Raw genomic sequence first — 117,200 nt, 5'->3', positions numbered from 1 at the left:
ATCTCCCACTCCCTTCTGCGTCGCCCTGACTCACTCCCTTTGCTCTCTCCCACCCCCAGCCCCACAGCACTTCGTTCATTCAATCGTACTTACTGAGCACTTACTGTGTGCAGAGCAATGTACTAAGCGCTTGGAATGTACAAACCGGCAACAGAGACAATCCCTGCCCAACAACGGGCTCACGGTCTAAATGTACATATCTCTAATTTTATTTATCTGTACTGATGTCTGACTGCCCCCCTCTAGACTGTGAACTCACTGTGGGCGGAGAATGTCACCGTTTATTGTTGTATTGTACTTTCTCAAGTGCTGAGTACAGTGCTCTGCACACAGTAAGCACTTAATAAAGACTATTGAATGAATGAATGAAGTGTCTGAGAGTGTCGTGGGAGGAACCATTTAGGGTCTGAATCACCTACCACTAGCAGGCTACGGACATTCCACAGCTGTCTGGGGAGGGACCAGTTGGTTTTATACAGAAGTTGAACCTTGCATAATCCAAATTTATACAGTTTACTTAACCCACTCTTCCCTTCTTGAGTAACATGGGAATTCCCTTGCATAACCCTGTATCTATTTCCCCAGAACCTATGAAAGAAAATCAGGTTTTCATATCAAGTAAAATCAAAAAATAAATAAATAAATGGTGGTATTTGTTAAGCACTTACTATGTGCAAAGCACTGTTCTAAGCGCTAGGGGATACAAGGTGATCAGGTTGTCCCACGTGGGACTCACAGTTTTAATCTGAGGCACGGAGAAGTTAAGTGACTTGCTCAAAGTCACACAGCTGGCAAGTGGCGGAGCTGGAATTAGAGCCCACAACCTCTGACTCCCAAGCCCGGGCTCTTTCCATTGAGCCACGCTGCTTCTCAAAGTAGAAAGCATTTGTTCTGCCCTACAGTTAACAAGTGCCGGGAAGCAGCACGACCTAGTGGAAAGAGCACGGGCCTGGGAGTCAGGGGATCCGGGTTCTAATCCCACAGTGCTACTTGTCTGCTGTGTGACCTTGGCCAAGTCACTTAACTGCTCTGTGTCCGTTTCCTCAACTGTAAAATGGGGATTCAATACCTGTTCTCCCTCCTAATTAAATGGCGAGCCCCGTTTGGGACAGGGACTGTGTCCAACCTGACTGATTTGTATCTCTCCCAACACTTAACACATAGTAAGCACTTAACGAGCACTATTTTTTTTAAAAAAAGCTTCAGTTACCTCTATATTTGCAAATTGTTCTTCCAGTGCAGAGTTGGGAACAACTACATAGATGGGGGAGGAGAAGGGAGCATTTCCTCTTTCCCCTAATCAGATTTGAGAGACATAAACTGGGGTGGGGGTGGGGTAAAGCACATTCACATTTATGAGACATTCATTCATTCATTCAATAGTATTTATTGAGCGCTTACTATGTGCAGAGCACTGTACTAAGCGCTTGGAATGTACAAATCGGCAACAGATACAGTCCCTGCCCTTTGACCGGCTTACGGTCTAATCGGGGGGAGACGGGCAGACGAGAACAATGGCAATAAATAGAGTCAAGGGGAAGAACATCTCATAAAACCAATGGCAAATAAATAAAATCAGGGTTAATGTACATCTCATTAAACATAATAGGGTGATGAAGATATATACTGTTGAGCGGACGAGTACAGTGCTGAGGGGGTGGGACGGGAGAGGGGGAGGAGCATAGGGAAAGGGGGGAGAAGAGGGTTTAGCTGCCGAGAGGTGAAGGGGGGGTAGAGGAGCAGAGGGAAAAAAGGGGGGAGCTCAGTCTGGGAAGGCCTCTCGGAGGAGGTGAGCTTTAAGTAGGGATTTGAAGAGGGGAAGAGAATTAGATTGTCTGAGGTGAAGAGGGAGGGCCTTCCGGGACCGCGGGAGGACGTGGCCCAGGGGTCGACGGCGGGATAGGCGAGACGGAGGGACGGTGAGGAGGTGGGCGGCAGAGGAGCGGAGCGTGCGGGGTGGGCGGTAGAAAGAGAGAAGGGAGGAGAGGTAGGAAGGGGCAAGGTGATGGAGAGCCTTGAAGCCTAAAGTGAGGAGTTTTTGTTTGGAGCGGAGGTTGAAAGGCAACCACTGGAGGTTTTTAAAAAGGGGAGTGACATGCCCAGAGCGTCTCTGCAGGAAGATGAGCCAGGCAGCGGAGTGAAGAATAGACTGGAGCGGGGCGAGAGAGGAGGAAGGGAGATCAGAGAGAAGGCTGACAAAGTAGTCTAGCCGGGATATTACGAGAGCCCGTAGCAGTAAGGTAGCCGTTTGGGTGGAGAGGAAAGGGTGGATCTTGGCGATATTATAAAGGTGAGACCGGCAGGTCTTGGTAACGGATCGGATGTGTGGGGTGAACGAGAGAGACGAGTCACAGATGACCCCGAGGTTGCGGGCCTGAGAGACGGGAAGGATGGTCGTACCATCCTTCTATTTATTGCCATTGTTCTTGTCTGCCTGTCTCCCCCGATTAGACTGTAAGCCTGTCAAAGGGCAAGGACTGTATCTGTTGCCGATTTGTACATTCCAAGCGCTTAGTACAGTTCTCTGCACATAGTAAGCGCTCTATAAATACCATTGAATGAATGAATGAATGAATGTCTCATAAATGTGAATGTGCTTTACCCCCCCCACCCCATCCACGGTGATAGGGAAGTCTGGGAGAGGACCGGGCTTGGGAGGGAAGATGAGGACTCACAAGGTATACGGATTTACAAAAAGATGCAGGCATACCTGCAGGGAGATATGCAAACACCACACAATCAATACAAACAACAAACCATCAGATGTATGCGCAAACTCAAACACTTGGAGAAAAGCAGAAAAAAAAAAAGACCCAGAGGCAGACAAACTCATAAACACAAGCACCGAATTGCATATAGATAGGGAGTGGATTTTTCGGGTTAAAAATATCTAACTCAGGAGGTAATTATAGAATGTTTTTATTTGGGTAAAAACTGGGTTTAAAATTTCAATAATTGGGGATTTTAGTTTGGCAATCACCATACAGGGCTATTTGCATGGCAAGCTTCTGACCTCCATCATCTCAGCTACTGGGATCAGACTCCATCAGATCAGAAGCAGTGTGGTTTAGTGGAAAGAGCACAGGCTTGGGAGTCAGAGGTCGTGGGTTCTAATCCCGGCTCTGCCACTTGTCGGCTTTGTGACTTTGGGCAAGTCACTTCACTTCTCTGTGCTTCAGTCACCTTATCTGTAAAATGGGGATTAAGACTGTGAGCCCCACATGGGGCAACCTGATTACCTTGTATCTACTCCAGCGCTTAGAACAGTGGTTGGCACATAGTAAGTGCTTAATAAATACCATCATCATCATCAATCCAAAACTTAAAAATACCCAGATTTTAATTTTGAGGGGAAGGCTCTACACTGGAGTGAAAAGACTGATGACACTCACACAAGAGACTAACAGAAATTTACTGCTGGTGCCAATTACCCAAGAAAACTTCAGAATGTTTACCAAGTGGGGAGAAGGGAAATTCCCTAGAAAAAGCAAAGGAACAAACAAAACAACTACTGTTTACGATGCACTGATGTATTTAAAAATGATTAAACCTCCCAGATTGCTCATTCCAAAGTTCATGTTGAGTCTATTGACATCAATGGAGATACTGATGATTCATCATACACGCATGCTAAATTGATTTAAGACCACTGTGACTGCATGGGGATGGGTTAATACATCGATTTAAGCCCATTTTCACAGTGGAAAATTAGGGTTAGCCCTAATTAAAAAAAAAAGAATCGGGGCTGTGAAATCAGGTTAAATTGGGTAATGTGGCATTGAAGCAGCATGGCACAGTGGATAGAGCATGGGCCTGGGAGTCAGAAGGTCATGAGTTCTAATCTCGGCTCTTCCACTTGTCTGTGTGACCTTAGGCAAGTCACTTCACTTCTCTGAGCCTCAGTGACCTCATCTGTAAAATGGGGATTGAAACCGTGAGCCCCACGTAGGGGTTCCTCAAGGGTCAATTCTTGGCCCTCTTCTGTTCTCCATCTATACTCACTCTCTTGGTGAACTCATTCACTCCCACGGCTTCAACTATCATCTCTACGCTGATGACACCCAAATCTACTTCTCCTCCCCTTTTCTCTCCTCCTCCCTCCAGGCTCGTATCTCCTCCTGCCTCCAGGATGTCTCCACCTGGATGTCTGCCCGCCACCTAAAATTCAACATGTCTAAAACTGAGCTCCTTATCTTCCCTCCCAAACCCTGTCCTCTCCCTGACTTCCCCGTCACTGTGGATGGTACGACCATCCTTCCCATCTCACAGGCCCGCAATCTTGGTGTCATCCTTGACTCAGCTCTCTCATTCACCCCACACATCCAATCCATCACCAACACCTGCCAGTCTCACCTTCAGAATATCGCCAAGATCCGCCCTTTCCTCTACATCCAAACTGCTATCCTGCTGGTACAAGCTCTCATAATATCCCAACTGGATTATTGTGTCAGCCTCCTCTTGGATCTCCCTTCCTCCTGTCTCTCCCCACTCCAGTCTATTCTTCATTCTGCTGCCCGTATCATCTTCCTACAGAAACGCTCTGGGCATGTCACTCCTCTCCTCAAAAACCTCCAGTGGTTGCCTATCAACCTTCCCACAAAACAAAAACTCCTCACTCTTGGCTTCAAAGCTCTCCATCACCTTGCCCTCACCTCACCTCCCTTCTCTCTTTCTACCGCCCACCCCGTACACTCCGCTCCTCTGCCTCTCACCTCCTCACCGACCCCCGTTCATGCCTACCCCGCCATCGACCCCTGGTTCGTGTCCTAACGCTGTCCTGGAATGCCCTCCCTCCTCACCTCCACCAAACTAACTCTCCTCCTCTTCAAAGCCCTACTGAGAGCTCACTTCCTCCAGGAGGCCTTCCCAGACTGAGGCCCCTTTCCCTCTGCTCCCCCTCCTTTCCCCCCCCCACCCTCTGCTCTTCCCCCTTCCCCTCAGCACTGTGCTCATTTGTATATATTATTACCCTATTTATTTTGTTAATGAGGTATATATCTCCTTGATTCTATTTATCTTGATGTTGTCATCTTGTTTTTGTTTTGTTCTGTTTTGCTTTGCCGTCTGTCTCCCCCGTTTAGACTGTGAGCCCTTCACTGGGCAGGGATTGTCTCTTATCTGTTGCCGAATTGTACATTCCAAGCCCTTAGTACAGTGCTCTGCACATCGTAAACGCTCAATACATTCCAAGCCCTTAGTACAGTGCTCTGCATATCGTAAACGCTCAATAAATACTATTGAAGGAATGAATGAATGACAGGGACGGTGTCCAACTCGATTTACTCGCATCCACCCCCATGCTGAGTACAGTGCCTGGCACATAGTAAGCGCTTAACAAATACCATAGTTATCATTATCATTTATTAGTCCCTCTAGACTGTAAGCTCTTTGTGGGCAGGGAATATGTCTATTTTATATTGCACTCTTCCAAGCGTTGAGTCCAGTGTTCTGCACACAGTGAGCACTCAGTAAACACCTCTGATGATATATGAACTTTTAATAATATGCCCCCTGTCACTTAGCCACTTTTTATGAATTATAATTTGTCCATGAATTGTTCTCCACTCCTAGACTCTAACATGTCTGTGGGCAGAGGATCTTGTCTTAACAAATAGCTGTTGATGATGATAAAAGACTTACTTCCTCCAGGTTTCCTTGAAACTAAATAAGCGCACAAAAGAAATCATGTGACAGAGACAGGAGTTGTGCAAGAGGTCTCTGGCCTCCTTTATCAGATTGAATTTCATCCCAGAAAAACCACCCACGGGAAAGCGCTTGCATGAAAGCTTCCAAACCTAAAGATGGGTCACCCTGGCTCCTTTAATTCTCTGGAGAACTCGGAATAAGAGATCCATTCTTGTCTCCACAAAAATCTTTAAAAAGGCAAAAGGAAACTTTCCTCATCCCTGAAGAGTACAGCTGGGATCCATTAAACGCTTCCCAGTTAAAGGATTAGACAACTTTTTATCTGCTCCTGTGGCTTTTAGGCTCTGTATCGTTGTTCTCACTTCCCAGACTCCAGAGCGCCCCTGCCATCCCAAAGGGGAGAAGTTGAACATTTTAGACCAAAGGCAAAAAGCAGTTGCCCCCGAGCCCCGACCCACCCGCTTCCCCTTCGGCCTCTCCCCGGAATTGCCCCAGGCAACAACTAGCAAATTTAGAGGAGCGTGATTTAGTGTTACAGGCCCTCAGTTCTAATCTCGGCTCTGCCACTTGTCTGCTGCGTGACCTTGGGCAAGTCACTTCATGGAATCAGCATGGCGTAATGGATAGAGCACGGGCCTGGGAATCAGAAGGTCATGAGTTCCAATCCCAGCTCCGGCCCATGCCTGCTGTGTGACCGTAGACAAGTCACTTCACTTCTCTGTGCTTCAGCTCCCACATCTGTAAAATGGGGATTGAGACTGGGAGACAGGGACTGTGCCCAACCCGATTTGCTCGCATCTGCCCCAGCATTTAGTACAGTGCCTGGCGCACAGTAAGCACTAAACAAATACCACGTAACTTCTCCGGGCCTCAGTTACCTAATCTGTAAAATGGGGATAAGTGTGAGCACCATGTGGGCCAGGGACCGTGTCCAACCTGATTAACTTGTATCTACCCCAGGCCTTAGAACAGTGCTTGGCACATAGTAAGCGCTTAACAAGTACTAGTATTGGGCTTGTGCTGGGGTAAGTGGCCGGCTGTTCCACTTTCCCCTACCCCGAATGCGTGTGGAGATGGGTTCGAGTTAGATTAGGGCAATCCAAGAGTAGAGTAAATGGTCTCCCCTTTGCTGGGATGCTGCTGTTTTATCTCACCCATGTGGTTGGGCTTCTCCTTAACTTCCCCCCGGGAGACTGAAACTCCTTCAGAGAATGCAGGCTAAGGCCTGGGGGCCAACTGGGAGCAGGGATGCCATGTGTAGGATCTGTACAAGTTTCCCACTTTTTTTTTTTTTAAAGTCAGTTGAAGCTGTGCTTTGTCCCGCAGGGGACATGAAATTGGACAGAGTCCCTTAGTGTGTATGCAACCTTTCCCTCATTTTCGTAATTATTTCATTCTCACAGTGTAAATGGAAGAGAGAGAAATGTAGAATCAGCAAGACAAGGGAAAGATAGGGATTTTGTTTTAAGCATTGGCAACTGTTTGCATCATAACTATGTCGGGAGCATTGGCGAGTTCATATCTCCCAGTGGGCTTGATAAGCAGCACGACCTAGTGGTTGGAGCATGGGATCGGGAGTCAGGTCATGGGTTCTAATCTCCACTCCGCCACTTATCTGCTGTGTGACCTTGGGCAAGTCGCTTCACTTCTCTGGGCCTCAGTTTCCTCATCTGGAAAATGGGGATTGAGACCCTGAGCCCCATGTGGCAGAGGGACTGTGTCCAACCCGATTTGCTTGTATCCCCCCCAGCGCTTAGTACAGTGTCTGGTGCAAAGTAAGCACTTAAATGCGATTCTTCTTATTATTACTGTAACCTGCAAGCACTTGCTAGCCATCCCATCTTCAGCATTTCTGTACGTGTTCTGCCATTTTCCTGATCTGTAACAGAGGCGATTCGCTGCTGCCTAGGTTATCTGAAGGGAACCGGCTGAGTGGGGCGGTGCTGCTGTTCACTCTGCAGAAAGTGGTCAGGCAGATTATGAAGTGTCATCTTCATCATCGATTGCTTCTTCGAGCGGGGGGGGAGGAAACCAGCCACCAGTTAGAAGAATTTGCCTTCCACTGTCAAGTCAGAGAACCAGGATATTTGGGGAAGGCAAAAGGAGGGTAGGAGAAGGTGCGGTTCAAGCAGAACTATGCTAAACAAGTAGCATGGCCTGGTGCAAAGAGCATGACCTAGGGAGTCAGAGAACCCAGCTCTGCCACTTGCCTGCCATGTGACCTCGGGCAGGTCTTTGTGCCATGGGGATTAAAATCCTCCTCCCTCTAACTTGGACTGTGAACTCCATGTGGGCCAGGGGCAGAGTCCAAGATGACTATCTTGTGTCTACCTCATGGCTTAGTATAGTGGTGGTGCTCAACAGCTACCACCAAAAAAAAAAAAGAGAGAGTGGGCGAGGATGGAAAGAGGAAATATTTAACTAGAAGATAAGATGGAAATAAATAATACTTGCTCCTCCCTCAGCTGGCCCAGCAGAGGAAGTAAGAAGCCACAATTAGTTTCAGATGTAAAATAGAGACACACATGCACAAACACACACACATGTACACAGCCATGCTTCACTCTGCAGCTTTATTAAGAGAAAGCCTTTGGTTACAGTGACAGATTGAGGACTGTAGCTGGTCTGGTACGCTGCTACCTAATGCACATGGAGTTTCCTCAGGATCCATCAAGTGCTCTTCCGTAAAGGTTTAGAAGGAGCACCATCATAAATGAGATCTCCCCCATGGGCAAATAGCACCGTACCAGCAGACAGACAGCTCATCTGTCTCCGAGAAAGCAATCAGCTCAAAGGGCTAGCCATCAGAGGCTGTGAAGCCAGGGCTAAGGAATAACTGGAAATGCTCTGAAAGTAGCTTAACCTTCCCTGGACATCTGACCAAGAAGCACCTCTATATCTTCTTTAATATTGATGGTTTCAAAGCGCCTGCTGTACCTCTTCACTGGCACGCCATCGGGACCGACAAGGAACTTCTCAAAATTCCAGGAGATGTCATTCCTGCACACCGGAGACCAGGTGATGAACTTCGGGTCATTCATCAGAGATGTCGGGTCATCACTTGGAGTCGGCAGCGACTCCCTCAGGAAAGCAAAGAGTGGATGTGCTTTCTCCCCATTCACCTCACACTTTTCAAACATCGTGAAGTTAGGCTCAAACCCGTTCCCTGGCCGGACATACTTCAGGGAATTCAGAATCTCTTCGTTCTTGGCATTTTCCTGAAGAAGAACGGAACGGTTTATTACTCACTCCTCACGGCTACTCTATTAATCCCAATGTAGCGCAGGGATGTGGAAAAGGTAAGCGACTCTCTCGGTGACGTGGTGCATCAGCAGAACGCAAAGGACGGAATCCAGGAGTTGGGATGTCTCCAAAATGACCGTGTACCCCACGGCCTAATCTGGCGGCAAACTTTGGCTCCGAGTCAGCCTATCGGTTCTCACTGCCTGTGCTTCTTGCCAACCGTCACCCCCTGCTCCGTTCAGGCAGATGCCCTGCCCGCCCAACCTCTGGTGCAGAGGCGCCCGCCCACTGCCTCTCACGGGCCTTTCCGCCATCTGCTTCCGATGCCCTCCTCCACGCTGTCCCCGACGAAGCTGAGCTCAATTCAGATGCCCCAGGAATTCTTTTACCTCCACTCCTTTTCCCTACCCGTGAGGATGGAGTATGGGTCTGTACCTATCCTTAAACTCCGTTGCTCCCCCCTACCTGGAATTTATTTTAACGTCGGTCTCCTCCGCTAGACTAAGCAAATCGAGGGCAGGAATTCAGTCTACCAACTCGACTGTACTCCCCAAGTGCTCAGAGCAAGGCTCTGCTCGCCGTAAGTGCTCGACAAATATCCTCCATCGACTGCCCTATTGCTTTTATTTTTATTTAGCCCCGTGACTACACACCGGCTAGATAGGTTTATTTTATTAACTTAGTCCTCCAGATTGTAAGCTCGTCGTGGGCAGGGAATGGGTCCTACCGACTGTTCGGTACTCTCCCAAGCGCTCAGTACAGTGTTGGGCACACAGTAGGCGCTCAATAGATACCACTGATGACCCCCTCTCGATTGCAAACCTTTTGAGGGCAGGCATCTTCTTTGCACCCTGCAGCCCCTGATTTTGCAACCGCAGGAGAAGCTCAGAAAGTTTTCTTTCGATCATTTGATAACTCAGATAACTATTCGATAACTACTTTGGGAGAAGTGGAAAACACGGCTCGACTGGGGCAGAAGTATTTCGGAGTCACGTTTCCTCTTGCGACACACCGTATAGGCCAGAGTCCTTGGGATACGATGGCGGCCGCCCTCTGCTCTGGAAAAAGTGCCTAGGTCTGCACATCCTGGGAAGCAGTGGAGCGTAGAGATCGGGGCCTGTGAAGTCCTCAACGAACGGGTGACCGGGGGCACGGGGATGCGCCCCCCAAGAACAGGTCAAGGGTTCTATCCTAAGGAATGAGTCGTGCAGTGCCACTTATGTGGTACAGTCCTCTAGACTGTAAGTTCGTTTGGGGCAGGGAACGTGTCTCTCTACTCTGCTGTACTCTCCCAAGCGCTCGGTACAGTGCTCTACACCCGGTAGGCGTTCAATAAATACCGCCGATGATGAGTTGAAACTGCACTCGGTCCCTAATCGGGTCCATCGGAAGCCCTCCGGAGGGAGGGGAGGCCCAGTTCCTAGATCCCGCTAAAGAATTGAAACGCCACTTCAGGGACCTGGCCAACCTGCGGGGCTCAGTGGCAAGAGCCCGGGCTTGGGAGTCAGAGGTGTTGGGTTCGAATCCCGGCTCCGCCGCTTGTCAGTTGGGTGACCTCACTTCTCTGGGCCTCAGTTCCCTCATCTGGAAAATGGGGATGAACCTTATTACCTTGTCTCTCCCCTAGCGCTTAGAACACAGTAAGCGCTTAACAAATACCAACGTGCCATCCCAACTTCAATAGCCACCCCATACTAGCTGGTGTGATCCTTGGGCGAGCCATCGGGGTGGGGGTGGGGGGCGAGGGCGGGCTCGGCCTGGGGCCGGCGGGCCCCGAAGGGAGGGAGGAAGCGGATCAGCGGCGGCGGCGGCGCCAACACGGGACCTAGAAAGTCTCCGGGGGCAACCTCTCCCTCACCTGATGGCCAAACTGGTTGCAGGGGAAGCCGAGCACGGCGAGTCCGCGGGGCCCGTAGAGGCTCTGCAGCTCGTTCATCTGGGTGTAGTCCCGGACCGTTGTGCCTCAGAGCGACGCCACGTTCTCGATGAGCAGCACTTTACCCCGCAGGGCGGCCAGGCTGAAGGGCTCGCCGCTGCGGAGCAGCCGGCCCGAAAACCCGTACACGGAGTTGGGGGACGCGCACATGGTCTCGGCAAGAGGAGGAAGAGCGGGCCGAACGACGAGGAGCTAGCGGGCGAGCCGCTCGGCCTTTTAAAGGCGGAGCCGGGGGTCACGTGAAACGCCCCCCTCCCCATCCTTCCGCTATTGTCCGGGCAGGGAGGGAGCCGGGCGGGGGGCGGAGGGGGAGGAAGCCGCACCCAACTCCCGCCCTTCCCGGGCGCCCGGTGTGTGTATGTGTGTGTTTGGAGGGGGTGCTGCCACTGGAGGAAGTCATGGGGGCCGGTCAGGGCAGGCCCCTCCGCGCTAAGGCCTGCTTCTCTGGCTCCGGAGCCGGCCGGGAGGGCTGGCGTTCTCTCCCCTCTTCAAACTGGGGGGAGCGACGTGTTCCCAGAACCAGAACCACTCGCTCCTTCTGGAGCCGCCCCCCTCCCACTTTCGTTTCGCCTCAGTGTAACACCGATCCTTCGGAAGGAACCCCCCCTTCCCCCTTCCCCTCCAGCACTGTGCTCATTTGTCTATATTATTTATTACCCTATTTCTTTTGTTAATGAGGTGTACACCCCCTCGATTCTATTTATCGTGATGATGTCTTGTTTTCGTTTCGTTCTGTTTGGCTCTGCCGTCTGTCTCCCCCGATTAGACTGTGAGCCCATCACTGGGCAGGGATGGTCTCTCTCTGTTGCCCAATTGTCCATCCCGAGCGCTTAGTCCAGTGTTCCTCACATAGCGCTCAATAGATACGATCGAATGAATGAATGAATGAATGAATGAATGAATGAATGAACCTAGCGGCGGCCATTTATGGTGCCGGCTGACTCTGCTTCCCCCCCCAACTCCCTCCAGCCCGGCCCGTTCCTAACGAAGCAAAGAAATACCCACGGAAATCCAGCAATCCGTATTTACCGGAGCGCTCACTCTGTGCGGAGCACCGGATGGGGGCCATCTCCGGCGCTTCTTTCCCATCGAATTGGAGAACGCACCTCCGACCGGACTGGGAGCTCGCTGCGGGCAGGGATTGTCTCCGTCTATTGCCGTATTGCACTTTCCCCATGTAAGCGCTCCATAAATACCATAGAATGAACGAACGAACGAACTGGATACGCCATCGGAATATGGCGTTCTGACCCCAGCTCCGCCACTCGCGTGCTGTGTGACTCTGGGTAAGTCACTTCACTTCTCTGGGCCTCATTTACCTCATCTGTAAAATGGGGATTATGACCAAGCACCATATGGGACATGGATCGCGCCCAATTTAACTTGCATCTACCCTGGCACTCAGTACAGTGTCTGGTACATAGGAAGTGCTTAACAAATGTCATTTAAAACAAACAAAAAAAACAGGATACACCCTCAGACTGTCGTTTTGTCTTCTGAGGCAGACTCCTTTTAGGGCTGGACGTGACAGCATTTAGAGAGCAAATGCAATTTCCTTCACTAATGATCTGGTACCTTTTTCTGGTAAACCCCAGAAAATGGGAGAAAATGGGGGTGCAGACACACAGGAGTGCTTCTCCAGGGTTGTAATTCTCTTTCAAAATACTCGTTGGATGCAAAGCAGGATGGGGAAGGGTGATGGATTATTTTCTATCAGCGATTTTGCTTTTTAGTGATTAATAAAAATTCCGGTTTTGACCTAGCTGAGAATTAAGACCAAAAGTGACAGTTCTGCCCTAAGATAGTACTTTACTATCTTTACTTACTTTAAGATCTTTACTATCTCAGTACTTTACTAAGATAGTACAAGGACCCAAAAGGACTTTATGTATTTTTCTCACATTTTCCTATTATCCCTGTGAGATGAGCATATATAGAGAAGCAGTGTGGTCTAATGGCTAGAGCACAGGCCCGGGAATCAGAAGGACCTGGGGCCTAATCCCTGCTCTACCACTTGTCTGCCGTGTTACCTCGGGCAGGTCACTTCACTTCTCTGTGCCTGTTACCCCATCTGTAAAATGGAGATTAAGACTGTGAGCCCCATGTGGGACAGAGCCTATGCTGATTTGCTTGTATCCCCCTCCCCAGTGCTTAGTACAGTGCCTGGCACATAGTAAGCACTTAACAAATACCCAAATTTTTATTGAAGAGGAAGGGTCCACAGCAGGTGTTAGAGTTAAGGCTGGAATCCAGGTCTGCTCCTGCTTACTCTTTCCATGGAAGGGAGCTACGCAAATGTAAAACATAAATTACAGGTTCATGATACTGCAATATAATTTCAGGGCCAAGAATAGGCCTCATACTCAGAATTATATCATAATATCTTTCCAGGAAGTTTTCAATCCTAAAATACAATGCAAATCATGGGAACAATATGAGTGATATTGAAGAAATGGCTGAAAAAGGGTATTCTAATCAGCCTGTCGTCTGTCAGTCATCTTTGGAGTGCCTACACGGGGGGTCAAGGAAATTGCACAACCTCTGTCCAACATCTGGACTGGTTTAATCGAAGATTGACATTTTTAACCCCGGAAGTCTCAAAGGCACGGAACCATTCAAATTCGAAAGAATCCCTTTTTACCTTGAAATAGAGAAACGTGTGGAGTTCTGGAGGGAAGTTTCAGACTGGGGGAGCTCCGTGGTCACCCTAAGCATCATCGCAGATGCATCAGAACTAAAGGGAGCCCTGCTGTTGATGCAGTGGATAGAGCCCGACCCTGGGAATCGGGAGCCTTGGGTACTTATAGCTCCGGCTCTGGAAGTTGAGGAATGCCTGCTGGGGTTTTGCCACCAGTGGTGAAGGTTTCTGATTGAAGAGCCCCCTAGGATGTCCTCCCAGGTGGACAGGACCAGTAGGAATCCAGCAAAATTCGATGGCCTAACGGGGGTGGCAAAGACGCCGGCGGCTATCTTGAAAAGCTTTTACTTCTCATGCTGTATTTTGGAGGTGACAGATCTGAATCCCCAGAGAGGAGACCACATTTGGGAACTAAGGCCATGTCAGCAGTCAAGAGAAGGAAAACAGCTAACTTCTAACCTTAAAGAAAGCTGAGCCCAACATTCTCCACATGAATATCCATCAGTTGTATTCATTGGATATTTATTGTATGCAGACCACTGTACCAAGCACTTGCTTGGGGGAGTACAATATAACATCTAAGCACACTGGCCCTTGGGTGGAGAGGTCTCTTCTACCACCCCGACCAACACCTGAAAATGAAAAAGACAAGGGGGCAGGGAGAGAGGAGGGGGGTTGGTGGTGGGGGGTGGCGAGAGAGAAAGAGAGTGTGTGTGTGTGTCTCTCAGACCATACTATTCCCAACAATGCTCTGGGAGAAGGGGAGAAAAAACTAGGTAGATAACTCCTATAAAGCTATTAACTCTCTCAAGTGGGGAGAGATGGTCAGATGAACCTTTTCAACTTCTTAAGCAATACTGTACTGCTTACAACACCAGGGAGACTGTAAGTAGTTGTCTAATCATGAACGGTTAGTGCTTTCCCCCTTTCAAAGCAGCTAGAGACCCCAGTCAATTCCTCTGGCCAGATAAGTAGCGTGTCTTCAGCGCCTAAAAAACCAATGGCTTGTTTTAAGATATCATTTAGCAATCTGTATTTGACCAGAGGCTACCCTGGGATGCACAGTCCCCAAGAGTAATCAATACAAACACCAGGATCCAGGGAGTTTTAGAAAACTGCCTTTATTCTATTAGTAGTTGGAAAAATTAACTGATACAGAAAAAGAAGAGTTTAGTTAGCTGGAATGAGAAATTTGTTGAGTAAAGATTTTGGCCAACGATGGAGATAACTCATTGCTCAAAGAATTCAGCAATCTGAGTTGGAGGCAACTGAGCAAACTTCTGAAATGGCCAATTACCTAAATGGTGAAACAAAGTTCTCATTCATTTAGCAAAGCTCCAGGGGCAGGCAGGTGCTGCCATATTGGTGCCAGGGGGAGTAAATAGACAAACTGGGATGTCTGAAAAGGACCTGAATGGCCATCTCTCTTTGAAGAAACTGGCAAAAGGGGGTTTCAGATGCTCTTTTCCATTTGACTACTTTCAAATACACGTTCTTCAAAAACAAACCAAAAAAAACAACCACCAAAAAACCAAAACCACTTTCTGCAGAGATTACAAGTGTAAGTATCAAGAAATCCAATTATACCAAAAATACTACATCTAAACTGGGGTAAATATATTTATTTTTTTGGTAGCATACATTAAGTGGCACTAATTACACAGTAACTATAAGATAACTAATATGAAACCACAGAACTGTAACTTTTCCACAGCTGCCTAGGGATCAGTCCTTTCAGGCTGACTACATTTTCACACACTTGAATACCCCAGAGCTACACCAATGAAAAACCGTACAAAAGACACTGTTCTGAAGTACCTCCGGTCCCCAGAGTGCCTTGCAGCTGATGACAATAGGACAGGTTAGTTATAAAATAGTTACAGCCCAATCCACAAGTTACCAGCTTTATTCTCTTCCTAAAAAGCAAGAAATGAAAGAATTTTATTGAATTAGTGCCAGGCGTGTTGGGTGGGAGTACAGAGGGAGTTTATTACAGGACTTTCAAAATGACCCTGGAGTGCACAGATGTATTGGATGCAGACTGCTGTTAACAATCATGATTGGCTTCTAAATACTGGTAGCAAGATGATTTGTAAATCTCAAGTAAATTATAGATAAATGAAAAAGGCCAGTAATCATACACTAAGGTTAATAAACAGCACTTCAAAAGTTAACCGAGCAAAGGCTGTTCTCTGCCACATTTTACAAGACAAGGCACCCGGACTTTTTCTTGCCACGTCTGGCTTGCAAAGCCGCTCTTGTAGCCATTTCAAAAACTTCTCTTACACCATCTTTGGTCTTTGCTGAACACTCCATGTATCCAAACGCGCCAATCCGGTTCGCCATATCTCTGCCCTCTTCGGGTTTCACTGGTTCCTGGTGGGGGGCGGGGAGAGAGAAAGAGGGGAAAAAAAAGGGCGGGAAGTTCAATAATCGATAAGTCTAACAGAATAAGTTACAGCACGCCTCAAAAGCTGCTAACAACTCCCCTAAACTAGCACTTCTCTCCCTGTTCCATGTAGATTAAAACCTGTAGATTAATTAATTATGGTATTTAAGTGCTTACTATGTGACAAGCACTGTTCTAAGCGCCCATTAAAACCAGGATCACTGTCCTCCCTCCATTCTGTGGGAATCAGCAACCTGCATATCTGAAACCAGCCAATGTAAGACTGGAAGGCTGGAACCTAAGGCTGGAATGTAAGACGCATAACTGTGTGAAATATTAAAAATGATGCTGTTCACAAAGTTATTCAGACCATACGACGCAGGTGTAGCTGGAAAAATGGGCCTCTTTCCATCTGAGTCAAGGATGACCTCCGGACTGTAAAGCTCAATGTGGGCAGGGAAGATGTCTGCCCACTCTGTGAATTGTACTCTCCCAAGCGCTTAGTACAGTGCTCTGCACATAGTAAGTGCTCAATAAATACCATTGACCGATCGATCTCATGGTGGCTTGCCTGCCGGGGCAAAAGTAATAGACTTAGTTTCATGAGACATAGAGATATCCAGAAGAGGATCTGAGGAGTTGGGGGAGAATCCAGGGTGAGTCGAACGGGCATTTGAGAAAAATGCTGGGGGCAGGCCAGATTGCCCATCAAATGAAGACACTGACGGTTGGAGATGCCAGCCTACCGAGGAAATTGGTTTATTGGAATATTTAGCGGCTCATGAGGACCTCACTATCATTGGTATGTCAAAGACCTGGAGGAAGGAAGAGAACTTCTGGGATTCAGTGCTGCAAAATTACCACTATAGTAGAAAAGATTAGGCATATTGGTGGAACTATGATATTTTATATGAAGGAGAGCAAACAGATACATAAAAATCTTACCAGATAAGAGAAGCGCTTGAAATCCCTTTGGCTAGACATTCCAAATTTCAAACAAAAGGATCACAGTAAGAGTGTTCGGAGGACTAGCTGACCACATTGATGAATGTGATCACCTAGTCATAATGGGAGCCTTCCATTATGCTCACAAGGCTAATTCATCAAAATAGAATAACTCATCAAGGAAGGAAAATGGAGGCAAGAATTTGAATATGATAAATGACTTTTCTAGAATCCAAGAGGTAAGATAACATACAGGATTTAATTCTGAGTAATGATAGGCACTGATGCAAGATGTATGTGTGTGGCTCAGTGGAAAGAGCACAGGCTTGGGAGTCAGAAGTCATGAGTTCCAATCCCGGCTCTGCCATTTTTCAGCTGTGTGACTTTGAGCAAGTCACTTAACTTCTCTGTGCCTCAGTTACCTCATCTATAAAATGGGGATTAAGACAGTGAGCCCCATGTGGGACAACCGGATTACTTTGTATCCCCCACCCCCCCAGTGCTTAGAACAGTGCTTGGCACATAGTAAGCACTTAACAAATGCCATCATTATTATTATGTGGGAATGTCATTCTGTAACAGTGATCGCACAGGAAGATTTCATCCAAATTCATACATGAAATGACTGGGCCTCAATTTCATCCTTCTAGGAGTTCTCAAAGAACTCAGAGAGGAAGTTCTAGAACTCCTGGAGAATATATGTAAAATCTTGTTGAAACATCACTGTTTCAACGGGCTGACATCATCACTGTAGTTTCCACCTGTAAGAAGAGGTGTGGAAGTGACGCGAGAGGTTCTAGGCTAGTGAGGGTCACTTCCACATCTGGCTGCTTACTTGTTAGGAACTGATAAATTCAGCATAAGTGGTTTCTTGGAAAACACCATTTTCAAGGGGGAAAGACAAAATGGGTTCTTTAAGGGGAAATAGGTCTCACTCATCTATGGGAATTCTTTGAAGGGATCACGCCTGGGAATAAAGGGGAACTAGTAGATATAACAGAAGTAGATCTATGAAAGGTCCTTGACAATGTTCCACAAAGAGTGGGGATACAAGACCTCTTAAGGGCTGAAGTGTAAATAATGGGACTCCCCCTGCCCCCCCAGGGATGAATTTTAGAATTAGTTTTGTTTAGCATCGTCATTAAATGAGCTGGAAGAGAGAGTGGGCTGTGAGCTCTCCATGTAGGAAGAGGACACTAAGCTCCTACTGGTGGCAAAATGCTATTCAGATGCAGATCAACAGCAGGAAGACCTAAAAAAGCTGAAATAGTTGGCTGAAAAAGGGCAGATGAGCTTAAGTGTGGGCAAATGCTAAGTAACATCTAATGCTAAAATAATCAGCACCAACTCCACTGAAGTTGGTAGGGGGATAGAGCAGAGCATGCTCCCTCCACCCCTCAAATCGGCACTCTGGGGGCAAAGCTATTAACTTTTCCCCCCTAGTTTTTTGGACGGGGAGGGTAGCAGTAGCTAGCTCACTCCACCAATTCGAGCCGGCCAGAAGTGGAGCGTTCCTGAAACAGTGGTTCCTCTCATCTCTGGACTGGACTCCCAGCCTTTCTATATCCCTTACTGACTCCAGGGACGACGACAAGAATTTCCACCCCTAGAACCACCAACCTCACAGATTACACACTCCTCAAAATTCCACCCAAAGTTCACCACTATACTCATAAAGAAATGTAGGTACCTATGTTAAAAAAAAAAAATCCAAATTATTTTACAATGCTGTTTTCCAAGCTACCAGGGCTCATTAGACTGTAAGCTCTTTGAAAGCAGACTGTGGTTTTTACTTATATTGTGGGTTCCTAAGCATTTAGTAAAATGCTCTGCACACGGTAATAATAAATACTGATTGAAGAAAAATCTTGGAGTCCATTGTTGGCCGTTCTAACGAATCATTGGTTCGATGTGTGCCGGCAGCCGAAAAGGCCAACCAAGTGCTGGGCATCATTGGGAAGGGGATAGAAGACAAAAGGTAGAGAGTTATACCACTTTACAAAACCATGATGAGGCCCCACCAATTCTGGTCACTGCATCTTAGGAAGGACATGGTGCAGTTGGGGAAGCTAGAGGGCAGCCACAATGATTGAGAGATGGAAAAATCTGCATTTAAGGACAGACCAAAAACATCAGGACTCTTCAGTCTGTAAAGATGAAGGCTGGGGCGGCGGGCGTGGAAGAGAGAGGGGAGAGACACATAATTGATGTTTACAAAATTTGTCAGGACAAATACAAAATTACTCTTTAGTATATCCCGGAAAACTAGGATAAGGGGGCACAAATTGAAGCTTGAACTCGGTATGTTCCAAAAAAAAATTCTTCATTAAGAGAATGGCACACATGGAATACACTGCCATGGGAAGTCATGCAGGATGAAAATAGTGGGTTTTAAAGGGTTCTGGATAAATTTAAGGCCAAGATAGCCATAAAGGGTTCCTAGGAGGAAAAGTTAGGGTTATGGCTCACCCCTAAACCATTAAGATGGATGTCAAGAAAAGCAATCATCATATGGTCCTCCACGTATTCTGATACCAACAATGAAGACCAAAAACTGGCTCAGACCCCTGGACTTTGGTATAGCATTTGGTACGGGTTGAAAAAACAAGCAGGTTTATTCTTCTGTTACCCCCAAGATAAATCTTTATGTATAAATCTAATAGAACAAATCATTAAATTCATGTTTGGCTCAGATGTCACTTAAAAGAGTCTTCTGGACAGTTACCTTTAAGAGAGCTTTATCATGGCTTTAGGGAAAAAAAAAATTGCTCACTAATTTTAAGTAAAAACAGGCTCCTCCGTCTCTAACCCTGTCAGGTGATCACTATTACATTAATTGATAAAAGCAAAAACTACACTTTCAACACAGTGATGGCCCTGCAAACTAAGGCCTGCTAAAATTCCTCTTTGTAACGGTCAGGGAAAGGCTAACCTCTAAGAAGTGTAGAAAAAAAGGAAGGAGTATTTCTTCCTTCATCCACCAAGGAACCAAATAGGAAGGCAAATAAAAGCTAAATAAGAGTTTTATACCGTAGACCTTAACTTTATTTCCTGTGTGTTGAATTTTCTCTTAGCACCCCTGAAAAAGTGACCAAGAGGGCCAGTTGACAGATAATGATTGATTGACATCAATCATAAATAACAGCCAATATAATTCCCAAAGCAACTTGCCTGCTTCATTTTAGCCAGTTCCCGTCTTGTGTGCTCATCATTTCGCAAGTCCTTCTTGTTTCCTACCAGAATGATGGGTACATTCGGGCAGAAATGCTTCACCTCAGGGGTCCATTTTTCCGGGATATTTTCTGGAAGGGGAGGAAAAAAAATTTCATCAAAATTTTTAGATTTAGAAAAACTTGGTCTTAATTACAGCTTCCCACGATGACCTATTTTAAGTGTAAATTTTCTTAATGCTGTTTTGTTTTCCAATAAACTAGCAGGCTCTCACTTCTCCCCACTCCATAAACTACACAAAGGCCCTAAAGTGTCCGAATGAAGGAGCAACCCACACCACCATTTCATACTGATTCAGTGCCGTGATGTGTTCTAGGCCCAGAGTCCTAAATGCTTCACCGGAAAATGGAATACCCATTTCCCAAATAGCAAAAACATACTCAACATATGTGAAGAGACCTGGGGCTCAGGCCTTCTTCTCAAGACCCAACAACTGGGCATGTATGCGATCCTCCTTGCGCCCCAGGGGATGATATGGAGCCCAAATTCCTGGGCTCAGCTTTAGATTTTTGGCTAGTACTCAGCTCTACATATTTCCAATTTCAAAGATTCCCATACTGATGTTTTACAAATCCACAGTACGTCGCTATTTTTTACACTTTACAGTAGAAGACTTTATAAAATTAGAGCTCTGGATCTAAATGCTTATTTCCTGCTTCAAGTGTAGCAATCATTTAAAAAAAAATATTTTGTCCTTTAGAGAGTATTTCTTACAGAATTGAATCTTCTGCAATAGGACAGAAAAAGAGATGACTTTTTCGATCATGATGTGGGTATTTCAGAGATTGAGAGCTTTCAAAGTTCTCTAGTGTTCAGTGACTGTAGTTTACTCTGGAGTGCCCAGAAGGTTTTTTTTGGCTTATTTGCACAGATTATTTTCTTCCCCTTTAGCCTCTCACCAAGTATATACAGACCTGCTTCTGAGCAGTCGCTATAATAATGCCTTATGTTAGGAGATACGAACATTTGCACACAGATTAGCAGTATTAAGGTGGCCCATGGCTGGAAGTTTTATAAGACCAAGTGTTCTCTGGGCAATTATGTGACTAGTTCTTTCTTATGCCCAAACAGAGAAAGAACATTTTCTTTTCTAAGCAGACCAATGCAGGTTGATAGGGCTAAGGAGGAGGAAGCACCAAAATTGGGACAGTTGGGGCTTGAATGTGCTCAATCTCTATGGTAGGGGTCCCTCAGTTGCAATTTTCAGGGAGTTCCTGGGTCTAATGCACATATCTCAAGTGCCTAGGCTTTTGGGATTAGTTACAAGTATTTGGCTAGTTTTCAAATGTGCAATGTTCTCATCACGCCTCCCCATTCTCGTTTCACCTCCCCGATTCCCCCAACACACTGCTTCTTGTGGAACCACGCCCCAAGGCCCAGGAATAACTTGGTCGTTTCCCCTCTGGCAGGCTTCTGTTTACACTCTAAAGTAGGGGCAACAATAATATGAAAAAATCTATTTGGTTAAAGGTAAAAAAAAAAAAAAAATCTCAATCACGGGTGAAGCAGTAAAGGGTAGTTCGAACAAACTGAATTTTAGCACATTTATCAATTTGAGCCGACATCTTTTTCAGGTTGCCGAGTCAAAATATTTGCATGCACCAAAACCCAATGAGCCATGTCAAGTGGACAGAATACAACAGGTAGATTGTGTAATAAATAGGGCAGGCATCCTATTATCGCAGAGATCACCCATATTAGGCTGCTCAGAAAAGAACATGCCCGCTCTCTGTTTTGGTGTAACTGAGCAGAGATCATCATTTGGGCTTATTATTATTACTGACAATAATAATATAGTATTTGTTAAGCATTTAACTATGTGCCAGGCACTGTACTTGAGACTTGGACCTGATGATCTTTGTAAATTTATGGGAGTTCTCACATCTACCACACTCACAATGGCAGTAGCTGGGATGGAGGGAGTGACCCACTTTGGGTCTTATTTCTGACAGGAACCATTCCCCCTCCCCGCTCTCATTAATTGGATTGGCTGCCTTCCCTTGGTCGGCCTCTTTATCCTTCCTTAGCCCTTACAATTCCAATGCCAGGTGGGGAGTTTCAGGAGATGCTAGGGATCAGCTGCAGCCACCGTGCATTACCCTTGACATCAGGCCCTCTCCTGCTTTCTCCGCTGTGGCAAGGTGAGAGGATGAAGGGGCAATATGCCTTCTGAACTGTTAGAATGTTGGGGTTGGGGCGGCTGTGACTGACAGAAGGAGGTGAGAAACATGAACTGTTTCTTTCACCGTTTTGTAGCTCCCACAGGATTTATTCTTGCCTTGCCCTTTTGGTTATTGTTTCCCCTTTTCTTATAAATCCATTCCCCACTTATTCTTAGATTGTGAGCCCCCTGAAGGCCGGGCACAGTGTCTATTTCTCATCCATGTACTTTGTCCCAGAGCTGAGTACAGTGTTCTGCAAACAGACGGCAGATTAATAAATACTATTACTAATAATTATGGTATTTGTTAAGCGCTTACTATGTGCCAAGCACTGTTCTAAGCACTGGGGTGGATACAAGGTAATCAGGGGCTACTACTATGAATATGCAGCAAAACTGCTCAGGGACCCCTCTTCCATTCACGGCCTATACCCCCTAGGGGACATTCAGATGGAAGAAAGAAGTTACTATAAGCAACTAAACGGCAAGAAAATTGTCTTTTGCCTTCTCGGATATTCCAGTACTAATTTAGGCAAATATATATATGTCATCTGGCCCCCGAGGACCTGCCTTCAATCAGCAAAGGCAGCAGTGCAGGCTGTAAACTGAAACCAAGGCAAATAGCTTTAAAAAGGAAAAAGAAATTAAACAAATGGAACAGGGTGGAAAGCTTTGTTCCCTAAGGTTTTCAGGCTGAAGATCCGGATCATGCCCAAAGAGTCACAATACAAATGAGCAAGTATGGTGAGATTAAGGGGGGAAATAAACCAAAAAAACACATACTGCACGGCAATGGATGAGCATCGAAGGGGCAGAACTTGGAAAAATGTGCTTGCCAGCCCACCAATGACTACATATTCAACCTTGGAAATAATCCTGGGCTGGAACTAAGAATTGAGGAAATTGTTCCAGTCTCCCATTCTAAATCGTTGATTTGGGAATGTTACTTCCACATACTCAGAAAGCTTATGATCTTGTACCCAGCACCGAGGTTCTAAAAACCGGGAGCAGACTCAATTTTTGGCCTCAGTGTCAACTGACAACAGAGCACAGAGAAATCAAGTTGTCCCAAATTTTATATGTAAGCCCTGCATTTCCAAATGGATTACAGAGGAGGAACTGGGTAAGGCTCTATAAAGGTCCTTCAATTCCTTTCCTCCTTGGGGTCAAGATTTTCTAGCGGCAGAAAAGGAGAGGAAGTTCTAGAAAGCAATGCCATTACTAACCCTCTCTGCCTGTCCTTTTCACTACTGTCTTCCTGGCATAAGGGAGCGAAAGCAGCTGACAGTGACACTGCCAGGACTTGTTGGCCTCAGTACCTATCTCCCTCGTCTCAGGAATCCATAAAAAGTTAAGCATTCCTATTATGAACAACAAGTCTATGGGAGCTCAGTGATTTTCTCTTTTTAATTGGCTCCATTTCTGAGTTTGAGGGGAGGAGCTCAAACTGAAAGCATACGTAAGAGGTAGGCTTTTTTGGTTTTGCTTTTGTACGGTATTTTTTTAAGTGCTTACTATGTGCCAGGCACTGTACTAAGCACTGGGGCAGATACAGGATCATCAAGTTGGACACAGTCCAGCTCCCACATGGGGCTCACAGTCCTAATCCTCATTTTTACATATGAGGAACTGAGGCAAGGACGTTAAGTGACTTGCTCAAGGTCAGACAGCAGACAAGCAGGATTAGAGCCCAGTTCCTTCTAACTCCCAGGCCCATGCTCTAACCACTAGATCACACTGCTTCTAGTTGTGGTTGTTCAGTCATGAATGCCACATCCCTCCAGCTGCCTTTGGCTCTCCAGAGATATTTTCAAAGAAAGTAGTAGGCTATTGTGTCGTTTTTCTCCCCTTTGTCTTCCATACAGGTTTCCCTCTTGCACCTTACTGCTCCACTAAGCACATCAAGTGGATAAATGTCAGCGGGAGCAGGTAAGCAATCTTATTCTACCTATTTTCCCAGCACAGGTGCCTGAAATCTTGATCCAGAAATCAGCCCCAGAAGTTTGACTACAACATGGAAGTTGGGTTGAAGAATCTTGAGTAATGCAAAAATCACATTACAGCAACCACTGATTCTGTACAAATTAACAGGAAGTAGTGTGGCTTCATGGAGAGAGCACAGGGCTGGGAGTCAGAGGACTTGGGTTCTAATCCCTGCTGTGCAATCTTGGGCAAGTCACTTAACATCTCTGTGCCTCAGATACCTCATCTGCATAACGGGGATTCAATATCTGTTCTCCCTCCTACTTAGAATGTGAACCCCAGGTGGGACCTGATTATCTTGTATCTACCCCAGTGCTTACTGCAATGCCCAGCACATAGTAAGCACTTCGATATTACAGATTATTATTACTACTAACAGGTCATGGAGCTAGATGGTTTGAAGGTAATACCAGAACTGACTCTTTTTTAAACACAAATTCTGGTTTTACTATATTCACAATTAGCAGACTGTTTCCTATTCTCCTGCCTCCCCTTGTTATTTTACCATATTAAATACTTTATTGCTGCAAACTCACAAAAGAGACACATAGTCCTCGTTATTCCACAAGAGACCCATCAGGTGGGAAGAACGTTCCTTAGGTCTTCCATTGTGTCACATCCAAGTCGTGTAATAAAAACATGTGTTATGCCAACTTGGGGGTGTGCCCTACTGAAAGACTAAAAAGTGAGGCAATTCAGCATGGTCTTACAGGGTAGAAGAACATGGGCCACGGTGAATAACATTCAATTTCCTCTTTCTCCTAGTGACGTGGGCAGAAGACAGTGGGTTAAGGTGTACTTTGACCACAGAATCAACTATCCCTCAATCTCTTCCATCAAGGTACCTTGCCAGAAGGTTGACTCATCTTCTCCCACCCCCCCATCCCTAGAGAAAATTTGAAGTGAAGGGATGTGAAAGGAAATAGTTATAATATCCTGTTTAGTGTTAAACAGAAGTGCTGCATGAACATTTTAAAGCGCTTCACAAGAACTTTTTCCTAGGGCAGCTGTTTAAAATAAAGCAGTTCTGGAAGAAAACTGTTGAGAAGCTTCCTCTAATGGGTGGTTTCCCATCTACCTAGCCCAGCAGAAGCATCTACAAACCACAATCACATATGTCACAGAAATGGGCAGAAAATGCAGGAAAAGCAGGAATGCTCATTTCTGGAACAATGATTCTTTCACAGAGACAAATGGTAGGTACTTACCTGGAGTGCAATTCTTCAGACAGGAGAACCTATGCTTCTGTTTAGTGCAGTCTCTACTGCTATTTTTAGAAGCTTCCCAGTTTCATCTCTACAACTTCCATGACAACCTTCCCTTATCCTCCCAAGAATTGCGCAACTTGAAAAGAATCTTACCACACAAAGTTTTACTTTCTATTTAGTGATGAACAGAGGAAAGAATTCAAGAGCGTTGCCCAGCATTCCATGTTATGACTAAACTGGAAGTTAATGTCAAACAAATACAGCTTCCCACTATTTGGTGTATGGAAAAGTCTTGGTGATATGATGACCGTGAGGCTTCTAAACACCCAAAATGAATGACCCGGACACCACCATATTCCTTAAACTATAAGGAACTGATATTTCTAGTGGGGAAAAAAGTTACTTACCTAAACTATCAGGACTATCAATTGAAAAGCACATAAGTATAACATCCGTATCTGGGTAGGAAAGAGGCCTAAGACGATCATAATCTTCTTGACCGGCTGTATCCCACAAAGCCAATTCCACCTAAAAGAGGATGAAAACAAGTCAGCCAGGTGGAAGTAAAGAATGAAGGTTGGGTGGTCAACAAATATAACTACAAAAGCTGAATAAACTGAATTGCCTAGAAACATTTTTCCACCAACAAGAAATGCTTGCGTATCAAAGAAAACTGTAAATTTCAATAAAAAGCTGTTTTTTGCTTTTAGATAGAATGGGCAATCTTTCAATTATTCAACAACTGTCCCTAAAATTTGGCCACTGATTTTATCTTTGTTCTCCTGTATCCATCAGTGATGTGGACTGACATAGTAGCAAGACCATGAAGAAGCCCATAACAGATTGTGGGAGTACACCGGTGGAAGGAGAGGTGGAAGATCTGACATGTCCTGAATGTTTTTGTAGAAAAATGATCCGAGCAGCAGAATGAAATGTGGACTGATGTGGGAAAAGACAGGAGGCTGGGAGGTCAGCAAGGAGGTTGATGCAGTGATCCAGGCGGGATAAGATGAGTGACTGTATTACCATGGTAGCAGTTTGGATGGAGAGGAAAGGGTGGGATTTTAGTGATGTTGTGAAAGTGGGACCGACAGGATTTGGTGATGGATTGAATAAATGGACTGAATGAGAGCGAGGAGTCAAGGTAACACCAAGGTTACAGGCTTGTGAGATAAGAAGGATGGTGGTGCCGCCTACAGAGATGGGAAAGTCAGGTGGGAGGACAGGGTTTGGGTGGGAAGATAAGGAGTTCTGGACAAGGATAAGGAGTTTTGGACATGTTAAATTGGAGGTGACGGGAGGACATCCAAGTAAAGATGACTTGAAGGCAGGAGGAGATGCAACACTAGGGAGAGGGAAAGAGATGGGGGCTGGAGATGTAGATTACGGTATCGTCCGTATGGAGTTGATAGTTGAAGCAATGGGAGTGAATAATAATAATAATTAATAATAATGATAATTGTGGTATTTGTTAGGGGCTTACTATGTGCCAGGCACTGTACTAAGCGTTGGGGTAGATACAAGTTAATCATGCTAGACACAGTCCCTGTCCCACGTGGGGCTCACGGTCTTAATCCCCATTTTACAGAGGAGGAAACTGAAGCATAGAGAAATGAAGTGGCTTGCCCAAGGTCACAAGGCAGACAGGTGGAGCCAGGATTAGAACCCAGTTCCTTTTGATTCCCAGGGCTGTGCTCTATCCACTAGACCAATATGTCTCCCCCAAGAGTTCTCTTAGGGAGTGGGCGTAGATGGAGAATAGAAGGGGACCCAGAACTGAACCCTGAGGGACCGCCCCCGAGTTAGGGGGTGAGAGACAGAGGAGTCCGGGAAGGAGACTGAGCGGCCAGAGAGATAAGAGGAGAAGCAGGAGAGGACAGTGTCAGTGAAGCTGAGGTTGGATACAGTTTCCAGGAGACGGGGGTGGTCCACAGTGTCAAAGGCAGCTGAGAGGTCGAGGAGGATTAGGATGGAGTAGAGCCTGCTGGATTTGGCAAGAAGGAGATCGTTGGTGACCTTTGAGAGGGCGGTTTCTGTGGAGGGAAGGGGACCGAAGCCAGATTGGAGGGGATGTCAAGGAGAGCATTGGAGGAGAGGAATTTGAGACAGCGGGTGCAGACAACTCGCTCAAGGAGTTTGGAGAAGAATAATAGGAGGGAGATGGGGTGATAACTGGAGGGAGCTGTGGGGTCAAAGGAGGGTTTTTTTTAGGATGGGGGAGACATGGTCATGTTTGCAAGCAGGGGGGAAGAAGCTATTGGAGAGCAAATGGCTGAAGATGGCTGTTAGGGAGGGCAGAAGGGAGGGGGCGAGAGTTTTGACAAGGTGTGAAGCATTGAAGTCGGATGCGCAGGTGGAAGGGGTGGCTTTTGAGAGGAGGCAGGCCATCTCCTCTAGGGAAGGATGGGAGAGCTGAAGAGGGGGGCCGGAAAGGGGAGGGACTGAGGAGGGGCAGGAGCAATTTTAGGGACCTCACACCTGATGGTGTCTATTTTCTTAATAAAGTAGGTGGCCAGCTTCTGAGGAGTTAAGGAACGTAAGCCGAGAATTGGAAGTGCTATTGAAAAGAAGGCACTCATTGAGAGGTTGCCTTTATTAGTACGACAAGTTTCAAAAGGGAATATTTTTCCTGCTCTAAGATGAGACACCAAAGATAGTTTGGCCCTAGGGCAGGAATGGCTGCCGTCAACTTATATCCGAGAAATACACCAGGGCATTCCACCTGGCATGCTAGTTTCTGCTGTAGATTTTGAGCTGTAGGATGGATGGGGACTGTATCTGACTTGATTACACTGTATCTTCCCCGGTGCTTTGAACAGTGCTCGACACATAGTAAGCTCTTAAAAACCATTATTTTTATTATTATTTACCACATTGGACATTACCGCCTGCCCCTCTGCTCTGGGTTCTATGCAGTTTTTCCTTCTATGTGTTTTATCACTTGTGGCTCCCTACTAGGGCCCCAAAGTAGTAGCCTTAAGGAGCAGAGTGGTAGTAACTCAGGAGCATCTGAGCTGCTGAATTGGCATGGGCCCCACTTATTTCCCTCACACTCTCTTTTGGAATGGCACAGCCACTAAAATATGTTGCTGGGGCCTCACTTAGACTAAGCAATACTAGGTGACGGGTAATCAACATGAATCCCATCCTCCTGCCACAAGAGCAACGGCTCATCTGCGCGTCTCGTTGAGTACAGTGCTTATTTCTCAATTGGATTTATTAACTTTCCACTCGTTTTTCCAGAGAGACTGTCAAGAGTAAAGCCAGCTATTGCAATACACCTACCTGTTTCCCATCCACTTCAATATCAGCTACATAGTTTTCAAACACCGTGGGAACATAGACCTCGGGGAACTGGTCTTTGCTAAATACGATGAGCAGACAGGTCTTTCCACAAGCTCCATCACCAACTATAACCAACTTTTTCCGGATGGCAGCCATTGCTGAAAAAAAAAATAAAATAAAATAAATGCAACTCGATATGCAAACATGGCTGTCATACCCACCATTTTACACAACATCCACTTTCCCTATGGAAAGGCCTCATTTTGTATTATCGCATTCTGATCTCAGAGTATATACTGATAGTTTTTTATTAGCTTATCTGTGTTGGGTGAAAACCTTTGCTCTCATCCCAGCACACCACCCCTCTCTGGCAAATCACTGGCTACGTTGGATCACCCAGGCTCTTGTTATGCTATTATTCTCTAGGTTTGAAAACAACTCTATATGAATCAGTAGGAAGCAGCTTCAAGCTACCACATTCCCCTTCTTCAAGAAGCTATCCTTTAATGTTTGTCGTCTGTATTTTTGTTTCCCTTCCCTTACCTGTCTGTCACCAAGTCCCACTCCACCCTTATTCTTAGATGGTAAATTCCCTTTGGGGCTGAGGATTGCTTCTACACCTCACCCGTGCGCTGCTGCTATGACGACTACTATTATGACGTTTTACTAGGTCATTGTACTAAAATGCCAATCAGAATGCATCACGCCTCAAAACAAAACAAAAAACCCAAAAAACCTCCAATGGCTACCTACCTCTCTCCACCAAATAAAACTCCTGCCGACACTATTCAAGGCTATTAGCTGTCCCCTCGTGATGATTCCATTATCTTCCCTTGCTGCCTCTCCACTTACTCTCTTCAATCCTCCAAAGCTTACCTCCTAACTGCACTTTACGCCTGTTCCTCTGCATGCATTCCCCTTCTTCCTCAGACCTGCCCAACCCCCTTCAAAATCCTCAAAACCAAACCACCCCCCCTGAAAAACCAAAACCAAACCAAAAAAACACCTCCAGGAGACATTCCCTGCCTAATCCTCACCTCCCCCTGATGAGGCTAGCCCACCAGCCACTTATTCATTTAGTGGTTTTTGTGTTCTTTTGTTATGAGCTGTAATTGTTCTCTTTCATTCCCCTTGCATTTATGATGTTTCAGCCTACCTCCCCCAACAGACTGTAAACTCCTTGAGGGTTGGGTCTTCTACTTTAACTGTACGCTCCTAAGCACCTAGTAGAGTAAGTGCATGAAGCAGGTGACCAATAAATACTGATTAATGCCATTTTAAAGTGAGTCCATTTCTCTTCAAGAGTTCCATCCACATTACAGCTGGAAACATTTGTCTTTACAGAAGCCTATTACATTTTTCTGGTGCTCTGTCTGGGTGTTTTGATTGGAATTGACATCCTTCTCATTCTGTCAGACTAAAGGAGGATGGGTAGAATTGAAGAGGGGAGGGGGAAGATAAGTACAACTTTCAGAATAGGATAGGATGAAAGATTGTAAAAAGTAGAATGTGAGGATGTACCTCTTTGCATACCCCCCGACTGCTCCAGTTATCCATGTGAGTTCTGTAAAAGCAGCTGTAACCTCCTAGAGTTATCTCTCACAGATAGAGATGCCATTCTCATTTCATTAAATGACGATCTGGCATTCTCAGAACAGAAGTGCCTGAACCTCTCCTGGTAGCCATTAGCGACCAGTTCCTGCTCTCGTCACTTGTGGAGAAAGAGCAACCTTGAGACCAGCACTCAATTTCCCCTTTCGAGTAAAGGGACAGCTCTCAAAATGGAGGCACTTGTTGTTTGTTTCCCCTCTTGTCTTTTCTCAGAATTTTTAGGGGGTGAAGCCTGAAGCTATGATTAAGCACTCTTTCTTCAAAGATTTGTTTAAATGGCTACACTTCTGAGCATTCATTTTCTTTCCACACCAATAAATGCATTTTTAAACCTGCTTTTAGTAACCTTTCACTTAATCTCACTTTAGGCAGCATTGACGGATATTAGGTGGTTGAAGGAATGCCTTCAAAGAGACAAGTGGGTCAAACTGTATTTACAGTAGCCCGCTTCTGTCTACCTGGTCCCTGCTTTATTTTCACTTCCCTACCCACTTTGGGCCCTGGCTACGTTGCCTCCTTTTCCTTCAGTTGCCAGGATCCTGCTGTCCCAAGGGATGACATAATAATGACGGTACTTGTTAAGTGCTTACTATGTGCCACGCACACTGTTCTAAGTGTTGGGGTAGATACAAGGCAATAGGGTTGTCCCATTTGGGGCTCACAGTCTTAACCCCCATTTTACAGATGAGGTAATTGAGGCACAGAGAAGTTTAGTGGCTTGCTCAAGGTCACACAGCAGACAAGTGGTGGAGCCAGGATTAGAGCCCTCGTCCTCTGACACGGCGGAGCTTTACATGTCGTCATCCAGAACATCCTCAAGCACCTCAAACTGCCCTACAGTCCTGAGTCCTGAAAGAGTGTTTGGTATATAAGTAGAACAGAGACATAAGCAGACATGTGGAAGACATAAGCAGATTACACCACGCTCATCCAGGATAATCTTGCAGTTTGCCTAGTCCTTAAGGGGCAAGGGAAACCCATCCCACTCCTCCCTTCCTTCCCCCTTATTCCTACACCACACTCTCACACTTCATTAGGGATAGGATTTTTGTCATCTCTGTACTCAGCAGCAGCTGGATCAAAAAAGGAAAGGAAGGGGGTAGTGGTAAAATGCTCCTCATTTCTCTCAGGACCCAGGTTGATGGGGGCGGGAGGGCGAGGCCTGAGGAGTTTTTGGTCCCTCCCACTTCTCCAAAAGCCAATCTTTAACAAGTAGGGTGAATCAGTAAAATTTCCTCTTTTCATGGCAGCTGAAGCCAAAATTTCAGTTGTATGCAGGAAGAGACCAAAAGACAAAAAAAAAAAACAAACAACAGTAGTAACAACAACAACAAAACCAAGAGAGAAGCTGGGCTTCCTGAAATATCTTTCTAGTTCCTTGTCTTTCGCTGGTCCTTAACTATGCAGCCATTTGAGATCTTAGCTGTGGACAGGATGTACATTTAAATAGCACAAAACCCACGTCCCCGGGTCTTGAACATTTTGATACTGCTATATCTGATATCTGCCTGGTCGATTCAACCAAATAAATCATTCTAAGTGATTTAATTCATGGGGAGGTCAACTAATCCCCTTACCAAAGGATCACAATTGCTGGTGGGAAACACAGCCGCACAAAGTAACTCATCAGAAGCTATTGCTATACGCTAGTTTTTAGCTTCCCACATTTGTGTTTTGAGAGCTGGAATGTGGAGCGCTACATAGTTCTCCCTGCTTAGCAGTTGTAATGAAAGGAATGAAAGCATTGAAACCAATATATGGGTGACTAGCTTTAGAGAATGTGCGTTCTTAAAAATTGTGTGTGTGTCTGTGTGCGCGTTAGAGGGAAGGGCACAAGGGTAAAATGGTGAAAAATGTATCCATGGGCCAAGTGGTCTATGCGAACTAGGTAGAAAAATACCTATATGCATACAGGATCTATATTAAGAACCATCAGTGATGGAATCAGGGCTCGGGGTGCCAATTTTTCATTTCAAGTATGGTGGGGGCGGGGGGAAAAAATAAAGCAGACACACATAGGGAAAGCAGCCAGGGCCCAAAGGCCAGAGCAGACCCCGGAGCCCCATGGCTGCTCCAGCTTCCAGTTGGCCCAAAGCAGACGGAGATGGGTGGAGTGGACGGCCCAAAAGACCTCCTCGCTTTCTCTACAGCTAGAGCCCTTGAGGATGGGCATGTGCCAACACAAAGCCTGTGGACAGGATAGCTGGCGGAGTTGTGCCGAGTCGGGGGAAGAGGGGATGGATACGAAATCAATGGTTTAAAATAACATGAAGGACAGACTACTGATTGTCCTCAAGCCTGTGATTTGCAGCTGTCTTTCCCGTTTTTGTGTTTCTAGAGCATTTCCCTTTTTATTTGCAAATTTAAAGGAGGGGCCGTTTTGACCTGTTTGTGCATTTTAAAAATGTCTTCAATGGCTATATTAATCCAGGGAAATACTGTGCAAAAATTTAAAGAACAAATGCTACCTCAAGATTTGAAGGGGCTTGTACTGTATTGTGAGATAGGAAAGAAAAGGGTACCTACTCTCCCATAAATTAAGTTAGAATATTCTCAGGGAGCAGAATTGCTTGTTGGCTTGTCAGGGCTTAACTTGTGCTAGTGTATACGCAGAGTATGGATTTTTCAGATTTATAAAGAAAGAGCCTGGGAATAATGATCAGGTAAGCATTATCTTTTTTGAGTTTGGGGAAAAATCAAGTTTAAGTGATTAAAAACCAGGTTTTATTTTCACATATGATTTACTGACAAAAAACTGAGTAGTGGGTACTTCTTTTGAAATATTACTCTTTCAGCATTTGCAAATAGCTAGAAGAATGCTTAACCTGACAGCTACATGTTGGAACAAAAAGCAAAATTAAGGCAACCTCGTTCAATTTAGGAAACTGAACTCCAATATCAATACAAAACTGCATAATATCCAAATCTTGGATTTAAGGGGTAGCTTTATAAGAGCACCTTAATGTATTTCTAAAGCACTTTCACATTATTTAAGTCATTTTTGTCCTCACAACATCCCTGTGAGGTAGGGAAAGGCAGATATTACCACCCACATTTTGCAGATGGGGAAACTGAGGCACAGGGCAGTCAAGTGAATTGCCCAAAGTCATCCAGCCAGTAAGCGGCAGAGGATCTAGGACTGGAGCCAGGGTCCTCTGAGCCCCAGACCCGTTCTTTTTCCACCGAAACAAGCGGCATCGCCTTTATCTTGGCGTGAGAAGAACGATGACATTCACATACGAGATATGCAAAAACTGACCGGGGATGCCTGCCAGCTGAGGAAATTCCATACTCTTTAGAGAATGGGAGAAGGGAATTATTCAGAAAAGGATACATTAATGTACTTAAAAATTGCTAAGCCCACTTAGAGATCACATTGCAAAGGGGGAATGATGGAAAAAATACAGGAAAAAGCAACCTTTAAAAAACAGTTTAGCTAAATTCCATACTCTGTAAGTAATCCATTTGCTGTGGCTATATCAGAATAAAAATGCACTGCCACTCATCTCCATAATGCCTATCAGGGAGAAGCACCAAAATATTTCAGGAGTGGTTTTTTTTTCCCCATTAAACACATTTTCATTACATTCTAGGTGCCTTGTTTAAAAAAAAAAAAAAGGGGAGGGGGAGGTAGTTACCTGTTGCCTAAAGGAGAATCTGCCACTTCCCACAGTCACAAGGGTAGTCTCAGGGAGGCAAATTTTGCAACAGCAAATTGGCTAGTAAGCCCCAACATTATCACTCAGAGATACAGGGAGTGGGAGCAAAGAAGTCATGGCGGATAATTTTGGGTGGAAAAGAGCTTGAAGAGGAATCGCTGAAGACTACATTGCCGGAGAACCGCTGCTCAGATTTACACCCCTACCCAAATGACCCATTCTTGCAAACTAACTGAGCTTGTGACCCCCTCAAAAGTTAAATCGGCTATCAACTTTAGAACCAAGGTCTGTTTTTATAATACTTAACTTGGGCTAAATTTTTAGGAAATGGCCTCATCCAAAGCCCTTCACGGAAGTGCGTCATCTGACTCCAGCTGCGCGGCTAGAGTCTGGTGTGGTTTCCTTTCTCAAAATGGCAGGTTGAGTATGTATTAAAGAATTGAAAGGCAAAGAGGGGAAAAAAAAATAGCAAAGTGTGTGTCACCTTATTTACTGCTTGAACTGTTTAGTCTTGCCCATTAACGAGACAGCACTTTACCTGAACTCAGTGGGGCTAAATATTTGCTCAATTATTTGGGACAGGTACATGCTGAATTTTGGTTGATGAGTATCCAAACTTTCCTCTCCTCTCCCCTCAGTTCTCCCAATTTCGCCAGATAACCCATCTTTAGGCAGGTAAGACACATGTTCTGCTCAAAACCAGGAATTTCAGACTCATCCGGTTTATGTCAAAGAGTGGGGTTTCGTCTGTTGAATAAAAGTCTGCTTTTATTAATTCTGACATTAAAGACACCTGAAAATTTGAATAGAATTGATGCAGGCCAAGTTGGGAAGAATTCAAAGGTGAAGAGGGGGGAAAAAAAGAATCTGATTAATAGACTAGTAAACTAATAAGAGATTCTCGATCAAGCAGGGGCCCAGCTGGCTTGGCAGCCCTTAAAATAAATGTAATTATGCTTGGTTCTGCTCTGCAAGAACTCATCCCCCACATTATAGGAGAGCTGGATGTACTCGCCTGTTGGATTAACTGGCTGCCGTAATTTATGAAAATGGCATATCTTTACATGCCGTGCTCCTTTAGATTTTTTTCCCCTGGAATGCAAACAAATGTTTCCCATTCTTCTCTATTCTCTTTTTCCAAAATAAATACACTCCGGCTGAAGAGGCAGCTCTGGGGAGGCTCTAAACCGGGCAACAAATCTTTGCAGAGAAAACAATCCTGCAGAATTGCTTTTCTGCATTAGGTTCAATCGCTACAAAACTGGAACGCCATTTTTACATATCTGGACCCACGCTAATCCAGGCAGTCATGGCTGCTATAATGCACAACCTGATATGGTCGGGACGTGGTGCAACAATTAAGGAACATGCTCCCGCTAGCCCGAGTCTGTTCTGGGTAGGGTGAGAGCCCCACATTCCTGCAGATAGATTGGGGGGTGGGGTGGGTAGGAAGAAAAGGTTGGGCGTAAGTGGATGGTGGGATGCCGTTCCCCCTCAGCCTCAGCCTTACCGTAAAGGCCTGTGTGTTTCATAACAGCTGCTCCCCCTTACTCTCCACCCTCGGTGGAGGGGTACGAGGTGGGGACGGCTCTGTGGGAGGTACAGCACCCTCTTCCGGGACTGTTGATCAGTTTGAGCTGTGAAGAGCCAGAAATCCTGCTACTCCTTCCACATCTGTCATCATCTTTGACTTTTGTCTTTTTGTTTGCCTTTTCTTCTGTTACCAAGCCCACCCCTCTTCTCCCCATTCTTTGACTATCAGCCCCTTGGGGACCAGGGAGAATGTCTATTCCTCACCTGGGTAATTCTTTCGCAGTGCTGTGCACGTGCTAAGGCGCTGAATACGGTCACTATTACTTCAGCGGCTTCAGAGCATTTAATGCAGAAAAAACAATAGCGTGTGGCAAAGCTGAAAAACATTCTGCTAGTGGTGGGATGTGTGTCAAAAAAAGGTCAGTCGTGATGGTATCTTCAAATCATCTTCCCACAAATCCACTGATGGCTATTGACTCAATGGTCAGAAAGCAATTTTCTCAAAACACACAAGGTTCCTCCAGAACGCAACTATCGTGCCATTGTTGAACTAAGTCCAGAAATTATTTTTGCTGAGTATATCTGTCTCGACCCAAACTTTTCTTAGAAGAACGCCAGCATTCAGAATTGGTCTACAATTAAATCAAGGAAGCTAGGATGGTTCAGCCCTGTTTTCTGATGAGGAGCCATCCAGCGGGAGCTTTTTGAATATTTCAACATCAGTGAAATGGCATCGGCCTAGTGGAAAGAGCACAGGCCTGGGAGACGGAGGACCTGGGTTCTAATCCTTGTTCCACCACTTACATGCTGAGTGACCTCGGGCAAGTCATTTAGCTTCTCTGGGCCTCAGTTCCCTCATCTGCAAAATGGGGATTCAATACCTGTTCTCCCTCCTTAGACTGTGAACTCCATGTGGGACCTGATTATCCTTTATCTACCCAGCAATCAGAATAGCGCTTGGCATATGGTAAGCACTTAAATAGCACAATAATTATCATTAATAATACTAAAAATAATCATCTCTATTCTCTACCCCTGTTTAACTGTGATTTCTTTGGGGCCTTCATTGTAACTCCTTCAGTTGATTTTCATCCAGTCTGTTGAGAACTAGTTTTAGCAACTTCAAAACTTCCATGCAATGTTTGCGTTTCTCAGTACTAGCAAATACCAATGCCACCTGTCAAAACCCTCACTGCCTCAGGAGCCAGCTGTTGGTTCTAGTAATTAAAAATGAAGTTCTTCCTTCTCTTCAGTGTGGGTGGTAGTATACCTTAGTATAGTAAAAGGGCCAGCTGAATTTCAGGGTTTGCTGCAATGCCAGTTTATCAAAGATGAATTTTAATAATGTTGGTATTTGTTAAGCGCTTACTATGTGCCGAGCACTGTTCTAAGCGCTGGGGTAGACAGAGGGGAATCAGGTTGTCCCACATGGGGCTCACAGTCTTAATCCCCATTTTACAGATGAGGGAACTGAGGCACAGAGAAGTTAAGTGACTTGCCCACAGTCACACAGCCGACAAGTGGCAGATCTGGGATTCGAACTCATGAGCCCTGACTCCAAAGCCCATGCTCTTTCCACTGAGCCACGCTGCTGCTTCAGCCCTTGGCATCATCAGTTCTTTTGAGGTACATCAAGGCCCCTGCAATTTGCTTCTTATTTCTGGGGTGGGGAGGCATTTCTCAGCTCTCCCCCATAAATGCCCACTTTATCCTCCTCTTTCATGCACTCTGAATTTCAGTTTGGTCATCAGCTTTTACTAATCTCTTCAGAAATCTCAACAGTCTTGTCCAGTGGGGAACAATGTTTCATCTGTGGCCAGTTGGCTGGAATTCATGGACTTTAGTGAATAATCGCACCAAGTAACACAAAAGTCAATGTGTGGGTTGGTGATAATCATGTTCTATGGGCACATAGGAAATCCACTGTTTGATAACTGTTGTCTGGATAATTTGCTTTCTACTGCATCTGTAAGATTTCCCTTTGCTTCGGGTACTTTATAGGTAATGGTGTACTCTTTACACTTCTCACATATAACCACCCTAAAATTTATTTTAAACTGTTCAGTACTGGAGAAATAATTATTTTGGAAATGGTAGCGCTAAAAGTACTAGATTGCAAGTTCCTTGAGGGCAGGAATAGTGTCTACTAATTCAACTGGACTACACTCCTCTAAGTGCTTAGTTAAGTACTCTGCACACAGAAAGCACTAAAGTGCCACTGACTGATCCTACTTCTCTTCATGTCTGAGGCCTTTATTCCACTTGCAAAGCTTTTTTTTCCTAGGAAACATGCAGTAAGAGACCCATAGGACCGATAAAACCAATACCTGGTGACAAGCCATGAGAAGCGATTATTCAGAGAGACAAAAAGATCTTCAGGAGCATGTAACCAATAAGCATCAAGTACAACATGCATATTCACTTTTGAGTGTCTGCTGAATGAAAATCCATCTTCACCCTTGCATCCAGTTTCCACAGATACTCAGCCTGTGATTAAATATGGGGATTTCATCTAAGAACAAGAAATCTATTGCCCTTTAATGGTCAGGATTTTCCAACCCCAAGAAATCATAGCAAGTCTGTGACGGCCACTGCGCTGTGTCAGTTTCATTATATTTAATACTGGGTAGGGTTAAAATGGCTTCTCGAAGCCTTGTGTTTTGTTTGCATTACCATGGTGATTCTCAAAACATCCTTACATAGAAAGCAGATTTGAATAGGACCCACCTCGGCTTTACAGCAAATTAGTGGCGTCAGAATAGAACCCGCTTCTGATTTTAGGATACTGTTCTAGTCAAATTCTTGCTTTTGGCTGAATGAGATAAATACTATCTCCGCCACTTGCCTGCTATGTGACCTGGGGCAAGTTACTTCACTTCTCTGGGCCTCAGTTTCCTCAAATGCAAAATGGGGATTCAGTACAAGTTCTCCCTCCTACTTACACTGTGAGCCCCACATGAGACAGGGACAGTGTTTGACTTGATTGATGTGTATCTACCCCAGGGCTTAGAGCAGTGCTTGATGCACAGTAAGCACTTAATACCACAAAAAACCCCAACATTAATAGCAAACTATTCAAAATACCTGGTTGGAAAAAATAATTTATACCAGCCTGTTTGGAGAGAAAAGGCTTCAGGGAGGTGGCGCTCGGCCCGTTTTCTTTTGATTATGTTGGAAATATGGCAAATTTGGCAAACATGATTGCGGATGGATGTCAGTAACAGACCACTCATTGTATAGCAGAAGTTCTCATCAAAAAAACTTCTACAGTTCTACAAAATAGTCAATAACTGTTCAGGAAAGTGATCACATTCATCACCCTGTTGGTTCCTATTTTAAAGGCTGGTGTAAAGTAGCACTTAACACTGTGCTATTAGCAGAGATGGTTTCCAGTTTCAATGAAAGTATGTCTAGGAAGCATAGTCTATCTCCATAAGGGCAGAACTTCTATCGGAATACCTCGAGCAGCTGCCCTAGGGACCTTGGGATTTGCGGGGAGGAGGGGGGGAGAACATTCTTGGTGTTAGAGATCCCAGGCCTCCCAAGAACTGTGGATAGGCCCTCTGCCATAAGAAATTATCCAGGACAGTTCTAGAAATGCCCAGACTTTGAGTTTGGAGCCTTAAGCACCCAAACTTGGAGTTCAGGGAGTTCCCAAAACACAAGCTTTAAGTCCCAGGAATTCCTGAGCTTTAGGCACACCCAGCCTACCCCTGCTTGACTATTAGTGCTCCAATACTGAGACCTGCAATCTGCAATGACATTTTCACACAGTCTACCCAAGTCCTAATGGATCACTTCACTTCTCAACAAAGATCTGACTTGGATGGCTATTGAAGAGATGAATTTATACACATAAATGAATCCCCAGATTAGAAATTAAGCCTCTCTTTTGACTGGTGCCCACAAAGCCAAGTCTATTTGCAAATGAGGTAGCTATAAATTTCACTTGCAAAATCTGTTTAGACAAGGCAGGACATTACTCACCCGAGAGGATTTCAACTTCAACTACAGTATTCTAAACTCCACCCAGGCAAACCTATGCTGGGAAACCAATGAACAGGCCTACTCTGTTCAGCAAAGGTGTCATGGAAAATCTTTGAGCCCACCTGGCTAATAACTTTAACTCTATCAAGGTTCACAGACTTCAGAAGAAAGGGCTTTAGCACTAACATTTGTTGCCCAGGTCAAAATTGGGAGCTACTTTTATCTATCTATATATATGTGTGTATATATATATCTATAACACATGCTCACACACACTTTACAGCAAAGCATTAGTTCCTTTTTTGTAAAGCAGTATCATCACCGCTCTGTAAGTTTGGGATAATGAGAAAAACTTGGGATAAGGCTAGCTTTGTTGAATTACAAACCAAAGACTTGGGTCACGTTAGTCCAAAGTTTTACCTTCATCGAATAAGCACCATATCTGGAGCAACTAAGTAGACGGATGTCCTCATTTCATGTTCAACTGTTCTGGCAAATTCCAAAACGAGATAGTTTACAATCACCTGCTGCTTTGCAGCCATCTGACTGCAAGGGAGAGAGGAGAGGAGGGGCCAGGAAACTATGCGGTAACAGCTGTTCAATCTAATGCAGCAGCTGAAGGCTTGCATCACAGGAGCTGACAAACCACCAGCTTGCAGGTTTCCTCTCTGGGTTTCTGAATCCACTATGGTTCCACCCAAACCCCTCCTAGAGTTGAAGTTGCTTGGATGTCCCCTGGGGAGTCTGTGCCCATGGGCAGTGGCCTCTAGGAGTCCAAAGCAACTCCAGAGGACCCGTTGGTAGAACCAGGGCCAGTGAAGGTGGGACATCCCTTTTAGGGGCCTAGGTTCTGATTTCACAGGTCCAGTAATCCGGTTTAGTCTGTGACTCCCCTCAAAAGATCACTGGACCGTTTTGGATCTATACCCTTTAAGCACTTGACTTCTACCCCGCCCTCAGCTCCACAGCACTTGGGTACAGATCCTCATGCCCTGCCATTTCCCCTCTCTGAAACTGATTTTAATATCCACCTCCCCGGCTAGACTAAGTTCCTTATGGGCAGGGAACATGTCTACCAACTCTGTTGTACCGTACTCTCCCAATTGCTTAGTACAGTGCTCTGTACAATAAAAACCACCGGATTGACTTTGGGATCTGCTCTCTCTAAGCACAGACCCCAGAGAAGAGGCCTGGATATCTACACAAAGACTGAAGGTTGCTTGACCATCCATTTCCAGTTCCCAATCAGGCATCATTGCTATAGGCACTATAAAGTCATTCTTTCCTTAAAAATTCACTTTGCAAGCCACCGAAAATATGCTCTCCTCAGAGGCAGCCATCAATCAGTGGTATTTGAGTCCTTTCTGTACGCAGAGCACTGTACTAAACACTTGGGAGAGTATGATACAACGGAGTCGGTAGACATGCTCTCTGCCCACAGAGAGCTTAGAGTCTCTATTTCAAATATATATATATATATATTATTTTAGATATCTATATAGAAAGAGGTATAGATATTATGTATCTAGATAGATAACCTCTCTATAATTTGAAATATTACCAAGTGTCAACTGTTTCCAAACACACCTCCAAGCTAAAGAGCACATAGGGTCCCACTGCCAGGAACTCTATTACTCTGAATTCACTGTGAAATTTTCTCAGAAAGGCTGCTCACCAGGCAACCATCCAGATTACTGGAGGTGCTAGCAAGAGTCTGCACTAAAAAGCCAGGGAAATCTTGCTCTGAGCAGTGGGCCCTTGGGCCTACTTGTGAGTGCTGCAATGTCTGGCCAGGGGTTCTTTCCGTCTGCCAGAGAGCCTCGGGGCTTCACCTCTAAGCAGGACCACATGTCTTTTGGCAGGCACGCTCGGGGAGGGTCGGATCCAGTCCGGGTAGCAAATGGGGCCCACTTTGTTCCAGAAGTCTTGCTCTTAGCAGTGCGCTCCTAAATGGTGAAGTCAGAGGAGCAGTCAAAAACACACCCTCTTGAGGTCCAGCTCTAGAGACTGGGCTACTCTGATGAGCCCAGGCTCCAATTTACAGTAATTTCTTCTGAGGCGGCTAACTACGGCAAAGCCCATCTTCGACGGAGCCCCTTAAGGGACAAATTAGCACACAGGGACGATATGGGAAAGCCTCAATTCCCTTGATCTTTCTTTGACCTGAACCTATTATTTCTCATCCCCTCCCAAACAATTTAGAGTTCACGAAGCTGACGAGCTTCACCGGGGCCTCTACTTTTAACAGGTTATTTCCACACGAGAGTTGTAATAGCAGTGATAGCGATGGCATTAAGTGCTCTCCGTACGCAAAGCACTGAACTAGGCGCCAGGAAAGACTCCATGGGTAGGAATTAGACCCAGTCCGACATTCATCAGCCTCACCATTCCAGGTGCCATACATTACCCAGATGGATAGCGTCCCATTTTTCTATGGTATGATGTGCGGGGTTGCCATCAATGAGGTCTATAGTTGCCTTCCTGGGTATCTTTTGATTAGGGACATCCTGGAGCCTTTTTTATTTGCACAGCACAGGGGAGCTCTCAGCAATGACTCGATCCAGGCTTAAATAAACCTCAAGCATTGGAGGTCTGAGGGTGTGCTTTGCTCGGAAAGAAAGGGGAGAAACGTTTGAAAGACATAATGAAGCAAAACCTCAAATAATACGGCACAGTGGATAGAGTGTGGAAAGAGCGCGGGCCTGGGAGGCCCCAGGTTCTAATCTGGGCCCTGCCACTTGTATGCTTTGTGACCTTGGGCACATCACTTAACTTCTCCAGGCCTCAGTTACCTCATCTGTAAATTGGGGATTGATACTGTGAGCCCTAGGCTGGCCAGGGACAGTGTCCAACCTGATTAGCTTTACCTTCCCCACTGCTTAGTACAGTGTCTGGCACACCGTAAGTGCTCAATAAATACCGTTTATGTTTTTGTTTGGTTTTTTTTAAGACTGAAAAACGAAAAAGGAGGGACAAACGAAACGAAAGGAGGGACAAACGTAAAAACGTAATGGGCAGAATCAGACCCACTGTACTGTCCCCGGCCTCGTGGCCCTTTCTCTACCACCTTATTACCTTTTTCCAGAAACTCAGCCCCTACCTCCCGCAGTGGCTGGCCCCTCCCGGTGACTCACCTCCCCCTGAGCCTCCTCTCTGTTGGCTGCCCGCCAGAAACTGGCTCCATCAATTGGGCCCTGTTCTGCTGCTTCCAGCCCTGAACCTGCCCCATGCCCAAGCTTTCCCTGACTAAAAACAGCCTAGCCGAGCCTCACCCTCCAGTAAGTGGTTAGGATATTTCTAGCCCTTGGGGGTTAACGAGTGGGACCGGTCTCTCCAAAGCCACACAAGCCAGCCCTCCAGCTACGGCTCACCTTTGGAGAGAGGATCACATCTGAGACAGGAAAGATGCTAGATGTCTCCAAGGAATAGCAAGGACCTGTCTCCCTTCACGCGCTCAGAGCTTAGGGTTTCGTTTCGGTTACGGGCTGGAATGGTAGATTCAAAACCCTCAAGCAAGCGGCCATGGATTAGGGAGTTTTGGAGCTATCTGTCCTGGTGCAGTTGACAAACAGGCCACTGAAATGCTAAGTGTGAAATGGGGAGCGGAGGGGAGAAGAAAGAGGTCCATAAGGCTGGTCGGGGCAAGCCTGGAAACCAGCAAAGCCATAGTAGCATGCTGAGGAAGACTGCAGGAAACGACCTCTTCCCTGGGAACCCCAGTCCTTCTCCACAGGCTGGTTGCCCTTAACCCTCCCCCGTCTCGGGATTATTCCCTAGATGTTTGAGTCTACTCCGGGACTAGGCAAAGCATTAAAAACATACAGAAACAGCATGGCCTAGTGGAAAGCGCACGGGCCTGGGAGTCAGAAGGATTTGGGTTCTAATCCCGGCTCCGCCACTTATCTGCTGTGTGACCTTGGGCAAGTCACTTCACTTCTATGTGCCTCAGTCACCTAATCTGGAAAATGGGGGATTAAGACTGTGAGCCCCACGTGGGACAGGGACTGTGTCCAACTTGATTACCTTGTATCTACCCCAGCACTTAGAACAGTGCTTGGCACACAATAAGCGCTTAACAAATCCCATAATTATTATTAAACGTAGTGTAACCAATGTTTATCAAGAAACAACGGCACAGGAATGAGGACGACTGGCTTAGAGAGGACTATTTCCCCAAAACTGAAGAATTGAAAAAACTCTTAGCCATCAGGAGAGGATTTCTAAAGCAGCCAGATCCTCGTGCCTCTGAACTGTTGAAGAATTACACCTTTATGTTGACCGATGCATATTCTGCATCCAGACAGACTTCACCTAGGACTCCTATAGGCTACAGGCAAAAGGAATGGCACCACAACGCTTTTAATGCTACGTTTTTTGTTTTTTTTTTTTTAGAGTAGAATCAGGTCAGAAACACTGAGCTGGTCCCATGAGGCCAAGCCCCTAAAGATGGTGCTGCCTGAACTGAAGGAGGACAAGGGCACACGGAGTCTGGGCACGCTAAGACGACGAGGTCACGAATGCAGACAGCCCACCAGAATCGAAGCAAAGCTCAGCCCATCACACCTTTGCTGGGGGGGAACATGTGAGGAGAATGGATCACAGCAGGATACCCAATCGGCTGCTCTGTGGTGAGCGGAGATGGGATACCTGGAAACGGGAGAAACGTTTGAAAGACATAATGAAGCAAAACCTCAAATAATACGGCACAACCGTGGACAGTTAGGCGACAGCAGCAGAGAGAAGACCAGATCGGGGGGCCGGCAATTAGATACGGGGTGACTCTTAGAACCGAGGCTTCAAGTTCATAACACAAAGAGGGAGGAGGAAAAAAATGGCACCCGGTGCTAAGAGCAGCAAATGCAACAGTGCAAGGGACAATTTTTATGTGTTCGCGATACGGAAGGGATCGTCAGTCATGCACTAGTCTTATCAGCCGCACATAAACACAAAGAGCAACTCAGCTCCATCTAGGTCATCTTTGAACTTGGACAGCAATATCTCACTATATAGTGAGATGGTGAGAGAGGAAGAGGGGGAGAGGGAGGAGAGGGAGGGAGGGAAGGAGAGAGCTAGCGAGCACGCACGCAATGTAACATCAGCCTCAAAAGCTGGAAAAGAACCACTCCGACATCAATTTAATCAGAAGAATCAGATGTAGGGATGCTTCTTACTCCAAAATGGGAGACAAATAGGCACTGTTAGTCACTGCAAAAAACAGAGCTACAGGTAATCAGTGTCAAAAAAGCTATAGCCCTAAAAGAGCTTCAGGCCTAAATGCTATCATTTGGTGGCACTCAAGCCTAAGGGTCTTCTCCCCCACCCTCACCAGCAAAAAAAAGAAGTAATAACAACTTAAAAAGTGCAGCCATTTTTAAATTGCTGCTCTGCTTACACGGTTGGAGGGGGAGTGACAGTCGAACATATATTAAGCTCCTAACTAATCTAAAGGTCTATGATTAAGAGTGCCTTTTAGGAGCAAGGGTTGACCCTGCCCATTCAGCATTCGGATTAATCAACAACAGCTAGATCATCATATAGGTCAACGGGGCACCCATAAAATGGTCCCACAGTGTATTCGGTTCACCAGTATTAAAGCACCCTTACAGCTCTGCCGGGGAGAAGGTGAAAGGAGAAGGAAAAGAGGGTTTTACAAAAACAAAAAACAACACTGCTCTAGGGAACTAAATGGAGTATATGCTGGACATAAGAAATACTAGAAGGATATCTGCCAGCGTAATTTGAAAAAATATGGGTTAGCCACAGTAGGTTGCTAGGGAGCAAGGGGAACAAATGAATTAGACTGCAGTTAAGAGACGGGCCCCATAATTAGTGGAAATTACAGGTGTCCCTCATTATGGTCAGAGAACCAATATCCAGAATTTCTCTCCAACGCAACTGATAAACCAAGGAACACGTTTAAATGGGTGCTGTTACATTCACACTCAGATAATTTTAAGGGCGAGATAAAAGGGTCCGGACTTAGTGCCCTCCCTAACTCCATTTTCTAGACAGGCACCTTCATTTTCATTCACTATTGTGCCGAGTTGCTTTATTTTGAAGCAGCTGCTAAAACAGCAAAAGGCGCATAAGAGCTTCTGCCACGGAACACGGGTGGAAAGTGTCAGGGGAAGCCACAGAACCACCACTGCTTGGCCCCACTCAGGTTTCCCTTGGTTTGAGGAGAAGTTTGGCTTGTTCAATCTTGGGAACAAAGGGGGTAGGAAAAAGGGAGGAAAATGGGGAAGTGGCCCAGGCAGCTGGCTTGGAAGCTTTCCCTTGTGGACTAGCATTTTGGGAGCAAAACTCTTGCCCCTCTCCAGTGCCAGCCAGTCAGAGAGAGGAATAAATGGGTGACGGGAAGTACCATTTTTATTACATTTGGGGGATGCAACTTGGACGTCAACCATTACATAATGTCAGGCAATGAGGGAATTACATGTCTGTACTATGCAGCCCAAGGGGGCAGCAGACAGAGCCCCTGACACTAACAGTCTTATAATAAATTTAAGACTGCATGTGTTCCTCAGTTTCAAAACTGGCCTTCTTACCAAGGTACCAATATTAAGAGCAGTCATTTTAACTTTGGCTACCTAAAGGTTTAACAGGTTGAGAGGCAAATGACAATTGCTAACACTGAAAAATCTGTTTTATTTTTTCCCAGTTGTTAAAAAAAGTATAAAATCCACATGGGTTTTGTGAAACTAATACTGTCAAATGTGGCATCACTTATCTTGAAATTTCCAACACTTCAATATAACTCTACAAAAGTGGAACAAGGGGAGTTCTACCTGCAGATTAGGTCTGGCTCTCCTGTCATACTGTGGGCTGAAGGAATGGGGGTGGGGGCTCAGTTTTAGAGACTAGGTGGACAAAGCAGGGGACCCCGTTCTACAGGAAATTAGTGTGTGGTGCTATAGATAAGCCTGCTCCTCCGAATCAGAAGTTAAGAGGATAGAGCTTTAACTAAGACTCTGAGGCGTTTACTGTCCTAGTCTGCTCTCGGTCACAGAGCATCTTAAAGGAGCTTCATATTATATTTTTCCTCCAGGCTCTTGAATCTGCAAGATAGTCGCTTGATTTCTATCAATGTAGGAGGCTGGAGTTAACACCATATGGTAAATAAAGGTAAATTTTTTTTTAAAAAAAAGGTCTTTTTTCTTTTGGGGGGTGGGGGGAGGAGGGTGATTAAACAGCCTGAGTAATGGAAAGCCATTCAAATGACAAGCATACATATTATCCCAGCAAAGTCAACACTTTTTAAAGGCAGCAGTTAATCAGCTTTCAGAGAGGAAACGGACGACGGATGCTTCTTTTTGTTGCATCCTGTAAACTTTGGATGCCCATATCCTCTCAGACTAAACAGGTTCTCTGTACTGACCAATTGTGTTAACATTCCATATTTTTCCTCTATTAAAAACTCACCTCTTGGAATCTTTTCCGGATTAACCCCACCTGACCCTGTTTAGACTAGGAACTCCGGCTCCGTTCTGGCACATGGAAAAGAAAATTATGTGTTCATCATACGTACTCAAACTACATACTGTGTCCCTTTCGCTTGGGCCTCATGCCTATTATTGTCTCCCTGTTCCCCTCCCGCAGCCAGACTGCAAATTCGAGGGTGGTGACTGCAGTTTTCTTCTTCTAATTCCTTCGCTGCATATACAGTGCTCTATACACAGTGGCTGCTCAGTAAATAATGTCGACGAGGATACCCAGGTCCACTATCGTTAGAGTTGAAGAACTACAGTAATGTCAATTTACCGGGGTAGGGCAGATCTGGTGTGTTGCAGATTTTTCGTACCCGTCCTGCTGTGGGTGAAGAGGAGGTGTGGAAGAGACCGAAGGGGTAAGGGCGCCTAGTGGTTCTGCCCAAGCCAAGAGCCTTCCGACCTCTGCTAGGAGAGTTGTGGTGATGAGCGGGGTTTGGATGTCCCGCCTGGTTCAATGCTTCGAGAATCAGGCCGAAAAGAGCCTCAACCTTCACCACGAGAGCCGCAGGGAAAAGGCTGGAAACCGCTTGGCTTGGGCGTGCCGCCCAGGCATGTGATGGCTGGAATTTTTTACTTGGATTCTAGAGCACAGCTATGCACTTTAAGGATGTAGACATGTTGGAGAGGATCCAAACAACTCTAGTTATTTGGGCCTGGGGAATGCAATCTCTCAGGACAAGTTGAAGGACTTGAGATGACTTATCCCGAAGGAGAAAACAGGAGTAATTTGTGTATTTGAAGGGATCTTTAGAGCACTCTGTAGTGAATTTTCCCAAAGCCCATCTTCTCACCATGCCTTCCTCCTCGACTCCCTTGCCTACGCCTTTCCTGCTTCCCAAAACTTCCTTCCCCTTCAAATCTGCCAGCCTGCAGCTCTCCCAAACTTCAAGGCCCTCCAGAAATCACACCTCCTCCAGGGGGGCCTTCCCCAGCTAAGCTCCACCTTCCCAGGCTGTGTCCACCCAACTGCCCACCTTAGCATTTACATTTATACATGACAGATTCATATATGCTTCTGTATTTAACCTGCCATGCTTTTCCTATCGATCAATGGCCACGTTGTTTGGGAATGACTTATGTCTATCAGTCACCCCCCAAAGGGAGGAAGCTCCTTGAGGGCATGATCTCTTACTCAATTGTAACAGTGCTCTGCACAAAATAGGAGCTCAGTAAATACTACTGTCTGATTGAAGGAAAAGTGATCCACTAAATATTGTGACCAAAGCTGGAGGAAGAAGTAGGTTTAGACTCCAGCATAGAATTTGGATTGTTTGGGGTTTTAGACTGACCGTAAGCTCCTTGTGGGCAGGGAATGTGTCTACCAACTCTAGTGTACTGTACTGTCCCAAGCACTTAGCATGGTGCTCCGTACACAGGAAGCACTCAGTAAATACTGTCGATTGTTGGATGATGGGAATAAAAAAATGGTCTCTCACTTTTCTGGGCTTTGTCAAGGAACGCAACTACATTTTTGGAGGCACATCTCAGTAAGATCTGAGATTCTAAATTCGAAGAACAATAATGAACATGCTATGACTTACTGGATCATTAAGTACAGGCTAAAAAGGAACAAGAAACAGCAAAGACCAAATTTTACATACCAGTCACACCCTATCTTTTTTAAGTAATACTAACACACACACGTCATCAACGGAGTACAGTACTGGAGCAGAGGCTGACAGAGGAGTACAGGGACCCTAGCAAAATTTTGGGAGAGCCAAGTCATGAGAGCTGTCTAGAAAATTAAGTCGAGAGAGCGCAAGGGAATCCAGGACCTAGACAGAGAGATTCCAAGCACCTTGACAAGCAACTCCTTGGTTTAACGCACACATCCTGATGGTCAGACGCCCTCCCTCCACTCTATACCTGGAACACACAGACAGGACGTTTAAGAAATGATGCAGGGGGAAGACACGTTTACCCTCATTAGGGAAAGATCCACAGAGCTCCAGGGTTCATTAACACTGGTAGTTTCAATGACAATCGAGTTCCCCGAATTTTAGTTCTCCGGGACCTTTGCCTATCTGATTCAAAACGGGCTGAGACCCAGTCGCTGAGCTGAAACCTGGTGATCTGCTTCACACCAGATGAAAAGCTAAACCCCTGCTTAGGCCAGACACCAGAAACTGGACCCGACTGGGCACTGAGGTGGACTAGATGGGGACCCTGGCTGCTTCGTACAGTGCTCGGCACACGGTAAGCGCTCAATCAATCCGGCTGAATGAACAAGGCTCAAGTTCACTGGCGCTTGGCATTGCCCCAGATGCCACGGTTCGGCTTTGTGCGGGCCACACCCAGGCCCACACGCTCGGGGCCCAGGAACGCGTTATTTAAAGCGCCCTTAGACCTTTAAACACTTCTCTAGAACCCAAACCAAATCACTAAGGGGGGAAAACAGCCACCCCCACCCCCCGACACACCCTTCAGCCAAGGCTTGCAAAAATCTGTTCCTGCTTGTAGCTCTCAATTTCCCATTCTGAGTATGTAGGCAGCAGGCCAAAAAAACTGAATATTCTATCAGAGAAAAATGTTGCTGCTACAAAAAAAACCAACAAAAACAAGAGCCACACGCACTTTGGTCTCGGGTAACTTTTTCCCTAAAAGCAAGTTGCCTTTTGGTGGATAACTGACTCTTGACTTCAAAAATCAAAGTTTTTAATCTACCCCTAACCCAACTACCACTCACAATTTTGGGTTTGGGTTTTTTTTTTTTTGAATGGGATCTGTTAAACTCTATGCGCCAGGCACTGTACTAAACGCTGGAGTAGACAAAAGCTAATCGGGTTGGACGCAGTCCCTGACTCACATGGGGCTCCCACTCTTAATCCTCCACTTTACAGATGAGGGAACTGAGGCCCAGAGACGTGAAGTGACTTGCCCAAGGTCACACAGCAGACACGTGGCGGAGCTGGGATTAGAACCCAGGTCCTTCCGACTCCCAGGCCCCTGCTCTAGCCACTAAGCCACACTGCTTCTCGGTTACCTTTCCGACCAAAGTATACCCTCAGACCTCCAACACTGGAGGCTTATTTAAGCTAGAATTAAGTCATTTCTGAGAGCTCCCCAATGTCTAGCAAATAAAAAAAACTCCAGGATGTCCCCAATCAAAATATACACAGGAAGGAAACTACAGACCTCAATGGTGCAACCCTGCAAATCACACCATAGAAAAATTAAAAACAAAAGTGTGGGGGAGAGTATGGAGTCTGTCCTTAAAATACAAACACACGTAGGAGGCCGGAAAGTTGGACTGAACTCTGCCAAAACACAAGTTCTGCAACACCATTAGCCAAACAATGTAAACTCCCACCAACAATGGAAAGAAAAAAAATCCACAGGGTTCCCCACGTCATATGGCTGGCTACCGAGAAGCAGCATGGCATTGCGAATAGAGTACGGGCCCAGGAGTCAGAAGGTCGTGGGTTCCGATCCCGGATCTGCCGCTTGTCTGCTGTGTGACCTTGGGCAAGTCATTTTACTTCTTTGTGCCTCAGCTACCTCATCTGTAAAATGGAGATTGAGACTGGGAGCCCCACGTGGGACAGGGACTGGGTCCAACCCGATTTGCTTGTCCCCACCCCAGCGCTTAGTACAGTGCCTGGCACATAGTAAGTGCTCAACAAACACCATAATTATTATTACTACTAACATACCTTAAGCGGGCAACTCTTAATCTTCAGAATATGAGTGGGTGGCACCCTGAGTTTTTCAGTGGCTGTGGCTCCCAAGCTAGGGTCCAGAAACCTGGCCAGCACAGAAAATGGCACAAAGAGGAACAAGGTGGGGAGGGGACGCATGGGGGGAAGGGTGTGTGTGTGCCCGTGCATGCATGTTAACAGGATCAGGTGGGGCAGGTGCCCCTGACTCGGTGAAGAAGGATTTGTGGAAAGGAACGTGGGGCAACATTTCCTCTCTAGCCACCCCTACTCCAAACTCAATCCCCCTTCCCTGTGTTCCTGCGGAAGCTAAAGGGCCAGGAAGAAGAGACTTGGCGCAAAGCTCTCTTGTGACCAGCCTGGGGGATCTGCCACGCCACCCCCTTCCCTCCTAGCCACTCTGAGCAGGGGGCTGGTGACCGGCCTGCAAGGGAGAACTGCACCTTGAAGGGAAGTGGGGTGCTCCGCCTTGTTTTCATCTCTCTCCCTTTCCAGGCCCATCACAAGCTCTGCTGCCTGGTGTTGCACCACATCGATGCCACCTTTCGACGCCAATCACCTTTCACACTGCTCTCGTTACTGGTGACTTCTTCTCGGTCTTGCAATCTTGGTCCCATATTAGTCTATTTCTTTCCTCTCCACCCCTACTGTTGCCAAATCCCGTTACTGTTTTCCTGTGCATAATCTTAGGCATGCAACTGACCACTTCCCTGCTACTGTGGGGTGCCTTGGGGCCCAGCTGGGTACAAATGAGTATGCCATCCCCTTTCTTCCCCCACGCTCTCAACTTTACATGCTGAGGGTGGGGGTAGGAAAAGGACAAAGGTGGGTGGGGGGAGGAAGGGGGAGGCAGAGAGAAGGAAAGAGGGTGGGGGGAGGAGGGGACGGAAGGACAGGAAGGTAAAGGGGTTCCCACCCCCTCTGCTGTGTTATCTCCTCCTGCACCTGTGTCACACGGGCTTGAGGGCCAGGTCGCTCATGCTTACTGGACTCCAGAGCTCAATCACGGTGAGAGAAACCCCTGCAGCAGTGTGGCAGAGACAGCAAACCAGAAAAGGGGAGAGAAAATCCACCAGGGCGAGGTTGGGGGCTGCAGCCTGGGGGGAAGGAGTAAGAGGTAATACCAACATCTCGGCTCCAAGGAGAGGGGGTGATAATAATAATGATGGTGGTATTTGTTAACCGCTTACTACGTGCCAAGCACTGTTCGGGTAGCTAGCTAAGGCTGCCCTCCCTGTCCCGAGGGCCTTGGGGGCCAAGCTAATGGTCTTGACCCATTTGGAGGCAAATCCCCCTTTTTCCCCTCAGAGTTGTGCCCCCACCTCCACCCCGGGTACAACCTCACTCATCGATGTTCCTGCAGCTCTTTCATCCATGGGAATCCAACCTCTCCAAAGCTACCCGCTGACAGGCACATAGGGAACCAGAACCTCGAGGCTTCGCACTCATCCCCATTTCCTGGCCTCAAGCTCCAGAGACACAAAAAGCACCCACATCCATTTAGTGGAAGGGCAGCCGTTACTTCTACCATAACCGGGTCTCCCATCTCTTCTAGGGGGCCGAGGTGTGAATTGGTAGCCGAGTATGGGATACTTGATTTGCAATCCCTCGATGGTATTTATTGAGCACTTACTGTGCGCAGATCACTGTAATAAGCACTTGGGAGAGGCCAATCCAACAGAGTTGGAAGCCACGTTCCCTGCCCACAGGATCATGTAGTCTAGAGGGGGAGAGAGACAGTAGCGTGGCTCAGTGGAAAGAGCCTGGGCTTAGGAGTCAGAGGTCATGGGTTCGAATTCCAGCTCTGCCACTTGTCAGCTGTGTGACTGTGGGCAAGTCACTTACCTTCTCTGTGCCTCAGTTAACTCATCTGCAAAATGGGGATTACGACTGTGAGCCTCACATGGGACAACCTGATATCTACCTTATATCTACCCCAGTGCTTAGAACAGTGCTCTGCACATAGTAAACACAAATACCAACATTACATTAAAATGAGTTACAGATGGCTATGCCCTTGAGTGCTGGGGGGCTGAGGGTGGGGCGAATATCAAGTAAAATATCAAGATCCCAAGCACATAGGTGATGCAGAAGGTAGAGGGAATAAGGAAAACCTTAGTCGGGTTTCTCCTTAGTTCATTCAGGATACAGCTCCCGCTAGCACATTTTTGAAACTATGCCTACTGGCTCCAAAGTAACCCCCCCGGTTCTGATTATTCCAATCATTCCAGGACTTCACCTGGCATCAGAGGCTATGGATATGTACTGCTACGATGAACTATGCTATGTTTTCCTTCTCTCCTCATTTTCTCCAATTCCATTGGATCATAAGCTCCTTAAAGGGATGGTTTTTCACTGCCTAACTCCTCGCTGTTGCCGGCTACGGCATTAGACACCCAAAAGGGTGTGTTCAAGTTCTGTTGACCGACTGGAAATCAAGTTGGCTTTTCCCAGGAGTGGGGGCGGGCGGGGGGCCCTAACCAGAGTCTGATGGAGCATGGGTTTCCCACAGACCATTTTTACAAAGAGGGAAGGAAAGGGAGAGGTGCTTACCCTAGGATGCAGAATGGAAAAAGGGAGCAATTTCCTGGCCTAAGCACTAAAGAACTTGGGACTGCCCTCCCAATAACCCCACAGTACACGGTAGGGTTGGGGGAAGAGACAGCAACTTGAAGACCGTCATATGAGAGACCTGCAGACTGGGTTGTTGGACAAGGCGCGGTTCAAAGTATATATTTCGATCCTTGAAGTCCTAGTCCGAGTATCAGGAAATAACTGAAAGGGGAATGAGCTTAGACCCCTGGAGAAGGCAAAACCTAATTCCATTTAGTTCCCACTTCTTAAACTTCCTAGTAGACACCCTTTTTTAATATTTTGCTGACTCAGTCTCTGGGGAAGATGGGAACAAGTACAAAAATACAACTGTCATATTTCTTTATCCGCCTTTGAAGAACCAAGTTCTGCTTCCCCTCTTGTCCTAGAACTCGATACTTCCCCCCGCCACCGCCCCTCCAAAAACGCCTCCCCCCAAACCCCATCACCCACTGTTTGAAATCCAATTTAGGGTTTGAACTATATTTGAAATTTACTTAGAATCAAGGTTGAAAGGACCCAAAATAGTGTTTCTTTGTCATAAGAGCTCTTTGAGCTTGTCCCCCATCCCCACCCCAGGCTAAAATTCCTGCTCCCTATTTGCCCCTGTGCTGAAAATGAACAGTTGGCACCTCTGCTCAGAATCATTCAAAATTAGTTCAGTCTAGAGAAGGATAAAATGGTTGGAAATGGAAAGAGGAGCACTGAAATAGTGAGGCTATGGAAGAAGCAATGTCACAGATGAGAATAAAGGAAAAGAGACAAAGCCTTGAGCAACTTAATGGCTCAGAATGACATACTACAAAAGATCCAAAAAAAAAAAAAAAACAAATCGTCACTGACCACCTCAAAACATAATTATGGCACCCCACCAAGAACATCTTAACTGATTGTCTTCAGAGAGCCTCTCTAAGCAGTGAGAAAGCTTTTCTAGCATTCTGAAGGAGAAAATTCAACAATCCAGATAAAACAGAATGATGAAGACTAAAATCAGAGGCTAAAGAACTTAAATAGGCTTGCCCTGAGGTAATTAGCCTTACTCAGCACTGAAGTAAAACTGTTCATTCCATATATTAATTGAAAGCCAGAGCTAGAAGAGGGAAAAGGGCTGGAAAAAGATACCTCTGCAGCAAAAAAGAAATGAATTACGATTTACTACTACAGAATGCTTTATGATTTTCCTCCCTAAAAATCCTCCACGGGCAAAAGCATGACACATCTAATTTCCAAAGACTCTTCATGCTTAATTCAGATTTTTAAAATTGGCTTTAAGGGTATCACGATTCAGCACCGCCAACAAAGTGTTAAAAAAAATTTAGTATAGAAATATCAAGTTTCACATACTAAATGTGCTTTCATTATATTAGCGAAGAATACACGCTAGGGATGCCTAATTAGACAAATACGTTCCATGGAAAAGATGCTTGGCAGTCACATAAAACACAGGCAGCTGAAATGCAACTACCAAGTATGTTCTTCACTGCACAGCTTATTTATACTCAATTTCACCCTCATTCACAAATGCTTTTTTGGTTGCCAATGCCTAGGCTAAAACAGGCACTGGTAAGATTTTCCTGTTACTGCGAGTCTCAGCAGGTGAATCGATCAATCGTATTTATTGAGCACTTACTGTGTGCAAGGTGAAGGGGATGGGAGGAAGGAGGAGGAAAAGATGAGAAGTGGCACGTGAAACAAGTGAACGAGGTATGTGTGGAGCTTGCAGTGGAAGCCATGTCCACTCTCAGGTTTCACATAGCCAGCTGTGTCAATGCTGTGGGGGGCTCCATGATGCCCTTGCTTCCCAAAGTGGAAGAAAGGCCAGCAAAGGGTCGGGGTGGGGGGACATGGACACAGCAGAGCAAGAGCCTGAAACAGTAGGGTAGAATTTGGAAGCCACAGCAACTAAGCTTTGATCTGCCGATCTCTAGAGGGTGTGAATTCTAATTTTAGTTCCGAATCACCGAAGGCCATACTAAGTTAGGACTTAACCTCTTCACGTTTCTCAATCTGAATATAGTCAACCTAAGTGTTTGAAAATGATGTCACGGACAGTGAACTTTATTCATTTATGTGGTTGGAGAGACCAATGCTCTCCTGACAGTCCCTGCCCCACTGTGCCCACAAAGACTACCCTTTGTGGCGGTGATGTACTTGCCATTTGTCTCAAAAAAAAATTTTTTTTTAATTTCAGGATGTAAAAGAGAAGCACTAAATTATCTCACAGGCTTGCAATGAATGTTGCAACATGAGAAGGTTTTTGGGGTTTTTTTTTGTGTTTTGGTTTTTAAAAAAACAAAAAACAAGGCAACCCAGTCACTCTCGATTTATAGATTCACAGTATACTTTATCTACTTTACAGAAACCTGCCTTATGATATGCAAATTAAGTTAACACACCACAGGTGGTGGGATGCCAAGGTGGAAGGGATCCTTACTAGGCAGCAGAGCTCCCCAAAACCAAGAATAGTAATAATAATAATAGTTATGGTATTTATCAAGCACTTACTACATGTCAAGCACTGTTTTAAGCGCTGGGGTAGATATGAGCTAGTCAGGTTGGACACAGTCCCTATCCCACAAGGGGGTCACAGTTTTAATCCCCGTTTTACAGATGAGGTAGCTGTGGTCCAGAGGAGCGAAATAACTTGCCCAAGGTCAAACAGCAGGCAAGCGGCAGAGCTGGGATTAGAACCGAGGTTCTTCTGAAAGCCAGGCCCATGCTCTTTTTCCACTGGGCCACGTGGCTTCTACACATCGTTGAAGACATCACAAACATGGCCCTAGAAAAGCCATCGTTAGACTTCTGAAGAGCGAAGATGGCTCCTGCCCCGTCAAAGGAAAGGAGAAAAACCACAAAGAGACGGCAATGACATTTTACTGTTCTCAACACACCTTCTACGACTGAAGCTTGAAACCTTTCTAAGGTGCAATCACACTGCATTTGTCCCAACCTCACTTGTTGGTCTTTCTAAAGTCTAGGAACAGCTAGTGGTCACTGTACCAGTCAGAGCTCTCAAAAATGGCAAAGCACCTGGATCTGACAGCATGACCCGCTAACAAGGACAGAAGGAACAACCTGATTAATCACCTCTACAGGCTTTTCCTCAAAGTATGCAACATGGAGGAGATACTGCAGAATCCCAAAGAGGCCGCCATCATCACCATCTCCAAGAAAAGGTGAAAGATCAGACTGCCGCAGTTAGAGGCCTCTCATTACTCTCCATTTCTGGCAAGACCCTAACTGATAATAATAACAACTGTGACATTTGTTAAGCGCTTTCTACGTGCCAGGCATTGTTCTAAGTGCTGGGGTAGAAACAAGATAATCAGTTCAACATGGGGCTCCCAGTCAAACTAGGAGGGAGAACAGGCATTGAATCCCTATTTTGCAGATGAGGAAACTGAGGCCCAGAGAAGGTAACTGACTCACCGAAGGCCATACAGCAGACAAGGGACTGAGTTAGGATTAGAACCCAGCTCCTCCAACTCCCAGGCCTGAGCTCTTTTCAGTAGGCCATATTGCTTCTAGATCAACTATTGAAAAATACCAAAGATGGTACATTCCCGGAATCACACTGGAGTTTCAGATGCCTGCCTGGAACAACAGGCATGACCTTTGTGGCCTAGCACCCCAGACATAGGAAAAGGGCGGGGAGCAGCACCAAGACTTCTACATGCCTTTCACAGAGCTTATGAAGGCATTTGATACCATCGGTAAATCTGGACTCTGGAAATCGCTTAGTAGATTCGCCTGTCCTAGAGAGTACATTAAGAGTCTAAGGCTTCGTGACGGCACGGCTGGCCATGTCAGGGCCATTTCCCGTTGCCAAAGGAGTTTTAAAATAATAATAACAGTATTTGTTAAGCACTTACTATGTGTCAGGCACTGTTCTAAGTGCTGGGGTAGATATGAGATAATTAGGTTGGAGACAGTCCGTGTCCCACATAGGGCTCACAGTCTTAATCCCCATTTTTACAGATGAGGGAGTTGAGGCCCAGGGAAGTGAAGTGACCTGCCCAAGGTCACTGCAGACAAGTGGCAGAGCTGGGATTAGAACCCATTACCTTCTGACTCCCAGGCCCGTGCTCTATCCAAGATGATACACAAATGGTTGTAAACCGCTTTGCCGAATGAGCCAGGAGTTATAGCCTAAGTCTAAAGAAAACTGAGGTAGAGTAACAACCTGGCCTACAGAAGCCAAACCCAAAACAAAATCTATATTGGCGATACAGGGTGAAATGTGGTCCCCGAATTTTAATTCATAAGCAGCACATTGACCAAAGATGCAACAATAGACAGGGAAGAAGAAAATCAAATCAAGGCGCCCGGCACATCATCCGGAAGGCCGTCAAAGCAAGTGGGGCGGTAATGTAGTATTCAGCCTTGGGCCAAACTTAAGATCTATGGATCAACCTTCTTTATAGCTGAGAGACCTGGGTTTCCTGCAGATGCTACAGCTGACACTTTAAACAGTTCCAATACTGTCACATACAGGCTAAACAGGTGGCAAGACAGAGAATGGCATGGTGTGCGTGTCTGTGTGCATGCACAAATACAGCGTATCTACTTACAAATTAGTTTTTACATTCCTCTGCCCTCCTTTTCCAGGAGTGACCAAGTTATAGTGATTTCCAAGTAGTCTCCACATCACCACTCTCTCTGCTTCTTTTTTCTTCTCCAAGACTTCCACATCTCACCATTCATCATCTTTGCCAACTAAGGATTCTCCCCTTCCCAAGCATGACTGGCAAACTGTGACTACGTTCTCACTGGGTTTTTATAGAATCTAAAATTGCTCCTTTCTATTACTGAAGGCACAATTCACAAATTTTCCAGGGTTTGTGAGTTTTTAAAATTATGAACTCAACCCAATATGATGTGATGGCTTCTTGCAACTAGCTCCTTACCTGGGATAATTTGGCAATCTTTGCATGGGAGTACCAGAGAGTGCTAATTTACCTAAATTATTTTACAGGCACCATATAAAGGGGAGAATGGTAGACCTGCACGCCCACATTTTGCCTGACTTATGGGGAAGGTCAGCTGCACTGAATGATAGTCATGTAATAAATAGTATTTATTAAGTAATTACTGTTTGGAAACCACTTTACTCAGCCCTGGGAAAGAAATATACAGATGATGTATAGACCCAGTTCCTGACCCCTAAGGGCTCCCAACCTAAGAACGGGGGTTTTGGGGTCGGCGGGGAGAAGAGGTCCAGTGACAGAGCCATAAGGAAAGGCGAACAAAAATACAAAAGACAAAGATGAATGAAGGTATGAAAGGAGCAGCAGGATTTCACGGTTCAGCCCTACAAGCAGAGGAAATCACAGCCGTGCTTATGGCAGAGACCTTCTCAATGACTGAGAAGGTTTGTTGCCACTAGTCACCACGTCGTTCCTGGGCCGGAGCAGGGATGATGGGAGTTCCAGTGTCATGGAGGGACGGGGGGGGGGACGGACAGCTTCCTTCTGGTGCGTCTGGACCCTGGAAGTCAAGCTGTAAGGGGAGCGGCAGTCAGCACAGATGGCTGCCGCTGATCGAGTCCCATCGAGGCAGGAGGAGGGACTGATGGGAGACTCGGTGTCGTGGGGGCGGGGCAGCCTCTCTCCCGCACAGCTGGGCTCCAAAGGTCAACTGGAAGGGGAGTGACCGACGGCTCGTGTGGCTGCTGCCAGTTGAGCGGGGGCCGACGGGCGTCCCGGGGTCATGAGGGTGGGGCGGTGTCCCTTCCGGTGCAGCTGGGTCCCAGAGGCTGGGGGTTAGGGGACAGATAGGTGGTTCACGTGGCTGAGTGCGAGGAAAGTCATGGCTGGGTCTGTCCTACAGCCATGCTCTGCTCCTCCTGCACCCCAACCCCAGACCTGCCCCCCACCCCTCTGGATTGAGGAGTGGGCAGCCGGGTGGATACCTAAATGCCAGCACAAGGAACGGGCAGGGGTAGGCGGCTATCCACGGGTACCGACGGCACAGTTGCAGGTCAGGCGGGGCAAGTACATTCGCTGTTGATGAGTCTGAGACTAAATCTAAGAGACCTGAATGGGTTCTAAAGAGTGGCTTGGCTAGGTTTTTTTTGTTGTTAGTAGCATCACAACATTTCTGAATACAAGCCACTCAATATTACAAGTTGATGTCCCATATTTGGATAAGGGACTTTTAGACCTAAAATTGTTTTGAGATGGAGTCTTTCCTTTCAATTACGTTTACTGAACGCTGTGTGCAGAGCACTGTACCAAGCGCTTGGGAGAATACAATCCAACGGAGTCAGTAGACACGTTCCCTGCCCACAACGAGTTTACCCCTGGGCAGTTTGCTCAACGTTTATGAAATACCCACATTTGCATGGGTGCAGTCCTCACCTATCTGAGGCTTAAATCTTAAAGTGAACAAGATGACCAACGATTTAAACGTCTATATCCCTGTGGGCTTTAGGGGAATTTGTTTTTCAGTTACAAATACCGTAATCCCCAAAAGGCTGATCTAAGCTTCTTTCAACATTTCCTCTTCCTCCCAACGCCCACCTCCAAATACTCATCTGGCCTGAAACCTATCATGTAAAGTTTCACACAAAACTACGTGTTTGTTTTAAGTTAATGGAATGTCCAAAGTGGGGCTTAAAATAGAAGGCAGACAGCTGCCCTAACTATGCAGCAAAGACAATGACTACCTCTCTAAAACAAGGAAGAAATTTGAAGAGCAGTGCCTTGATTGATTGTTTAGAGGATTGTGAAGAGTTTTGTAATGTTGGTTTTCTCAGATTCATACTCTTTCTCCAAACAAATAATAGTAGACACAATGCAACTAATGACTAAGGCTTCTGCGGGATCTCATGATCACACTACGTCGCTGAAAGGAAAAGAAATCTCCACATAGAAACAGAAGCTTTTCGACTAGTGATCAGTTACTCAATCCTTAGGACAGTTACAAATTTCATCCCAATCCTCCCTCAAAGTCTGATTAGAACAACAACAAAAAATTTCATTTATAGCCAGTTTGCTCACTACTCAGGACCTTTTAACTGTTCGTGAGGACAAAAAGGGCACAAAGAACAGAGAATCAGATAAGGTCTTAATTAACACGCTTATGCCGGTTTCTTGAACTTAGCCTTCCTTAATTTAAAAATACTAGCGCATCCCAGCATTGTACGGAAGACAAACTAGTCCCGCCAGCTGTCACATAACTGCTCCGAAGACAATGTTGGCAGGATAGCACTGTGAACTAAGCTTCCCAACCAAATTTGGCAGCCATATCCAGGTTTAGAAAGAATTGCCAAATTCACCGCTCCTGTCTGCATCCAGAGGGACAGACTGAAAAGTATCTATCGGGTAGCTCTTTCCCTTCTCCCCGTCACCGTGTTTCTCTTTTACATCTGCGGTATGGCTGACTGCAAAGCACATACCCAGTTTTAAACCACGAGGGTTGAGTTTGGGCAAAACCCCTTGCTAAGGAAAACTGGCCCCGATCACGCCGTACTCACCTGGTCCGATGTCATGGTGCGCCATATCCAAACAGGTTTGCGTTGTTAGATGAATGTTCCCCGATTCCCCAATAACGTTCTAGCGGGCACCAAAGTCGGGGATATTGCTAGACCTGAGTATATATTTAGCTGTCTCTGGGATCTGAAGACCACGTCACTGCTCGTGAAGCTGCAGCCGTGTACATGACTAAATGTTTACGTACAGTCAACAGAACTTTACATACGTAAAGACCGACCATGGGGGCTGCCTGTGGTTTTTGCTCAAAACTGACCCTCCCGTACCCGACTGCTGCATGCCACTTCTCTACTGTTGCTCCCAGAAGCCTCAACTATGCCACATTGAGGTTGCGGAGTTGTCTTTCAAGCCTTTCTTCTGTCCACCCTGGCCTCTAGTCATACCACTTCAGGGCCACGTCCGACTGAGTGGCTTCCGCTGTCATCAGGTCCCATGGCCAGCTGGGTGAAATCAGCTCTCTGCAATGATGAGTGGCAGGCTTGGTTCCAAAGCCTTCTTGGTGGGGAGTCCATCTTGTCATTTGACATTGTGTGGTCTGTAGGTGACTCCGATGAAATGGTCCAAGAAGCCAAATGGGGATGTCTGAATGGCCCAGTTCTTGCCGCCACAATAGTTTGGCCTGGAGCTTGGTACCACGATTTTTAGACAATCAAAAGGCATGCTGACCTTCCTGGTTTCATTTTCTACTTGATCTACTAGGGCATCGTTGGACAACGTTGCCTAGGTACCAGAAAAATAAAACACGCCTGGCTCCTTGCCCAGTTTCCTTGGTGCCGGCTCTCTTTTGTGCTTCTGTTGATGTATACTGCCCAATCAGAAGGAAGAGTATCCCAGAGGACCAAACACATTCTAAGCTCCGGTTAGAGATCCCACGCTGTAATCATAAATACAGTTGGCTTTTCTATTTGAAAGATGGCACTACAGATAAAGTGAAGTTTCCGTGTGTGCGTAGGGAGGGAAGGGAGCGAGGGGGAGAGAGGGGAAAGAGAGATCAAGAGGAAAAGGCCAACGAGGACCCACAGTCCAGGCCACATTATGCACACGAAAAGGCTGCCCTTTGCCTCTGTTGAGCTGTGATGCTTAATGTCTGCAGTTCCGTGGCGCCATTTTCTCTTTGGCCTCCCTGTCTCTCATTCCAAATGAAGCTTTTGCTTTCACAAAGCCACTCCCTTCTTGATAGCAACATGACATGCTGGTCCTTCCACAGCAACTGACTCCCAGTTCTCTGGGAGGATAGGGTAATATCGAAGGCTTGGCTTTAGTGTGTCTTGAGAATGTTTCTTCAGCCCTCTTTGCTTTGGGTTTCCCAATTTCGACTTTCTACACAGCCCATTGCCTCAAGTACCGCTATGCAAAATAGGGAAACCCAACACATAACTAATTTCACTTAAACTGTGATAAAAAGAAAGGGTCAAATGGACAATTCCAGTCATACCAGTAACCTTGAAATCTTGGACAGACTAAGTTACTTGGTAGTAGTCAGAAATCAAATCTACTGATGGCATCAAATGCTTTAGGATCCTGAATTCGGCACTGTCCCGATGCAATGATTTTCTTTTAACGCTTCCACTGAATTTTGATTATGGTGGTATTCCTCAGTACTCTTCCTCCTCATGCTAACGTGTGCGTTGCAAGCAGTGTGTTGAAGTTGATGACGCTGCAGTACATCATGGCCTCAAAGGAAGTTTCAACCAATGTAACATAGTAAGTTCTCTACTGGGAAGCAACAGGGATATACTGCCTGGCATGCAGCAGTCAGGTGGCTTTCTGAGCGGAGTCCACTGCAAACATCAAAAAAACCTTAAGTCTGGCAGTGAAAGTGTTGTTTGGACTCCGGAGGGCATCCAATTGACATAAGTAAAGCTTTTGGTGAGGACAATGATGCTTTTTCTGTATACACTGAATTGTTTAAATGAAAATTATTTTAGTGGCATGTATTTAAGTTGCTGTTTGAGCATGTAACTCAGTGGCGTTAATTACCATGCATCACTTTTTTTAAAAAATGCTTTATATTGTTTTGGTCAATTTATTGAATCCTGGGATTCACTCTGCACTATTTCCTGTGGGTAACTCTACTTCACAGGGTGCTCGTTCGCTTGACGCTATATTCAGGGAACCTATTGAGGGCGTTAACCAGAGTAAAGCAGTAAGTTGTGGTGGCTTTAAGAGCGAACTCTGCTGCCTAGAGGCTGGAAGAGTGGGGAGATGACTACGTCTGCTTTACTACTACGTCGAGGCCTCTGAGCTCTGAGCGCAGTTAGAACGTTGTCTCCAGAAGGGCTCTGGCTAGGGTCTTACCAACAATGGCGAGCAGTGAGATGCCGTGTTATTTTGCGCGGGCAGCTTTCTCTCACCTTTCTTCCTGAAATGCTATGGTATTTCCTCAGTGTTCCATATGTTGAAAGGCCCACGCAAACATCTAAGTAGCACGACCTCTCCCTGCTTGTAAATATTGACAGGTATGCCGTCAGATACGGGAGCTTTACCATTCTTCATGACTGACAGCTGGCTGGCATCTTCAAAACAAATGCAAAGCAAACCAAACCATTTCACTTCATGGCAAATCATCAGAAAACACTCTAAGAGGTTTAGTTTATGACTCAGGCAAGTTTACCCTCAAATGATTTTAACTTCTTCGCAAAAAGGTATTGCGCCCGTGTGCCGCAATTCCTTTTCCTAAGTCATGACAAATGCCAATTACATTGCTAAATTCACACCCTCTTTCGACTTTACGACACATCGGTTTCAACTTTACATCTCTAGGCTCTTTTATGGCATTTGCTTCTGGGGCGCAGATGGGACCACTCAGTTGCCTTGGGGAAACCATTTTAAAAGCCATGATCTGGGGCTGGGGGGAAGGGAGGACAGGGAGAGGAAGGAGAGTTTAGAAGAGAGAGCGGGAGGTGGGAAGGGGTTACCTGATCGCCAGGCAGTCACAAGGTAGGGTCGACATCCATTTTTTCCACTTCCGATGAAGTAAGGGTCAGCTATACTATCATGGGACTGTTCTGACTCAATAAAAATACATTAAGGTAACTCTGTGACATCTATAATTGAGTCACAATTTTGGATAATTTGGGCAAAAAAAAAGGTAACAGAATCAAGCCCCCTCATTTAAAACACTGTTCCCATGAGACAATTAGTTCCAACTTGCATTTAAACGTAATTTTCAGGAATTGTGTCAACTCTTAGGACTGCCTGTAGAACAAAGTGCTGAAATCTTTTATCATGAGGATTTAGATTTCTGGGCTCACGAACCAGACTCAGAATGACAGTTTTAGGTGAGGATGGTGCCATACATGGGGACTTTAGTTCAGTTGGTACGTTTCTTGCTTAGCTTTAATGCCACACCACTTCTCGAGGCGTTACACTGTGAGGTGACACCCCATGTAATTTGAAGCGGGGTGACGAAAATGACATGTTTCTCAGATGAACTATTTCCAAAGGTAAAACGTGTCAGATGTGGGCTCCCAAACTGATGCCTATCAAAAGTTAGCCTCTTCAGTCCCTTCTGGGTATTATCATCAGCATTAGGAAGCTGGAACCGGGAAAGGAAGCAAAATCAGGTACTGGAGGAGACAGAGGACAAGGAGGAGCTAAATAGGTTAAAGGAACTGGATATTTTTGGAGAGAAAAAGGAAAACGCTTGAGAAAATACTGGTGGTGAATACTGATGGGTAGAAATGGAGAGCCTGCAAAATTTGGTATGATTTTACATCTAATCTCATGGACATTACCAGCACGCCCAAACATTAACTAACCCTTCATCCTTCTAGTATATTCAGTGATGACTGCAAACTCAGAGAACCCATGTACAAATAGTTCTAAATTCAAATTTCTGTAAGCAGCCCGGGAGCGCAGTCACCATTCACATAGGCAATTTCATTTCTCATCAGCCAAATGCTCTTCAATCAATCAATCAATAATAGTCACTGTGCAGAACGCTTAGGAGATTACAACAGAATTAATATGGTCACGATCCCTGCCCTCAAGGAGTTTACAATCCAGTGTGTGTCGGGGGTGGGGGTGGGAGACAAACCCTAAAATAAATTTCAGATAGAAGGAAGCAGTAGAATATAAAAAGATATGTACCCCAATGCTACGAGGAGAGGGAGGGAGGGTGAGTACCCAAGTGCTTAGGTGATGCAGAAGCGCTGAAGTGGCGTGACTGGTTTAGCATAAAGTCTTGGAGGAAAAATCAAGAATTCAGAGATGAAAGCCATCTTTCTGGGAATCCAACAGAGCTGGCTGGGCTGGCAATCACAGCTAGTCTCATTCAGCGGGATCCAGATGCAGGTCGGGGAGTGAGACGGGAGATGAACAGTAGTCCGATCTTACTCCCTGCTCTGCTGTTCTGAGGAAGGTCTGTCTCCGCTCAAACCTTTTGGGTTTGGGTTGAAGCCGGTCCGACTTAAGTCTCTTCCGAGGAACTATTAGGAGCCAAATGGCAAAGCTTCTTGGCTTCTGTTTCCTGCAATGTGACACATTTTGGAAACTGCAGTGTAGCCTAGCGGAAAGAGCACGGGCCTGGGAGTCAGGAGGATCTGGGTTCTAATCCCGGCTCTGCCACTTGCCGGCTGCATGACCTCGGATAAGTCGCTTCCCTTCTCTGTGCCTCAGTTGCCTTGTCTGAACAGTGAGGATGACTGTGTCCAACCTGATTCGCTTGTCTCTACCTCAGCGCTTAGTACAGTGCCTGGCACACAGTAAGGGCTTAACAAATCCCATTAAAAACAAACAAAAAAACTGACCAAACACTGAGTCCATGTGTCGGAGTTTTGAGCATCACCACAATTCCTTAAGCTAAGTCTGTCCGGTAAATCTCTTTGATCAGTGTACTACGGGTTGTTCATTAGTCTTCATGTACCCTAAGTGCATTCCTTCCCATCTGACTTTCAGGCAAACTTGATTCATCCCTTCTCAAAGGGTAACAATAGTTTCTTTCCAACTCAACATCCTTTCAGTATAATTAGGAAGACTTAAGTATCCCTTGGGAGCAAACATTTGAACTCTAACCCTAAATTCCTAAGGACTGAACTTGATAGTAGCCATGAGCGAGAGAGACAGATTAACTTCTATCTACCCCAACACTTAGAATAGTGCCTGAGACATAGTAAGTGATTAATATGATAATGATAGTAATAACAATAATATATCTGCTCAGCTGTTTCTTCCCGATGTGTTTTATTATATCCTTCCTCTAGCTCTCATTACCTGAAAATAATTTTTGTCCGTCTCCACATCCATTAAGTTTATTGAGGACAGGGAAAAAAATACATTTCTACTATTGTACTTTTTCAAGTACTTAGCATAGTGCCTGGCAGTCGATAAATACCACTGTTTGATTGCTTCAGAGTCCTGGGGTGAGTAATGCTGGCAGTCGAACTCAAAGAGTCAAGGGGGCAATCGGCCCCATGGAGTCCATTTCTTATGCTGCCGAAACTAACCTTGGATTTAAAAACAAACTCTTTCCTATAAAACAACTAAAATAATATCCAATGGATTAATCCCCAAGAAACACATGAGAGGAAGTGGTTAGGTATGAATGCCGCAATACAGTTCTGTGTGATGGGTGTCCTAAGATCCCCAAACAAATCATATGGAAACCAAGAGTACAAAATTCAAGTGAATTTCTGATTGGTCTACAGACACCCTCTTCTTCCTTTTTTCAAGGGCTGACTGAGCTCTGTAAGACTTCCAGCCCAGAAGGGGAGTTATCAAGCTCAAACTAGTAGCCATTCCCAATCCTGACTATTGTTTAATCTGCAGGGAATAGAGTGGTGACTAAACTCCCATGAAAATATAAATTTAAAGATCTCTCTATATATATACATATAGATGGATATCTTTAACATATGGCCAAAATTACAAATATTCCTGTAAATTCTTTTTCTTTTTCTTACTCTCCCTTACTAGGATTAAAGAGGTGCATGTTCATTAAAAGAGCCCAGCTGGGAAACAAAACTTCTGTTTTCAAGCCTGTCCACAGAAAAACAATGCTTCCTTCCATTTCTTCAATACACTGGGGAAAGTCCATTTGGAGGGAAAGAAATATAAACAGACTGAAGTCAGAGAAGAACTTTTCTGCATAACTACATGAAGGCAAGCCAGCTGCCAAATCATGTTACAAGATTTTCAAGCAGCAAAGTTCTGTGTGAACATTCATTAAAGAACAATGGCAACATTATGTGTCTCATTTCAAACTTTTTTCCTTCAAGTTGTTCCCAAGGGACCCCCAACCCGGGTCTTAATTCAAGGAGGCTATGATATCGGAATGAATCGTAGGGTGTACCAGACCTTTCACAGGTCAACGTTACAGGGCCTCGTTAGGCCAGAGTTGCACTAAGGTGGGACTTACAGCTGACCCGACTTTCCTTCTGGTTGGGACTAGCTGGGTCCAGTCTGACATTTAGGGGAAGGGAAGGAGGTTCCATATGTATGTAGCTGTCCCTGGACTCTGATGGAACTGGTTCCCAGCAAAGTGCCTTTGGCAAATGGAAACCTTCAAACTTGGGCCCGCCTCTCCAGTTTTGTACTTAGCAAACCCGCAGTGATTTATCCAGCCCACAACGATTGTACTCCAGGAGATTATGGTCCAGAAATGCTTTTGGTTCTAAGACTTATCTGTCACCCCTGAACTCTCTTCTTAAAAAAGGAATCTCCCCAGGCCCTTTTGTTTAGCACTCCATTTGGCCTTCTTTTCTTTAATGTGCAGGCGACATGTGTCCACGGTAAATGGATAGCAAAGCCTGACTCCCCACCCCTTCACTTTCCCCACCTCGACACCACCCACCCAATCCCAGCAATCAAGAAAAAGAGAATAAGAGGAAAGGAGGAATGCTGGGGCTCATCTCTTGAGTAACCGGGTAAAAGTGAGGGAAAACAAAATCCCTCAATAGTATGTCCTGCGCACCTATTGCGTGCAGAGCACTGTCCTGAGCTCTTGGGAGAGCACAACAGAATTAGAAGACAAGATCTCTGCCCTCAAGAAGCTCACAGTCTAGCAGGGGAGACAGACGCTAAAATCATTATGAATGGGAGGAAGAAGGAAAAGGGGGCACATACATGCGTTAGTATTTAAGTAACAGAGTATGGGAGATATGTACAGGGAGTGATACAGGTACTGCACAAATCCATATCCTCAACCCCAAACTCAACTCCTTCGTCCCCCACCTTTCCACTGATTTGGCACCACCAACTCCCAGCCCTTGATCGCCTACGGAGGATTACCTTCCTCTGCTCCTATGAGGTTTCTTTTGCTCCTGCGGCGAAGCGCTACTGGCAGAAATTGGTCTGATTTAGGTCACTTCAAATTTATCCTCTAACTCTGCCCACTCTTTCACTCAGCGACACTACTTTTCCTCCCTCATCAACTCCAGACCTTAAGGTCCTGAAACCTCCAGTACCCCACCACCTTCCTCTATTACCCTCCATTTCTAACGGCCTCGCAAACTACTTTGATAAAATCGAAGCCCTCGGTCTCTCCCTCATCGATTCTCTTATCCTCCTCGGCCACCTCTCGATAGGATGTCTCCGGCCTTTCACAACCTACCCCCTCTCCCTGTGCCTCTCTGACTCCATCCCTTCATTCCTCAAAAACATCTGCGCCCACTCTTCTTCCCTTCCTCGGATCCATCAACTGCTCACTCTCAGATGGTTCCTTCCCCCCGGTGTTCAAACACACTCAGGTCTCAGTTCTAAAAAATCCTCTCTAGCTAATACTGTACTTTTCCAGCTACGGCCCCACGCCCCTCCCGAGTCCTGCCCAAACTCAATACATCCTCAGCCTCTCCTTCCAACTCCCTTCTTGACAATCTGGTTTCTGGCCTCATCTCTCCATTGAGCCTGTCGTCTCCAAGGTCACCTATGACCACCTTTTCTTGCCCAATCTAACACTCTGCTCTGTCCTAACTCTCTTCAACCTCTTGGCTGCCTTTGACACTGTCGACCACACCGTTCTCCTGAAAACGCTACTTAGTCTTGCCTTTACTGAAACAGTTCACTCCTGGTGGTTCTCTTACCTCTCTGGCTGCTCCCCTTCTCAGTCTCTTTCACTGGCTCCTCCCCTGCCTCTCACCCATTAACTGCGGGGGTCTCTCAGAGCTCTGTTCTGGGTTTCTTCCTTTCTCACTTCACACTCGGTCCTAGGGGAGCTCATTTTCTCCCAAGGCTTCAATTACCATCTCTGTGCAAATGACTCCCAAATCTACCTTGTTAGCCATGCCCTCTCTCTTTCACCACAATCTCACATTTCCTCTTTTAAAAAAAAAATCGGATTGGTTAAGCACTTACTATGTGCCGGGCACTGTACTAAGCGTACACCAGCCTCCTCACTAATCTCCCGGCTTTCGATCCGTACTTCCCGCTGCTGTCCAGATCATTAATCTCAAAAATAGTTCTGCACATCTCCCCATGTCTCCAAAATCTTCACCATAACCCAGAACTTCTGATCAGTGACTTTAAGGCACTCAGGCAGCTCTCTCCTTCTACTTATCGACTCTTCTCCCAACACATCCCGGCTCGCACTCACAGTTCTTTTTAAGCTATGCAATCATTGTTATCTCATTCTTCTCTTGCCTGTCTGCCCCCTGCTCACACCTTTATACCCTCACATGGGACTTCTGCCACTTCTTTTCCAACAGACCACAGCTCTCCCCATTTTCAAAGGCCTTCTGAAATCCCACCTCCTCCGGGAAGCCTCCCTAATTTCTCCACTTTCCATTTTATATCCCTCTAACTGCCTCTTCAGCATCTATGTGCCAACTACGCACCGGTGGTACATACAACCACCCCCAGTATTAACATACTTATTTTACTAACCTTATCATTTAAGCCCAATCTCAAATCTCCTTTTCCTTTTTACCTCTATCAGTAATTTTATTGTCTTCTCTTCCCTGCTAGATTGTAAACTACTTGATGTCAGGGGTCACGTCTTTTTATTTTATTGTACTCCCCCAAATGCATAGAACAGAATTCTGCACACAGCAGGTGCTCAAATACTACTGACTGGTTGATATATAAACCCTCACCGTTCCGTTTCCGGTGGTTTCTTCCCCACTGCTTTCAAACATCCTCACATGTTTCTTATGCTTAAAAAAAAAACCCTCCCTCGACCCCCTGCCTCCCCCCAGGTATCGTCCCATCTCCTCCCATTCCTCTCCAAACTCCTTGAGCGGAGCTGCCTAATAATAACGTTATTTGTGATATTTGTTAAGCACTTACTGTGTGCCAAGCACTGTACTAAGCGCTGGAGAAGATACAAGATACTCAGATCTCACAGTTTAAGTAGGAGGGAGAACAGGTATTTAATCCCCATTTTGCAGATGAGGTAACTGAGGCACAGAAAAGTGATTTGCCCAAGGTCACTGCAGGTGTGTGGTGGAGCCCCGATGAGATCCCAAGTCCTATGTCTCCCAGGCCAGTGCTCTTTCCACTGCTTCTCTAAGCTCGCTGCCTCCACTTCTCCAATTCTCTTCTTGACCCCTTCCAACCTGGCTTCCACTCCCTTCACTCCATGGAAAAACTGTCCTCTAAGGCCATCAACAAATTCCTTCTTGCCAAATCCCATGGCTTCTACTCCATCCTAACCCTCCTCAATTTATCGGCTGCTTTCGACACTGTGGACCACCCCCTTCTTCTGCAAAAATCATCCTACCTTGACTTCACAGAAACTGCCCCCTTCTGGTTCTCATCCTTATCTCTCTGGCCGCTCCTTCTCAGTCTCTTTCGTGGGCTCCGCTTCTGCCTCCCACCCTCGAACTGTGGAAGTCCCACAATGCTCAGTTTGAGGTCACTCTCTATTCTCCATCTACACCCATTCCCTTGGAGATCTCATATAGATGGCTTCAACTACCATCTCTACATGGATGATTCCCAAATCTACCTCTCTTCTTCTCTGCAACGTAACATTCCCTCCTGCCTTCAGGTCATTTCTTCTTGGATGTCCTGCCGACACCTTAAACAACCTGTCCGAAAGAGAACTCATCTTCCCACCCAAACCTTGTCCCCACCCCCGTCTTTCCCATCACTGTAGACAAACCACTATCCTCCCTGTCTCACTAGCCCGTAACCTTGGCACTATCCTCGACTCATCTCTCTCATTCAACCCACATATTCAATGTCACCAGATCTTGTCAGTTCCACTTTCCCGACATTGCTAAAATCTGCCCTTTCCTCTCTATCTAAACCGCTACTATGCTGATCCAAGCATTTATCCTCTCCCGCCTCGATTACTGCCTCTTTGCTGATCTCACTGCCCCCTGTCTCTCTCCCCACTCCTGTCCCTACTTCACTCTGCTGCCTGGATCCTTTTCAGTCCGTATTTTCCCATTCTTCAAGAACCTTTGGTGGTCACCCATCCAACTCCACATCAAACTCCTTACCTTTAGCTTTAAAGCACTCGATCAGCTCGCCCCCTCCAATCTTACTTATCCACTACTACGACCCAGGCCACTCACTTCACTCCTCTAATGCCAACCTATTCACTGTATCTCAATCACATCCTGCTGCCGACCCCTCACCCACATCCTGCGCCTGGCCTGGAACTTCCTCCCCGTCATATATGACTGATGATTGCTCTCCCCACCAAACCTAATTCAAATCCCATCTCCTCCGACAGGAGACTAAACCCTCTTTTCCCCTCCTCCCCTTCTCTTCTGCGTCACCTACGCACTTAGAGCTGTACCCTTTATGCACTTGAGATTCACCCCACCCTCAGTCCCACAGAGCACTTATGTACATATCCATAATTTATTTTAATGTCTATCTCCCCCTCTAGACTGTAAGCTCTTCGTGGGCAGGGAACGTGTCTACCAATTCTGTTGCACTGCACTCTCCCAGGCGCTTTTTACAGTGCTCTGCACACAGTAAGCACTCAAATACCATTGATTGATTGATTGGTCTTCAGGAAGGAAGGGCAGCTAAGAGGAAGAAAGAGAAGCAAAGGCAAAGTACATTATATGCCTGTCTCCACTGCAGAGACAGAATACTGGGATGGGTGAACCATTAATCTGACCCAGTAATGTCATTTCTTATAGATGGTATGAACTGGAAAAATCTAAGGAAACAGAACATTTTCCTAAGATATGGATAGTGCATTTGCCTTAAAACAGATACATAATGAATCACGCTTTTATAAGGATAATCCCTCTACTTCCCTGGAACCTCCTTTCATCTTTCTTTTCAAGGGAGAGGGGGAAGCAAGGGCGGGTTATTTATGCACATTTACTTACCTCAGATGATTCTTGTGACGAATCTGGCCTGTGTGGCAGACAGGTTCTGCAGAGCACCTTGAGGTTCTTGGAGGAAAGGCACTAAGAGAAATGTAAAAAAAAAATGTTGGAATTATAATCTCTTCACTTTAAATGGAGAAACCAAAGCAGAGAGACGTGAAGAAACTTGTCTGAAGTTCTACAAAGCAAGTCAGTGGCCAAGCTGGGAAAAGAGCCCAGGATTCAACTCTCAGGAGACAGGCTAGAATACATCATACATATGCATTCCTGGGTATACTGCGCATAATATGCAGAGTGTGTGCTGTATACAGTATGAAAACTTTCCTGATAAGGAAGATTAAAAAAAAAAAAAAGCTTCAAAAATACACCAGCCTATGTGACTAGCCTATCAAAGCTTTCGACTAAGAAATGACATATACTGGCAAGGAAATTTGGGGGAAGTTATAGGTACTAAAACGAAAAGCAGTCTAACAAGTTTAAGTCATTGTTTCAACACACAAACAGCAAACATTATTAACAACATCACTCCAACCGTGAACTCTTGGTTAGGAACAATCTAAAGGAAGAAGGTGTGGTAAATCTGAAGGAAGGCCGCTGACCATCATTCATAGCTCGCTAATTTTATATCTAGTTGTATTTACACATGACCCTTTCATTTATTTCACTAGCAGCCATGTTGTGATCTCTAACCTTTAATTGATAAGTTTGTGTGTTCACCACAAGATACCTCAAGTACTCATGATCTTTGTTATCCTACACATACACACACACACGTGTATATATACATATATGCACATATATACTGTAAGCTTGTTGTGGGCAGGGAATGTGTTTGTTTATTGTTGTACTCTCTCAAGTGCTTAGTACAATGCTCTACACACAGTAAGCCACAGTAAGTGCTCAATAAATACGACTGAATGAATGAATGCAGAAAGCACTGTTCTAATGGCTAGGAAAGAATACACGGATGGTAACCAGTAGTTGTGATGGTAAATCAGGAAGGAACTAAAGCTGCTCTCGCCTCTTATCAGTACCTCCCTGGTGTGTTAGAGTTTGGACAGTTAAATTGAGATCAGCTAGTCTTTATGAAGGGAGCCTAGAAAATAGACATCAAAACAAGTAAATAGGCATCAATATAAATATGTCCCTGAGGAACTGCAGGAAAGACTAGCTATCTGGTAAAACTGGAATTTTATTTTTTTTTAAATCAAGAATACATGTTGCTGGTAATGCTCTGCACACCGTAAGCACTTAATACCATGACTGTTACTAAAAAGGCCTTCACTTAATGTGACAGCCCAAGACAACCTGCTATATTTTCCCTCAAATCTAAGTGTCTTTCAATATTATCTCTAAGTGATATCATTGAGGAAATCATTTCAAGTAAACTTTTTCACTGGAAATTAAATTTGCTTTAAAAATACTTAAAACTGGCCGTGTTCAGATAAGAAAAATGACTCCCATTAAGAAGAGATTCGTATGTTTAAAAATGGCTGATTGTTTCTTTGTAAAGAACACTGTCACAGGAAAAAAAAAGTGATTAAGCACCCTGCCTTCACTCACAAGCAAAAAAAAAAAAAAAAAATGAAGTGAAGTGAAGGTACATTTAACATGGAGCGAGGCAAGCAGCCCCATCAGTAGACTTTATTGCTACTACAAGGTATTAGGGATAATACTGTGGCTCAACCATGCAAATTAACATGAAGAAATGCAACAGACCTGATCTACTACTAAAAATTCAAGCACAAATCCTGCCTCCTACATTTCGCCTTTGTTAAGACTGTCATGAGAACTTGTGCTTGGGAGTGCAAATGACTCCAGAGAGAGGCTTATATCTTCAGTCTATTAGTTTAGGAGCAGAAAGGAGTGCATTTATGATGGCAGTGATTAAGGCTAAGTGGAGTGATAGAAATGGGAGGGGCAGGGGGAAGAGGAGGGAGAGGGAAGAGTTTGACCTTAACTGCAAAGCTGATATGGCTGATCCTAATGATGAAGTAAATATTCTATCTAAAGGCAAAAATTAAATACATAGAACTGTCTTACAAAAATTATAAAATCATTTTCCTGTAAGACCACCCCATTACGCTAAAATACCAGTCCTGCTGCATACATGTGCCTACCCCAGGTTCCCAACACCTCCACGATACGGAAAACCGGGGAATACTCGCTATGACTTTTGTTAATGGTTCCCTGAATAGCCATATTCTGCCCCTGATATCACACCCAATAGGTAAGCCAATTCCCTCCCTGTCCCTGCGACCTCTCTATGCTGAACTGTGCTACGGTGTAGTTTTTTGGTTCTTTCTTTCACCATTCATTCCAACCTTAACTAGCACCACTGTCTTCCCCGGCTCCCTTCTCGTTTGCTGGTTCGCAGTCTCCCTTCCTCACCCTGGGGGTGTAGGCTGGGATGGTCCAGGGCAGGATTGGGGAGGAGGGGAGGAGAAAGGAGAGTGACGATGGTGTGGGAGGGGGCTGCTCTCCTGGCCTCTTCCATCCCGCCCCACCCACCGCTGCCTCCATCCCTGCGGCCTCATTCGGGATGGGGAAGCAGGGCCACGAACCAGAATAAATGGGAAGTGGCAGGGTGATGGCAGGGGCGACTGCTGAGGCCGCCACTAAGATTGAAATCAATTGTGAAATTTTCCAAAAAATTACCACACAGCACAGTCCGCAGCAAAGAGCGAGGGGTGGGAGGAGGGAGCGGAAAAGCAGCTAGGAATAAGGAGGCAGGGAAATGGGGAGAAGAGGGATGGCATCACTCACCTATCCTGGAATTCCCACGTCCAGGACAACACGTCTTGCCAAGCAGTAAAGGGAGAGTCAATAAACTGCCTCATTTTAAGGTTCGGGAATTAAATCTCTGCAGGATTTATGTTTTACTGTTTTTGGATGGGTTTCTTTTTTTAAAGTTTGTGATGGAAAACAGTGTAATGTGAATGCACGCTTATTCCTTCAATTACTTTAATGAAGACCATACACTAGTTTAGTCATGTTGATCATTACTGTATGTAGAGGGTAAAGGAATTTCGTAGTTTACCAGAGATTCTGGAACGGATCCTAATTTACAGCATGTAAGTCTACGGGAAACTACACCCCATGGTACAACTACATTTTCCAGCAATATTAATTACCCTGGCTGCCTCGTGGGGTGTGTCTGTTGTTGTCAGATTTGAGCGTGGCTCAGTGAAAGGGCACGGGCTTTGGAGTCAGGGCTCATGAGTTCGAATCCCAGCTCTGCCACTTGTCAGCTGTGTGACTGTGGGCGAGTCACTTAACTTCTCTGTGCCTCAGTTACCTCATCTGTAAAATGGGGATTAAGACTGTGAGCCCCACGTGGGACAACCTGATTCCCCTGTGTCTACCCCAGCGCTTAGAACAGTGCTCTTCACATAGTAAGTGCTTAATAAATACCAACATTATTGGAGAAGCAGCGTGGCTCAGTGGAAAGAGCACGGGCTTTGGAGTCAGGGCTCATGAGTTCGGATCCCAGCTCTGCCACTTGTCGGCTGTGTGACTGTGGGCGAGTCACTTCACTTCTCTGTGCCTCAGTTCCCTCATCTGTAAAATGGGGCTTAAGACTGTGAGCCCCATGTGGGACAACCCGATTCCCCTGTGTCTACCCCAGCGCTTAGAACAGTGCTCAGCACATAGTAAGCGCTTAACAAATACCAACATTATTATTGTTCTCTGTGTTCTGAGGAGATGCCACGAATGGTAAAATTAATCTATCATGGCTTTGTGGCTGAAAAGGCCAATGCAGGATACAGTCCCGACCAAACTGGGCACACACAAAGACCATCCTCTGCTGTGCCTGACTGCAGAACCAGGCATTGTTTTTACTTCCCCATCCCATGATCCCTACACAGTCCCTGCTCGAAAAAAAAAAAGCCACTCCATTCTCAGTTGCAGATGGGTATCGCTCAACTCGTGTGGGAAAGGCATCTGCTCTGGGACTAGGTGTGATCCCCTTCCTTATGACAAATTGCAAGAAGCACACTCAGTCAGGGATCACGAAGACAGTGGCCAACACATCAAAGACATTCTGGTCGATGACCACAGATTGCATCCACTATCCTAGCCAGCTACCTTGCAGTGTCTGCTGCTGGTCACAGGAGCGAGTACACTGGATGGCTCCGTCAGTATAAACCAACACCACGACTTGGAAAACAAATCCAACGTCCACTCTGCTCATGGCTGGACGTGCCGCTCCCCTTCTCCCAGTTTGAAAATAAAGACCTATAAATATTAAAGCCCCATTCAATAGCAATCGTCGTCTGAGCGGATCTACTTAGGGATATAATATACTCGGTTCTTCCCTAACGTGTGTTTCCGCTACAAGTTTTGGCTAGAATGTCGTTGCGGGAACTAGGGGACGTTCTTCAATAAAACCCATCTACCTGGATAGAGTGGGCTGCAACCTGGGGAGAAATGTTTGTGTACATGTACTATAACATGAGTTTTCCTGAAAGCAGGGTTCATCAAGAGTGAAACCCCCACATTTTAAGAGAAGCAGCTGTACTCAGCCCAAGAGGCAAGAGACCAAAAAAGGACCCTCCTATAATTTCATGGATTGTGTATACGAGAGCATATCCATGTGTATCATTGAGATAATCTCCCCTCCAAGTGTCATCTTCAAAAGATATGTATAATACACCCACACATGTGTAAGCATATACATACACAATAAAAGTGACATGTGTCTTCTCTGAGACCCTAAAGCAAACATAACAAAACTGGTATACAACTTTGTTTGCCCCACACAGAAGTCACCCTGTATCAGAAAATCTCTAAACACAACTAAAACTCTTTACTGGGCATGACAGAGCTAAATGGCTGCCACAGAATTCTGATACCTTGGCAGCACACCGTTCAAATATGCAGTAAGTCTTTTTAAAAAAAATCTAATCAAGAGCAGCATGTTCTTTATGAGACTGTGGGAGAATAGGCAGCACCGTAGCACCAAATCAAACTGAAGGCTTACAAAGCCAGATCTGACTGATGCTGATGGAACTGCACACGTGGCAAGACAGGATGACAACCTACAAGTCAACCTACCACCACTGAAACTATGTTCCCCTCAATATAGCTTCACCAGGTGGGACACATGAGCAGAATGGATAAAAATACAATACCCCAGGCGCTGCTGTGTTGAGAGGTAAAGGGGCAACTGGAACAAGAGGGAACACGCCCTCATTTCCCACTCCCTGCTGCGTCACCCTGACTTGCTCCCTTTACTCCCCCCTGCTCCCCCCAGCCTTATGTATAGAGCCACAATTTATTTATATTAATGTTCGTCTCCCCCTCTAGACTGTAAGCTCGTTGTGGGCAGGGAATGTGTCATATATTATTGTGTTGTACGCTCCCAAGCGCTTAGTACAGTGCTGAGCGCACAGTAAGGACTCAAATTTGAATGACTGAAAGGTAATTTATCAAAGAAGTAGTAAAGTGAAGTCTCAGACAATATGTCATCCCAGTTGATAACTGCAGTAAACACACCATCAGGGTATACTGTACTCAAGAAAGGAGACACTCTCTTCTACCTGAGCAATAGCGCCAAAGGCATAAAAGCTAAAACGGCACCAGAAGATGCAAACATAGCACAGCCATGAATGATCTTTTTGTGGATGAATGGTGTGGTCAAGACTGGGGGGGGGGGGGGGTCCAACATTGGCCTTTTGACTAAACTGGAAGCTCCTTGTGGTCAGGGACCATGTCTACCAACTCTGTTATACTGTACCATCCCAAGTGCTCAGTACGGTGCTCTGCACACAGTAAGCGCTCAATAAATACAACTGATTGATTGATTTGGAGTCCCCACACACACCTCCCTGGGTAAACTTCAGTCAGTGGTGCCATCTTCAAAAATAAAGGGCATACACGAGTCACTGCCCTTTCTGCTACTGTTCAGAATCAACCCTCCTTTCAGGAAGTGCTTAAGGCACTTTCTGTTTGTACCCCAGTTACAGCTTCTTTGTTGTCAGCCCCAGGAAGTCAAGAGAGATTGGGCCTTTGGAAGGGCCAGGCTGGGAAACAGGACTGTAGAAGCTCTAAAAGGAAAGAAAGAACTGAACAATTTTTGGTAAGGACTGGAGGAATAGGGGAGGTCTCACAGGGATGAGGTAATGGTTGGATGAAACTGTGGTTGCCTCTCTTGAAACGTGTTATGGGAGAGACCTTTCTGCCCTTAACTTCCCAATATCTTACCTACAAAGAAAATGGGGATAAAGACTGTGAGCCCCATGTGGGAGTGGGACTCTGTCTAACCCAATTATCTTGAATCTACCCCAGCGCCTAGCCCAGCATATAAAGTAAATGCTTATGAAATACCACTTTACCCTTAAAAAAAAAAAAAAGCTACCATTTTCCTCCTCTCCCCAACAGTGTCCTTTTCTTTCCCTGGATTCAAGGGGACCATCTTTTTTAATGTGGAAAATTAAAGCAAGACATTAGCTCTAGACTTTGGTCCCTTCAAGCATAGCCAATATGGACAACATAGGAAAACTACTACAAGATCATCTCCTTTTTATGAATTTTGGTCAATGCCATTTAAAAAGGATTAGCATGTATCTGATGCCAAATGAAACAACCCGACTCTCAGATGTACTGAGGCACTTTATCAGCATAAAAACTCCAAATTAAGATACGTTATAGTAGGTAGGCTTTTCATAATATTTTACTAATGTTATTCATTCAATTTCATCAATAAAATATAGCCATCTCTACAAGAAAAAGCAGGAACGCACAAAATACCATGGATATGTTTCCAGTAAATGTCATTTTAACTCTAAGTGTCTAAAACTGTGAATAACGATCACCCAGAAAAAAATTTCATACAACCTTTTCAACCAAAACTATTTTGCCCTTCAAATTTAACAGAGACTGATCCTATTGAGAGACTTGCTTAAAGCAGCCTCATTTAGGTCCTGATGCATTAAACAGGGTCTATAAATGGGCCACCAAAATAAAATTTAAAAGTTTAAAGTCAAAATTGTTAGCATAGAAAATAGCAAATTGTAAAAAAATATATATATTGCTTGAAGCAAATGTGCCACATTTCAGAAATTTCCCACTGAACTAAAGGGACTCCCAATGTTACAAAATATATATATATATATATATATATATATATATATATATATTCAGTTAGTCACACTGGTAATTTTTGGTAGTTGCAGTTTAGGCATCACTGATGAATGTGGTTTTATTTCAAACCGGTAATTGTGTTGACCCGATTCCAAATACTGTATCCGTATTTTGTTCAACAAAGGCCAAAAGAATGGTTTAGATTCCAATCTCAACCAAAAACCCTCTAAAAAATTACCTTAAAATCAGGTTTGGTTTTATTCCGACTACCTGCCCCAAAGCATAATTTCTGAGCAACTTATTAGAAACTGAAGACACAGAGGAGAATTTTGTACCCATTTGACAAAGCATTGAAAACTTCTTCCCCGTCTCCTTTGCAGTGGTTATACGATTCATACTAAATGAAACTGATAATCGCATTTCACCTAAAACTATTAAACCAGTATCTTCTGGGGAAGTATGGTGGGTTTGCAGTCATTCCCCCAAGCTCAAAATACACCTTTTTCGGAAGTACAGTACCAGCTAATAAGGCAGACCAACTTTGTGAAAACTCCAATTCTCCACCTTGGCCAGACGCGTACATACTTTGTGGTTAAATTCCCGTTCCGTCTCGGGGGTTTATTTTTTTGGAAGTTTTTATTTGAAGAAGTCACACGTTACGGCTCGGACAGGCCGCTGCAGCGTTGGTTCCCCGGGAACAAGTTCGGGGAAAGTCCCTGAAAAAGTTTTCTCTCCCAAGTTTAGGAAACACAAACACTGAAATGGGCACCGGAGGGAAGAGCTTCCTCTAGAAGCAGTTTAAGTTCTATTGCTGCTATGTAACAGGTAGAAAAATAAGCAAAAGGTGGTGTGAGGGAGGAAGTGGCGGGGAAGGAAGGGAGTCTCTCCGGAGGAAGCTTTAAGCATTATAAGCGGGGGCTGGCTTGTCGGGGTGTGAGGGAAGAGGAAGAAACGAACGAGCTTTAACCTTCCCATTCCCTTTGGACCGGAGTACAAACGTTACTTCAAATCTCCAAATGGTCACTGCCCAGTGAGCGGGGCAAATTCTCTGAGCCACACAACAGCGAGATGGGCTGGGCTCTTCGGAAAAGTTGGAAGCCCAGCCCCAAATTACCAAAGCCGAAGGAGTGCCAAACCCTTATGGGTGCCGAGATTGCAAACGTTGGAGGGAGGGCGGGGGGAGACCATAGTACGACAGGCATTTGAAGTGAAAAGGGAGAAGAGAAAGGATTTTGGAGTTGGGGGTGGGGGAGAGAGAGAGAGGTAAGGCAGAGGGGAAGAGAAAACGAAGGGGGGACGAGGGAAGGCAGGGCTGGGGGGGGGGGGAGCGAGGAAGGCAGGGCGAGAGGAAAAAGGAGGGGGGAGAGGAAAGGCGGGGGAGCGGGAAAAGGGGGGAGCGGGAAAAGGGGGGAGCGAAGGAGAGGGGAAAGGGGGACAGCGGAGGGAGCGAAGAAGAAAGGGGGAAAGGGAGGTCGATGGGAGCGAAGAAAAAAGGGGGAAAGGGGCGGCGGTGGGAGCGGAGAAAAGAGTGGAGAAAGGGCCGGGAGAAGAAACGGAGAAAAGACTGGGGAGAGGGACGGCGGAGGGAGCGAAGAAAAGAGGTGGAGAGAGAAAGGCGGAGGGAGCCAGGGCGGGCTGAGACAGAAAAGGAGGAGGAAGAGGGAAGGCAAAGAGTGAAACGAGGGGAAGAGGGAAGGCAGAGAGAGGGCAGAAAAAGGCGGCGAAGTTGGAGGGAGTTGGAGAGAAAGCAACAGCAGGTGGGGGAGGCGAAGAGTAAGGGGGGCGATGAGGAAGCGGGGCGGGCCTGAAGAGGAGCGATGTGGGGCAAAGAGTGGTCGAGGTCGGAGCGATCTTAGAGTTCCAGGGGCGAAAGGCTGGGTGGCGGGGGGGGGGAGGCGGGCTGGGACTGGAGGGGGCTTAAAGGCGGCATGTGGGGGGCGAAGGCGCCAGCACCGCCGATGCGGGGCAACTGAAGTGCGGGAGAGGCTCAGGGCGGGCGGCCCCAGGCGGGGCGCGGTCTCTTACCTCAAGTGGCCGTCGAGTCACCGGAAAGCGTCTCCCAGGCACAGAACCGGCAGACTGGCGGCGGGCGACCTGGCTGGCCGGCCGATAGAAGCGGGAGCGCGGGCGGGTGGGGGCAGGAGGGCGGGGCGGGGCGGGGCGGGGCGGGACGTGCGCGCTCCCCCTCCGGAACGCGCTCCGATCCCTGGCCAGCCGCGGGTCCGCGCGCGCGCCCAGGACCCCACCCCTCCACAAAGCTAATCGCTCCGAAGCGGGTGCACGCGCCCGGAGGAGGAGGTTTAACCAATCACAGCCTCCGCGCGGAGCATCACGGGAGCGAGCTTACTATAAAAGCCCCGGTTGCTATTTGTGCTCTTGAGTCATCCGCCCTGAGGTAGGGGAGTTGGCGGCGGCGTCGTCCCCCCTCCTCTGGTCCCCGGTTTCCGTTCGAGTCGCCACTTGTTCGCGCATGCGAGGTAGCCCGTTCCCCGCCGGTTGTGTCTACGAGGCAGGCGCCTGCGTGTTTGGAGGGGGGGAGGGAGCCCCGGGGAGTCGGCGCCTGCGTAGTAGGCCCTCCCCTGACAGCCTCACCGGTCTCGGGGGCGGGTATGGCGGAGCCGTGGCTCGACCCGGGTTGGGAGGCGCTGCCCTCGGTCGTGCTGGGCGCTCTGAACGCATTAGGTAGTGAGTTCCTGCGGGAGTGGGAAACGCAGGACATGCGGGTGACCCTCTTCAAGCTGCTGCTGCTGTGGCTAGTGCTCAGTCTCGTGGGGATCCAGCTGACCTGGGGGGTCTACGGGGGCATCGTGACCGGCTTGTACCACCGTCCAGGTGAGACCCCCCCCCCCCCGCAAACACACCCCTCCGCACACCCTTCTCCAAGCCTCCCTCCGGATCGGACCGAGGGGCCGGTCACAGTGATGACAGTTCGCCTTAGGGGGCGTCTCGACGTAAATGAAGCAAAAACACGGTGGGGGGTTGGGGGGGGGTGGCCCCTGCTTAGAGATAATAATAATGTTGGTATTTGGTAAGCGCTTACTATGTGCAGAGCACTGTCCTAAGCGCTGGGGGAGATACAAAGTCATCGGGTTGTCCCACATGAGGCTCCCAGTCTTCATCCCCATTTTCCAGATGAGGTCACTGAGGCCCAGAGAAGTGAAGTGACTCGTCCACAGTCACGCAGCTGACAAGTGGCAGAGCCGGGAATCGAACCCATGACCTCTGACTCCCAAGCCCGGGCTCTTGCCACTGAGCCACGTTGCTTCTCTAAGGAGGGGCTCAGACCGACGGAGGCTCTCCCTCCCCATGTTTCCCACTCAACCACCTCTCCGTGGGGGCCGTTCTGTTCCTCAGCCAGGCTACACACACATGCCCTTCCAGTCTGTAGCATTGCCTGGTGACATCAAGCCTGGGGACCTCCCATCCCCACCTTTCCACTCCCCCTGTGGGTATGGCCTCATCTAGTTTCCCTGTTCCGCCACCCAGATGGCATCCGTGGAGGAGTGCATCTGATCTGATCTGAATCTAACCAGAGAAGCGGGGTGGCCAAATGGATAGAGCCTGGGCTTGGCGGTCAGAAGGACCTGGGTTCTGATCCCGGCTCGGCCACTTGTCTGCTGTGTGACCTTGGGCCCCTGTGCCTCAATTCCCTCATCTGTAAAGTGGCGATTAAGACTGTGAGCCCTCTGTGGGGCAGGGACTATGTCCAACCCGTTTATCTTCTATCTACCCCACTGTTCACAATAGTGCCTGGTACGTAGTGTTTAGCAAATACCACACATTATTATGATTATGATTTATTTTCCTTAGCAGGAGTAGTAAATAGCATTTATTAAGTGTTCATTGTGGGCAGAGCACAGTAACAAGTACTAAGATAATATATGGCAGAATCAGATATGCTCCCTATCCCCTCGGGAGCTCCTTAGACTCATATGACCTATCAATTCCAACCTAGTGAGATTGCCAAGATTTTAGCCCTGCCTTGGTCCCCCACCCAACACCCTCGAAAGCTATTTAAGCACTCACTCTGTGCCAGGCACTGTACTAAGCCCTGGTGTGAATACTAGCCAATCGGGTCAGACGCGGCCCCCATCCCACTTGGGGCTCACGGTCTCGATCCCCATTTTACAGATGAGGTAACTGAGGTCCAGAGAAGTGAAGTGAGTTGCCCACGGTCACACAGCAGACAAGTGGCAGAGCCGGGATGACCTTTTGACTCCCAGGCCCGTGAGTGTCTTCCACGAACACTGACCTGGTTGACCTACTCCAGGCAGATTCCACCAGGTACCCTCTTCCCTTCAGATGTCGTGATAGCCGCTACCTCTTTCTGACTGGAGTTATCTGGCCCTATTCCTATTTTAGATCGAGGGGGCCAGAACGGTGGAGCTCCTGGTGGCGCTTCATTCTTCCCCACGTGGTGAGTGTAAAAGCCTTTGTCACCTCTTCTATCCCAGCCTGTTAGGAGCCTATTCCTCCACTCTCTGCCTATAGACTCTAGAAGAAATGTTATGGCACAACTCCCATTTTTGTGCTAGTAAGTACAGCAATCAGCTGAGCTCTTCCTGGTCACGAAAACAGGAAAATAGAAGAGTTGCCTAGCTGTGCTTAGAAATACCAGTCTGTTTGCCTGGGGTGGGGCGGGGGGGAGGGAGGGGCTGGTGAAGTTCCAAGTTACATTTATACATGATCCTCTTGTTTCATGGGCCTGGACCGCCTTCTTTGACTCTTATCAACACTGTTGAGCAACTACTGTGCGCAGAGTTATGACTGGATGAAAAAAGGAGGGGTCAAAGAAAAGAAGGCAAAGCCGCCCTTTCTTGGCAGAGCTTGCAGTCTAATGGGAAAGCTAGGCAGCCTTAAACTGATAACCAAAAGTAGTATCATTTAGCATCTAGCACTGTACTAGTTCTTGGGAGAGTCTGAGAAAATTAGTATACCCAATCCCCATCCTCAAGGGGTTTACAGACTAATGGGGGGAGATAGACACTAAAATCATTTTCAGAAGGAAAAGTGATGTTTAGATATGTAAGATATGTTTAGAAGTGTCACGGGTGGTGGTGAGTAAACATGTATGTATGTATGTATGTAGTTCATTTGTTGATTCAATCGTATTTACTGAGCATTTACTGTGTGCGGAGCACTGTACTAAGCGCTTGGGAGAGTACAATGAAGCAGTGAAGTCACATTCCCTGCCCACAATGAGCTTGCAGTCTAGAGTGGGGGAGGCAGGCATCAGTGCAAGTAAATAAAATTACAGATATGTACATAGTTGGTGCTGAGGATCTAACCTGGGGAGAAGAGAAAATTAACCTGGAAAGGGCTAGTGGAGGATATGTGATTTCAGAAAGGTTTCGATGATGGGCAGAGTTATGGTTTGCTTGGGACTCTGTCTCCCTTTCCTCCCTCCCGCCTCCCTTCGGTATTTCACCGGGAGAGAATTGACCCCACAAGTACAGGGTCAGAGGCTGAAGAGGCGAGGCACAGTGAGTAGATGACCTTGAGAGGAACCTATTAGAAGTAATAATAGAAAAGACGCACGTGAGCTGTGGTGTAATGGGAGAAGAGTGGCTGAGTAGGAAGGAGAGAGCGGACGAAGTGCCTTTCGGCCAGTGGTCAGGAGTTTCTGCTTGATGTAGAGAGGAATGAATAACCATTGAAAGCTTTGGAAGAGTGAGATGGGTGCGGAATGCTGTTTAGAAAAAATGATCCAGGCAGCAGAGATGACCTCGAGTGAGAGGGGAGAGGCCGGAGACAGCTGCTGCAACCATCCACCCAGGCTAGGATGATGTCAGTCAGTCAATCACTCAGTGGACTGAGTGTTTTCTGTGTGCCGAGCACTGAGAGAAGACAATAGACTATGTAGACACCATCTCTACTCTCATGGAGCTCACAGTCTCGCAGGGGAGATGAGGAGGGGAAGAAGCCAGCATTCATTCACTTCATTCAGTCGCGCTTATTGAGCATTTACTTTGTGCAGAGCACTGTACTAAGGGCTTGGCAGAGTACAATATAGCAATAAGACACAGCCCCTGCCCGCAACAACCTTACAGTCTAGAGGGGGAGACAGACATAAGAAATGATATACATAAAGAAATGATAGCTATGTACGTAAGTGCAGTAAGTGGGGCTGGGAGGGGGGGCGATGAATAAAGGGAGCAAGTCAGGGTGTCAAGAAAGGGAGTGGGAGAAGAGGAAAGGAGGGCTTAGGGAAGGCCTCTTGGAGAAGATGGGCCTTTCATAAGGCTTTGAAGTGGTGTAGAGTAATTGTCGGATTTGAACAGAACATAGGATATATAACAAAGGGCTATGGGGGTGGGGTGAGTACCTAAATAATAATAATAGTATTCGTTAAGTGCGTACTCTGTGCCAGGACTTTACTAAGCCCTGGGGTGGATACAGGCAAATGGGGTTGGACACAGTCCCTGTCCCACAGTCTCAATCCCCATTTTCCAGATGAGGTAACTGAGGCCCAGAGAAGTGAAGTGACTTGCCCAAGGTCACACGGAAGACAAGCAGCGGAATCAGGATTGGAACCCATGACCTTCTGACTCTCAGGCCCGGGCTCTCCCTGCTGCGCCATGCTGCTTCTCTAAATGCTTAGGGGGTACCGACTCGAATGCATAGGTGATGTAGTGGGGAGATGAGAGGTTAGTCGGGGAAGGCTCCCTGGGGGAGATATGATTTTTGTAGGGCTTTGAGGATGGGGAGCGTGGCAGTCTGTCAGATATGAAGAGGGAGGGAGTTCAAGGCAGGAGGGAGGACACGAGCGAAGGGTCAAACGCGAGAGAGACGGGAGTGGGCCACGGTAAGTAGTTTGGTATTAGAGGAGTGAAATATGTGGGCGGTATTGTAATGGGAGAGTAGTTCGGATAGGTAGCGGGGCGTAGAGCTGAGGAATCTCTGCTTGATGCTGAGACGGATGGGTAACCATTGGAGGTTTTTGAGGAGTGGGAAGACATGCGCAGAGTTATTTTTTTGCAAGAAAAACTATACGAGCTGCAGGGCGAAATATGGTCCGAAAAGGCTCAGTTGAAACGCGATATTGCGAGTGCTTGGACCAGCATGATAGTAGTTTGGATGAAGAGGAGAGGGTGAATTCCGGACAGGATTTGGTGACTGATCGCATATGAGGGTTGAAGGAGAGGGAAGCGTCGAGTGCAACAGCAAGTTTGTGGGCTTGGGAGACGGGGAGGTTGGTAGCGGTATCAGCTAGTGATGGGAAAGTGAGAAGCAGCTTGGACTAATGGGAAGAGCATGAGATTAGGAGATCTGCCACTTGCCTGCCTTGCAACCTCGGGCAAGTCACTTCACTTTTCTCTGCCTCAGTTTCTTCATCTGTAAAATGGAGACTCCCTGCTCTCCCTTCACCTTACGCTATAAGCCCCAAGCTGTACAGGGAGATTTGATTGAATTTTATCTACTCTAGTGCTTAGCAGAGTGCTTGGTGCATAGTAAGTGCTTAACAAATGCCACTCTTAATAATAACAACATTGGTAGGAGGAGAGGGTTTGGATGGGAAGATGAGGAGTTCGGTTTTGGCCACGTTGAGTTTGAGGCCACAGTAGAGGTAGAGATGTCCTGAAGGCATTCTGAACCAGGGGGTGGCCGTTTGGATGGAGAGGAAGGGATGGGTGGAGGAAATATTGGGGAGGAACCCACAGGAATTAGCGACACCCTGAATATAGCAGTTGAAAGTGAGGGAGGAGTCAAGGAGAATACCTACTTTGCCGGCTTCAGATGGAGGAAGGGTGTTGCTGCTGTCGCCTGGGGAAGCAGCGTGACCTAGTGGAAAGAGCACGGATCTGGGAGTCAGGACCTCGATTCCAGTCCTGGCTCTGCCGGTTGCTTGCTGTGTGACCTAGGACAAGTGGCTTAACTTCTCTGTACCTCAGTTTCCTCAACTGTAAAATGGGGTTTAAATACTTGTTCTCCCTCCTATTTAGACCGGTAACCCCATGCGGGACAGGTACTGTGTCTGACCTAATTAACCTGTACCTACCCCAGCACTTCCCCTCTCAGGGTCACACCCGGAGAGTTTCCAGTACTCCAGTCTCAACTACAGGAGGGAGAGTCAAGCAGAGGCCTATCCATTCCATTCCTAGCTTGGGCAGTGGCTAGCGAGTGGAAGGCAATCTGCTACGAGTCAAAACTCACCCATGCTGGGCAGCAGCGGCACGGGAGAGGGTCGAGGGCGGAGACTCAAGTTTACTGTGCAGAGGAGGCGATGGTAAACCTCTTCCGTATTTTCACCAAGAAAACCCTCTGGATCCACTACCGGAAGGATTGCAGATGGAGGTGGGGCGCTCTGGGAGAGATGTGTCCATGACGTCGCTATGAATAGGAAACGCCTCGACGGCACAAGACAAGACCCCAGAGTTTAAAACGATATTTGACACATAGGAAGCTCTTAACAAATGCCATTTAAAAAACAAACAAAAAACCCTTGATGGAGAAGTTAGGTGGAGAGGATTGGGATTTGTAAATTCAGTTTTATACGTATTGAGCAGGAGGTGTCAGCAGGATATATATTTTCGTTACCCTATTTATTTTGTTAATGAATTGTACATCGCCTTGATTCTATTTAGTTGCCATTGTTTTTACGAGATGTTCTTCCCCTTGACTCTATTTATTGCCATTGTTCTTGTCTGTCCGTCTCCCCCGATTAGACTGTAAGCCCGTCAAACGGCAGGGACTGTCTCTATCTGTTGCCGACTTGTTCATCCCAAGCGCTTAGTACAGTGCTCTGCACATAGTAAGCGCTCAATAAATACTATTGAATGAATGAATGATATCCATGTCCACTTCTGGAAGCAAGCGGAAATTTGAGATTGTAGTAGAGGTGAGAGGGTGGGGCTATCGAGATAGTGTCTGCACCATAAGCTTCTTGAACACAGGGATGTCTACTCATTCTGCTGTACTCTTCCAAGTGCTTAGTGTAGTGCTCTTTACACAGTTAGGCACTCCAAATACTATTAGTTGAGTGATAGATTTGGAAGCCATAATAATTATGGAGAGAGCACGGGGATGGGAGTCAGAAGGACCTGGGTTCTAATCCCGGCTCCACAATATCGCCAAGATCCGCCCTTTCCTGTCCACCCAAACGGCTACCTTACTGTTACGGGCTCTCGTTATATCCCGGCTAAACTACTGTGTCAGCCTTCTCTCTGACCTCCCTTCCTCCTCTCTCGCCCCGCTCCAGTCTATTCTTCACTCCGCTGCCCGGCTCATCTTCCCGCAGAAACGATCTGGGCATGTCACTCCCCTTCTTAAACAACTCCAGTGGTTGCCTATCGACTTCCGCTCCAAACAAAAACTCCTCACTCTAGGCTTCAAGGCTCTACATCACCTTGCCCCTTCCTACCTTTCCTCCCTTCTCTCTTTCTACCGCCCACCCCGCACGCTCCGCTTCTCCGCCGCCCACCTCCTCACCGTCCCTCGGTCTCGCCTATCCCGCCGTCGACCCCCGGGCCACGTCCTCCCGCGGTCCCGGAACGCCCTCCCTCCTCACCTCCGCCAAACTGATTCTCTTCCCCTCTTCAAAACCCTACTTAAAACTCACCTCCTCCAAGAGGCCTTCCCAGACTGAGCTCCTCTTCTCCCTCTACTTCCTCTACCACCCCCCCTTCACCTCTCCGCAGCTTAACCCTCTTTTCCCCCCATTTCCCTCTGCTCCTTCCCCTCTCCCTTCCCATCCCCTCAGCACTGTACCCGTCCGCTCAACTGTATATATTTTCATCACCCTATTTATTTTGTTAATGAAATGTACATCGCTTCGATTCTATTTAGTTGCCATTGTTTTTACGAGATGTTCTTCCCCTCGACTCTATTTATTGCCATTGTTCTTGTCTGTCCGTCTCCCCCGATTAGACTGTAAGCCCGTCAAACGGCAGGGACCGTCTCTATCTGTTGCCGATTTGTACATTCCAAGCGCTTAGTACAGTGCTCTGCACATAGTAAGCGCTCAATAAATACTATTGAATGAATGAATGAATGAATGCTGTGGGACCTCAGGGAAGTCACTTCTCTCTGCCTCAGTTACCTCATCTGTAAAATGGAGATTAATATTGTGAGCCCCATGAGGAGCATGGACTGTGTCCAACCCGATTACCTTGTATCTATGCCAGTGCTTAGAACAGGGTCTGGCACATAGTAAGCGTTTAACAAATACCATAAAAAAAATTAGGGTATTTGTTTAACACTTACTATGTTGCAAGCACTGCTCTAAGCACTGGGGTAGATATGAGTTAATCGGGTCCGACACAGAGCCTGTCCCACATGGGGCTCACAGTCTAAGTAGCAGGGAGAACAGGTATTGCATCCTCATTTTACAGTTGAGGAACCGGAGGCACAGAAAAGTTGAGACTTGCCCAAGGTCACACACAGGAGACAAATGACGGAGCCAGGATTAGAACTCAGATCTTTTTGATTCCCAGGGCTTTTTTCCACTAGATCACTCTGCTTCCCCAGTTGGCGTAGCCCTTTAATATGGGACTACCCCACTACTTGGTCACACACTAAAATTTTAATGTTGAAGTGTTTAAGCGGGAGACACTGTACCAATGTTGGGCTGAAGATGAAAATAGAAAATCAGAAGCAGGAAAGTCTGAAATTCTTATTAGTAACATTTGTTAAGTGCTTATAGTCGATCGGTGGTATTTATTGAGCGCTTCTGTGTACAGAACACTGTACTAAGCACTTGGGAGAGTCCAATTCAACAGGGCAGACACTTTCCCCACCCACAACAAGTTTATAATCTGTGCAGTGCAGTGTGTTAAGTATTGGGGAGAAAAATGAGGGCAGCCAATTCAGACCCCATCCCTGGGGCACTCAGTCTAAGTAGGGGAGGGAGAGGCATGTAAAACAAAAGAATAACAAACATCATTTTTTTAAAAAGCTAATTTTATTGTTCAACTTTATCAACAGTAAAAAAATAAAAAAAAACAGTCAAAGGACTAGGAGGGGCCAGTCCTTGGAAGACTCTCCTTTTCAGGCCAATAGTGGTGCAACCTTCCCAGCTTCCTTCCAGCTGGGGAGGTAGGTTTGGCTCCCCTAGGCATCAGGCAGGAGGGAGGGAGACTGGTAGGACAGTGGATCATCCTTGCTCTTCACATGCTGGGGATTTGAGTTGGAGGTTAAGGAATGAGAGATCAGCTGAGTTTAGGCACAGAGCCTAACACGGACGTTGTCCGCTGGCAGGATGATACGAGCAGGCCCAGGAGGAGATTCGAGAGAATGGGCTGAGGTAGCGGAACGAGAGAAACAACTAAGTTGGTTTCCAGGCTGGTCCTCAAGCTTGTCCTTTTCCAAGGGTTACTGAGAGACGAAGGGCCACAATAAGAAAGGGGACGGTAGCTTATGGAGAGGAGACATAGAGCAGTAGCTGTCTGTCACACCTGTCCCCTGTAGAAGAAGAGATGTCGCTTTTCTACATCTTCTTTGTAGACAGTAATGCAAAAACTGCAGGTCCCCTTGCAAATGCTTTCCTTTCTCCTGAGGTCGTTAGACCTATTTGCCTTGTACATCCAAAACGTTATGAGTGGAGGGTGAGTCCTAGACTGCGTGCTTGAGTTAACAAAATGGCAAGCACACCTCGCTGGTTCTACCCCAGCCCTGGAGGTACAGATCCAACTGAGGGTGAATCTAGGGAGTCCACCTAGCTGCCCTTGACCCATAGGAAGCCAAAATGATCGCAGAGCCGACTCAGAGGTTCACATCTCCTCTAAGGTAATCCTTTTCTGTTGTCTCTGGAACCTCCCAGGATAGAGAAGCAGCATGGCCTAGTGGATAGAGCCCGGGCCTGGGAGTCGGAAGGACCCAGCTTCTAATCCAGGCTCTCTGTGCCTCTGTTACCTCAACTGACAAATGGGGATCAAGACTGTGAGCCCCTTGTGGGGCAGGGACTGTGTCCAACCTGATTCGCTCGTATCGATCCCATTGCTTAGTACAGTGCCTGGCACGCAGTATGCACTTATTAAATACCACCCTCATTATCGTCGTCATTATTATTGTTGTATTTGTTACGTGCTTACCATATGCCGAGCCCCATTCTAAGCGCTAGGGTAGATACAGGTTAATCAAGGTGGACACAATCCCTGTCCCAGCCTAATTATCGTGGGTCTCCCTGGTTTGATCTGGAAACTAGGCCAAAATTGGACCAACCCTTAGGGGAAGGAAGGTGAGACATTTGCCCAGGCATATTCTGTCACTGTGGGAGGACCTGCTGTGTGTTAAGAACTTTTTATTTGTTTTTTAAAGGAACTCTCTAACACTTGAAAATGGCAGAAGTAGAAGGGAAGGTTCAAATCTGTGGACGTGGCAAAACTAGCTGCCCAGAAAGCGGACTAACTTTGAATAAGGCTAGAAAGTATTCACTACTATTCCAGTAAATCCTTTTACCCAAGTTTCCTGCACATCTGTGACAGCCTTACATAGAAAGGGTGATTGGACTCGGAAATTAATCCAGGGAGGAAGAGGGTGATTTCTCCTTTACCCTTTCTCCTCCTTGTTCCCCCTTCCTCCCAACCCCCCACTTTACCCCATACTTCAGTTGGGGCTCTAAAGGAAGAGCCTAAGTATTTGAAAAGATTACTGAGTCCAGTAATCCAAGTTCTTCCTCCTCCCAGAAATTCAACCTTTGGCCACATAGTACCTAGCCTTCTGAAACAAGTAACGTACTCAGGCCTGGGTTACGGCCCACTTCCTTAGTGCTATATCCAATCCTTACATAACTCGCTCTTTATATGAAGACTAGGGTGTGGGAGGCAGGCTAGCTGAAAAGCAGCGGAAATTTTTCAGCACATGTAGCAAGCTGGGCTCTGTGCCTTAGTTGGCAGCTCCGTAAGTCGGAGGGCGTAGATTTCTGGGAACTAGCCCTTTAAAATCTCATTTAACTCCTTGTGTAGCACGGGCCCTGCCATCCCGGGAAGTGAGGCCTGCTCTGCTCGCCACTGGGCCTCTTCACCGGTTTCTTTACCTGTAGTCACTCGGACCCAAGAAGCGCGGGCTCCCGCGTCTCGTGGCCGTATCCGACAGTAGCCACGCTCGTGCTGATGTTGGAACATTTCTGCTTTCTCTTCCCGATTTTTCAGGGAAGCCTCCGAAAACGAATCTTTCAAAACGCATCGAGAATGACCAACGGGTGGGCGAGCGGTCCACACTTCCGCTCCCAGGAGTCACCTGCCCGACGAATTCTGGAAAGGCTCTCTAGGATGGATCGATGGACTTCTGCCATCCTCTGCTTGCCCCACCTGCCTCATGGGCATACGGACCTTGCTTAATTCCCTGATGCTAGAGACCATAGATATTTTGCTGGCTGGTGGTGTGCATCTAGGGGAATATGAGTGATGAGATAGTGTGGGAGGAAAGTGGCCAGAGCAGCCTTGCTCTAAGCGGAGTCTCCTGGGCTTCTCCCTCAGGCTCCTTCTTTGGAAAAGAAAAAAAAAGCCTTTTCCCCTGATGAGAAGAACAAGTCGTCTCAGGGCAGATCATGACCATGAGGAAGATGCTTAATGTGCTTGCCACTAGGCCTTACCGTCATCCCTCCTTCACTGGATGCTGTTGGGGAAGGGCTGTTTGAGGCTGGTGGGCTGCCCCAAGGAGTCTCTCGCACCACTTTGACCACGCTTGACTGTCCTCCTAAACCGAACGTCGCCTTCTAATACGTGCCCTGACCACAACCTGCCAGGTCTGGTCACTGGGGGCGAATTTTTGCTCCCCTGGTGGCGGTCATCCTAGACCTGACCCCGACCTCCACCCCCCACCAAATGGAGCAGGGAGGGAATACCGTTGGAAAGGGCCACGAGCCCAGTGCTCTGTATCTTTCTGCCCCAATTCTGCCCTGTTCAGGGAAAGAAATAGTCTGAGTAATCCAATGAGTAATGTAACATTACTATTGCTGTAACAGATATTTAAAGGAAAATATTTACCCCAAAAGGCTGATGCTAGTCTGTCTTTATAACAGATGTTCCCTGCGCCCTGTCGCAGACTTCAGGCACGTTGAAAGGTGCTTCGGGACTTCCTTGCCATCTGCCCATCTCCACTACTGCAGTGTGCCTTAGAAAGAGACCATACGCAGACCTGTGTTCACTGACAAAATTGTCTCCTTTAGAAGCCTGGGGATAAAGGAATGGTGCTGGTATTGGCGATAGAGAGAGAGAGTGTGCGTGTGTGTGTTGTTACCATTTTTCAATGGGAGCCAATAAGGCGAGAACAAACCGGGCAGTCTTAAACGCAGGACTGAGGAGTGCTGTTTGGTGACTTGTGCAGGAATATTGGGGATGAGCACTGCAACTCTACCTGCCTTCTGAACCTCAGCCAAGTATCATGACTCCTCCATTCTGCTTAATGGGGATGAGCAACAGGAGTGCGACTTTTTTTTTTTTCCATTCCGAGTGCAGGGCAAATCTGAGGCATAGTGATCTGGGGACAAGGCTTTGCGAGGTAAACGCATCACTCTCCCCCTCTTTCTCTCCCTCCCTCTGCCTCCCTTCCCTCAGACTCCAGTGGGGATTCAAAACCCTCTTAGCCAGTCCTGTTGTGGGGCAGACGAGAAAAGCACACAACTTGGCCCCGAGACCCAGTGAGGTATAAATAACCGCTCCCTGGCAGCCCCAGTGTCCAGCGGAGGGTGAGGAGCCCTCTGTTTGCTCCCACATGACCAACCGCAAAGTCCAATGTGGGTGAGCAGAGCCCATATCCAGCTTTGGGTATGGGCGGGGAAACAGGAGGAGCCCCTGAACCACTTGCCAGGCTGCATGGCTGGGGAGCTCCTGCGATCACTAACGGAAGGAGGGGTGATATAGTCTCCAGATTCGCTTCCCTAGCCCCTGCCAGACTCCAGGGCTGAGAGGAACCTCTGACCCAGTCCCGGAGCCCAGAAGGAGAAAAGAGAATGCTACTGGGATTTAGGGGCCAGGTTGGGAGCGGCTCTCGGCCAGCTCTCTCTAGACTGGAAGCTCCTTGGGGGCAGGGATCGTGTCTATCAGTTCTGTTACATTGTATTTTCCCAAGTGCTTAGTACAGTGTCCTACGTACAGTAAGTGCTCAACAGATACCACTGAAGAATGCGGAGCCACCGTCTTGGCTGTACTTCAGGCCTCCATCTAGCTACTGGGCAAAGCGTGTTTGTGAGTGACCAAAAAGCTGTGGGAATGAAGCGTATGGTGCTGCGACTCATCTCGTGGGGATGTCACCCCTCTGTCCCCGGTGCCCTTGAAGGGCAAGCCAAATCGTAGGTACCGGCTACCGCTACGCGTCCTTTTGAATCCTTGCTGCCTGTTCAGTTCAGCAGTGGGTTGTCAAAGCCCGAAGAGTGGGCTGTGGAACATGAGTAGTGGGCAGATTGACCATTAGGGCAAAGGGCCTTTACTGTGTGCTAATAAATGGCATTCTTGTCCCCTCTGTAGGTGGCAACTGGCAGGGAGAGGCAGCCTAAACTGAAAGTGAGGACCCCAATCTGTGTAGCATATGAGGCAAATAACTGTTTCCTAAATGTCTCCTAACTTCATGGTCTCTCTTAGGGAAAGAGGAGGGACTGTGAAGTTAGGAAACAGTTCGTTTCCCGAGGAGAGTAACAAACTGTTTAACTCATCTTCCGGAAAGGAGCCTGATCAATAAGATAGAGGGAAGTTAAATGATCCCGACCAGGTACTACATTGCTCACCAGGCATCCGAGGCAGTGTTATTCCCAGGTTGGGCTCTGCACAGCTAACATTGGGTAGGTAGGGTCCAAGATAGCCATCGAGGTTTGTCAGGCAAAACAGATAAGTCATTTGTGACTTGAAAAAAATTCTCTCCGCCCCTTGTGATCCACTCAAAGCCTCATGCTGAGTTGGGCAGAAAAGAACACAGCAGTCCTCACGTCTATTTTTCCCCTGCCCCACATTGCAGAGAGATGTTCCAACATTTACTGGGTCTTCCCACCGGCAACGGGGCCCTAACAAGGATGCGTGACTCATGTCATGGCAGTGAGCAGCAACAGCAGCAGCAGCCTCAGAACAGATGGTGTTGGGCTTTGTATTTCCAATTTTTATTAGCTGTTGCCCACAGCGATTCATAAAGCGGAAGGCCCCTGTCGGCGTGCATGACTGCATTGAAATGCTACCTCTATTAAATGAATGTTTGGAGGAAAAACATGAAGCGGTCTAATGGAAATAGCATGGGTTTGGGGATCAGGAAACCTAGGTTCCAGCCCCAGGTCTGCCATCGACCAGTTGCATGACCTCGGGTAGATCCCTTAGGTTTTTCTGTGCCTAGGCTTCCCCCACTGTAAAATGGGGAATAATAATGCCGCCTGTCGCCTCCCTACCTCACAGGCAAGGAGTGAGGACAAAATGAGAACTGGTGTGGAAGTACTTTGATAGGCGGGGGGAAGGCCGTATAAATTTTGAGTATTTTGTAAAGGAGTCCGTGGTCTTGGCCATTAGGGAGTGGACTGAGGATTGTGGCCTTGGAAGGATCAAAAGGAAGTTGGGAAGTAACAGACGAGGTGAAGGGAAAGGCTTGTGTGTATGGGGTAGTGGATAGAGCACGGGCCTGGGATTCGGAAGGTCGTGGGTTCTAATCCCGGCTCCGCCGCTTGTCTGCTGTGTGACCGTAGGCGAGTCACTTCACTTCTCTGTGCCTCAGTTCCCTCATCTGGAAAATGGGGATCGAGACTGTGAGCCCAATGTGGGACAGGGACTGTGTCCAACCCGATTTGCTTGTATCTACCCCAGTGCTTAGTACAGTGCCTGGCACAGTGTAAGCCCTTAACAAATAACAGTTATTATTATTATTGTTATGCACACCTGTCAGGAAGAATCACTTCATCCTTATCTGAAGGATGTCATAGGAACACTTAACCTAGAGTGCCATCCTGGGAAAATATAGGGGGGACCCCAGGTTAGACTTAGCATTTCAGTGGCAAAGGGTTTTGAGCCATTTTAGCTCACCTCTTAATAATGGCATTTCATTCCTCACTTTAATATCGGATCCTGTGTTAAAAGTTCAGACTTGTACTTGTCCATTCATCGAGCGATACAATTCAATAAAACCTGTCACACGTGTCTGGCATATTTTGTCCTAAGACTGTTTTCCTTCTTTTTATTTTTATTTTTTGCTATCTAAATTCAAAGTATTGTGGGGGCTGGACTGCATCATCAGTCCACTTGTAAGCCACATTCATCTCTTCTAGATTTCTTTTTGAATATCAAGACATTTATCTGCCCACGTACAATCACAGCCAGACATTCATCTGCCCACCTACAATATAATCTGAAAATAATGTTCTTAAATTTTAGCAAGTTTCAACTGTGAAGCCAGCTTTTTAAACACGTAAAGTGTCAGTCACATAATTCAACAGAAAAGCATTTCTTCCAAATGGCAAAACAGAGAAAACACTAAGCTCCTTTTTAGTAGGAGCCTGTGGTTTGAGAGGTCGAGCCATTTTTAGCAATATTTTCCTATTTTAAAATAAGTGCAACAAAAAACCCTCCTATTACCCCAGCTCAGAAGTTTCCTACTTGAATCACAGAGAAGCTGAACACTGTTGCCATCAGGGAGAAGTGGTTTAATGGGGAAAAACCTCTCCTGCCCCACAGCCCCTGGCCCTCCACCTCAAAGAGCCCCCTACATACACATACGCCTAGCTTTCACACTGTGGCCCCAGTCACAGCCGACTTTGCAAGCTATTTTAGGGAGAACATCTGGGAATCGGTTATATTTTAATACCAGTGGAGACCCTCCCCACACGCACGTACCTCCCCCCAAGTCTAGGGGAGAAGACAGATGCTGTTGAGAAGTCACACAGCCATTTATCTTCCATATGTGATCACAGCAGCAGCAGCAAATCATTCCGTGGGTGAGGCTGAAAAAGTCCCATCCAAACTCATGAATTTTGGTTTCAGCAGCCACTTGGATTATCCAGTGCTGTTTGAGACTCCTCTTTTGATTCAGTCTTGCCAGAAGTCTATACTTAGAAAGTCATCCCATTCCTGATCGCTAGGATAATCCATTAGTCATTGTTACCACTCTTCAGCCATCTTGAGGTTATGTTTTCATGTGTATTGCTGACCACACATTGGGGGAGAGCGGGGTGGGGGGAGACCACCTTAGTTCAGCTCCCTGTACAGCAGTTGTTTGGATTTCCTGCTGCCTTCCATAAGAAGTGGTGTGACCTAGTGGATAGAGCATGGGCCTGGGAGACAGAAGGACTTGGGTTCTAATCCCAGCTCCGCCACTTGTCTGCTGTGTGACCTCGGGCAAGTAACTTAACTTCTCTGGGCCTCGGGTACCTCCTCTGTAAAATGGGGATTGAGATTGAGTCCCACCTGGAACATGGACTATGTCCAACCTGATTAACTTGTAACTACCCCAGCACTTAGAAGTGCCTGGCACATAGTAAGTGCTTAACGAGTATCATTAAAAAAAAAATCCATTCTCTTGGATGTTCTGTCCATGAGATTGTGCTGTCACATTCCAATGCTAGTACATAGCTTCAAGATTTCAATGTTGGTGAGTCTATCCTGCCACTTGAATAATGTAGCTCATACTGCCATATGCACTGTGCTCTACGTACACATATATAAAGTGTCCATCAGGTTCAAAGACGACCCTCCTGTTGGATTGTATTAGTGCGGAGGGACTGATAAGGTCAATGCGTGACTGAAAACCCCCTCCACATCAGGTACGTTTAATATGCCTTTGTTAATTTTAGCACTACCAAGTTACAGTTCATCAGTTCATCATGAGAAGCAGTGTGGTCTAGTGGAGAGAGCACCGGCCTGGGAGTCAGAGGACCTGGGTTCTAATCCCACTCTGCCACTTGTCTGGACAAGTCACTTCACTTCTCTGTGCCTGTCACCTCGTCTGTAAAATGGGGATTAAGACTGTGAGCCCCATGTGGGACGGGGACTGTGTCCAACCTGATTAGCTTGTATCTGCCCCAGTGCTTAGTACAGTGCCTGGCACATAGTAAGTACTTAAACACTATAAAAGAAAAATAATCAGTTGTGGTCCTCCTGGGAACGATCACTCTGGGTGAGCTGATTTGGGTTTGGATGAGGCGGACGATTTTTAGGGACACTTTCCAGTCCTTCTCTTTCAGGGTGAGCAGTACATTCCCAAACAAGGCGGCTCTGAATCCCAAGGTGTTACTGGAGGTGCTGCAGGTCTCTTCACCACTTGACAACTAATACCCCCCACTGCCTATTCGCGTAGGAATTTGATTAGGTTTTTCCACCACCAGCTTGGATTACTTTGAGTCCCCCTCATGACAACGGTACACTTCATGAGACAACTGGCTACGGGTTAAGGGTGCTGTTCACACAGCTGAACGGTCAATACATTCCATTGACTGATGGATTGGCTGTGTCTGTGAAGTGGAATCTCTCTGCCCCCCAATCTCCTTTCTGTAAAAAAACGATGGGATGTTAGTTTTACAATCTAGGTAGTATGCTACTATTGGACTGATAGGACACCTCAGGAGGCATCCTCTTCAATCCGGGTACCCTCTAGTTACCTATAGGCCTTCTGCCTCTGTTCCTTTCCAGCCGGAAGAAACCATCTTCCATATCCAGAATAACACGGTTCAGGCCCGGGAGGCCTAGAGCAGGAACTGGCTGGAAGTTAGCTAGCCGGCTACCTGCCTGGTTTCCCCACTTTCAGACTTTCAATTTGGTCTGGAGCTTAATGGCACGTCGGTGCCCTGCTATCTGCCATTTTGGCAACGTTGGATAGTGTTTAGCTTGTTGGGGTTGAGGAATAATCCCGCCCTGACAATTGGCGAGTCCTCGCAGTAGTGTTAAGACAGCAATGAACTTCTCGGGGCCAAGATATTCGCTTAGTATATGCCAGAGGTCAAGTCTACCACCGGCATTAAAATCTTTTTTGTGTAAACACAATAAAGAAATCTTAATATTGTTTACAGCACTTCTCCTGGGTCCAGAGTCTCTGTTTTGCTAGAGAGGAGGAACCTGTTGTTTATGAATTACCTCAGATACCACCAGGTTTGTTGGTAGAGACATCTGTGTCCCTAGGCTGTCTTGATGGCCACTTACCTTCGGAGTTGCCTTCTGCTGTTCCTTGGGAAGGCCTCAAGTTACTCAACTCATTCAATTGTATTTATTGAATGCTTACTGTGTGCAGAGCACTGTACTAAGTGCTTGGGAGAGTACAATATAATGATAAAGACACATCCCCTGCCCACGATGAGTTTACAGTCTAGAGGACGTTCCATAACAGTGGAGGTGGAGAGATATGGGGGTGCCGCCCCACCGTGTTCCCCCCCCGCCCGCCACAGCTGGGTCCACTGTGGACCCTGGAGATCCGATTGTTAGATACTGGTGCCGAGAGGGAGGTGCTAGGAAATACGAAGCTAGTGGAGGAAATCAAACTCTGCTCCCGAGGCCTGAGGTTTCCCTGGTGGGAGCTAACCATTGCCTCCGGCTAGGGGGCTTGAGGAAAGCAGTAGACCCTCTAGTTCCAAGCTGCCCCGAGCCACCAATCTCCCTGGTCACCTCCCTCCAAATGGCCAAAGAGCTATAAATGCTAGAGAATATGGTATGGGGTTGAAGGGGTGGAGTACTGCTAACCAGCTGTCAAACTGCAGCAACTGTTGTGTCTGATTATAGACCAATCACAAAGCTTACCCAAGCAGCTAATAAACCCCCTCTCTATCACCTCAACCTAATGTTTTTCGGCCCTCCTCGGCCACATCGCAACTGAAAGCACTTCAATAAAATGAGATTGGCCTCCAATGAGACCTTCATCATAATAGGAAACAAAGGCCCAATTGCCTGTGCGATTAAGTGAAAAGTATCATACAATGAGATTTTCTAGTTCAACCTTATGAGGTCCCTCTTGAGCCGGCTAGTGATTTTTCTCCCATTTTTCTGTATTTTGAACAGGGCTATAGCTTGCTCCCACACCCTGGATTTCCTCCTTATTCCAAGGGGATTTTCGTGGCCTCTCCAGAAGGAATTCTCATCCCTTGCCTACAAGGAGTTTCTTGACCTCCCAGCTGTTGTGGGAAGAGTTCCCTCCCCCCAACCCAGACTGTATCCTCATTATGAGCAGGGAATGTGTCTGCTAATTCTGCCAACTCTTCCAAGTGCTTAGAACAGTGCTCTGCACATAGTCAGTGTTCAATAAACACCACTGATTGATTGAGATGGGGGAGACTTCCTTGCCTTTCTGGCACTTTGGGCAGAATTCCTCGCTTCTCCTCCCCTCTACACTTTGGAGATGTTCCTGCCACGCACTGAGGGACTTCTTGCTGCACCCCTGGAGGTTCCCTTCCCTGAGCCTTGCCCCCTCCTCCCTCACCTCGCTACTCTCCAGCGTGACTCAGTGGAAAGAACATGGGCTTGGGAGTCAGAGGTCATGGGTTCGAATCCTGGCTCTGCCACTTGTCAGCTGTGTGACTGTGGGCAAGTCACTTAACTTCTCTGTGCCTCGGTTACCTCATCTGTAAAATGGGGATGAAGACTGTGAGCCTCAGGAGGGACAACTTGATTACCCTGTATCTACCCCAGCGCTTAGAACAGTGCTCTGCACATAGTAAGCGCTTAACAAATACCAACATTATAATTATTATAACCCAGTCTGCATACTTGGCTCCTCTAATGCTAACTTTCTCACTGTAACTCGACCTCATCCATCTCGCCGCCGGCGTCTCACCCACGTCCTGCCTCTGGCCTGGAACTTCCTCCCTCCTCATATCCGACAAGACAAGGACTCTCCCCACTTTCAAAGCCTTATTGAAGGCACATCTCCTCCAAGAGGCCTTCCTTGACTGATTTCCTCTTTTCCCACTCCCTTCAGGTGCACTCTGACTTGCTCCCTTTATTCACCCTCCCTCCCACCCCCACAGCACTTGGGTGCATATCTGTAATTTATTTATATTGTCTGTCTCCCCTCAAGACTGTAAGCTCGCTGTGGTCGGGGAATGTTTCTGTTTATTGTTGTATTGTACTCTCCCCAGCCCTTAGTACAGCGCTCAGTAAATACAACTGACTGACAGGCTACCCCTTGCTCGTAGGGACTCCTCCAGTATTTCCCCTTGAAGTTTCGGCAGGTTTTCTGATTTCTTTACCTTAAAGCACGAGGGTTCCTGGGCTTCTCTTTTTCTAGGTTTTCCCCCTGCCCCTCTCGTGTTAGCTGGCTAATTGAGAAAGATTGCTGTAGGGCCACTGAGAAACACCGTTGTTCTTTGCCGGACTTCACTGGGGTCCAGAGTGAGCTGGGAAAGCACACTCCCCCTTTGTGGATCAGAGACTTTCCATGGGCAAAAATGGAGATTTGACTGGGCACGGCGATGAGTGTAGAATTACATGTAGCTTTGTGTATACGCCTTGCTTGTTTGAGGTTGGGGTAGTAGGTATGAGCACAGGTGGACTGCAAGGAGTATTTTAGGTAAAAGTGATGGTAATCACGATTACGACGATGACACTAACGTCTCCAAGTCAAGAATGGGCGAACCTCATTCTCGAGCCTTCAGGAAGCCTGCAGAAAGGAACTGATTTTAGTTGTAGCGGTTTTGCACTGTGCCACTCGCAGTCTTGCTGGGGCATGGATGAGGTAGACTGTAGGCTCCTTATGGGAAGGGATCGTGTATGCCAACTCTGTTTAACTGCACTCTCCCAGGCACTTAGTACAGTGCTCTGCACACAGGAAGTGCTCAATAAATGGTGTAATCATATACAACTATTGTAATAGGTGATGATGTAATTATCTTTGGATGGTTTGAACATTTTAAATAACGAATACTTTAGGGAGTTTGATAAGTTCTGAATATATTCACTTTAAGCATAAACCACTTTATCGTCAGTGGGCTAATGGGAAATTTCAGGAGGGGCATTAAGCAACAGGAATCCTACCACTGTTTTCAAATTGTTTCCTTGCCCCAGACAGATTAGAACACTTGCAACGGACATCACAGTGGGTCTGACTCAGGAGACGAAAATGAGAACTCTCCCTTTGAGGATCACGGAAATGCAGGTTATCCTGGCTCCAAGCCACCTTGCACTCAGCCTGCTAAAATGTGGCAGAGTTGAGGCTTTTGTCCAGCTCCCCCCTGGTGGTGGTTTGACCTGAAGCCAGACTGAATGGAAACTGAAGATTCTCGTCTTGATGCTCTTGAGAAGCAGCGTGGTTCAGTGGAAAGAGCACGGGCTTTCGGAGTCAGAGATGGGTTCTAATCCTGGCTCTGCCACTTGTCAGCTGTGTGACTTTGGGTAAGGCACTTAACTTTTCTCTGCCTCACTTCCCTCATCTGTAAAATGGGGATTAAGACTGTGAGCCCCACATGGGACAACCTGATTACCCTCAGCGCTTAGAACAGTGCTTGGCACATAGTAAGCGCTTAACAAATACCATCATCATCATACTTGCCCCATCCCAAGACCCACAGAACTTTTTTCTTAAATTACTATTATTACTATAGTATTTAAGCGCTTACTACGTGCCAAGTTCTGGTCTAAGCACTGGGTTATCAGGTCGGACACAGTCCCTGACCCACATGGGGTTTCAGTCTAGGTGGGAGGGAGTAGGATTTAATCCCAATTTAACAGATGAGGAAACTGAAGCACAGAGAAGTTAAACGACTTGCCCAAAGTCACACAGCAGGCACAAATATATACTTATATATATACACACATATATACACACACACACACACACACACATATATCTCTATATATCTCCTTATACTCTTGCTTTCCCAATCTGTAATTTATTTTAATGCCTGTCTCCCCGGCTAGACTGTAAACTCCTTGAAGGACAGAGGGTGTGTCTGCCAACTCTACTGTACTCTGGAGAAGCAGTGTGGCCTATTGGACAGAGCACAGGCTTGGGAGTCAGAAGGCCCTGGGTTCTAATCCCGGCTCTGGCATTTGTCTGCTGTGTGACCTTGGACAAGTCGCTTAACTTCTCGGGGCCTCAGTTCTCTCATCTGTAAAATGGGGATTAAGACGGTGAGCCCCATCTGGGGCATGGACTTTGTCCAACCTCATTAGTTTGTATCTACTTCAGCAGTTAAAACAGTGCTAGACACATAAGTAAGCACTTAACCAATACCATTGTTATTATTATTACTGTGTTCTCCCAAGCACTTAGTACAGTGCTCCGCACACAGTAAGCACTCAAATACCACTGACTGAATGAAGAGTCGCAGGATGAGCAATCATTTACTTGTTCCGAAAATCACCGATACGCTTCCATTTAATATCCAGAGAAAGGGGAAGGACAGAAGAAAAGAGAAGACAGGTCTGGCCCCAGCTACAGCAGCCCAAAGAAACACGGCAAGTCAAGAGACTTGCCCAAGGTCCCAGCAGACGAGCCGGGGAACCGCACACACGCAGCTGCGTGGGAAGAGCGGGACAGGAATCCCACTCACGTGATCACATTTTCCTATGGCAAGAGAGACCTCTACGGAAGTAGAGGCGGGTTCTATGGAAAGTTTAACTGGGCCCAGTGCGGAAAGGTTTGCCAGCCCTCTTAAAATGACAGGCTGTTGCACAGACGTCCAGATCGCATAAAAACGTGTGAACGCTGCCCCTCGGTTTCAAATTAAGGCTTTTCCACCTGTCAATTCTTCCTGAAGGAGCTCTGCCTCAGTTGCCGGGTTTCCGACCGTCTATAAATTCACTCAGCTGTACCCTCCGCATGCTGCTGCCTAAGGGGTTGGAACAGTGGTAGTGGTGACGATGATAATGGTGCTGGCATGTATTAAACACTTCCCGTCAAGCAGAAATTCTCAAGCACTGGCTTTAAAGCACCCTCTCCCTCCTCCTCACCTGCCTCTCCTCCCAGGAAACTCCAGCTCACGCCCTTTGTTCCTCGCAAAGGTACCCTTCACGCTGTGCACCTCAGTCTCCTCTCTCCATCCACCCATCGTTCACTCCCTCCCCGTTGCCTACAACCTCCCCTTGCGTACCTGGGAAACCGCTTCTCTCCCCATCTTCAAAACCATTCTGGTAACATCTCCAGGAGGTTTACCCCCTAGCGCTTAAACCTATATTCCTTCTTCCCCTCCGGAATTTGTTTCGGTGCCTTTCTCCCCAGGTAGATTGAGAGCAGAGATGTACGCTAATTCTAGGCAGGGAACGTGCCTACCAACTCTGTTATGGGGTACTCTCCCGAGCGCTTAGTACGGTGCTCTGCACACAGTGGGCACTCAAATGCTATCGGATGATTGTTTACTATGGGCTAAGCACTGAGGTAGATACAAGATCATCAGGTCGGACCCACTCTCTCGTTCCATGGGGGACTCACAATCTAAGAGGGAGGGAGGGCAGGTATTTTATTCCCATTTTACAGACGAGGGAACTGAGGCCCAGAGAGGTTGTGATTTTCCCGTCACTCAGCAGGCCAGGGGCACAACGAAGACTAGAATCCAGGTCTCCTGCCTCCGAGACTCTTGCTTTCCGCTAAGCTCCACCGCCTCTCACCCAAGTCTGCCGCGGCCACTTTATTAACAGCTACTGAAATATTTTCACTGGCTTTTCGGACGCTCCCCATTTTAGCTTATTTGTATGGGCCATCCTGGAATTTACTGACATTTGGGCGACCCTGATGCCACCGGTCCAGCCTTCCGGGCAGGGACCGAGCAGGGACAGCTGCGCAAATCTGACGGACGGTTGGGCAACCCTGCTTTACTTGCTCCAAACTGAGAGGGAGAACTCTGTGAGCGTCTCCAGGATGCCAACCTTCCGGCCCTCAAGGTGGTTCATGCCGAGAGGTTAAAGACACGACACAGGGTCACTTTCATTCCGGAAATCTGAGTTATGAGGCCACCCCACTGCGGCCCAGCTATCTGGGGCAGGGATGGGATCCTACACGCTACCATCTTAAGTTCATCTGTGCCTTACGCTTGTTTCGGTTCTGACACGAGACGTTTTGTGGAAATGACGGTCAAAGATGGACCCTTCCTTGGGACGCCTCAGCTAAACAAGAGGAAAAGGCCCAGCTCGGGTAAACTGCAGTAAACAGGGCCGATGATCCAAAGTTTGAGAGCATCGGGGCCATGGCTCAGTTTGAGGGCCTTTTGGGGCCTGAGGGACTGGATTTGTTTTTTCCATTTCTTGTTCCTTTCTACTACTTGAATTCTTACTCATCTCTGGTCGCCGTTTCAGCACTGACCTCTTCTAAGATACCCTCTGGGAAAACTGCTCCAACTACTTAGTGAACTAGACAGGGATGGCAGAACTGAGAGTTTTCTAAGGCTTCCCCGACCTCCAAGAAGCTGCCTGATGTTCTTCCCCGACCACCCGCACCCTAGTAATGTGACGCCCTGGCACCGGCTATTATCTCAAGCCCCCCAGGGAAGATCTACGCTAAGACCCTAGATCAGCAGCTGTGATTTGCTGCATGGATACTTCTCTCCCCAAATGACTGACTGGAATAGAGATCGTGCGCTTGCCTGGGCCCCTCCAGGAGGGAGGGGAGCTCACTTCAGAGTGTAATAGCGGGTAGGCACAAAGGGCATCTTGCTGACGATGGCTGCCTGTTTCTTCTTTCGCACCTCCACCTGGAGCGGAGTCCCCGGTTTGCTGTGATCTCCATCTACGTAGCCCATAGCCACATTCTTCTTCAGACACGGCGAGGGACAGCCACTGGTAACTGCCCCTGGACACGGTAAGGGATATGAGCGTGGTCAGCAGTGAGCATTCGTCTCATCAGCAAAAGAAAACCAACTTGAGGCTTAGCTTCTCCTGTTTAGAGACGATTTAAGGAAAGGGGAATGAGGGGGAGGGAGGCAGGTTCAGAGAGCTCATCCAACAAGATGATTTAGTGTGGAGTTCTAGTTTCCTCTTCCAGGGTAGCATCTCAGAGACTTAGGACCCACGCCAGAGGAGCTCAAACTTCATTTCCACATTTTTCTCCTAATAACTGTGGTATCTGTTAAGTGTTTACTATGTGCCAGGCACTGGGGTGGATACAAGCAAAGCGGGTTGGACATGATCCCTATCCCCCATGGGGCTCACGGTCTTAATTCCCATTTTACAGTTGAGGCGGCTGAGGCTCAGAGAAGTGAAGTGACTTCACACGGCAGACAAGTGGTGGAGCCGGGATTAGAACCCAGGTCCTGCTGACTCCCAGGCCCGGGCTTTATCTAGTAGACCCTACTGCTCAACATGGTGTAGCGGACAGAGCCTGGGCTTGGGAGTCGGAAGGTCATGGGTTCTAATCCTGGCTCCGCCACTTGTCTGTTGTGTGTCCCTGGACAAGACACTTAACTTCTCTGTGCCTCAGTTACCTCATCTGTCAAATGGGGATTGAGACTATGAGCCCCATGGGGGACAAGGACTGTGTCTGACACAATTTGCTTCTGTCCACCCCAGAGTTTAGTACAGTGCCTGGCACAGAGTAAGCGCTTAAATACCACAATTATTACCGTTATTATTATCACTGCTGCTACTCGAGACTTCAAGAAGAGTCCGTGTCGACTTCTTCTGATTCCGCCAGAATCAGAAAGCAAAACCAGAGCTCCACTCTCCCAGGGCCAGCAGCTTGAAGGCAAGGGGCCATGCCTCAGACTTAAAATTCACTCCACTTGTAGACGATCCCCAAACAGCCTGCATCACGGTGCGAGCACACGGCTGCTCTAAAGGGGGGAAGGGTGGGGGGCGCGGGGGGAACCCCAGCCCCCTTCCAGAGGTGTGGTCACTGAGACCTGGCACTTGGTCCCACCTACCGATCACCACGCCTTCCGCATTCAGGATGGGGCTGTGCTGGCGCACTGGGGCTCCGGTGGTCATCAGTCCCACTCGTTTCCGCTTCAGCTTCCCTTTAATCTGGGGGACGATGACAGCAGCTCCAGGGAAATCCATGGCAGCTCTGCGGCGTTTCCCTGGGACACCCGCAAATGGAGGCACTCAGAGAGGAAGTTCCCTGTGCGTTCCCGTCCGAGAACACGGCCCACGCCCCCACTGCCAGGCCTCGGGCTCCTCCCAGACTCACCCAGGGTCCAGACCAGACTGCCTTCGACGGGGGTGGTGCTCTCGTTGATGTCATTTCCGTAGAGGCAGAGGCCGGCCTCGAGCCGGAGGCTGTCCCGGGCAGCAAGCCCCGCCAGCTTCACCTCCTTGTTCCCCAGAAGTAGCTCGGCCAGTTGCACCGCTCGTTCTGCCGGTACCGAGATCTGACGCAAGAGAAAAGGAATGGTGCGTGAAGGTCAGACCCTCAAACCCCCAAGAGGGCTAAAGGTCTCGCTAGGAGTCGGTGACGGAGGGACAGTTCTGGAAAGAGCGAAAGCTCAACTCATGGGGGGAGTACTTTGACCTACGTCTCTCCCCCCACCCGCCAGACTCAAGGTTCGTGGTGGACAGGGAATGGGTCTACCAACTTGGCTGTATTGGACACTCACAAATGCTTAGTGGAGAGTTCCCAATAAATACTACCGATTGAGAGCAGAGTACCTCCACACCGTCTTCCCCAGTGTATCCACAGCGGGTCACCCTGCAGCCTGGGACACCAAACACATTCATCACTGCACTGGTCATGAAAGGCAACTTCCTCAGGTCATCTGACACCCCGGCCTGTAGCACTTGAGCCGCAGAGGGTCCTACGCATGAGTTTAAAAACAAAACAAAAACCCAAAACACAGATCGGACTACTCCTAGAATACCCCAAAATCGGTGCTACCCCCCCCCCCCCAGCCCTGGAGGGCAACTAGGTCTACTGGAAAGCACACAGATCTGGGAAACAGATCTGGATTTTAGTCCTGGCTCTGCCAGGACTGCGTGACCTTGGGCCAGCACTTAACCTTTCTGGATCTGTTTCCTCACTTGAAACATAGGGAAGCCTCTCCCTATTCATTCAATCATATTTATTGAGCACTTACTCTCCCTACCTCAAAGGGCTGTTGTACAGACAAAATGAAGTATCTGATGCAAAAGTGCTTCGGAAAAATGAAGATACACAAATTCAAGGTGTTATCTCTGAGCTGCCGGTACTGGCAGAGGCCCCGTGTCTCTTTCCAAGCATGCAGGTGACTACTTTTTGTCCCCATCCCTCCATCCCCCTCACTTGTGACTCAGAACGGACATCAAGAAATGCAGGACGATGCTTCTTTCTGGTCAAGTTTCTCAGCATTCCCAATTTTAGAGAAACTAGCCTCCTTAGATTCCTATAAGTCACCTCTCTACCCTCTTCCCTTCACTGGCTGCAATGGGAAATTTTTTCTCCCCACCTTCCTGTTTCTCAAACAGAATTTCTCTGCCATGGGGCCGACAGGCAGGAAAAAAAAATCCAAACAAATCAGGGTCTAATCCCAGCCCCCTTACCTTGCAGAGCTACCAGGGCATTTTCAATCATCTCCAGGTCAACATCGCAACCAGCGCTTTTCAGTTCTTTTACTTTGTTCTGAAAGCAAAAAGACCAAGATGCACAAATTCCAGCCAAAGTCTATGAATCCTGAACTCAACTACTTTTTCCAACCTATTTGCCTGAAGGAGTCCAACTTTCAGCTATTTCTCCCAATAAGGGCCCCAAGAACTGCTGTTTCCCCCACCAAAAAAAAGGAGGTTTTTTTTGTTCTTTGCCTGTTTTTCCCCATAGAATTAGAGGATCGGAAAGCAAAGGTACTGAAGCTTTAAATGTACATACCTGCATGAGGGTCATGTCCTTTTCGCAGCACCCAGCATTAGACACCACATACAGATGATTATCTGAAGTGTTGGTCACTATCAGGTCATCTATAATGCCACCTTCTTCATTAGTGAAGAGAGACAGCATCCCCTATCACCAGAACCAAGAGCGCAAAAAGGATAACCCAGCGTTAGGCTAAAGCAACAAATAAAACCCTCCGATTCCAAGGAGATCCTCTGCCTCAGACGCTGCCCCGTCTCACCTCCTAAAATTGCCCGCTCCCTCTCTTCTCTCATCCCTCTCATTGCTACTCCCAACCTCTCACTCTCTGTTGGCTCCTTCCCCTCTGCCTTCAAACATACTCAAGTCTTCCCCTGATACCTGAAGAGCCCTCCTCAGCTATGGCTCCTTCTCTCTGTTCCCATTCCTATCCAAACTCCTGGAATGGATCCCCGCTGCCTTCGTCTCCTTGCCACTGCCAATTTTCTGGACCCAATACAAGTCAGGCTTTTGACCCCCTCACTGTGCCCAAACGTATTCTCTCAGGTGACCGATGATCTCCTTGCAGCCAAATCCAAAGGGTTCTTTTTTTGTCCTAATCCTCCTTGACCTCTTAGCTGCTTTTGACAGAGAGGACCATTCCCCCGCCTCAAAACACTCTCAGGTCTCATTTTTGCTGATACAATACTATCCTGGTTCTCCTCCTACCTCTCTGAATACTCATTCTCTTATTTCCCTTGCTGGCTCCTCTTCTGCCTCATCCTCTCACTGCTGTGTCTCCCACACGGCTCTGCTGTCCCCTATTCATCCTCTCATGTGGCCTCTCATGTCAGCTACCACCTCTATGCACCTCTAGTCTTCTCAGACTGAGCCCCTCCTTTTCCTCAGCTCCCCCTCCCCATCACCCCAACTCACTTCCTTTGCTCTACCCCCCCTCCCCGCCCCACAGCACTCGTGTATATATGTACATATCTATAATTCTATTTATTTACATTAATGCTTGTTTACTTGTTTTGATGTCTGTCTCCCCGCCTTCTAGACTGACTGTAAGCCCATTGTGAGCAGGGATTGTCTCTATTGCTGAATGGGGTACTTTCCAAGCACTTAGTCCAGCGCTCTGCACACAGTAAGCGCTCAATAAGTACGATTAAATGAATGAATGGATTCCCAAATCTGCCTCATCTATATTGTTATTATGACATGTAAGCGCTATCTGATAGGCACTGGGATAGATTATAATAATGATTGTATTTGCTAAATGCTTACTATAAAGTTAACAGATGGAGTACATTTTCTCCTACATACAGCTCACAATCTATCTTATCCCCATTTTACAAATGAGGAAACGGAAGCTCCGAGAGGTTGAGAGTCTTGTCCAGCGACACAGCAGGGACTACAATTCCTGTTCTTTCCATTAAGCCACCCTGCCTCCTTGATTACTGTACTTGTAAATATTATGCCTGCCTCTGCTGTGTGTCATGCTTCTGTTATACTTTCTCACATATAGAGTACAGCGCATTGCACCCAGTGGGTACTCAAATACGATTCTTACGTGCCTCTAGCCTCTCATCTTCTGCTTTCCCATACGGGATCCCATGCAAGGCGCTAAAAGCAGGGACGCTACTAACTGGCCTTTCACAGATCCAGGGCACCAGCTTAGCCCCAGGGAAAACAGCAAACTCAGACATTTACCAGTTACATTCAATGACATGGACACAATTTGGTGAAAAAACAGAAAGGCAAGAAACCAAGGACAAACAGAAGGACACGTTTATCTGGGATGCCTAATCAATACGCGTGTTCAATTCAGTAGGCACACAGCGGGATCCTAAATCAAAACAAACGCTGTCCACTCAGCACGGGAACACCTCACAGAAATCTGTTTTGTCATAATGTTGGTATTTGTTAAGTGCTTACTATGTGCCGAGCACTGTTCTAAGCACTGGGGTAGACACAAGGGAATCAGGTTGTCCCACGTGGGGCTCACAGTCTTAATCCCCCTTTTACAGATGAGGGAACTGAGGCATCGAGAAGTTAAGTGACTTGCCCAAAGTCACACAGCTGACAAGTGGCCGAGCCGGGAGTCGAACTCACGACCTCTGACTCCGAAGCCCAGGCTCTTTTCCACTGAGCCACGCTGTAGTCCCGGCTCATCAGGCAAGCGAACAAGGGTGTGTGTTTGTGTTCTGACTGAGGGTTTGGTGCTTCTCTGGGGATGATGATCTATTGGGCAGGGAACGTATCTACCAACTCTGTTGTATAGTGCTCTGCACACAGTAAACGTGCCTGGCACATAGTAGGCACTGAACAAATACCATCATGATAATAATAATTATTATTAGTAGTAGTAAATAAGTTTGATTGCAGACAGGGTCTAAGGGGAAGTAGTGATGAGTCACACCTGATTTTGCTTCAGTTCTGCAATGTCTCCAACAACTAGGCTCTCCATCAGCTTCACTCGATCACGACCAAGTATCTTCGTCTAGGGAAGAGAAGGTGGGATTTCAGCAGCCGCTCCATCGCCCATCCTGTTCCTCCCTCATGTTTGGGTGTCACAGAGGGGAGACCGTGTAAAATGGCATAAAACTACCTAGGCCCCAGTGGCGTCTTTGAGGATCAGCAGAATATTTCACTTCTGGGGTGGTGCTAGTCTTCCTCCTTCATTCCAAGTCCCTGGGGATGCCTTGACCCTTTCTATTTAAGTCCCCTTTCTTGCAATTCTTTTCTCAGGGGAAACCCTGACCCGGCCCATGTCAGTTTAACACCCTCCCCAACCATCTCTGCATTCACGCCTCTTTCCAGCGCCTTGAAAAAAGTTCTAGGTGCATTTCCCCTGCAACTCCCGTGTTGTTTTCCTGCAGCCCAGCAGCCTTCTGTCCGCCGGCTGTTACCTGCAGCATGTGTGACACGTCGAAGAGGGAGCAGCGCTGCCGGGTGTGCAGGTGAGACTCCACATGGCTGTCTCGGTACTGCACAGGCAGACACCAACCGGCAAAAGCCACCATCTTCCCCCCATGGCTTTGGTGAAAATCAAACAATGGTGTTTTCTTCAAGAGTTCCTGCACAGATGAAAAGAGTGGTTATGTGAAGAGGGAGCCAGAATGGAAATTCGGAGAGCAGACGCACCCGCTGGAGTCAGAGAAGCAGCGTGGCTCAGTGGAAAGAGCCCGGGCTTGGGAGTCGGAGGTCGTGGGTTCTACTCCCGGCTCCGCCGCTTGTCAGCTGTGTGACTTTGGGCAAGTCACTTCACTTCTCTGTGCCTCAGTTACCTCATCTGTAAAATGGGGATTAAAACTGTGAGCCCCACGTGGGACAACCTGATCACCTTGTAATTCCCCCAACACTCAGAACAGCGCTTTGCTAAGCGCTTAACAAATGCCATCATTATCATCGGATCAACTTTTTTTTTTACCTCCCTCTCAGGCCGCTGCTTTTCTAATAATAATAAATGGCATTTGTTCAGTGCTTACTTTGTGCCAGGCACTGTTCTAAACGCTGGGGTGGCCGCAAGCAAATCGGGTCGGACCCAGGCCCTCGTCCCCCGTGGGGCTCCCGGTCTCAATCCCCATTTTCCAAAGGAGCTTACTGAGGCCCAGAGAGGTGAGGCGACTTATAATGTCCATATCTGTTAAGCGCTTACTATGTGCCCAGTACTGTTCTAAGCTCTGGGGTAGATACAGGGCAATGAGGTTGTCCCACATGAGGCTCACAGTCTTCATCCCCATTTTCCAGATGAGGTTACTGAGGCCCAGAGAGGTGAAGCGACTTATAATGTTGGTGTCTGCTAAGCGCTTACTATGTGCCGAGCGGCGTGGCTTAGTGGAAAGAGCCCGGGCTTGGGAGTCAGAGGTCGTGGGTTCTAATCCCGACTCCACCACTTGGCTGTGTGACCTTGGGCAAGTCACTTCACTGGACCTCATTTACCTCATCTGTAAAAGGGGGGTTAAAACTGTGAGCCCCACGTGGGACAACCTGATCACCTTATATCCCCCCAGTGCTTAGAACAGTGCTCTGCACATAGTAAGCGCTTAACAAATACCACCATTATTATTTCTATTTCTCTGGGCCTCAGTGACTTCATCTGGAAAAATGGGGATTAAAAAATGTAAGCCCCACGTCTGACAACCTCATTCCCCTGCATCTCCCCCAGCGCTGAGAACCGTGCTCGGCACACGGTAAGCGCTTAACAAGTGCCATCGTTATTTTAGTCTTCATCCCCCTTTTCCAGATGAGGTTACTGAGGCCCAGAGAGGTGAAGCGACTTGCCCAAGGCCACACAGCAGCCGAGTGGCAGAGCTGATGACCCCCTTCGTCCCCGGCGACCTCGATCGTGGCTTTTAGAGAAGCAGCGTGGCTCAGTGGAAAGAGCACGGGTTTGGGAGTCAGAGATCATGGGTTCGAATCCTGACTCCACCACTCGTCGGCTGTGTGACTGTGGGCAAGTCACTTCACTGGGCCTCGGTTACCTCATCTGGAAAATTAAGCCCGTGAGCCTCATGTGGGACAACCTGATGACCCTGTATGTACCCCAGCACTTAGAACAGTGCTCTGCACATAGTAAGCGCTTAACAAATACCCAACGTTATTATTTTTTCGCCCCCCCCCACGGGGGGGGGCAGTTCCCAGAGGTCTTTGCGGGAGGCTGGCGCTAACCTCCCCAACCGCCCCCCCGCCCTGGTCGTCGGCTCAGCGCCCCCGGCCCGTCCTCGGACCCACCTGTCCGGAGCTAAGCGTCCTCTCTCCGCCCGTTCGCCGCGAACCCAGCCGGACCACCGCCCTCCCCACCCGCTGCATCTTCAGCCGCGCCGAGGCAGAGCCGGTCGCTGACCCCCTACCGCCCTGCCCCTCTGCCCTCGCTCGCCGCGCACAGGACTCTGGGACATGTAGTCCGCCGCCCGACAAAGCCCCAGGCCTCTCCCTTCCCCCGCCCTCTTTGGAAATCAGCCTTAGTGAGAACAGACCACAGTGGCGAGGGCTATAATAATGATAACGTTGATATTTGTTAAGCGCCTACTATGTGTCGAGCCCTGTTCTAGGCCCCGGGGGGGATTCGATGTCATCAGGCTGTCCCACGTAGGGCTCGCAGTCTTCACCCCCCCATTTTACAGACGAGGAAACGGAGGTCCAGAAAATAATAATAATGTTGGCATTTGTTAAGCGCTTACTATGTGCAGAGCACTGTTCTAAGCGCTGGGGTAGATACAGGGTAATCAGGTTGTCCCACATGAGGCTCACAGTTAATCCCCATTTTACAGATGAGGTGACTGAGGCACAGCAAAGTGAAGTGACTTGCCCACAGTCACACAGCTGACAAGTGGCAGAGCTGGGAGTCGAACCCATGACTTCTGACTCCGAAGCCCGGGCTCTTTCCACTGAGTCACACTGCTTCCTTGAGAAGCAACGGCACTTGCCCCAGGTCACACAGCTGACAAGTGGCACAGCCGGGATTGGAACCCATGACCTCTGACGCCCAAGGCCGGGTTCTTTCCACCACTGAGCCACGGTAATACTTACAGGGAGGCCCGTTGAAGCAGAAAAGGCCAGGAGGGAACTGGACTGATCCCCATTTACTGGGTCTCGCCCCTGGAAAGGAGGGGACACCGGTTCATTTGATACCTACCAAGGGCCAACCGTGGGCTAGAGCTTAACGAAGCGGAATTGGGCACAATCTTTGTCTAGGTAGCACTCCATGTCAAACCGTGTGGGTCTGGGGAAATGGGAGGGCCTAAGGAATCACTATTGTACTATTTTCAGAGCTACCTGCAAGAGTAAGTTCTCCCTTTTTTTTTTAATGGTATTTGTTAAGCGCTTACTCTGTGCCAGGCACTGGGCTAAGCGCCGGGGTAGATACAAGTTGATCGGGTTGGACGCTGTCCCTATCCCGTATAGACCTCACAGCCTTAATCCCCATTTTACAGATGAGGGAACTGAGGCCCAGAGAAGCAAAGTGACTTGCCCAAGGTCACGCGGCAGACGAGTGGCGGAGGCAGCATTAGAACCCACATCCTTCTGACTCCCAGGCCTTTGCTCCATCCACTAGGCCGTGCTGTTTCTTCCCGACAGTAGGATCATCTTCAAAAACAAAGGATAGCTGCTTACTGGGTACACATTTCTATGAAAGGTTAGGATTTAGCCCAAGTTTGATATTTACATAAAATGATTGCTCTGAGAATTGGGCAACATATGGACCCAAGAATTCCGGTGCTATTGGAAGCATGGGTGCCGACTTTTCGTTTCGGGTCCAGGGAAAAAAATGAGGGGGACTTGTGGGGAGGCAACAGGAAGGAGCCTGGGCGTGGCAAGCAGGTTTTAAAGAGCTGGTATAATGTGGGGGCTTTTCAACCCTGCCCAGGAGCTCTTGGGTCTCGTTGAAGACCCCGAGACGAGCAAGACTCAGCAGACCACCTGCCGCTAAGGTTAAGAAAAGGAGGGAGATAGAGTTGAGTTGAAGCCAAGGAATCGCCAGCATCACTGACCCCATTTTGGTTGTTTTGAGAGAGAGTTGGGGTTGGACTTTCTGGGAGAAGAGTTCAAGAGGAATAAACCTGGAAGGGCAGTGTCAGGCATGTGGGATAGGTGGAGTGAATTCGTAATTAGGCTGTTGGTCAGACAGTACCAGAACGTGATGGCAGAAGATGTCAGCAAATGATCCCTTTGCACGGCTTCCCATGAAAGAAGAGGTAGCAGATTTGGACTCTGTGTCGAACCCGATTGGCTTGTGTCTACCCCAGTGCTTATGACGGTGCTTGTCACATAGTAAGTGCTTAACAAATGCCATAAGTAGATTTTACTTCACCCTGGAAACAGTGTAAGATTAAAATGACAAATCTGGGGACTGTGAGGAAATTCCTGAATCTTATTCAAACATGCACAGTAGCAACCGGCAAGATATTTTGCCTCACTGACGTCCTTTGACAGACCTTCATCCTTGTGGATTTCTCAAGCCAAAAGGCCTTCACCTTGTAAAGGGGACACAGTTCAGTCCCCGTGGGTCATTGCTCCATGGTAACATCCAGCCAAACAAACATTTCTCTGTTGAAAGAACTGAAGTCCAACTGCACAGGAACCTGCCTTGTTTAACTGGCCCTGCAGCACTAAGAGAGCCAGTGTTACTGAGACCCAAATATAGAACCCTCGCTTTTGAGCACCCCCAAACCTAAAAAAAGCCCTCTCTCGATCCCACAACTATTTATCGAACTCTGGGTGTGTGTCACGTACACCTGCTGCCTTCGTTTCCTCTCCACCAGTCCCCCTCAACATACTACAGTCGGGCTTTGACCCCTTTGTTCCACTGAGACTGTGCTCTCTAAGGTCACCAATGACCTCCTTATAGCCAAATCCATAAAACTATGCTCGGTCCCGATCCTCCTTGACCTCCCGGCTGCCTTTGACATCATGGACGACTCCCTCCTCCTCCTAAAGGGAAGCAGCATGGTCTTGTGGAAAGAGGACAGGCCTGGGAGTCAGAGGATCTGGGTTCTAATCCTGCCTCTGCCAATTGCTTGCTGTGTGCCCTTGGGCAAGTCACTTAACTTCTTGGTGCCTCGGTTCTCCTACTCTCCCTCCTACTTCAACTGTGAGCCCCACATGGGACAGGAACTCTGTCCAACATAATCAATTTCTATCCACCCCACTGCTGAGAACAGTATTTAATACATAGTAAGGGCTTAACACATACCATAGAAAACCCACTCTTAGCTCTTGGTTTGCTGACATGGCTCGAACCTGGTTCTTCTCTTCAGTTTCACTCACTGGCTCATCATCACCATCATCTTCACCAGTGGCATTTATTGAGAGCATACTCTGTGCAGAATACTGTACCAACCACTTGGGAGAGTACAATACAGCACTGAGGGAGGGGGAGGAGGAGGAGGATGGGAGCGGCCCTGGCCCGAGCCACGGGGGGACTCCAAAGCCCGGGAACACTACCGGTCTGGTCCGGCGCCGCACCTGAGGTTCCAGCGGGGTGGAAGGAGGGCTGGAAGCACACCTCCACCAGGGCCCCAGGTGAGCACTTACTCCCTGTAAATCTCTTGCTTTTCATTCTCTTATTGGGGGCATTCCACAAGGCTCTCCTTCTGCTCCGTCTACTACTCTTCTCATTCTCTACCCACTCTCTTGGAGAGCTCATCTGCTCACATGGCTTCAACTCCCATCTATATGTGGACTACCCCTAAATCTACCTCCCTCGTCCTGACTTCACCTAATCTGCAATTCTGCACTTTTCACTCACTACTCCCCTTTGATCTTTGTTCCTTCTAACTGTACTTTGCTCTCGCCTCTCCTGCCTCAGTCCCCTGGTTCATGCTGTTCCTCTGACTTGGAACTCCCTCCCTTACCAAATCTGACAGACCACAGCCCTCCTGAAATACCACCTCCCTCAGCGAGCCTTCTCTAATTAATTCCCAGCCCCAAGAGTCTCCCCCTCTAGCCTGGAAGATCTCTGTGGGCAGGGAACATGTCGACCAACTCCGTTCTATTGTACTCTCCCGAGCGCTCAGTACGGTGCTTTCTCTTTCCTGAGTAGGTCCCTCAAGGGGATAATACTTCTGGTATGTGTTAAGCCGAGCACTGTTCTAACAGCTAGGGTAGATTCAAAGTAATCAGGTTGTCCCACAGGGGCTCACAG

At 47.1% G+C, this 117,200-nt stretch overlaps 4 protein-coding genes and 1 long non-coding RNA gene across 12 annotated transcripts; 2 read left to right on the top strand and 3 right to left on the bottom strand.

Moving 5' to 3' along the window:
* Window positions 1–8,200: 8,200 nt before the first annotated feature.
* GPX1 (glutathione peroxidase 1) lies at window positions 8,201–11,022 on the bottom strand. Its single transcript, XM_003431234.4, has 2 exons — window positions 10,748–11,022; window positions 8,201–8,864 (listed from the first exon to the last, which is right to left on the bottom strand). Exons 1-2 carry the CDS (start codon window positions 10,973–10,975, stop codon window positions 8,505–8,507), a joined length of 588 nt encoding a protein of 195 aa, XP_003431282.2. The 5' UTR covers window positions 10,976–11,022; the 3' UTR covers window positions 8,201–8,504.
* A 662-nt stretch (window positions 11,023–11,684) lies between these two features.
* Window positions 11,685–25,793, top strand: LOC103171120. The gene is made up of 3 exons (XR_486599.3): window positions 11,685–12,111; window positions 24,055–24,118; window positions 24,938–25,793. It is a non-coding gene; the product is annotated as an uncharacterized LOC103171120 (long non-coding RNA).
* On the bottom strand, window positions 14,566–81,133 carry RHOA (ras homolog family member A). 5 transcript variants are annotated; one of them, XM_029050736.2, is made up of 8 exons: window positions 81,029–81,133; window positions 71,918–71,998; window positions 46,878–46,942; window positions 44,019–44,102; window positions 28,666–28,823; window positions 25,788–25,908; window positions 19,969–20,099; window positions 14,566–15,839 (listed from the first exon to the last, which is right to left on the bottom strand). In XM_029050736.2, exons 4-8 carry the CDS (start codon window positions 44,035–44,037, stop codon window positions 15,666–15,668), a joined length of 603 nt encoding a protein of 200 aa, XP_028906569.1. In that variant the 5' UTR covers window positions 44,038–44,102; window positions 46,878–46,942; window positions 71,918–71,998; window positions 81,029–81,133; the 3' UTR covers window positions 14,566–15,665. The 5 variants fall into 5 exon arrangements, with proteins under 5 accessions (XP_028906569.1, XP_028906572.1, XP_028906570.1 ...); XM_029050739.2 differs by lacking the exons at window positions 44,019–44,102; window positions 46,878–46,942 and adding an exon at window positions 63,041–63,202; XM_029050737.2 differs by lacking the exons at window positions 71,918–71,998; window positions 81,029–81,133 and adding an exon at window positions 63,041–63,108.
* Window positions 81,134–81,365: 232 nt separating this feature from the next.
* On the top strand, window positions 81,366–95,037 carry TCTA (T cell leukemia translocation altered). The gene is made up of 3 exons (XM_029050741.2): window positions 81,366–81,835; window positions 83,366–83,420; window positions 92,092–95,037. The coding sequence occupies exons 1-3, from the start codon at window positions 81,613–81,615 to the stop codon at window positions 92,132–92,134; spliced, it is 321 nt and encodes a 106-aa protein (XP_028906574.1). The 5' UTR covers window positions 81,366–81,612; the 3' UTR covers window positions 92,135–95,037.
* Window positions 95,038–97,914: 2,877 nt separating this feature from the next.
* AMT (aminomethyltransferase) lies at window positions 97,915–113,400 on the bottom strand. Of its 4 annotated transcripts, none has more exons than XM_029050217.1 (10): window positions 113,288–113,400; window positions 111,463–111,630; window positions 110,973–111,053; window positions 108,590–108,721; window positions 108,268–108,346; window positions 107,401–107,546; window positions 106,943–107,123; window positions 106,677–106,832; window positions 105,402–105,607; window positions 97,915–98,391 (listed from the first exon to the last, which is right to left on the bottom strand). In XM_029050217.1, the coding sequence occupies exons 1-9, from the start codon at window positions 113,363–113,365 to the stop codon at window positions 105,429–105,431; spliced, it is 1,200 nt and encodes a 399-aa protein (XP_028906050.1). In that variant the 5' UTR covers window positions 113,366–113,400; the 3' UTR covers window positions 97,915–98,391; window positions 105,402–105,428. The 4 variants fall into 4 exon arrangements, 3 of the variants coding, with proteins under 3 accessions (XP_028906050.1, XP_028906049.1, XP_028906048.1); XR_005659485.1 differs by lacking the exon at window positions 97,915–98,391 and adding an exon at window positions 103,149–103,655 and having other exon boundaries at window positions 105,402–105,693; XM_029050216.1 differs by lacking the exon at window positions 97,915–98,391 and adding an exon at window positions 103,149–103,655.
* Between the last annotated feature and the right edge of the window lie 3,800 nt (window positions 113,401–117,200).

The sequence above is a fragment of the Ornithorhynchus anatinus genome, chromosome X1, assembly GCF_004115215.2.
Source record: "Ornithorhynchus anatinus isolate Pmale09 chromosome X1, mOrnAna1.pri.v4, whole genome shotgun sequence".
Lineage (NCBI taxonomy): Eukaryota > Metazoa > Chordata > Mammalia > Monotremata > Ornithorhynchidae > Ornithorhynchus > Ornithorhynchus anatinus.
The sequence above is the reverse complement of the archived record's forward strand: the minus strand, read 5'-3'. Positions and strand labels throughout refer to the sequence as shown.

What these genes read in the sequence shown, in the direction of transcription:
- RHOA (XM_029050736.2), bottom strand. An exon ending in TGATAGTCCTGATAGTTTAG is followed by an intron (nt 20,100 to 25,787) that starts GTAAGTAACTTT and finishes CTCCCCTTCCAG; the next exon opens with AAAATATCCCGGAAAAATGG. An exon ending in AACTGGCTAAAATGAAGCAG is followed by an intron (nt 15,840 to 19,968) that starts GCAAGTTGCTTT and finishes GCCCCCCACCAG; the next exon opens with GAACCAGTGAAACCCGAAGA.
- TCTA (XM_029050741.2), top strand. Translation starts at nt 81,613, where the DNA reads ATGGCGGAGCCGTGGCTCGACCCGGGTTGGGAGGCGCTGCCCTCGGTC. An exon ending in CGGCTTGTACCACCGTCCAG is followed by an intron (nt 81,836 to 83,365) that starts GTGAGACCCCCC and finishes TTCCTATTTTAG; the next exon opens with ATCGAGGGGGCCAGAACGGT. An exon ending in GCTTCATTCTTCCCCACGTG is followed by an intron (nt 83,421 to 92,091) that starts GTGAGTGTAAAA and finishes CCGATTTTTCAG; the next exon opens with GGAAGCCTCCGAAAACGAAT.
- AMT (XM_029050217.1), bottom strand. Translation starts at nt 113,365, where the DNA reads ATGCAGCGGGTGGGGAGGGCGGTGGTCCGGCTGGGTTCGCGGCGAACG. An exon ending in CTGGGGAAGACGGTGTGGAG is followed by an intron (nt 107,124 to 107,400) that starts GTACTCTGCTCT and finishes CTCTTGCGTCAG; the next exon opens with ATCTCGGTACCGGCAGAACG. An exon ending in TGCGGAAGGCGTGGTGATCG is followed by an intron (nt 105,608 to 106,676) that starts GTAGGTGGGACC and finishes TACCGTGTCCAG; the next exon opens with GGGCAGTTACCAGTGGCTGT.